Genomic DNA, 140,599 nt, shown 5'->3' with positions numbered 1-140,599 from the left:
ATTAATGTGGACTAAATTAAATATCGACAAATAACTTAATTAGTTACGTGAAGCCAACAGCGTGCAATTATGGTAGTATCTGTGTATACTACGAAAATGACGATTAAATACGTTGTGTTCTGCTTATCTATAGCTTATGCGCTTATCTATTTAGAAACTAACAATGACTGTCAGTGTCATTTTAATCACGTAAAAGTAGACAGAAGGACAAAAAAGGAATAAGGCTCGTCGTAAAAAAATGCAATAACAAAAAGTTTTATATGTCTAGTTAAGCAACAAAAATTTTATATAGCCAATTTTTACATGTTTCATATTAGTTACGTATACATATATGCATATAAACACATCAGATTTGAAAGCTTGTAGTCGTGCCTGCACCCGTCGTACACGTATCGTTCAAGACGGTTATCCCACGTGAGCCAACACTTTACCTAGTTTTCCTAATATACTCAATACGCTAATTGCTTCCGGATCCTGAAAAGAAACACAAAAATTCCAGTAGCATCGTACAAGTTAAGGTGTAAATGAATCAAGTTTAACAAAACCAGTTACGAGTTCTTAAAACTTCCATTGTTTTCCAAATCAAGGTTAATCGAAATCGAATCTCGTTTCTTAAAAAGCAACATGTACATATTTTGAAGATGATCGTGGAGAAACAACAAATTAAAGAATAAAATAATTCGTAACTTACCGCTTCTGGCGAAGGATTAGGTTCTGGGTTCGCATTGCTTGCTGAAATGAAAGCAATCATAAAAATGACTGCAACGCAAAGTAAGAATCTCATGACTTCCATGGTTCTTGATGTCTGTTGTTGCTATGTATGTAACTTGTGCAATCTTCCACTGTTTGTCGAAATCGACCGCGACACCGTTATTTATACCAAAAAACAATCGTTAAAATTATCGACGAAGTACCCATCGTTATATCCTTCATATTGTCTACCAAAAGTACCAAAAGAAACATCAAGATAAATGTGTAAAATCGTCACAAAAAATCAGTAAGTTACAGTCGACAGCTTAGAACAATAACAGCGTGAAAAGTGAGTAGAGCACGACTTAGAGTGAGAATCATTTTAGCATTAATTATTATTGTCGTTTCGTGTTCATTTTTATTACGTTTTATGTCTGTTATGCATAAATTATTTTTAATACTTATCTACTTCTATGATATCAAAATTACCATTTTCGCTTACCATATTCGTTATATTAAACTACATCGTGTATATCTACAACTCATTTGTAAGGAATATTAGAATGTCGATTACGAAAATGGAAATAAGATTCTTTCTTAAAGCTTAAAAAATAAGACGTCTAAAGCTTAAGCAATAATCTTAATTTATAGAATTACACGACTGCATGATTGATAGACATAAGGCAATCATGGAAATTGGTCTTTCAGAAATTTTTCCGCTACCCCTGCGAATATGTATAGATAGATGCCAGAAATCATTGTTTAAAGGTAATAACGAGCATAAAAGTCACCTGTTTACCACCGTTGTATATTGCAATCGTACCTCTGCCTGCTTTCTTTGCGTCTCGTATACATATAATTCGAGGTTCGCCAAATCTTAATAATCGTATCAAGTCTCCGCCGTATCCCCATAGCATTAACCGATGACGGGCCGCTTGTTGCGTATTTCTTAAAATGGGGAATATTATGAACGACATAAATGAAATTATATCAGGAAGATTGATCAAATTTCACTATGGGAAGTTTCACTATGAATTTCACTATAACTGGAGAACTAAATTTCGCCATTATTTTCAGTGACGTTAGATCAATTGTCGCAATTAATCGATTAGTGAAATATAGTCATTTCTTATATTATCACATCGATTCCATCTTCTGTATCTCAATTAAAAATTGTAGTCGTCCCAAGATAACTATCTATTTTACTCGATGACATATCCAATTATAAAAGAAAAGTTTCTATTACATTTTTTGACGACCAGCAATAGTAGAATATAAATTATAAAATAGATATAACTCGAAAAATAGACACATCAACAACTGTGGTAAATTAAATCCGATTGAAAAGAAATTAAATAAACCAGATAGAACAAAATTGAACACTGACGGATATTTAACTTCTTACTTGAATATCATTGGCCTCCTTCTTTCTCGTTGCGTACAAACACACGCGTTACGACCATTTCAACGCCAAGCAAGAACACTGTACGTGTTAGTTTCCATGCTTAAACACGTATCACGAAACAATATTATTAATCCACTGTCAAACCTGATACTTATTTAACAACAATTGATTTCATTCACACTTTGGCCACTCTTTCGTCCATTAGGAATTATCGATCGCGATCGAAAAGCACGAACAAAATTTCGTTGAAAATTTGCTGTTCGAGCATATCTTTCTTTGATTTCGGTTTAATGAGTCTACTGCAAAGTTTCGTAACGAATCTCTCTTGACATTGGATGCGTACACTGACGGTATACTGATATGCCGGTAGGACTCGGATGAATGTCGGAAATTAATAATGAAGTGGAAGTACCAACGGAATTATCTTTTGTAATTTTAATAATTATTATCATTATTATTATTTAGGTGATTCGATATTTCGTTGATTCAGAACATAATCGTTAATTTAGCTTTCTTCGCATAAGTACCGTTATATAAGGTTTTTAATAAAGTAGAATGGGACTAGATTTCTATCTAGGTATACAGTGGACTAAATGAAGTAGCAGTAAATAACTTAATCAGTTACGTGAAGCCAACAGCGTGCAATTATGGTAGCATCTGTGTATACTAGGAAAATGAGGATTACATATGTTGTGTTCGGTTTATATATTGCTTATGCGTTTATTTAGAAACTAAGAATGACTGTCAGTGTCATTTCCATCATGTAAATGTAGATGGAAGGATAAAAAGGGAATAAGGATCGTCGAAAGAAAATGCAATGATAAAAAGTTTTAATTGTCTAGTTAAGCACCAAAAAATTTATATAGCCAATTTTTACATGTTTCGTATTAGTTACGTATACATATATGCATATAAACTCATCAGATTTAAATACTGGTAGCCGTGCCTGCACCCGTCGTACATGTATCATTGAGGTCGATTATCCCAAGTGAGACAACGCTTTTCCTAGTAATCCTAACATACCCAATACGTTAATTGCTTCCGGATCCTGAAAAGAAACACAAAAATTCCAGTAGCATCGTACACGTCAAGGTGTAAATGTATCAAGTTTAACAAAACCAGTTACGAGTTCTTAAAACTTCCATTGTTTTCCAAATCAAGGTTAATCGAAATCGAATCTCATTTCTTAAAAAGCATCGTGCATATATTTTGAAGATGATGGTGGAGAAACTACAAATTCATGAATAAAATAATTCGTAACTTACCGCCTCTGGCGAAGGATTAGGTTTTGGGTTCGCATTGCTCGGAGAAATAAAGCCAATCATAAAAATGACTGCTACGCAAAGTAAGAATCTCATGACTTCCATGGTTCTTGATGTCTGTTATTGCTATGTATGCAAATTGTGCAATCTTCCACTGTTTGTGGAATTCGACTGCGACACCGTTATTTATACCGGAAAAAAATCGTTAAAATTATCGACGAAGTAATACCTATCGTTATATCCCGTATATTGTCCATCAAAAGTACCAAAAAAACATTAGGTTCAACGTGTAAATTTACCACAAAAAAAATCAGTAAGTTACAGTCGACAGCTTAGAACAATAACAGCGTGAAAAATGAGTAGAGCGCGATTTAGAGTGAGAATCATTTTAGCGTTAATTATTATTGTCGTTTTGTGTTTATTTTTATTACGTTTTATGTCTGTTAAGCATAAATTATATTTAATACTTATCTATTTCTATGATATCAAAATTACTATTTTCGCTTACCATATTCCTTATATTACGCTACATCGCGTATATCTACAACTCATGTGTAAGGAATATTAGAATGTCGATAACGAAAATGGAAATAAGATACTTTCTTAAAGCTTAAAAAATAAGCCTTCTAAAGCTTAAACAATATTCTTAAATTATAGAATTACACAACTGTATGGTTGATAGACATAAGGCAATCATGGAAGTTGGTCTTTCAGAAATTTTTCCGCAACCCCTGCGTATATGTATAGATAGATGCCAGAAATCGTTGTTTAAAGGTAATAACGAGCATAAAAGTCACCTGTTTACCACCGTTGTATATTGCAATCGTACCTCTACCTGCTTTCTTTGCGTTTCGTATACATATAATTCGAGGTTCGCCAAATCTTAATAATCGTATCAAGTCTCCGCCGTATCCCCATAGCATTAACCGATGACGGGCCGCTTGTTGCGTATTTCTTGAATTGGAATATTATGAACGACATAAATGATATTATATCAGGAAGATTAATCAAATTTCACTATGGGAAGTTTCACTATGAATTTCACTATAACTGGGCAATTTCATTTCGCCATTATTTTCAGTGACGTTAGATCAATCGTCGCAATTAATCGATTAGTGAAATATAGTCATTTCTTTTATTATCACATCGATTCCATCTTCTGTATCTCAATTAAAAATTTTAGTTGTCCCAAGATAACTATCTATTTTACTCGATGACTTATCCAATTATAAAAGAAAAGTTTCTATTATATCTTTTGACGAACAGCAATAGTAGAATATAAATTATATAATTGATATAACTCGAAAAATAGACACTCCAACAACTATGGTAAATTAAACCTGATTGAAAAGAAATTAAATAAACCAGATAGAACAAAATTGAACTCTGACGAATATTTAACTTCTTACTTGAATATCATTGGCCTCCTTCTTTCTCGTTGCGTACAAAGATACGCGTTACGACTATTTCAACGCCAAGCAAGTACACTGTACATGTTACTTTCCACGCTTAAACACGTATCACAAAACAATATTATCAATCCACCGTCAAAGCTGTCAGCTGTTTAACAACAAAACATTTCATTCACACTTTGGCTACTCTTTCGTCCATAAGGAATTATCCATGGCGATCGAAAGCACGAACAAAATTTCGTTGAAAATTTGCTGTTCGAGCATATTTTTCTTTGATCTCGGCTCAATGAATTTACTATAAAGTTTCGTAACGAATGTGTCTTGACGTTGAATACGGACAGTATATTGACATGCCGGTCGGACTCGGATGAAAGTCGGAAAATAAAAATGAATTGGAAGGACCTATGTAATTATTTTTTGTAATTTTTATGATTATTTTAATTATTATGTAGGTGGTTGGAGATTTCGTTGTTTCTCAACATAATCGTCAATTTATCTTTCTTTGCGTAAGTATCGTCTTATGAAGTACCGGAGAAAATATTATGACGAAATGGAAAAAATAAATAATTGATCTACTTTCCATAAAAAATATAAATACTGTGTTCTACTTTTGGTATTAATTAACTAACATTTAACATTTGTTTATATACTTACAAAAAAAATCTCATTTTGATATTTTGCTCAGTAGCTAAGTTATAAAAATGGAACGGAGTTTGTATAATATTTCGTCTGTCAAAATTTTAAGTTCGCACAACAAATATTAATTTTTGGTAAGAAAATATACACAATTTTTGTTTTAATTCAATATATTGTCCAATATTCGTTATTTCTTATCACCCCGGTACGTCTTCTTGGCATAGAATCTATTAATTTTTTACGCTGATCTACCGTAATGTTACTCCAAGCTGTTTCTATTGTAGACTAAAGTTCATTTAAATTTTTCGGTTTATAGTCTTGTACTGTCTTTTTTATGATGCTCCACATGTTCTCGATTCGATTAATGTCTGGCGATTGCGACGGCCACGGCAGCACGGTAATATTTTCTTCTTCAAAGAACTGTTTCATAACCCGAGCTGTGTGCTTCAGATCATTATCATTTTGAAAAATAAAATCATCACTCATATTCTTGCGTGCAAAAGATAACATTGTGTTCCTGAGTATGTCCATGTATTGAAAACGGTCCATAATTCCATTGATACGACATATCGGATCAGGGCCGCTTCGAGAAATACACGCCCATACCATAACATTTTCACTACCATATTTAAAAGTTTTTAAAACGCATTGTGTTTTCAAACTTTCGCCAATTCGACGTCTAACATACTGTATCCCGTCGGAAGAGACGCGATTGAATTTCGATTCGTCCGAAAACAATACCTTTTGTCAATCTTCACTTGTCTAATGTCGTCTTTTTCGATTCCTAGAACTCAGCAATAGTTTGTTTTGGGGTTTTCGTCCTCTTAAGTTAAATTCTTCTAATCTTTTCCTGACAGTTCTAGCACTAATTTGTGTATCGTTTTTATAGTTTTTCCCGCAGCAATATTATTTAAACTCCGAAAACGATCATTTTCGTTCAATCGATGAATTCGGCGATCCATTTTCGGCGTTGTTTTCCGTGGTCTTCCGTTTTTCGGTTGATCGCAATACATACCTGCCTTTAAAAATTTATACCAAGCTTGCTTACAAGCTTTTGACCTATTCACTATATGTGCTATTTCGGTGAAGATTTTACTTTGTTTCGCAGCCTTATGATTTGTTCCCTTTCGTTTTCAAGTAAATTCTTTGATTTACCCATAGTCTGTCCCTACCTAAATGAACTTTAAGCAATAAAAGGTACACTAAACAATGACTTTGACATTCCAGAATCAAAATGTTCAAAAACTGTAGTCATACTCACGTTTTACACAGATCGTCTTAAACTAATGTCCACTGTTTAAAAGTGCTAAGCGGTAACTAACTGTTGTAACACCTACATTGTTTGTATTTAACAACTGTCGATCTCAGGTTACGAAAGTCAAACATACAGTTATGTTATTCCAAAGAGACAAACCGAATAGAACACTAAGCGTATAAAATGTTTGTAATCCGGTTTACAAATCATTGTCTTAAACTTTTTTCCGCTATTGTAAGATTTTTAATTAAGTAGAATGGGACTAGATCTAGGTATACGGTGGACTAAATGAAATATCGACAAATAACTTAATCATGGGTATACCCATGTATACTACGAAAATGACGATTAAATATGTTGTGTTCTGCTTATCTATTGCTTATGCGTTTATCTATTTAGAAATTAATGTAGTATCGTGGGCAAAAAGGCTTAAAAATATCGGGTGAGGCATAAACATCGTCGGGAGCGGGATTGCAACCGGATGTCTGCACATCCTTGCCGCTTACCCTCAATATTCTGAATCACCCACCATAAAACGATTTTTATGGTTAAGATCCTTCAGGCCAAACACAAACGTTTCTTTATAATTTGGCCTATTACGGGAGAAGTCAGGGAGTGTAAATCGAGAAGCCAGAGAGTGCGAGTTGCGCTGTCGAGGAAGTGTTGCTAGCGTTGTCAAGGGAGTACGGTCCGCGTCAGAAAGAGAGCTTTGGATCCGTGATGACGAAAATTGCGAATTAAATCCATGTTAAACAACCATCGTTTTTCCGTTTAACCAACATATGTACAATCCATTCATTGCAAATAAATCATAATTATTTACGATACTGCACTAACAATGACTGTTAGTGTCATTTTAATCACGTAAAAGTAGACGGAGCAACAAAAAGGGAATAAGAATCGTCGAAAGAAAATGCAATAACAAAAAGATTTATATGTCTAGTTAAGCAACAAAAAATTTATATGGCCAATTTTTACATGTTTCGTATACATTCGTAGTTACGTATACATATATGAATTTAAAGTCGTCATATTTAAAAGCCGGTAGTCGTGCCTGCATCTGTCATACACGTATGGTTGTGGTCGATTATCCCAAATGAGCCAACACTTTTGCTACTTTTCCTAGTATATCCTTTATGTTCACTGCTTCCGGATCCTGAAAAGAAACACAAAAATTCCAGTAGCATCGTACTAGTTAAGGTGTAAATGAATCAAGTTTAACAGGACCAGTCACGCGTTCTTGAAATTTCCAATGTGTTCTAAATAAAGGTTAATCGAAATCGAATCTCCTTTCTTGAAAAGCAAAATGTACATATTTTGCAGATGATCGTGGAGAAACAACAAATTCAAGAATAAAATAATTCGTAACTTACCGCCTCTGGCGAAGGATTAGGTTCTGGGTTAGCATTGCTTGCTGAAATGAAAGCAATCATAAAAATGACTGCAACGCAAAGTAAGAATCTCATGACTTCCATGGTTCTTGATATCTGTTATTGCTATGTATGTAACTTGTGCAATCTTCCACTGTTTGTCGAAATCGTCCGCGACACGTTATTTATACCGGAAAAAAATCGTTAAAATTATCGACGAAGTAATACCTATCGTTATATCCTTCATATTGTCTACCAAAAGTACCAAAAGAAACATTAAGATAAATGTGTAAATTCGCCACAAAAAAATCAGTAAGTTACAGTCGATAGCTTAGAACAATAACAGCGTGAAAAGTGAGTAGAGCACGACTTAGAGTCAGAATCATTTTAGCGTTAGTTATTATTGTCGTTTCGTGTTTATCGTTATCACGTTTTATGTCTGTTAAGCATAAATTATGTTTAATAGTTATCTATATCTACGATATCAAAATTATTATTTTCGCTTATCATATTCGTTACATGAAACTACATAGAGTATATCTACAACTCATGTGAAAGGAATATTGGAATGTCGATAACGAAAATGGAAATAAGATTCCTTCTTAAAGCTTAAAAAATAAGACGTCTAAAGCTTAAGCAATAATCTTAATTTATAGAATTACACGACTGCATGATTGATCGACATAAGGCAATCATGGAAATTAGTCTTCCAGAAATTTCTCCGCAACCCCTGCGTATATGTATAGATAGATGCCAGAAATCATTGTTTAAAGGTAATAACGAGCATAAAAGTCACCTGTTTACCACCGTTGTATATTGCAATCGTACCTCTTCCTGCTTTCTTTGCGTCTCGTATACATATAATTCGAGGTTCGCCAAATCTTAATAATAGTATCAAGTCTCCGCTGTATCACCATATACATTAACCGATGAGCGTCCGCTTGTTGCGTATTTCCTGGTTTGGAATATTACGAACGACATAAATAAAATTGCATAAGGAAGATTAATCAAATTTCACTATGGGAAGTTTCACTATGAATTTCACTATAACTGGGCAAATTAATTTCGCCATTATTTTCAGTGACGTTAGATCAATCGTCGCAATTAATCGATTAGTGAAATATAGTCATTTCTTATATTATCACATCGATTCCATCTTCTGTATCTCAATTAGAAATTTTAGTTGTCCCAAGATAACTATTTATTTTACTCGATGACATATCCAATTATAAAAGAAAAGTTTCTATTACATTTTTTGACGACCAGCAATAGTAGAATATAAATTATAAATTAGATATTACTCGAAAAATAGACACTCCAACAACTATGGTAAATTAAATCCGATTGAAAAGAAATTAAATAAACCAGATAGAACAAAATTGAACACTGACGGATATTTAACTTCTTACTTGAATATCATTGGCCTCCTTCTTTCGCGTTCCGTACAAAGATACGCGTTACGACCATTTCAACGCCAAGCAAGTACACTGTACGTGTTATTTTCCATGCGTAAACACGTATCACGAAACAATATTATTAATCCACTGTCAAACCTGATACTTATTTAACAACAATTGATTTCATTCACACTTTGGCCACTCTTTCGTCCATTAGGAATTATCGATCGCGATCGAAAAGCACGAACAAAATTTCGTTGAAAATTTGCTGTTCGAGCATATTTTTCTTTGATTTCGGTTTAATGAGTCTACTGCAAAGTTTCGTAACGAATCTCTCTTGACGTTGGATGCGTATATAGACGGTATACTGATATGCCGGTCGGACTCGGATGAAAGTCGTAAAATAAAAATGAAGTAGAAGTACCTACGGAATTATCTTTTGTAATTTTAATAATTTTATTGATTATTATTTAGGTCATTCGATATTTCGTTGATTCTGAACATAATCGTGAATTTAGCTTTCATCGCATAAGTACCGTTATATAAGGTTTTTAATAATGTAGAATAGAACTAGATTTCTATCTAGGTATACAGTGGACTAAATGAAGTAGTGGTAAATAACTTAATCAGCTACGTGAAGCCAAAAGCATGTAATCATCATAGAAAAATGACGACTAAATATGTTGTGTTCGGTTTATATATTGCTTATGAGTTTATCTATTTAAAAACTAACAATGACTGTCAGTGTCATTTCAAGCACGTAAAAGTAGATGGAAGGATAAAAAGGGAATAAGGATCGTCGAAAGAAAATGCAATGACGAAAAGTTTTAATTGTCTAGTTAAGCAACAAAAAATTTATATGGCCAATTTTTACATGTTTCGTATACATTCGTAGTTACGTATACATATATGCATTTAAAGTCGTCATATTTAAAAGCCGGCAGTCGTGCCTGCACCTGTCGTACACGTATCGTTGTGGTCGATTATCCAAAGTGAGCCAACACTTTTGCTACTTTTCCTAATATATCCTTTATGTTAGCTGCTTCCGGATCCTGAAAAGAAACACAAAAATTCCAGTAGCATCGTACAAGTTAAGGTGTAAGTGAATCAAGTTTAACAGGTCCAGTTATGCGTTGTTGAAACTTTCAATGTTTTTCAAATCGAGGTTAATCGAAATCTAATCTCCTTTCTTAAAAAGCAACATGTACATATTTTGAAGATGATCGTGGAGAAACAACAAATTCGAGAATAAAATAATTCGTAACTTACCGCCTCTGGCGAAGGATTAGGTTCTGGGTTCGCATTGCTTGCTGAAATGAAAGCAATCATAAAAATGACTGCAACGCAAAGTAAGAATCTCATGACTTCCATGGTTCTTGATATCTGTTATTGCTATGTATGTAACTTGTGCAATCTTCCACTGTTTGTCGAAATCGTCCGCGACACGTTATTTATACCGGAAAAAAATCGTTAAAATTATCGACGAAGTAATACCTATCGTTATATCCTTCATATTGTCTACCAAAAGTACCAAAGAAACATTAAGATAAATGTGTAAATTCGCCACAAAAAAATCAGTAAGTTACTGTCGATAGCTTGGAACAATAATTTTCAGAGCGTGAAAAGTGAGTAGAGGGCGATTTAGAGTGAGAATCATTTTAGCGTTAATTATTATTGTCGTTTCGTGTTTATCGTTATCACGTTTTATGTCTGTTAAGCATAAATTATGTTTAATAGTTATCTATTTCTACGATATCAAAATTATTATTTTCGCTTATCATATTCGTTACATTAAACTACATCGAGTATATCTTCAACTCATGTGTAAGGAATATTAGAATGTCGATTACGAAAATGGAAATAAGATTCCTTCTTAAAGCTTAAAAAATAAGACGTCTAAAGCTTAAGCAATAATCTTAATTTATAGAATTACACGACTGCATGATTGATCGACATAAGGCAATCATGGAAATTGGTCTTCCAGAAATTTTTCCGCAACCCCTGCGTATATGTATAGATAGATGACAGAAATCATTGTTTAAAGGTAATAACGAGCATAAAAGTCACCTGTTTACCACCGTTGTATATTGCAATCGTACCTCATCCTGCTTTCTTTGCGTCTCGTATACATATAATTCGAGGTTCGCCAAATCTTAATAATCGTATCAAGTCTCCGCCGTATCCACATAGCATTAACCGATGAGGGGCCGCTTGTTGCGTATTTCTTAAAATTGGAATATTATGAACGACATAAATGAAATTATATCAGGAAGATTGATCAAATTTCACTATGGGAAGTTTCACTATGAATTTCACTATAACTGGGGAACTAAATTTCGCCATTATTTTCAGTGACGTTAGATCAATCGTCGCAATTAATCGAACAGTGAAACATAGTCATTTCTTATATTATCACATCGATTCCATCTTCTGTATCTCAATTAAAAATTTTAGTCGTCCCAAGATAACTATCTATTTTACTCGATGACTTATCCAATTATAAAAGAAAAGTTTCTATTATATCTTTTGACGAACAGCAATAGTAGAATATAAATTATAAAATTGATATAACTCGAAAAATAGACACTCCAACAACTGTGGTAAATTAAACCTGATTGAAAAGAAATTAAATAAACCAGATAGAACAAAATTCAACTCTGACGAATATTTAACTTCTTACTTGAATATCATTGGCCTCCTTCTTTCGCGTTCCGTACAAAGATACGCGTTACGGCTATTTCAACGCCAAGCAAGTACACTGTACATGTTACTTTCCACGCTTAAACACGTATCACGAAACAATATTACCAATCCACTGTCAAATCTGGCAGTTATTTAACAACAGAACATTTCATTCACACTTTGGCCACTCTTTCGTCCATTAGGAATTATCGATCGCGATCGAAAGCACGAACAAAATTTCGTTGAAAATTTGCTGTTCGAGCATATCTTTCTTTGATTTCGGCTCAATGAATTTACTACAAAGTTTCGTAACGAATCTGTCTTGACGTTGGATGCGGACAGTATACTGACATGCCCGTCGGACTCGAAGGAATGTCGAAAAATAAGGATGAAGTGGAATTACCTATGTAATTATCTTTTATAATTTCGATCATTATTTTGATTATTATTGATTAGGGATTTCGTTGATACTGAACATAATCGCGAATTTAGCTTTCTTCGGATAAGTATCGTTGTATAAGGTTTTTAATAAAGTAGAATGGGACTATGTTTCTATCTAGGTATACAGTGGACTAAATGAAGTAGCAGTAAATAACTTAATCAGCTAGGTGAAGCTAAAAGCATGTAATCATGGGTATATCTGTGTATACTAGGAAAATGACGATTAAATATGTTATATTCTGTTTATCTATAGCTTATGCGCTTATCTGTTTAGAAACTAACAATGACAGTTAGTGTCATTTTAATCATATAAAAGTAAACGGGAGTACAAAAAGGGAATAAGGATCGTCGATAGAAAATGCAATGACAAAAAGTTTTAATTGTACAGTTAAGCAACAAAAAATTTATTTGGCTAATTTTTACATGTTTCGTATACATTCGTAGTTACGTATACATATATGCATTTAAATTCGTCATATTTAAAAGCCGGTAGTCGTGCCTGTACCCGTCGTACACGTATCGTTGGGGTCGATTATCCCAAGTGAGCCAACACTTTTCCTATTTTTCCTAATATATCCTTTATGTTAGCTGCTTCCGGATCCTGAAAAGAAACACAAAAATTCCAGTAGTATCGTACAAGTTAAGGTGTAAATGATTCAAGTTTAACAGGTCCAGTTACGCGTTGTTGAAACTTTCAATGTTTTTCAAATCGAGGTTAATCGAAATCGAATTTCCTTTCCTAAAAAGCAACATGTACATATTTTGAAGATGATCATGGAGAAACAACAAATTCAAGAATAAAATAATTCGTAACTTACCGCCTCTGGCGAAGGATTAGGCTCTGGGTTCGCATTGCTTGCTGAAATGAAAGCAATCATAAAAATGACTGCAACGCAAAGTAAGAATCTCATGACTTCCATGGTTCTTGATGTCTGTTGTTGCTATGTATGTAACTTGTGCAATCTTCCTCTGTTTGTCGAAATCGTCTGCGACACCGTTATTTATACCGGAAAAAAATCGTTAAAATTATCGAAGAAGTAATACCTATCGTTATATCCTGTATATTGTCCATCAAAAGTACCAAAAAAAACATTAGGTTAAACGTGTAAACTTACCACAAAAAAAATCAGTAAGTTACAGTCGATAGCTTAGAACAATAATTTTCAGAGCGTGAAAAGTGAGTAGTGGGCGATTTAGAGTGAGAATCATTTTAGCGTTAATTATTATTGTCGTTTCGTGTTTATCGTTATCACGTTTTATGTCTGTTAAGCATAAATTATGTTTAATAGTTATCTATTTCTACGATATCAAAATTATTATTTTAGCTTATCATATTCGTTACATTAAACTACATCGAGTATATCTTCAACTCATGTGTAAGGAATATTGGAATGTCGATAACGAAAATGGAAATAAGATTCCTTCTTAAGGCTTAAAAAATAAGACTTCTAAAGCTTAAACAATATTCTTAAATTATAGAATTACATGACTGTATGGTTGATAGACATAGGGCAATCATGGAAATTGATCTTTCAGCAATTTTTCCGCAACCCTTGCGTATATGTATAGATAGATGCCAGAAATCGTTGTTCAAAGGTAATAACGAGCATAAAAGTCACCTGTTTACCATCGTTGTATATTTCAATCGTACCTCTACCTGCTTTCTTTGCGACTCGTATACATATAATTCGAGGTTCGCCAAATCTTAATAATCGTATTAAGTCTCCGCTGTATCCCCGTAGCATTAACCGATGAGCGTCCGCTCGTTGTGTATTTCTTGAATTGGAATATTATGAACGACATAAATGAAATTATATCAGGAAGATTAATCAAATTTCACTATGGGAAGTTTCACTATGAATTTCACTATGACTGGGGAATTTAGTTTCGCCATTATTTTCAGTGACGTTAGATCAATCGTTGCAATTAATCGAATAGTGAAGTATAATCGTTATTTATCTTATCACATCGATTCTATCTTCTGTATCTTAATTAAAAATTTTATTTTTCCCAAGATAATCATCTATCTTACTCGATGGCTTATCGAATTATAAAAGAAAAGTTTCCATTGTAATTTTTGACGACCGGCGATAGTAGAATTTAAAATATAAATTAGATATTACTCGAAAAATAGATACTCCAACAACTGTGGTAAATTAAATCTAATTAAAAAGGAATTAAATAAACCAAATAGAACAAAATTGAACATTGACGAATATTTAACTTCTTACTTGCATATCAATATCTCATCGTCTAAAAGTTCTTTTCTCTTTTATTTGCTCGAATATCGCACTTAAAATGATAATAGTATGTGGAATGTATAAGATATAGATACGATTGAATAAATTGTGTCTTGTAATATTTGAAATAATGTTTTACTTCATATATTTGATCATTTAAATGTATCATCCCATTATACGATGTATGGTATATGTAGTTGTGAAATTGCGCAAAATTAATATCATTTATGGAATGTAAAATGATTCATGATTCACACGCAACGATACTTCATTTCTTTGATCCGTTGAAAAATAGAATTTCCTTTCCGCCAATGAGGTCAGTACGATAAAGAAATAGACACAGATAACGAGGAACAAGAAATTAACGGCATACGATTTTTTATACGTTAATCGCGTATCTTGTCAAGGTAGTGATATTGATTGAAGATATCTATCCTGATAAGGGTGAAGTTTCCATGATAAGCCAGCAAAGGGTATTTCTACACCTCCAAGCTTTTCAGCATTCGTGGATGAACACTCGTAGCATCGACGTGAATTAAATAGTTATAGTAAGAAACATGAGAGTGCACGAATTTTTAATAATCTTGTTCACGATCGGACTCGTTGCCTTACAACCGGGTAATGTATCAGTGCAATCAAATATCCACTTATAATTTTTAAATTTACATATGAACAGATACTGCATATTTGTCTTTACATTAGGGGAAGGAGCACACCAGTGCTATCAATGCAAGGGCAATTCATGTAAGGAACAGAAACTTGAAACATGCAAGTCTCCCGACACGAATTCAACCTCGAGTACAACCTCGAGTACAGCCTCGACTACACCCGAGGCTTCAACCTTGAGTACAGCCTCCAGTACAGCCTCCAGTACAGCCTCCAGTACAGCCTCCAGTACAGCCTCCAGTACAGCTTCGACTAAACCAGGAACTCCAACCTCCAATACAGCTTCGACTAAACCAGGAACTCCAACCTCCAATACAGCTTCGACTCCAGCCCCGACTCCAGCCCCGACTCCAGCCCCGACTCCAGCCCCGACTGCAGCCCCGACTGCAGCCCCGACTGCAGCCCCGACTCCAGCCCCGACTCCAGCCCCGACTCCAGCCCCGACTGCAGCCCCGACTGCAGCCCCGACTGCAGCCCCGACTGCAGCCCCGACTCCAGCCCCGACTCCAGCCCCGACTCCAGCCCCGAATTCAACCCCGAATCCAGTCCCGAATCCAACCCCGAATCCAGTCCCGAATAAAACAAAAGGCACGACTACAACCACGCATGCAGGTAATGAAATGGACATAGAATCCTATGTAATAGGATCCTGCATAAATGTAATATTTATCTCGTATGATTCAGTTCGTAATCGTTGTTCCTTTGATGTATTAGAAGGGTTTCAGCTCCTGTTTCATAACGTACAGTAAAAATATAATAGATCGGATAGTTGCGCACAATTAAATTACAAATTATATTTGTTATACCTTTACAATACATAATATGTTTTTTATATGCACTTTTAGCTGCCATGAATATTGATAGAAAGCGTAGAAGTGTGATCGATCGATTCTCACGAATACAGTCCGTTAGTACCAACGTTACATATCACTGTTATTCAAAAACTGGTAAGGCATTTTTCTATAATATTTTTTCGATACACATAGTTTATCCGAAGTTTGTGTTGTCGTGAAACATGTAAAAAAACTTAGATTTTGTTAATTAGTTACACATGTATTTTTCTTTTACAGAGAATGGTACGGAATCCAAGGGTTGTACCTCAGAAACAAATTTCTGCAAAGATAAAGATAATTGTATAGTCTGCGATACGGATGGATGCAATTCGGCAACGTCAACTGTTGTATTTACATCTATGATTTTCTCTTTGGCAGTAATCGTATTGTTTGTAAGATAAACTAATAGTTTTCTTATTGTAAAGCCAGCTTTTTCAACAACAACAATCAATAATGCCTCAGCAACGATCAACTAGGTCTTTCCATTTCTTCTTGATAAACAAAGACATTGTATCGAACGGACATAGAGTTTTATAAATTTAACAGTAAGAAAGAAGTAGAATTATATTGACAATTATAACTAAAATAGCATATTGTACATATATCTATAAAGTTGTAAAATAAAAGCTTAATTTATGTAATTTAAGATAGAACCAAAATTGCACGAGCAGTAATTGATGGTTTGTATAAGTTGTGAACCTTCGTCCTTGGTATACAATCTATACATTTTTACAGATATAATATATATAATAATCACGTAAGTCAGGACATTGAACTTTGCGTCGGGAATGAAATTAATTGTAAACAAAAGTGTATTAAGTATAGTTAATTTGATGTTTAACTAGCAAACCATTCACCGCGGATCGATGTGTATGTAAAGGCAACGAACTCGATAGATTTGATATGTACCAGTCGTTATCCGTTATATTCAAGCTTTTCGACATAAATGTTTCTCACACGAGAGTAGCGCAAGCGTCGTTATTTCCAATATGCAAAGAAATTGCATTGAACATGTAACAATAATAACTTGAAACGCTATCAGGTTTCCATCGACTTTCGGTCGAAACAACAAACAGGAACGTCGACAAAATCGAAAATATCGATACGGGAAAAATTGCGTGTTTCTGTTATCATTTTTCTGCATAACATATTTCTAATAGTAATATTTTCAGGTATACAAGTAAATATCTAATTTTCGATATGCAGAAAGATCCTAGAAGAGAAGAGGACAAACACAAAATGCAAAATGCGAGTGAGCTGGGAGGGGGCGCAGAGGGAGAAGGGCTATTTCAAACAAAGTTAGAACACACTATGAAAGAGCTTAAATTCAAAGGATACGTCGAAAAAAAATGTATATATTTGGACGACGTGATGTCAAGTGACAAAAAACGAGTATAAAAAAAAGAGAGAGAACATGGAGGAACAGTAAATTAGCGAAGAAGGCGTGCGTAAACATGAACTGTGTTGAACGTCACGACGCGAGGCAGTGCATGATGCGCGATTAAGTACATGAATTGAGATTCGGGACGTGCTGGTGGCCAGAGCGGTTCGCGCTTCGCGCGCCTCCACGGTGGTGTTCGTTGGGAATTCTGGGCAATTCTGGCGTTGCTCGCAAGGGTACGCGCGCGGTCGAGCAACTCGATTCGTCGGAGCTGCGCCAAGCACTCCTCAGTCTCCACGACTCCGCGAGGAACCTCAGTCTACAGTCTACCGTCACAGTTCGTGAGCGTCGTTTCGGCAGAGTTTTTCCGTCACTTTCGTGTTTCTTTCAGAATTGCTACCACACGAACATTCCATTATTCTGTTCGTAGCCTATCTCTTGTCCTCTTTTACCACGTCGCCAAGTGATAAGACCGAAAAAGAGGAAGAGAAGGGAGAAATTCCTTTCGACGTCGATTCACATCCTCTTCGATTAATCGACTCGTTCTAACCCTAAGCGAAGGAGTTGCTTCTCGTCATCGGTGAATCAGGTGATGCGTGTCGATCGGTGTATCGAACGAGCTGTCATCGTGGCAACAGCAGTCATGCACGATCGACGCGTTTGAATCTTTCCCGTGTTCGTCCCTAAACGTGAAACAGGATTTCGAGATCCCCAGCCTTTCGCGGATTACTCTGCACGGACGTGTGAGTATGTATATCATTTTTTTTGCACACGCATTTATGTATGTATATAAATCAGTACTTAGCCGACTAGCGGCAAGTTTGCCGAAATATTTCGAAATGTCGATGGAGTAAGATGTCGAGTCTCGAGATCCATTACGGATATCTTTGACAGATTAAACCGAAATCTTGCACCGTTGGAATTTGCGTTGTCCCGAATGTTACTCGATCAAACGTGTGTAGACGTATCAATGACGCTTCGAACTTCGAAAATTATAAGAACGAAGAACATCGGCGTTCCTCTGAAAAAGGAAGCAACAACGCGACCGATCCGTCTGTCTACATTAATAACAATAAAGAGAGAGAGAGAGAGAAATATCATTATTATAGACAGTAAATCGCGAGAAACGTGACTGTATTTATGTCGATACGTGATGCGAATTTTACATTTTGGTTGCTCCTTATAAACATTAGATAGACCGATTCTTCCTTTGCACTCTGTGACTTTGTTTTGTACTTATATCAAAAAACACCTGGATTATTTCGATTACGACCACAAGATTCCACAATACCCATTGCAGTAGGCAGGTATCCTAATTTACAACAATGTTTATTTACTCATTGATAGGATTTGAAAAATTGTTCACGACCGCTGCATTAAACCACCTGTGCGCATTGTTTCCCTTGGATTTTGTAGATTGTAGTTTTAGTGGATCGCCACGACGTTACGAGCTTATCCCGGGATCGAAGATCTTCGGTGCGTTAAACTCGTTAGGGGAACTTGTCCCCGCCTACAATTAGTTTCCGTTAACAAGGATAACAAAGCGTTCGGTTAACCGTAAATCGTTGTTGCGCTATGCGCAGGAGTCGTAAAGTTGAATACACACAGAACGTCCGTAGTTTGCGAGTTCAATTTGCACATTCGCGCTCCATCAAACACGTATCTTGTTCTCTGAAGACACTGAAAATCTTTTTTGAAAGAATTGCAGAGGAAAGAACGATGACGGTGATTTCGTTTCTTTCTCGAGAGATGAAAAAGTCTGTTACTTCAAATCAGAACGCGGGAACAGAAGCAAAAGGGAAACGCGATTACGAACCGTAACAGTGTTGCGTGCACGTTAAATCGATCGATGTCTACCCATCGCACGCCATTCCGTTACAATAATTAATTTTCGCGCAATTCGTACGGTCGATATCTTAACTCGATGAAAACGCTAACTGGGAAAATTTGAAATTTATAATTACAGCATGAAGAAAGAGACGCGTAATCATTTGACTGAGCATATTTATTTTCATTGAACCCGTTGAATAAAGTTCACAAACAATCGTTGGAACGTTGGCAGGCGTTGGACCGACTTAACTGCACGACAGGGAAGGAACGCAGAACCGTGAAATCGCTTAACTAATCACGCGAACCGACTATCGATAGCATACCTGAAAATTAGACAAGTATGTCAAGCACACGCTGCGATTCGATCGTATCAAACACGACCGTTTTTTCAACCTGATTTGTTGTACATATAATATTGTTTCATAACAAGGTGAATATCCTTTCGTTTCCAGTTTGATATAAATTCTCCGCTTTTCTTTTTTTTTTCTTTCTTTCGAACATATAGTACAATTCTTGGGAAAAACGCGTTTATATCAGGACGATAGTTTTTTGAATTTTTAAGAAACCCTGTTGTTCCATCGTGTCGTCGCCATTATCGTCTCAATACAACGCGGCCACAACAAACGATAACTTCTCATCGATCTGGATCTAGATTTTGACAATTGACATCAATCCGTCGTAACTGCGTTGATGTGTTCATTTGTTTAGAGTACAAAAATACGACGCAACGGAAATGTCGCGACTAGTAATCGCAGGTAAAAAGCGGAAAGTGGAAATACTTATTGAGCGAGTCTAAGTTCGAAAGAAACAACTTGAGGGACGATAGGATTCCACGCAAGCTTTTCCAAGTGCGTTTGTTCGCTGTTACGTGAACTTGTCGACACGTATATATATGTATGTCCACTAACACGTATGAATATAGTAATTAGTGTGTGTGTGTGTGCGCGCGTGCGCTATATACATATACATTATACTATACTATATTATATTATACTATATATATACATTATTATATATATGTAATATGGCTGCTCAAGTATGAATCTCGCGCGGTCAGAGAAATCAGGAATCTAGAACTTGGCGAGAGAGTAAGAACCGCACGATTCTCCGGATATCCGTTCACGCTACGAGCAACCGAAACCCGCCAGCCGAAGCCAGTTCACCCACGACATTGAAAGTTACGATCGGGGAGAAATCGGATTGCATTTTGCTCGGCTGCTTACTTACTACAACAAGATACATTTTGCGTTAACAACGGTTACGTTTATTCGCATTTCCGCATTACTTCGTTTCCACTTCATTTTCCTGCTTTTCGTTTTATCTTCCTTTTTACATCCAGTATCTGTCTCTAAATACGATCCAAATACGAACGAGGTATTTCGTGTTCTTCGCGATTTAAAATACGACACGCGCACTTATGTTATGCAAAGGTCCGAAGCAGAGAAATATAACGACAAGGGGGCAAAGTGAAAAAGAAAGAAAAAGAACACAGAAGAAGACGCAATGAGGCCCAGGGCTCTTGTCCGGTTCATCGACCTATCGTCCGGTCTCCTTAGCCTCTCGTTCTTCACCTTTCTCCCGACACTTGGTTTCTCTTTCTCTCTGTAAACTTTTCCGTTGGTCCCGAGTCGCTTCCCAACCAGTGTAGGAATCTCGCCTTGGTCACGATACGAAAGATACTCGGATTTCGCGATGAAAAAGATGCTCGCGACATTCGACCAGTTTCCATATTTCTATCATAGGACGTATAAAATCACTTTTCGTCCTAAGAGGTTGTTCGTAACTTTCGCTTCCATGATACAATGGAGGAGAGATACTAATACAATTTCGTTTGGCGATGAGACTCTGTCTTTCCAGACGATACAACTTCAAAGAGACATTGTACGAGAACCTTTGAAGAATCAACGTTTTTTGGTTAAATAAATAAGTAGCTGGTGCTTATCGCACTGTGTTCATAACATCCACCACTGTGTTCACATTTGTCTTCGCTTCATCTTTTCTTTAATTCTATACTTTTAGTTATCAAAATTACATATTGCGTAGCTGTAAAATTTGTTCTTTATTTTTAACGGTTACACGCGTCAGACATATGCATAGATAATTGTCGATAATTGTATACAGGTGGGTATACTCGTTAAGTCGCATCTCAAGGAAAAATCTAAGGTCTTCGAATTATAGTGTTTTTTCTTATCGAATTTTTCGAGTAAGAGAGGTTTAACGAATGAAACCGGTTTATGAGGCTTTGTCCTCAGACAATCAATAATATCGTCAATATTTCAAAGTCCTCAACATCATATAATCGTATAATGTTGATAATATCGTATCGACGATACATATTGATTCTTTTAGTTAAGAATCTTGAAATATTGACAATATGTAATACATTAATAATCTTAGAGCACCCTAAGAAATAATATATATTTTGAATTGTACCAAAAAAAGACAAATTCAACTTCTAGGCGTCGGTTATCTATGTAGAAAAATAAACGATGGTTTATGTCGTACAACCAGTATGGGTACGATTTGAGTTGAAGTACGATTTTTTATTGTAACATTTAAATATGTATAATATATATCTATTGGTTCGTATTTTAGAAGCGGAATGAACAAAATTGTGGTTGTCATAGAGGTTATCGTCTTATAATGATGTAGTAAATGCGATGTAGATAAAGAGATACAACCTACTTGTTGATGGTTGGAAAGGGCTGTTGATTTCATCCTTCTAGTATCCCCGTTTAGAATGGTCTTGCGTCAAGTTCAAGTGTTTGTTGGTGCAGCGCATATAAATACCTAAACACGTGCACGTACATACCGCTACTTGGCATTGATAGTGAAACAACTTACAAAATATAAACTTTAAAGAAGAAACTTCTTAAAATTGACATTTTTGAAAATACCAAATACAAGCTTTACTAATGTAACTGTCCTCTGACACAAGACTAATGAAATTATAAATAAAACGTTCTACACGATAAAAATAGAAACATTTTTTGAGTTGCGTTACTATCAATGCCAAGAAGCGATATTTACTTGTATACGAAAGATTCGGACTTATATCATTCGGTGCATACGAGGTAAAGAAAAGAACGAATACGAAGAAGATACGTAAGTCGATGACTTTATCAGCACTTTGCGCGTCCATTTTTTACTACTTTTACTTTTACCTACGTTTTCTCTCTCTTCTTCTCTTGCGTTTTCCAAACTCTTCTTTTCACGCTCCAGACTTGTAAAATCGCGGCGATAGAATTATTGGCCTCTAAAAAACAAGCCATTTTTTTTAATAGATGGATTCTACGCACATTTTTAAATTAAACCGGTTTTACGACGTCTTCCACATTTGGAAGAGCCGGGGAAATTAATGAACAACGATTCCGATGAAGCAGATTTATCGTCGGCTTAAGAAAAATACAAACAACCGAAGAAACCATTGCGCATCTTTTCTTTCTCTTCAAATTATTTCTGTTCCTTTCCTCGCATCTTCACCGCACATTTTGCATACGTAGAGTAGAGGGACATATCTGCTTCCACTCGCAATCGATGCTTCACATTTTTTATTTTAACGAAAATAACCAGATTTGCTTTTTTTTCAATTGTATCTCTTGCCTTTTGTTTAACCGTGAATAAGCCAAATCGAAACGTAGCAACGATGCAGAAACGACTGTATACGAGTTAAACAGATACAATGACGGACACAATCTGTACGAATATATGTACCTATATTGTCCTACGCAACCGGCTCGGTACGCCGGAGCAGTATGTCGCGTTTCGTTTCGTTTTCTCTTTCATTCGACTAAAAGGGACTATGACTTTTAGGGAACTTAAAAAATTTTTTACGCTATATTCGATAGAAAGAGAGAGAGAGAAAGGAGGAAAATTACCGTAGACTTAAATTCGAGCGCAAATGTAAACATTTAGTTGAAGATATTTTATTAGTTTACGAGTCTTTTTAATTTATTTACGTCATCGAAATCGTTTGTCGTCGACATTTTTTCTACTACTCGTCCTAGACTTTTGACAGAATAATTAAGAAATAAAATAGGCAAGGACATTGACTCTCTCCATAAGTGATAAATTATCATTTGCAATTGGAAAATATCCAGAGCTATAGAAGAGATTGTCTCTTCTTCTCACGAGCGAGCATCGTGTGTCAAGACCCTAAAACCTCGTTCGAAACAGGAAGACTGACCGAGAGGACAGGTTGGAACAAGGTCGAATTTACGATTTGTAGGTCGGCCGGTTCAGCCTCCGCTGCTAAAACTTAATATACAAGTTTCTTGATCGACGCATAGTGACCGTAAACGTTATCTAACGCGAGCGCGGTAACGACTGAATCGCACCACGAGGTATTGTTAAAATATCGAACCGTACTGTTTTATATTATTTAGCTGTTTCAAAATGATATTACGTATAAAGTTGTATCTCGAATGGACACGTGAACTAAAGTGACCGGTTAACTGCCGTGATCCTGGTATACGAGCTAATGAATCATTAACGGTTCTGTTTGTCCGTTAATGCCTCTTAACTTAACCCTTGGGAGTCTGTTTCATATCCGGTTAGCCCAAACCAGTCGAAAGCAGACAATACTCGTGACGCTTACGTCATATACGCTTACATATACTTGTTTATTACATATTTCATTTATGAATCTTTGCGAACATAAAAGACCGCGACTTGGGCCGACCATAAAAATTCGAGTGCTTTATTTCCTTTTTTGTTACCGGAGTCTCGCTACTGGCTTTAACGTTCGCTATAATTGTTCGCGAAACTCGAAGGAGTTGACACGACGTCAAGAATATATTATCACCGCAGACTAAAACGACTTTATGTAATTTCTTGTGAATTCACAGGTAACACGAATGGTATTATAGTCACTACTGGAACAAGAACGATTTCGTATCGGTTGCACGTTACTTAATTATTCTCGTGCCACTTTGTGCTTGTCGTTATTAGGAAAAATGTAGCAGAAACAGCGGAAGCTCTATTCAAAGCGCTATAAATATAGCGGCATAAATCGGCGTGAGTCGGTTTGAAAAGGTTCTGCGTATTAACGAGTCTAGAAAGGAAAAAGATGTATATCTGCAGAAGGAGAATCCTGACGGAACGCGAATAACTCGGCTCGCGTTCTCGCACTCCGCATTCGCACGATTCTCACGAGATTGCCGTTTTAATCGCAACTTTGATCAGCATTGAACGAAATAAAATAGGATCGGCACGGAAACTGTTTTTCCTAGACATTTGGGTAATCAAGCATCGAAACAAGAGGTGAACAGGGAATAAATGCTATTCGCACGACGTCGCGTTCGCCGAACAATCGTAGACACACTCGTAGAAGGTAAACGATACGAGCTGGCCCTGAACAGAGCGTTATTATTTTTCGAGGACGATAACTCACGTTCCGCGAACGTGACCAGACTGCTAGGGCGGACATTTGTGCAGACGGAACGTTTCGTTTGCGCGTTTTCGCATTCGAGTAGACGAGGGAATATTTCCTATAGCCTGGCGGCGTTCCGAGATACGCTCGATCGCCTTCGTTTCCTCGTTATACAAACTCGCGCACGAGAATCGCTTCGACTTAAACAAGATACCCTGCCGAGAGAATTCTAACGTGGGAGAAGGAACTTAACCCTAATATGGCTTGTACCGAACGGAACAACGAGTCGGCAGAGCGAAAAGCAGTCCCGTTAAACAACTGATTGTCAAAGAGAGAAAGGAGGTAGAGAGAGGCGGAGAAAAGAGAGAGCACGATGTTTATATTCGAGCAGCATTTTGCGAATATCAGAAGGAGAATCGAATAACTATCGACAATGGTAGAGGAATATTTTTCGTCCAGTGGTAAGTGGTCTTGAGCAACGCCAACTCTGAACGATAACCTGATGCATAGCGGACGATGACGTCACGCCGAAGGGCAGCTTTGGAATCGAGGTTCTTCGCCTCCAGCCTCCCCTCTGCCAGGATAACCTGTTCCCAGAACCCTGTTTCATCGATCCATCCTTCGCGCTCAAACTGTCGTCGTTCCTACGTGAAAACTTGAATATCTTCTTTGACAAAATAATCGTACGCGTATTACGCATCGGAAACGGATAAACGAGTAATCGTATCGGTAGATGATCACGCAACGGTTTGAAATTTCGTTCTATTGATCGACGTCGCAGTTGAAACGATATCGTTTCGTTGACGCGTAATTTGTTTATTCGTCTATTTAGCAAATTAACGAGCACAAGCCAGGTGTCATGGTACAAGGAAGAGGAAAAGGAATTACGATAGAGAACAATGATAGATGCACGACGAAGGAAACAAAAAGGAAATATGAATATATATGAGAAAAAACATAATTGGGCGGATAAAGAAAGTCGAATTGTAATAACGCGTTAGGAGTTAAATAATTGCAACACCTATCGCCTTAACTTATGATAAAATCGAGAGAACTGATCGACTCGATCGCAGATACTATTTGCATATTCTGGTGACGAAGTAGCAAAATCTGAGATCGCTCGAGAAGAAGGCAACCCGTAAGAAGACCACAGTATTGTGTAAAGAACGTGAACGAGATAATTGTGAATTTCTCAAAGTATGTCCGATAAAATTATAACCGATATTGCTATACTCCTATGAATCGTTACGAATAGTTACACAAGATGAATCGTTGATCGTTAAGAGTGAATAATCGCTTGGCGATATTACGCAATTAACCACGACATACGTTAACAACGTTCGACGTTCTTGCTAGTTTTCCGTATCAACTTATGGGTATGCAAGCACCTACGTACTACATATGCATACATACGTGTTTGTTCGAGAATGAGAAACTTCTTTCCGCTTGTATCAATAACGATGACTAATTGCGTGAGTAACATGTAAACACGTGACGAGAATCTACGCGCATGTTCTACCGCGTTTTTCGATACGTTGCAAATGTATGCACTTCACCTACATGGGCGTTATTACGCGTATCGAAGCTGGTGCTGGCGGTAAATATTAACGAAAAATGAACGGGCGAATAAAGCAGAAAAAGGAATACGCATGGGTACGTATATGTACACTATACATATACGTATATATAATACATATGTATCTGACGACGCAATTTCAAAGACATCTCACATTGTCCGGTTGATATTCAACGAGGGGACTCGATGACTAAGAGACTACGTAGGCGGAAACAAATCATCAGCTCTAAATTGATATCGCGTGCATTCTGCGAGATAGTCGACGCTCTTATCGTCTTTGCGCACTGTGTCTGCTTCTCACGAATCGCCAACTAACGACGCGACGACGTTCAAATCTCGATAACCTTTATCTATGGTATCGTCCATCGATAAACGTTTTCCGTTTACATCGCTTTCGTATAAATCTCACTTGCTACATACTCGATGTTCGAGTTACGAAAACCCTTTTGTATCTATTACTTTCTTCCGAACGATATTTTGAAAACACATAGCTACATATATAGAGATTCGGTCATTTGCATCGGTGATCGTAACTGTATGCGTACAAAGAGCTGCGTGCGTAACTGCGCTGACACGTGCACGTAGACTACTCTAATTGTTAGACAACCGAACCAAGAGCTTTTCTGCGTAAGCTTACGTGTCTCGATTCTCTCTTTTCGCGGCCTGATAGCCGATAATTTGCAAATATTTGCATGCATCGAATGCGCACGTACGGTGACATCTCGTTCTGGTTTTATCGTATACGCGATGTACCACGTTTACGGATGTTTGATAATACGTGAATCATGCGGAAATCATTAGCAAAAAAATGTAATAAATATAGATATGCGTGTTTACAACAAGATGTAACTACTTATACTTAACACGTAACGAGCAACGACTTAGGTATTCGTTATTGGACTCGTCCGTTTGTCTCTCGTACTACATTTCCATTACGTAACTCACGAACTACTGTAAGCTATCATACTGGAATCAGTAGTATACGCACAAGATAATCGATATCAAAATACCAAGTGGATAAAACAACGAACTCGACAATGTCGACGATTTCTTTGGGGTGTAGCCAGTTGTTGACGAAGATGACGGCATGCCTCGTTACGGCCGTCGTTCGCGGCTCTGTAATAATTACGATACTTGTTGCTCACTCATGGTTAGTTATTCGAGTAACACGACGCGACGTCTCTGCCGTTGTCAGTCGTTATTGTGTGCAGCTTCTGTGGACAGCAACTATGGCTATACCAGGAAACTACGGACGTTTGATAGTAATTCACAGAGACGCAGACCGATCTCGTTGCTCTCTATAGCCTGAGTTTATTGAATGGCTGGCGATCGATCGGTGGGGGCGCGAAAACCTAGTTGTATGAAACATATACGTACGTATGAAACACGTATGAAATGAATAAACGCGAATGTCCACGATGTTTGAACGCAGCCTTAGGTAAGCGTAATTCGCGAAACAAGGGCACAACGAAGGTATGTAATAACGGACAATAATATGCGGCGGACAATGACATGACGCGAGGAGAACTGAAAAGAGCTTCGTACGTCCGATACAGTTGGTTTCAGGTTTCGGCACGTTTTACCAAGCGCTTATCGTGTTTCTACTCGCAGCGTCGAACGTTCGTCGCGCATCGCAAGAAGAACGACGCGACTGAAAGATGGAGGCAAAGAGATAGCGGAATGGAGAAGAAAGCGTTCCGCGTGAGAGAGATCCGATATAAGTGTGACAGTTGGAAAGTAGCGATGGGAATGATGTCATCGTACGAATTACGAGTGTAGATAATTTTGCGAGAAGTATATCTACATAATATGCTCGCGTTAAGATTAATACAAATTATCTTGCTACTTACGCGTGCAGCTTCTTACGATTATAAGAATAATCAATTTGCAATTATACGAGTGTCGAAATATTTAAATGTACGTACAACACGCTATCGATTTCTCCTTTCTTCCGAATATCGTCCTCCCTGCGATGATCAATCAATAATCTCTTTCTGTACAATCGTTTTTGCCGACTACTCCCACGAATTTCCTGCGCGTATGCATACTCTCCATCCATCCGTGTTCGTCAAGTTACAAGTAGAATCACGTTTCGTCGCTGTTTAGTTCGTCAGCGTTTTCTTTCGTTTTGTTATAATGATCGATTTCGATTCGTCCTCAAGATTTTTCTAGGATGGGAGGGCACAGAGAATTTTGTACCCACGGCCGCGAACAATCGGTCGTCCCGTGAGAACGCGAAAAGAAACAGTCCGCGAACATACTTATCGGCAGTTGATCTACGGGCAAAACCAAGAACCAAGTTCTTGCCGGTTTGAAACAATGGTGCATCCTTGTCGAGCGTGTTATATCGTTATAGATAACGTAGATATCGCGCTTCCGGCACGCACAATGCGTTTCGTATACACTCGCACACGAACCGCCATCTCTCGATCGATTCTCCTTTCGATCCTCGAGCGTGTAGGAATATCGTTACTTGAAAAGCGTAAACCAAATATGCGGGCGTGTCACACCGGTGAGGGCGGGCAGCTACTACAATAACAGGTACAAGCATAGCTTTGCCCAAATTTTCTCTAATTTTTCCTTACGCTACGCGTACCTAATATACATGGTATACGCATTACGGAGATGGAAAGAAATCTCGTAGAGACTGCTCTCTGTCGCTCATCGTCACGCGGTGGTTCACATTGTTTTCTTTCTACGTATGACATTTTCGACCTATGCGCGCGCTTAACATTACGACAATGTTGAATTCATCGAAAACGACCATTCCTTCCAGAGGTCCTTCTCCCACTTTCGCGGTAAACGTAGATACGTAATGTATTCTAATATCGGACGAGATGTTGATGTCAAATTTTAATCGAGAGGCTGACACTTTTATCAGGGAATTCTTAACGATGGGACCGAATAATGGCATCGCCCGTGCGACGATGCGACAACCCATGCACTTAGACCGTGATTACTCACCCGACTAACTCGTTAAAGGCGTCGCTGTGATCGAATTAAGGTCGGACAAGAGTGGAACTTTTCTCGCCATGATTAAGTGGGTCGTTGCTAAAACGTTATTGGTTGATTAGCTTTATCCATGCTACTATCGGATAGTGTGTCCCTTACGTTTCTCACTTTGACTGTGCCTCTCACATTTCGTATTCGATCGAACACGTACCATTTTGTTCTTTAGCGCAGAGAACGTGTCGTCGCGCCATCAACGTCATTGTAATCGTCGCCGTCAAATTTAACCCGTGAAGAAGTCAGATGGACAGGATCGAAGGAATAATCGTGGATCGTGTCGCGTCATCGACATCACCGATGGTTCTTTCGTGTAACATTTTATCTAAACGCGGTCAATCGTCAAAAGATCGAAAAGATATCTGAGAAACATTTCCTGTTAACTCGGAACAAACGAACGATCGAATGACAGAGCACTGACATGGATCTTGGTACCTTCGTATAATATCTGTATTGTTTTCGTTTGGCTTCTATTCCGTCTTGCAAAAGAAACAAGAGGGTTGTGGTTATGGGCTTTCGATTCGGATCGAACAAGTGCAATCGTTTGTTTGGTTTTCAGGAAAAGATGAATGCCCCGCCGCCGGTATACGCATCTTCCTGCCCTACGTTGCAGTCGAACCTGTCGCTGCACAGTTCTTCCTATTACAGTGAATACAGTGGAGCTGCGAGGAGGCGATTATCGTCGACGGGAGAGGCAGACACTTCAGCCACGTCTAGCTATGAAGGTAGCGATAGTTCTGAAAACAGCGATGAATCGCGTTTGGAGCCAGTGAGCCAGATGGAACGGGAACAACTCGAAACGTTCTTCAGGGGTTTGAAGTCTCAGGTAAGCGAAGCTGTGTGTGCTCTTTGCTAAAATGCTCAGCAATTGTATTGTATTATCGTTTTATTTCATTCGAACAACAACAGGTGTTCGTTTGCGAGTCGTTGGCCAACTTGTATCTGGGAAGCGCTTCGCAAACCGAAAGATGGGAGCTTCGGTTTACCGGCATACCCGTAGTAGTTTTGGATCTTGGAGAAACCCGATCGAGATCCAAGAGGCGGATTCAAATTCTGTTGGCTGAACGTGGCACTTGTTTTACTCTTTGGAGGGAGACCATCGACAATTTGTCGTCGTACAAGGTAAAAGAGATGTTGTCAGGCTAATTGGTAATTTATAAGTAATTCTAAACGACTAGAGTTCGTTTTGCAAAATGATGTTTCGCAGGTATCGGGTCCGGCTTTTCATACGATGTGTCTTTCGTCCGATCACACGCGCCTCGCGGGACTCAGCTTCGATAATCCGAAAGCCGCGAACGACCTTTGGCAACACATAGAAAGACTCGTTTCTTGTCCAGAGAACATTAGTCTCTCGATACCAGGGAAGAAAAAGAAGAAGCCCGTGCAGAAGAAAGTGGTTTTACCGGCCAAGAGTAATATCAGCCAACCCTGTCAATTTCAGCATGTGACGAGCGTCGACGCTGCCGATCGATCCCGATATTTTTCTCTTCAAACTATGGTGCCACCTTTGAACGAGCTAGAAAATTCTTTGGAAGCAAATTTTTGAGATAACGAGACACCGGGCAATCGTTCAGATCCGTAGAATTGTTCAGATTCTGTCGCGTTGCTCGTTCATCTATTGCGCCTATGTTCTAGGGATCTATGTATCCGATAAGATAAGATTACCTGAAAAATATGGCATATACCCTTCGAGCTTTCGAGGACGAACAAAATCAGACGATTTGCCAGATCTATCGCCTTTCTATTGCGTTTTATCTCGATATATAATATCGCAGAAGAAGAAAGCAAAAGGAACGTATCAATTAATCTTTGTTCTTCTTCTCTTTTTCTTCTTTTTCGTCTTCCTTCTTTTCTTAAGACTTAACAAAAAAAAAAAAAAAAAAAAAAAAACACAACTAATCAGAAGAAGAAGAAGAAGAATCGTTATGAATCTCGATCGTTCGGAGATGCCTGAAAAGCAAGAAATTCTCGAATCGAGAAAAAGAAAAATCAAAACAAATAGCCTATTATTCCTTCTACTATAATCGTAACTTTCGAAGGTTTGTGTTCTTAAGAATGTCGTTGAATTCAACGATTTTGCTCGAAGGAGCACAACCCATGGTACATACAACATCTCGTCTTTGAAATACTTGGTGCGAGTTTAAGAGTTTATTTAAGAGTTCTTGTAGTAATATCCTCTTGGAAACATTTGGCATTCATCATTAACGAGCGATTCCACGCTCATTTCGATCGTTGTCTTCACATTTGTCGTTAAAGTTCGCTGTAGTTGTATTGTCAGTGAGTTTTATGCGGCACGACGAATTAAAATGTTAATGTTATATACGAATCGTTCTGAAATTTAAAAAATTCCCATTTGAACAAATTCAAATGAATTCAATACATGTACGTACTATATATATATATATATATAGATACTATACGTAGTGTGGGTGGGATATGAAACACGAGTCGAGGGGAGCGAACAGAGAATCGAAGGCATTTTTCAAATTTCGTGGATTTTTATTGTGTCGCATCCTAACGGTTTCACGACAAAATGCTTCCTTTTTTAATAATGCGTTCGAATGCTCAGCCAAGAAATTTTATCACTCTTCCAACGTAATGCGTTTCGAACTAACGAATTCTGTCCGAATAACGACTGCGATAAGACTGGTTTTATCATTCGTCCTATATTTAGAAGAACGCGTTAAACATAGACATGATGATGATAATAGCGTTAACACGTATCTTCGTTATTCGACGTTGATCGTTACCACTGACCGTTTTTCGACATGGGACTTTTACTGCTGGACAGAGCTTATTAACGTTATTGGCATCGATTAATAGAGTGTGAAAAAATTATGGAAGAGAGAAGGAAAAAGAAAAGAGAGAGATAGGAAAAATGGGAATGGAGAAGCGTGGTTAAACAGTGTTTTCTGTTCCAAAGACGCGTAGTGTCGTTGTTGTCATCGTTAAAACGTATCATATAAGGAATATCAAGAGAATAATTAAATTGTTCGCGTTCAAGCATACCGTTAATCCATTTATCGGTGAGAAATAACTATCGAACGTGTTTGCCTGCTTCAAATCACTAGGGATTTTCGGTGATGATCTCTACACACTTGATTGTATGTACGAAATAACTTCGATATCGACTAACGTATTGATTTCTTTGTCTACGACTGTGATATAAATATATTTGTATAGTTACATTTACGTAATATGTATCCGCATTGGTTAATCATTTTGATATGTAAGTTTACGACCATCGTTTCGCATGTAATAATTATGCTAATAAATAGTAAGTTTACGTAATAGATATATCGCATTCGTTTGCGTTATTTTGTCATATTTTATGCAACTGATATACTATATGTAAATATCTACTATCGTACTGGATAGAAGTGTAAGTAGTACAACTTACTTACAATTACAGAGAAAAAACGACGAAAGACACAATTACGTATATATTTGGCAGCGTAAGGGAATGAAGCGTCTAAAGAGGACGCAAGCAAGCTTCGACAATTATTGTCTCGTTTTAACCGATGCCGCGCGTCGCTAAGCATGCGTCGTATGTAAGTAAATAGTGTGGAAGACTACGTGAAGATCGGTGGGTCGTCGTACCCGGAACCAAAGCGACACTTTCCACGCCGTTCGAATCGGTGGCTGACTTTCTTTTCGTATCCTACCTACCTAGTAAGTACCTAGATGTCGGTATACGTCGAAACGCACTAGTTTTGAATCGTTTCGAATCTACGTTAACATTCTTCTCGCGCGGGTCGTACTGTATTGCATTCACTAGACGTAGACCGTATGAGACTTGTGACACGTGAGCAAGAGTTTGCTCTACTCGAGCAGGATGTGATTTCCATTCCACTTTCACCGGTGAGAAGACTCGGCGACGATCGCGTCGAACCTGCGCTATTCGCTTAGAATTAGTTTGATAAGGAACGTTCATCGCTCGTACGAAAAGCTAAGCGATCGGTAGTACGATCTGTATCTGTATTCCGTATACGGAGGACAAACCGCACAACCTGGAGGAAATATATGTATGTACGAAGGTTCTCGAACGGACAAGAAAGAACGAAAAGAGGTCGTGGAATTCCATAGAAACGTGTAAACACTTGGGTCGCGTGCTATCACGTACGTACTGTATTCGCATACTTACATCTTACGTGGATTGGTGAGTCGCGCGTGATAGACTTTAGACTGTGTATCGCGAAACTTTTGACGCCGAAAATACGAACTTGCTGTTCGTTCGTCGAATGTTTCGTCGTGCAAAAACTATAGCTACCGGTTGCTGTGACGCATATAGTCGAGAAGAAGGGAAAGAGAAGCAGGTGAAGGATGCATGCGACAGGAAGCGGATGAGAGACACGATCTATCGATACGAGGAAACGACGAGTCTTCGCGTCGCGGTGCGACGTCGTCAGTGTGTTTCTAGAACTCACGTACTACATACGTATTTCGTTTCTTTGCGCGAGCTCTAAGCCACTCTCGCCACCGCTACTTAAATTTCTTGATCTCGTGTCTCGTTTTGAATTAGCAATATCAAAGTACAAATACTAATTGTATAGCGGGAAAGTTTCTTTGGCTTGACCGAGTGAAATTCGCGAAACCGCGTTCTAGCCTACTAGAAAAAGCCTATATAATGGAGACACTAATGCGCGTACGCAAAGACATGCATGAAGCCGTAAATCTGATACGATCTAAAGAAACTGTCGATCCCGCTGTTGATCTGTACGACACAGCGGAAACGATTTACGATCTCCTTCTTTCTAGAAAAACATTACTAAGCGATTGAGAATTACCGTGAGCGCGTTTTCAACGATCTTCAACGATCGAGTATCTAGCGAGAGGACCTGGTTCACGAGCTATACACCGCGACTACGCACGCGATCAACAGCGAACGAAATAAACGAATACGAATAGGAATTAGATACAGACACGTTTCCATCATCAGATCACTCACTTTTAGAAACCATGTGATTTCGATGTCGGTTTCCTATTAATTCGACGTCGTAGATTTATCTCGTTGCGATTTCATTGATTAGAAACGTAAACTTGGTTGCAACAACGGCCAGGGATCTAGGGAAGTAGCAGATGTTGCGTGGGTTCCAGGTACCAGAATCGAAGCGAGGCTAAAGAGAGCCACCAAGCTGAGCTCGGAAGGGGCAGGGAGAGAGGTATACGGAGACACCGATATTGGGTTAGTTTTTACAACTGGTTTCTAGTTTCCACAGTGGTGTAATGAGGCCTGTGCTTCCCGTGTAGACGTAGACGAACATCACGTTCCAGATTATAGTTGCGTCGCGACGCGGTACGACGCGGCGCGACGCGATACAGATCAGACAAGGACGAAAACGTAGAACGAACAGGAACAAGCCATTTACCATTATTAATCATTGATCAGTGTCTTCGTTGAGTATTAAAAGATTCAATCTTGAAGGAATTCGCCTCAAAACACATACATCCGATGCTTCATCGATCGACGCCAACGATAAGTGAAACAATTTACGTGTATATGTATACTATATAGAATCGATCGACGAGCCTGGTGTAAATGACAAGAAATAGACAGTTTGCAGTTACACGCGTTAGTCTTAAGTAAAGGGTGGAAATACGAGGAAAACAGAAGGGAAGGATGCGTAAGATAGAACGTACTACAACAGGATGGAAGTGGCGCATACGATTGGCCAGAAATGGCAGAACAACTTTTTCCACGATTCTCCTAGAAATAAATATAACGCTCTCCTGTTTGATCTAAGCTCGGATCGTTTCTCAGCAAACAGCTTGACGCGTTACTAATATAAGCGTAGCCTTTTCGCCACGCCGATTCGCATGTGTATAAGCGTAAGTCTCGAAGACGGGTGGCGAATCTCGAAGGAGATCCGCGTTGAATTTTTCCGCGTCGAGTCGGTGAGTATCGATACCCACCACGTCGTATCCACTGCTAACGGTAAGATAATGCCGCGAGCTCATCCCCGCGCCCATTTAACTTTTATTAAGGTGGTGACGGGCATGACCTTTCCTCCATCGTGCCTCTCAATCAACGCGCATCAACGTAATGTTCGTGCCGGACATTTTTCTCACGTTCCGTATCTTCCTTTCGGGCCCTGAATAAATAATCACGGTTTTAAAGTGCTGCTATCGAGTCTCTTCCCAACGGAAATTCTTCCCAATCGCTGTAACCAACCGATCCTTTTAATTGTACAATCTCGTTTTTAACCCGAGTCGGTCGACCCACTTTTCACACCGGTTGCTCGTGTTCGGTAATCTTGCCAATATGTTGAAAAATCGGACGAATCGTTTCGTCGATGTTTTTCTCCTTATCATCGATCGTACCTACATCGACGTTGAGTCGTTGTTACAAGCAAACCTAGCTCTTGACTTTGTCGTTGGTGATGGTATCTGCCGTCTTTGCTTTCGTTACAGGAACGAAGACAGAGAGCAAAGTGATAATCGACGATTCGATCTTCGCTGTTTTCTCAGCGATGGAACCCTTTTTCGTACGTCGGAACATCGATTGATCTCGCGTTCTGAACTCTATGTTCTACGTTCGATGACCCTATTTCGAGGTTTCGAAGCAACGAGTTCTAAAACGGGTAGAAACCCGCGACGAAAGGAAAAGAAAGTTAGTAACGCTACGTGTAATACGACAAAGAACGAGCGGATTGTTAATTGTTCGATTATGTGGAGTCGATAAGAATCAACAGCGGCTAGGTCATGGTGTGCGGATCGATGGGAACGAAGCTGTAGGAACGTTTCGAGAAGAGACATGTGCCGCGGTGTATCTGTAGTCGGTGCTCGTCGGTCCTACGTGCCGGTAACGTTATTTCGTCGACTTTTTTCTCGGCATGTCCATGTACACAGGGTTCGATCCCCTGTCCTCTCTGTGACAGATTTATGTTATCGACATTGATGCTAAATTACGCCATAAATTAGCTTTAAATTCGTACTTTCGATGCACCTCGACCTCCTCCTTCTACTCGTCCCGATTCTTCTCAGCTTTCCGCCTTCCTGTCGTCCTTCGACGTAGCTCTCTCCTCTCTTTTCATTTTGCGTACAATATTACTTTGTATAGGTACGAACGATCGGTGAATTGGATCGACGCTTCTCAACACATGTTGAGCCATTTCTGCTTGATATGTCGGAAAGGATCGCGATCGTGACGCATCGCGTCGCATCGCACAAGACAATCGAAAAATTGTAACTTTTCTTCGCTTCTCACGATGATTAGAAAGAAAGGGGAAGCTTACTTCGAAGGATCGAAAACTGTTCGAAGTAAAAAGCGAAAATTAAGGCCCGTTAATGCCGATAAATCGTGATCAAGTACCGTTTCAGCAGCTTTAACATTGCGCGAACGCTCTTCCCCCCGGAGAACCTCGTTTCGCCGATAAATCATTCAATGGACGCGTGTAATCGATCGCCGTTTCTTTTTCGATTCTAACGTATCAACGATGCTCGATAAAAATGACAGACGCACCGACGCGGACGCGACGCTTCGTGACCGATCTTCTCCTCCCATCAGAAACCAAAACAACAGTTCTAGAACAACTCGCAAATTAGTCTAGATAGACACTTGCAAAAGTACAAATTATAGTAACCTATAATGCGATAATTTATTGATAAACGGAAAAACAACAAAACGTGTGACCGTCAGGTACAATTCATCGTACGTAACATAGTACACACTTATAGAGTACGTACGAAAACGATGCTCCGAATCCGTTTCGCGTACACCTTTTATAATCTCGAGTACGTGACCCGCTACGCTGCCACGCACAAACGATCGTTTTTACTTGTCGTGTAACGTCCGAATTCGCAATACCTTTTGTATTTTGTAATACCGTGAAACGTAACTGATAAGTATCGTCGTGACAACGACCGGACACACAGTCACCGCTACGATCGTAACCAATTTCAACAAGTAAATAAAACGATTAAAATACGAAGTTGGATATTGACGCATATACGATAAGCACGATGACTGGTAGACGTAAGACTAGCGTTAATAATACAATACGAACTGTATGCGATGGCAACGTCTATGGAAATCTGACTCTTATCGTGAGCGTGAGCGTGAGCGTGAGTGTCAACGTGATCGTGAACGCGGATGTGAATATTTGTGTAGAATTAGTAATCAATGATCTAGACCGATCCGATCGCTCAATGCGTGCGTGAGTCACGTTAATTGGAAAAGCGATAATCGTATATCGACATAATGGTACAACAAATATATTATCGATCGCGATGGTTGTGATAATAATTGATGATATTACGATACGATCTTGCGACAAATACGTTTCATGGGTATCTTGGACCTTTTCACGTGTACATTTAAGTGCATGTTCGAGCTAGGATCGATCCTTTCGAACAGGAAAAACAGTACCAAGTGAAAAGACTGTTTCGCGCGACGACAGTCGGTCGTGCAATAATTTACGATAATAATTTACGCGTTGAAAACAGTTCTAGGTTGAGCAATCCGCTGATTCGTCACGACACGCGACGTATATATTTCACTTATACGTATACATGCGCGCATATATCTACGTATATGCACGCATGCGTGTATCAATAATTTATACGCATTTATTTTGTACGCGCGATCGTGTGTGTGTACATATACTGGCACATTAGAAATTGGCGCGCGTTCTCGTATCGAAGACGAGAGACCGTGCTAGGTCGATAAATCGCGGATCTACCACGATGAGCCTCTGCAAAGGTGATCGCGTAATTACGTAACAAAGTAATTGAAAATAATCGAAGGAAATTCGATCGTTGAAATGCGAGCCAAATATCCGACAAATTACGATCGAACGAACTCAGTGCAGATTCGCGTGTGCGTATTGTTATCGTTAGCTATTTCGATTAGCTTACAGATATTTGCTGGTTCGACCGATTCGAACGTGATATTTGCTCGATCGAATTTCGTACGATCGAACTTGTCGTGTTCCGTATAAAACGACCTTCGCGTTTATTGTAATAGGTGTGTGGAACCTAGAGCCAAGTCGAATCTCGATTTCATTGATGCTTGGATCGTAACGTCGCGTTTTATAAGAAAATCTGTTGACCTGTCTGCGCGAACAGTCTTAATTGGCGTTGATCTCGATTGTGGTCACTGTGTTTCCTCGGTGTTCATCTTCAGCCGCGGAAGAAGAAGGTGGTACGGTGAAACTTGCTAAACCGCTCGCTACCAGACTCATCAGATTATTTTGCCGAGCTTTCGCGAGCTTCTCAGCGCGCGCCTTTTCCTCCGTCTTCTTCTTCTCGATCACTGCTGCTGCCGCGCTGTTCCTGTTTTTCGTGTTCTCTTGAATGAATTGCTCAAACTTCGATAGTTGTCTCTCGGTGACGCTTTCCGGGATTTCGTTTCCCTCTACCGGTACGCCGTGTTTGCTCACGGTAGGTTTGTAAGTCTTTACCTTTGAATGACCTTGAATGATAAGGTACATCGGGCCACGGATAGGTTTGGCCGGTTGTTTATAATGCGAGAAGATGGGATCCGTGGTCAAGCTCGGTATGGTAGTGATTGGAGGAGTCGTCGAGTCCGGAGGACGAACCGAGGACGACCCGATCGATATCTTCTTCCGGCTGTCTCGTTCCTTCTCCCGCTTCTCTTGTTCTTCCATTTCCACTTCCATTTCCACTTTCTCTTTCTCCTTTTCTCTGTCTTCTTCTTGCTCCTTCTCGTCGGCCGGTGCCTTTTTTTCCGAAGAATCTCGGTCGTTCGTTTGCAAATGTCGAGTGTTTGCGTCGACAACGGCCAAAGCCGAATTCTCGACCGAGGACGATGAAGCGGTAGGCAAAAAAGGAAGAGAAGTAGGCGTGGGAAGGATAGATGTAGTGGTCTCTGGTACGCGAGATCGATGCCGATCGAAATAATGATCCTCCGTGGCGATCGAGTGCGCTATCAAAGTCGAAGTTCGCGGTGGCGAATCGATGAACATCGAGGGCAAATTCTGTAACTGCGGCGGCGATCGATGCGCAGTCGACTGATCTCCAACGATCGATGATCCGATATGATCGATCGTTGATCTCATGGGCGGAGGCGGTGCGTGCATATGTGTCATCGGTGGAAACATCGACATCGAGACTGGAGCTCGAAAACCAACGGTTGGACGCATGCCATCGGCAAGGTGCATCGCCCCATGGTTAGGTCTACTCTGTTGGTGCATCATGGAAGAAAGAGGAGCTTGCGGTGGTGCAAACGCGAGCAAAGAATCGCCAGGATGTCGGGACGAAAACGGCGCCATCGTCGAGTGGAAATGCACCGCGTGGTGCTGCTTCTGATAGGTTGGCATCAATTTGTTTGGTAAAATGGCAGTGGACTGAGAACTCTGTGGAAAGATCGAAGATTCGATCGGTAAATTTCGAACTGGCTGAAACTCGTTTTTCGATGAGCTTTCAATTCCCACTTCCGTTCCCATCGTCGTCGAATTTTCCACGAGACCGGCTACAGCGGTGGTTTCCGACGGCTTCAATTCTGAACTCGAAGAAGCATGAGTGAACTTTTTCTCCGAATAGTTGGCCGGCATCACGACCGCCACTTGTCCTTTTTTCGTTTCGTGCGTCGTCTCAATGTCGAGATTATGGGGCGAATTAGCGATAACGATGTGCATTTTTTCGGAAGATCGGGTGGTATTCCATTCGTCCGTATTTTCCTTTTTATCGTTAGCGAAATTGGACGTAGAGGTCGTTGTAACGGGTGACGCTGTATTCGACGAATCGATTTTCTCCTTTTGACCTATAATCACATCCTCATCCTTGTTGTTATCTCCGTCAACTATTATATTTGCATTCTGTTCGACGACAACTTGGTGATTCGAAGATGCCGCCGCGACGTGATGATCGATTTCGTATTGATCGTGAAAGTAATCGGTAGTATGCCGAATGGATTGACTAGCGTCCGATATGGTCGATGTCGACGACGGAACACCGTTACTACCAGTTGGCCAACCGCCGGATAAAGTTTGCGTCGACTGATAAATCAAATTGGACTTTTCGAAGGAAACGGATGGCGTGGTCGCTACGCTTTCGTACTTGAGCTTCGTGGGCTGCGACGGCGAAGAACCGTGCACGCTCTTGATCGTTTCCACTTGCATAGGGACAGTTTGAAGCGGGCTTTTGTTTTGAGAAAACTTGGGCAAAGTTTGAGACTGGAATTGCGATTTTCCCGGCTGCTGCTGGCTGTAACTTTTCGGTGGAGGTTGCGAAGCGTAGAATTGTGAGTCTTGAAGCACGGGTCCTTCTTCCGTTTGCGTGTTGTATTGTTGCTGTTGCTGTTGCTGCTGTTGAGTAGACTCGACAAAGCTGACGATTTTGTCCTTGTGAGTCAACGGTGGTGGTAACATCATCGTGTAAGGTTCTGTCTTTTGATTGTAAAACGGACTAGGATAATAGCTAGCTGGTATCGATTGAATTCTATTTTGATTCCTATAGTCGATCGGTCCGTTTCTAAAGTTGCTCGTTCTCACGACTTTTGGCGGTTCTGCACCGGTGCTACCGGTGAAATCGTTCCTATACGGAACATCCTGATGATTCGATCTCGTGAATTTTGGCCCGTCTACGAATTTCAAAAACTGTTCCGCTATTTTGGGGCTGGTTTTCTTCGCGGTAACTCCTAAAACGAGAACGTCGCGTTTCGCGGATGGCTCGGTCGTGTGAGAATCTAGCCAATATTGAACTCTATCAAGCACAGGAGGAACATAATCGAAGGTCGGATTGTTCTTCAGAGGATCTCCACGGCCAAGCGGTGTCCACTCGTCGTAATCCATTCTTGGCGAAAATACCCGCGGCTTGCCTTCATTTTGACCTGCAAACAAAATAGTTCGATTCACTTGACTGAAAGACAAAACGATAGAAACGCGTGGAAAATATAAATAGAACGAAAATATGAATAGAATAGAAAATATGAATGAATAAAATATGAAATATATTCTCGAACGATCATCAACCAGTTGTATCGAACGATCAATCGACAATTGAGTGCAATCTCTTTACTCGTTCTAATCAAAATCAACTAATTCTATCAATCCCATTGTTGTACAATCTCGTTCCGTACCAACGAATTTATCAAACAAGTTAAAGCGACGCGTTATAAAACGCAACAGTCGATGAATAGGACGCGGTAACGTTGCCAAACGTTTTCGCTCAAAGAGGAAAAACGATATCGATTGTGCGACGGCGCGACAGCAGAATGATTTCTCTTGTCCATTTCTGCTTGTAACGATCGTTGATGTGCTTTAAATAACCGATCGTCTCGACGCGACAGTGCAGTGCAAGGAGAAAACGCGAGCTCTGCAAAAAAAAAAGAAGAAAAAGGGAACGGTGGTTGTCGCGTAGAGATGACCTATGGGGATGGCAAAGCGAAATGTCTGTCAACGAATTGGTTCTTTTTCTCGTTCACGTCGTCCACTGTCATGAACACGCACGTAGGGATAAAAATGTGTTTTATCCAAGTTCGCTGTACGCGCTTCAGAGTTGCAAAAATTCGCGCGAGTGATAGTAAATAGTTAGCAGAAATAACTACAACTACGGTCGGATCGTGTTCGTTCATGTCATGCGACTAAGGACGATGCATACAGAACGTTCGAAATACAAAATACGTATTCTCTACTTTCTCAAAATTATCGCACGAGTGTCTGACCAAACAAGAAATACTCGCACACGATGGTACGTATACATACGCGAAAACGAGCAAATGTAAAGCTTAGTCCAGACTAACAGACAATTATCCACAGTCAAACCGCATATGTTGCCCGCGGAAAATTCGTAGAAAAATGTGTGTATTTACACTGCCTGGCGACATGTAGACTGTTTACAGACGATCTGTCAGTCTGGACCAGGCTTAAGTATAATCGTCTAGTACGCCTGATTTTTATTTTTCGCCGGAGCACCTTGCTCCATTCGTTGACAACTGAGCAAAGATTCATTAAGGTTAAGTACTTGCAGTCCCTGCCATCGTCGGGACAAGAGGAACGAATTTCTTTCGTGTCCCAGATTTATTGTCGCTAGCTTCGAATCACTCCTATTAAAAACCGAATACATATATATACCGAAAACTCGATTGTTTTGGAAAATACTGGAGATAATATAAATATTATCTATATTCCAAATTTGTCATCGCTGACTGTTTAGTCGCGTTGCAAGTTTAATCAAATGTCGCACCTGATTTAACGATAAATTTAACGACCGATTTAACGATAAATGAATTTACCACGTTGCTTCTTTCTCTTATTTATTATATTGCGCTTATTACGCTCGTACGTTATCTCTCTCTCTCTCTCTCTCTCTCTCTCTCTCTCTCTCTCTCTCTCTCTCTCTCTCTCTCTATCTATCTATCTATCTATCTATCTATCTATCTATCTATCTATCTATCTATCTATCTATCTATCTATCTATCTATCTATCTATCTATCTATCTATCTATCTATCTATCTATCTATCTATCTATCTATCTATCTATCTATCTATCTATCTATCTATCTATCTACTATCTATCTATCTCTCTCTCACTCTCATACACACACATACACTTTTTCGAAAAGGATTATTCCAATAAAGTAAGGTCGAACGAAAAGGTACATATGTATATACATGTTGGGTGTGTATCGCCTAACAGGCGAGCATAAGCCACACGTGTATACAAGCGTTTTCCTACGTTGCATGTGTATCGATACGCGTGAGTGTTCTTTTAGCACCGAGCTGAGTGACCTACTGACCCGACACATACGCTTAGGCACACAGGAGACGTATATGTAAAATTTCTCGGCAATGGCAATACGTTTTTACTAAATACAAACCTATGGTATCTATAGATTGAAATATACGCTTGGCGGCAAAATGGTTGACAACCGACGGTGTCGAAAACTAAGCGATTCGATGATGTTCGCCATTTACATACACGTACGCCTAGGGCACACGACGATTTCGAATTGGTGAAGTTCACTTCAACCGATTTGAAACATTTTCGACGACGTACGAAGTTTCCACGATACGTAGATTAAAATACTAAACCGCAAAAATTGCCGTAACGCGAAACATCGATTGCGTCGTATCGCGACCGTTCTCTGTTCGCATACGGAAGAAGACATCGACGACTGCGTAATCTAACGTTCGACTAAGTCGTCCCAATAGGCGATCGTACTCTTCGACAAATTGTACGATCGACTAAATATTTATAATGTTCTCGTCTACGATATCTGTTTGGAATAAAGGATAAAAAAAAAGAAGGAAAGTTGAGATAGAAATCGGTGACTTACCAGTCTTGTTTTCGAACGTAGAGGAAGCGCTTTGACACGACGAGCAACAGATCAGCCCCACCAAAAATAACCATCTATGTAGTAGACTCGCCGATCTCCCCGACATTTTCTGAAACAGTCAAATTTTTGATAAGGTAGCATTGCTACGTGGTACCAACGAGTTTCAGACTTCCGTTACAATGATATAAAATCTAATACGTTTCTGGAATCGAGACACGTTCACGATACTCCGTATGTATCTTTTCTTCCGAGAGTATCGACAAGTCGTTTCGCTCGATGAATACGCTTCGTTCAAGATCGATCGAGATGCGTAGAACCGCGATAACGAGGCGGGACTACCAACGAGTTCGACGTTCGAAAACTGTTTTCGTCCTGTTCGAAATCAATCGCGGTTAATTGACGAAAGACGTGAAAATTCGTGTTCAGGGGAAAGACCACGCTTGCGTGAAATTTGAGTTTGTTCTGTCGGTCGCATTTATATGCGAGTTATTAATAAATTCCGTAAAAGGGGACTGTAGTTCAGGGAGTGGGCCAGAAAAGACGGTTGAAATGGTGAGGTACGCGCACGTGCACATGCGCACGCGCGAAACTCGCCCGTGAATTCGGATTCAAAAGCGTCGAACGATACGACGCGATGGTAATACTTTCACCCGAGACACGTGCAAATCATTGTAACGACACGCAACGGTCACACACCGACGAACATCGTCATCCCTTGGTCGCGTCTACTTCCTAATCTCTATCCCGATATTAGAATTGGCGCTGTTTAATTAAAAAACGGACAGTAGGTCGAGACGAAGGGATGTTTGTTAATACACGGGTTTCGGAAAGCCTGCTGGAAGCGGTTTCCATGGTATTTGCACGTGCGATCGTGGTACAACGTATGTATGTATATCGAAACGAGGAACGAGAGAAAAAAAGAGAGAGACACGTGGTAACGGTAGACGGTGCTCCGGGCGCCGAGATCCTCTCTCCCCTCTGTCTCTGGAATAAGATTCCCAAAGAAAGAACGTGGCCAGCATGAACGAACAAGCAAAGAATGCCGCCTTCTACGATGCCGCCTTCTGATTCGGCGTGATTCGACCTTGAACCTCCGATCGAACGTAACAAACAATGTCCATCTGAAATTTTCCAACAGCGTTACGAAGAGAACTCGTATGTATATAAATATGTATGTTTAATCGACGTTGCGATAACTCTCACTGCGTTGATAGCGACGTTATCGTTTCCGCTACTATAGAATGCATCTCTCCGATCGTTGCGTTCCGAATCGATTCGCGAGACCGTCGATAGACCGTTGGGATTATCGGCACGCATTTGGTGTTCGTGCTACACCAAACGAGACGTTTGTCTCTTGATGAATAACAAAACGTGTCGTCGCAAACACTTTCTAAATCGATCGCGAAACAACGCACGACAAATGTTCACGCCTGATATTGACTCGTTTGATCGGTCGTAGGTTACTTTCCGGTTACACGCGAAGATGAAAATGTCGTGGGCGGATCGTCGGATTTGCAGAAATCGAGTTTACAACGAACCTACAAGAAATCGAGTTAAAGAAATAGTTTTATACTCGCGCACTTATGTAATTAGCGAGGTAAAAATTAGAGTGAAATTAAGGTTGTTCGAATACCGTTCCAGTCGCGTGAAAAATTGTCCACAACAGTTCTCGGTTCTCGTGTATGACGGTGGCGAATCGCCATCGGACCATCCCTACTTATCAACCATGTAGTGCTTTACGTCTTGCCGGTATCTCGAAAATATACTTCTGTTTCACCGTGTGCCAAAAACAGAAAATTGTAGCCATCAGTGCCCTTAATTACTTTTTGTTGGTTGCACGCGGTTCAACGATAAAGCAAAAAAGCGCGGAGATTGAGATCGAGAGGGGGGGGGTCTGGAGGAGGAAGAGCAACAAATGGATAATTTGGAAACACTTCGATTCGTAAAACTTTACTATTATGGTGTAATATATGGGAATTGACGGAGCTGTTATTTAGAGGGCTAGAGAAGAAAGAGAAAAGGAAAGGTAAGGTAAGATAAGGTACGGTAAGGTAAGGTAAGGTAAGGTAAGGGAAGGATGAGAAGAGAAACGAAAAGAGAAGAAAAAGAGAGAAAAGAAGAGAAGAGATGAAAAGAGAAGGGCAGATGAAAACCGGAGCGGGAAGAAACGGTGCGGCGCGAACGGCCCTGAGATCGAGGTTGGCTCGCGAGACAGCGTGGCCCCATGGTTTCACTTTATCTCTCTCCTGTGGACCACACAAGGTTATCGTGCGCGTGTGAGCGCGTCTGTAAATGCCTGTAAAATTTCCGTATCCCGTGTATTAGTGAGTAAATGTATCGTCGTACGATCACGTCCCACGTTCCAGCTACGTTGATCCGGGAATCGGATGATCGACGTTGAAGTTGGCCTGTGCGACCAGCAGCTTCCGGGGAACAAAATCGCCGCGATCGAACGAAAGTGCTGTCTCGATATCTCGAGATGTTGAAGTTGAGAAATTACCTATCGAGGTTAGTAGCCGAGTGAGTAGAGGCTGAACATCGCGAGGCAAGGCAATGCAAGTGTTCGCTGCACGAAAGCGAGACAATCGTGATCGTAATTGCAGCCGATGAGTAAGCGCGCGTCTTAGACGTCTAGCGGATGTCGTGAAAAGAAAACAGAGGCGAGATGGTGCGTCGTGAAAATGTGAAGAGCGAAGGGTCCAATAGAACGAAAACAGCTGTTCTTTTCATCGAAAGGAGAAACAAGACTTTAACGAGACACATCGGCAAGAGGGCCGCGAGGGGAGTCGTGGCCCCAAAACGAAACCGGCCTATATTAGCTAAGAAGGTGTATTACGTATGCAGGCCGTTCGGTCCCGCTACCGCTCCTCCTCTCGCGTGCGATGAAATTTTCATCGTGGTTGCCTCTCCTGTGTACGGGATACTCATGCGAAACCGTGCCGAAACGCTGTCCCACGAATCTTTCCCGATCGGCTGGACGCGGCATAGCGCGAGCAATAAAAGCCCGCAAAAGCGAGAAAAAGTAGTCGGCCCGCAGACCTCGGACCTTGCCCGTCAAGACGTCGAGATAAGCCTGACAATTCGATCCGAGAAACCGATCGAACCCTTGTCGTTACTTAATGTAACACCGATTTCGCTGGTTACGCGTCAACGTAAAAATCTCATTGAATTAACAGACGATCGATCGATTGCCACTATACGACGCTATTTTGCGTGTCTTTGCTTGCTTTCTTTCTTTCTTTCTTTCTTTCCACCAGGGAATGGAGAGGGGGAAAGAGAAAGAGGGGAGGGGGGCCAGAAGCGTTAATACGGAGATCCTAAAAGAAGAAAGTACGTATAGTAGTTCCGTATAATTCGTAAAGATTTTCTGTACTTCCGTTGGAATCGTGTCCCGAATAGGGGTCACGCGATTTACATGTGTTCGCTCCTTACATCGATGAGGATTTCACCGGTTCTTTTCTAGGTGGTCTTCCACCTGATTGGAGAAATAACGAAAGTTATGGGTTCCCGTGAACGGCATCAATCCCATGAAATAAATTACGACAACAAGACAGGGACGTATTTCTTTCGCTCGTATTCTTTTCGAGCGAATTCTTTGCTTGCAATCCGTAATTTAGGTCGTCGGGTATGGTTATAGTTGTATGACGCTGTTGTTAAAAAGAAAGAAAAAAATACAAATATATTGATTTCTTCTACCTTCTCGCGAACTAACTTTCGATGGATATTTATTTCACCGAAATTTATAAAACTTTTTTGATCGAATAGCGACGGACGTTTCGATCGAGACGATTAACAATTTAAGAGTCTGCCATCGTGTTAAAATCACGAGAGAGTCGATGGACCTTTTCACGAAATTGCTCCCGCTCTTGATTTGCGTTTCCCCTGACTCGCTGGATATCGATCGATACTTTTTATTGTCAAAGAAAAAAGACGTAGTAAGGTGCGCAGTATAAAATAAAACTTTCTTGCCCGATTAAATCCATTATTCGTAAAATATCGAATCCTCCGGTGGCTCTAGCTTTCTCTGCTTCTCGTTTCTTTAGCATGACAAATATTTTATTGCATCTTCATAAACATCTGCATACAAAAATTAATATTTTCTAACGATCTTTTCCGATCTCTTCTACTTTTCGACTCGTTGGGTCTTAAACCTCGAATTTTAAATATCAAAAATGTTCTTGCCATATGAATCTTTCGATCGAGTTATATACAGAAAGTACGAGCGCGTCAACGATACAACGATATTTATCAATTTTTCTTTGACTTTACAAAGATCGTCGGAGACAAAAGCATCGCTCCCGTTTTTTGGTTACCAAGAAAGATATCCATAGGCAGCGTGTTCGTGGAAGACTCATAGAGGAGAAGAAGAAGAACGAGAACACTTCGTATCTGCGTGTACGTAGATGCGACCATAAATCACATGTATATGCAATATCCAGTCGCATCGAAAATTTATTTGCGAGTCTATTACTGAAAAGTGTTTCGATTATACCTATACTCTGCCGCTGTAGTATGCACCTAATATGTTTAAGTCGAAACGCATTTAATTAGTTTCCAAGAAAATCGATGGAGCTTTCAACCGGAGTAACTGTTAAACATCGAGACAGTTGTCAACGTGAAAAGTTTCGCATTTGAAATAGTGTAATCGTCTTGGAAATCACCGTATACCTATAACAAGTACATAACATCATCGATCGAAAGAATAGGATGTTGAGAATGGAAGAGCGGTTTCTTGCAAGCGAGCACGCTACATACGGAGAAGAAACTTTGGCACTCTTCCTGAATGTAGATGAAAGACACAGATGTAATTTCGCACGCGCGAACAGTCCAATCGGGGATTGGATACCCGAGTACGGTATTGCGGAATAGAGGAAAAAAGATGGCGACCTAGTTCGAATAGTTTCTATATGTGTTATCCGCGAACGCTGTTTAGGCTGATTCGCATGAAAAAGTTGATTTCAGTAAAAGCCTTGCCAAGTCGATGTCACAGTTTCCGACGTGATTCGATATTAAAGAAATTTCCATTCGTTCGCTGATGAATTCGTATGTTCGTGTTGCAAAAACCCTAACTGGATACACGATGAACCGAGCCTGAACAACTAACGTAGAGGTTCCACCTCTTGACACTTAGAATGTCTGAGAAATCCAATCTGTCAAAATTTGTTCGCTTCTCTCCGCGTCTCTCGTTCCAATTTAATCATCAAATTTAAAATCGCGCATAGGCACGATCCTCGAGCAACGTATTCATAGACCTACGACGTTCCTTCTTAAATTAAGTAAACGTGGAAAATAATTAACGTCGATGAAAAGGTGGCTTTGAGTTCTGAATTCGAGATCGTGTTAGTACGAGAAATCAATAAGGACCCGTAAACCGAAACGATTAAAGAGCGTACAATTGCACGAATTGCACGAGCATAGAAAACCGCGGTTCGTTCGATGTTGTGCGAGCCTTTCGGTTCGTATAACCGATAATTGAAATTCTGCCACGATAGACTATTTCATTCTACGTGGCTATTGTAACATGTTTTTCGAATTCGTGACAGCTATACCTGGACGAATTGCGTACAGAAACTGTAATGTTCCTCGCACAAACTTCGCTTTCCTGTTAAACGTATTTCCATGGAGAGACTAGGAACAACGGAACGGTCAAATCATGTGAAAAGTAAAACAAACAAGAACAGTATCCTTTTACGTATAAAAAAATTTTCCGCGCTTGAATCAAGTTTCGGTGATATGTTGGAACCTACAGTATTCACGAATCCTCAATGGCAACGGTTTCGCGTGTCGCGGTACGAATCTGCTGTTAATGGTTAGCATTAGTGCGAACTCATTTTCGTTCATACATGCACAAATTGTATGCACATGCTTTATACGCGCGGCATTACGCTGTTTCGAGAAATCTTTCGTTAAAACTCAAACGTTTCACATCCGTCTTGTCAATGGAATGGTCCAGTTTTCGACATTCAAAGCTTCAAGCTGACGAATGCGGAAAACGAATATGATCGTACCTTGCAGATGCGTTTTAAGCGTTCCTCTTTTTATACGCATAGCGTATTCGTTCTACATGTCGCTTCGTCGGTTCTTCGCTCGTACTATTCAACACAGAAACAAGAACAATGAAAAGAAATGAAAAAAACTTACCACGGTTGTAGCGAATTCCTCTTCCTTGTACCAGTAATCCCTTCTATTTGGAAGCGATAGCTGTAAATCTATCGAGGAACCTTAAACAAAAACTAACGACGTTTTTTCGTTCACGGGCATAGCTTCTCTTCCTCTGTAATCTCTCTCGTTTTCGTTACGTTTTCTTTTCTTTTGTCTTTGAACGATTAGAAACCGGCAAGGGTAACAACGAGGATGAGGATCAAGAGAACCAAAACTAGGAATAAGACCGAAACGACGAGACAAATTTCTTCGACGAAAAATATTTAGAAGACTATCTTTCTGAAGCGATAAAGATACAAACCGAGTTGTTGTAAGCGAACTGCGAAATCAAACGATCGATCGTTGAGCTGTGCGTATACGTGCGTGTGTGCGTGTATGTTGGTGCCTGCGTGGATATGTATGATATAACCGAAAAATCGCGAAAAGTAACGAGACTCTCGTCGGATTTGTTTAGCGAAAGCTCCGGTTCGTTCGAAACGCAGTGGAGAACTGAGCAAAGTGCCGGCCGGTCGAGGAGTCAGACGGGCTTTTCCAACCGACTTAACCAATCGCGACTTCTCTCTTGTCCCACGTGCCTCTTTCTCTCTTTCTCTCTCTCTCTCACTCTCTCACTCTCTCTCCTTCCCATCACCCTCTTTTCTCTCACCACCGATTTTGCACTCGGCAGAGTTATCGCTAGCGTTGGATTCAGCTACATCCCCCATAACGATGCATCCCTCCATGCGGTGCAACCACAACCCCGTATCCTCCAAACGTTCTCCAGTTTTACGCATAATGTATCGACTAAACTTTCTTGAGATAAATTTCCAAGGATAGTTCTACACCGTCTTCTGCAATCTCTTAGATTGTCCGATCCTAGATCGAAGGCACAAAGTACCGATTGTTCTTACTAAGAGAATCGAAGAACTTGAGTGAGCGTGTATAAAGCGATACGTTGAAACGGCGGCGGAGGGGGGTGGGGGGAGATAGAACGGGAAAGAAAGAAAAAATGAAAAAAAAAAGAGGGGGAAATAAATATATACAGCATATAAAAATACTATCGAAGGAAAGCCGAGCGTTTAACGCGTATCTATTCTCGCTAGAATTCTTCGAAGATGTGCCACATTGACAAATACGCGCGTTCGACTCGACGCAATGTAGCCTCGTTTGCCGTTAATGGGCAAGATATGTTTTCGAATCTAAAGCTTAATCGGACTTCTAGTCTGCAGTAATATCTGGTTCATACGACCTATACGTGTAGCGAAATCAAACCGATAAGATGGCTGCCTTAAGAAAATTTGCACGATCCAAGTACACGGTTTAATTAGATCGTAGACTTTCGCGCATTAATTAACTGTAAGGCAGTGTCCGCTTCTGAAATGGAAATCTGCTGAGTTGAATTTTAAAAGAAAAATGCAAAAAGCGATTCGTAATTCGACTTTATTGTATATAACTTGGTTATATCGCTTCCTCTTGAGGAATGGAAAGGCAAGAAGATTCACGAAGCGTAATTTACGATCGACAATGAGAAATAGAGCTCGATAAAAGAAATAAGGAGAAAATGTGGAAGGGGGATAGCGAGGGGGAGAGAAACGAAAGAAACAAAACTTAAGTCGGATCTATTTGGTTCGTGCCCCAAGTTGCGTCGAACAAAACGTGATCGAGGCCTTACTTTCGAAGTTGTCTGCAGAGGATATGTATGGTCGATCGAGCTGCATGTGCTTCGGTCGCTTTCCTAACGACGAGACATGCTTTTACCAACGATGATACTTTTATGTACGCGTGACGTGCTGTTTTCATTGACGCATTACTGAACTCTGATTGTTATGATCAGCGCGTCGCATTTTCATACGTATATATATATATATAAATATCCTTATATATATATATATATATATATATAAATATAAATATATATATATATATATAAATATCACTAAAAAGAATCGTAGTCATTAGCTTCGTATAAAGGATAAGATATATATCCTTACAAAGGACAAAGAAGAAAGAGAAGGAAAAAGAAGGAGAAGAAGTTACAACGATTTAGTTCTTTCGGAATGCACTTCGTTTTCGTTTCGATGTTATACGTTATGAAATTTGGAACGAAAGTTGAACGTTTCGTTTCAAAAAATTCAGCCCAATTATCATACTAAATATTCTTAAGTAACTTTCTTGAATACTCGTTAATGAAATCAGAAGTTAACAGATCTTGACAATGTCCTATTTTTGTTTAATGGAAAAATGTATGTTTACGCACAAATATCTAACGTTATCGGCTAACGCGCTGTATCGTATTTGTTCTTGTTCTAACAACATTCTCTTTCCTGTTGATGAGCTTAATTCCTGACCTTTATTAGCTTTTAAGTTTGAAAAGAAACAACCAAGCCACTAACGAAGTCGTAAGTCATAACATATGAAGGAACACGTTTAAGAACCGGAAGTATAAAGTATACCGTGGCTTCGAGTCAATTTTACTTTCACAGCAACGTATTATTTCAATACTACGCTTCATCGTGGAATCAATTACTTTCATAGAACTAAATCTATAATTAATTTACTCTGTTTCATAAAAATCTACTCTGACTTTATATATAGCAGCATCGATGTTTCGTTTCTATATAACTTACACCCGTACGAAAGGAAGAAAGCTACATCGTAGGTAAATATAATGGAAAAACAAATATATGACATAAATTTATGTATGCAACTTTTCAAAAGGAATTGCTTGGTTTTCATAGCAAATTAGATCGTTTCTTTTTGTTACTTCATAACAAAGTCGTTCTCAAAAAAAGAAAAAAAGTGCACTGATATATAAACGATGTAAAGAAAGAAACCGGTTTTCAATTTTACACGTAATAACTTTACAAATCGATATGATTAACTCAGAAGTTTGAAATATAGTTAAAAATTAATTCACCCAACTTCCTCTCCACCCAACTTCAACGAAAACAGCGAAAACACGTATTAACTTTCTTTCCACGGAACAACGAATAAATTAGAATGTTCCTCGTGTAAATTGTTCTCCCCTATATGGAAGTACGAAAAACGATGCAGAACTTAAAATCGGTGAAAAATCGTGCGTTTCTTTAGTGAGTAGAGAATCGCTAACTTTGAAAGTGCTCGACCACATCAATAGATTCTTTTATATACTCATTGCACTTTCTCCGCTCATTTGTTTTCCAAAAACGTACGACCAAGGTTATCGACATACTTTTGAAGAGAACTAAATCTTAAGAGAATAAACTTTGCAAAATATTTTTGTTGCTTGTATTTATAAAACTATAGTAATAAAAATTGCAATCTATATCCCTACGCTTCAACGTGAAAGGAAAGCGAAATGAGAATTATGCAATTGAGACATTTTATAATATATGCATGATTTATTAGTGTATTGAAACAATATTATTAAATGAATATTCATAGAAATGCATCTCTGCATCTTTTGTATAACTTGCAAAATAAGTTTTAATTGCTACATCTATAGATAAAGTAAAATCGCATCATAATCATAATACGATATAGGTATTATATTGTGAAAATATTTTACTTTCAATCACGTTCAATTATTAGTGATGTCTTCTTCTTCTAATTTTCGAAGCATCGCTGAATTTTCAAAAATATTAACTAAGATAATTTATATTAACGCATGTATATGGTTCATAGATATGGCAAAAAATATCACTGATGCCATAGTTTTAGTTAATATTTGTTGATTATATTATATTGAATTAAAGATTTTTAATAGAAAAGATAGAGTTTTTCTGGAGTAATAGATATTTCTTCTTTATGATATTTCTTCTATATGAAATTAATGGCAGGTACATTAGAAACATTCTGATTGATAGTAGGCTTAATACAAAATCTTGTTTTCTTTACAGTTAGATGTAAAACATTAGTGTACATTGTATACTTGTATAAAGCTAATTAAGTACTCTTTCTTGTATACAAACTATTAATAACAAAAAGTAATAAATAATAATACACAATACACTGTATAAAGTGCGAGTAATGTCAACTTAAATCTGAAAGTTTATCATTTGCTAAAAACGAATTCTATTTTGTAACAAATAGATAAAGTACTTCAGAAATTCATCTGTATACGGCCGGATTAACAGTTTCATATCTGTACCAATTTTTAACCGAGACACTTAAAATCGATATTACATTATAAACTAGATGCCTCTATAGTAGGAATATTAAATAGACCAGCATTTTTCCAATAATAGTTGGGAGGACCACTGGTAAAACAATATTTCATAGATAGTGGTTCGTCATTTTCAACATAATACATCAAATAAAAATTGCACATTTCATCAGCTTTAGTAGCACCAATGTATGTCCAACTATTGCGTGTACTATGCATAGTACAACGGGCTGCTATTTGATCACCTTGTTCGACAGAAACATTTTTATGTATAAGATAAAACATTTGAGGTGTTAAAGGATCTCTTTTGCCTAATTCTATCCAAGTGTAATCTGGTTTTATCAAATATCCAGAAACTACTTTACCAAGTGAATGAGTATGGGTTCTATATGCAAAAGGATGAATAGTTTTGTTCTCTTTTATTATGCAAGCTGTTTCCATGTATGTTGTACTTCGAGGTGGTATAACACCTCCAGTTCCCAAAAGGAGAACACCAGCTAATTTATTCAATGGACGTAATGTGTAATAGAGAAATACACCAGAGTTGTCAGTGCCAACATCTTGAAATTTTGCAGTATGTGCATAATGGACCTGCAGAACTAGATATTTAATCGAGGAGTCCCCACCAACTTTGAAACCTACTCCTTCTGGTAAAATTAATGTTGGAGCATCTCTGGCCCAGGCATATAATATCTATATAAAATAATAATATAATTAAATATTTATAATATTTCTCTTTAAATTCTTAAATTATTCTTTTACATCATTTCATATTACATACCTGAGAATTTTCTGCACAGGGAACGATTGTATCTTCGTTATTATTTATACCACGTCCCATTTCTCCACAATTCCATACTGATTTTGAACTACCAGGTTTTCCACAACCATACAAAAGTATATGATGAACATCTGCCATTGCATTTGGTTCAAAACCTGTCAAATAATAGTTTTGGGAAGGATCTACTTTAACAGGAGTACACAAATACAATTCCTCCTAAAAATAAGAAAAATATGTTATCATTATCTATTTATATTGTTCCTATATTATTTACTTGACATAAATTAAGCATTAGATTGAAACGTTAAAACAAGAAAGATATTAATTACAACATAGTTAATCACATATAAAAAGATATATTTCATATTGGTATCTTGAAATATACAATTAAATGCAAAACTACTTCTCTAAATATTTCTGTATTTACTTACCCTACTTGATGTAACATTTGGCATAAGCAATGCGTATTTATTTACACTGTTACATTTTATAAATTTAAATAAAAGTGCAAATAAAACATAAATCGTGAAATCTCCTTTCATCTTTTTGTCAATATTTCGAAATATTACATTAAATTACATTAATTAAGAAATCCACGTCGTCTTGTCAAATGTCACCAATCGATATCACACACGGTCACAGTACTTATAGTCCACACACAGATAATTTCTGACGTAGAATAAGCATTTGGAAACGCCATCTATCAGAGATACATAAATTTATTGCATGTATTGTAAAATTTATCAACAGAAATACACAATTTGTAAAATAATAATACAGTTAAATAATAATCATTGCTATCAAGCAATGTGTGAACGAATTATGATACAAATATAATTCAATGTACATATGTACATTCGTCTATTAATGAACAGATTCGTTGATGACTAGAGTCACGTGAGTATATAATGTTCATTCATTCTCTATTTCAATTTCATTCATGAAATCATTGTCTGAAATATTTAAATGTTGAATTTTAAACAGATCATATAATCAATTAATTTGTTGTCTGCTTAACTTTCACGAGCATTAAAGCATCGGATACATTAAATTTATTTTTATCTTTTATTTATATGTATGTCACGAATTTGATCTGTAAGCCATTCTATGCCTAACTGTAAACCTTCTCCAGTAATTGCATTTGTCGCTCGTATATGCCAGGGTTTGTTCTGTATACGATCAAGACCAAGCCCAGCAACAAGTTTGACAGTGGTTAAAGAATCAGGCAAGTCCATTTTATTTGCCAGAAAGAGAATCGGTATTTTACGACCTATAATATTCGATAAATAAAATTCAATAAGGAAAACACGACATACGATATTCAGTATGAAAAAGTAAGGAAATAATATATACCAGCTACATCTGGATGTTGGAGAAGCATATCTAATTCTTCTTTGACAACAACCAATCGTAATTTGTCGCTGCTATCAATGATAAAGATAATACCATGGCAATCTTTATAATAATGTTCCCATAACGGTCTATGACGATCATGACCTGACATATCAAATGCCGTGAAACTAATATTTTTAACTGAAAACATGTTAAAATGTATTATTAATATTCTATAGTATGCGATTATAAAGAGCAGTATAAAATAACGAGGTAATATTGATTTACGAGAAACGTAAATGTACATATGTGTATTCAATAAATACATTATTGCATATAATGAAATATATACATATTATTCATCTTATGAGGCGCCACCTATTCCTTCACCATCATTTATATTTTATATATTAAAATGAATGAGAATCACTGAGGAGAAGTATAATAGAGATATATTGACGCGATAGTCTTTAAAAGTAATAGTCAACTTGTAAATAAATTATTAAAAAGTATGGGAGTATATAGTATTTTAGAAAATGTTATTAATGAAAAAGATTCAGACGAAAATAAAAGTAAGCTATACGTTCATCTAAAAAAGTCTAACCCTATAACATTTGTGATGAAGGTAATATATTAAGTATTATTCAATTTCAGACTCTATAGATGAACTGAAAAACAGACTAAAAACCCAAATACATCAATTGAAATCTATAATTTTGCAAATTGAATGTAGTTTGGACATATTAAAATTTGGGAATACTAAATGTGTTCATTCAAACATTACGAAGTGCCTGAAAACCGATGAAGTTCAAGATATCAATTTACAATTAGAGTCCCAATTATATAGATATTCCGGTTTTCACTGTGTCAAATTCTCAAAACAGGAACATGTGTTTAATTTTTCAGCTTTGAATAAATATGACAAAAATAATGTTTTTGCTGTACAAATCTTGAATGACCAATATAAAGGAATTTTAGGAAAATGGGTGATGCCAATGGGTATTGATTTACATGATGTGATATGTGATTTTCCTATCCATGAGTTAAAAAATGTACCTCATTTTTTGAAAATTTGTAAGCAGTATATAGATTGCTATTTTATAAGACAAGAACAATATACAACATTGATGGTACATATAGCTTATGAACTTATTTTTCTACATAATGGTTGGAAACAAAATATTAAATATCTATTTTAATTTTTAGCGTAATATTTCTCCTATAAAAAACTGTAAATTACAAACAAATTTAGGATATACCCAAATTAATTTAGAACTGATGGGGGTACATAATGAAAATACTGATTCATATATAACTATAATAATATATCTCTTATATAATATTAATGAAACTAGGCCATACAAAATTAAGATAGATTCAGTAACAGAGAATGCACTACATAAAAACTTCAAAAACCATCTAGAATCATCTTTAGTGTGTTTTAAGCAATTTGATTTACATATAGCATTTGAGAACATATTGGATATGAAAGTATTTGCATGGGCAAAAGAGGATAACGAAGATAGTCCATTGGATATAAATGTATGTAAAATTTTTAATTTCTTCTAGCAAAAGTCATAAATTCAACTAAAAACATCATTTGTATTTTTAGTCTTTGAGCAATTTGGAAACAGAAGGATTTTTAGATAGTTTTACATTGCCGCAAAGGAAATCTTTAATACTTCAAAGCAAGAAACAGAAGATAAAAAAAGGACAAAAGAAAAAAGTATCAAAAGAAAAAAAGTTCCTTAACATTTCAAATACATATAAAGCTGATAAAAGTTCTGTCCCCTTACAAAGTAAGAAGCAGAGATTGCAAAATATTAAACAGTCTGTGAGGCAGCAAGATATTAGTGTTATCAAATCAATACCAAATGTAAATAATTCAAAACAAAAGAAATTAAAACAGACAAAACTGAAGGTCAAATCAAATTTACAGAACGACTCAAAATTACAAAATAACATTAATACTATATTTTCTGATGCATCCGTATTGAAAGATAAGCAAATAAATGAACAATTAAATAAACCATTTACCAGTACTCCAATATGTCAAAATGAACAGCATTCTTCTAATTTCAATTTATCGACTAATATTGATATTAGTGATATCGCAAGTGAAAATAATTTGAATGTTGTGGGAACAAGTAAACTTAAAAGAGATCAATTACGGAATCATACACCTGTAAAATTATTGCAAAGAAAAATGAAAAAAAAAGTGAAGTCTTCAATTCAATCAAAATCACAGAGTTCAAAGCACAATGTACTTCATAATAGAATTAAAAAGAAATCTCTGTAATATGAATATTCCATAGTTTACCTAATAGAATGTACAAAATATTGTTTATATTACACTTATACATGTATATATATATTTATTATTTAAAAATAAATGTTATTTGAAATATAATATATTTGTTTAGTTTTATTACGTTAACCGGCAATTAGTGCTCGATCAGATCAGCTAGTGCAAATAATAGTATAGAAATGTGGCTTTAAGCACGTCAATTCAACATCGAATGTCGTTCACTCATTATTATTTAACTTACATGAAAATTTTTCAACATTATACCCAACAGTGGGTACTATGTCTATGCAACGGTCATCCTCGCGTTTGAAATTATTTATGACCGTCGACTTACCACTATTATTAAGGCCCACTACTAAAACGTTTACTTCTTTTTTCCTAAAACCTAAAAGATTTGCTAAACGATCAAATAGCCCCATTTTCTGTATTCCTTTGAAGACTTGTCACGTATTTATCGAATATCAATAGTGAACGCTATAACAATGACTGGTAGGGAAGACAACAATAGACTCGAACATGATAAATGTGTCTCATTCATTTTCCAATATATTTATATCTAATTTATTAATATAAATAGCATATTTTATTATCATCTTGTTACTTTAAATAGAAACTGTATAAAAATTACGATGTCTAATGTATTTAATTATCATATACACAGACTTACATCTTAAATATGTATGTGTATGTGTATATAAATACTATTTTCCCCACTTGATTGAGAACTGCTGGTAAAGCGCTTGCTTCCGTGTTCGCTCGGAACTACAGTCATATAAAGTATTATAAAGTAAATCTATATGTATTATCGTGATCAGAACAGTGATTGTAGAATTAAATCTATAAGTAATTTTAAATAAATGTTCTGTTATTAATCTGTTTTTGAATTTCTGAAACTTGTTGAATAAAAAACATTTAAAAAATGGTAAGTTAGTATATTAATGAATTTATACACATATTTGTGCATTAGGTTATTTCTACATTATGCATTAGGTTATTTCTACATTATGCATTTAATCTTTTACAATTTTCAGCCGAAGGGAAAAACAAAGAAATTCATTGATAAGAAAAATTCAGTAACATTTCATTTAGTTCATCGATCACAAAGAGATCCATTAATCGCCGATGAAACAGCACCAGAACGCGTGCTTGTACCTGTTGGATATACACAAACTTCTAACCTCGAGAAAAAAAAGATAGATGATGACAATAAGCGTAAAGAGGAACAGCGAAAATATGGGATATATTTTGATGATGATTATGATTATTTGAAACATCTTAGAGATGTTAATTCTTTGACAGCTGAATGGGAACGTGTAGATTGTACAACTTCAAAATCAAATGATCAGACAAATATGCCAAAAATTAGTTTACCATCATCTGTATTTGCTTCAAATGTGGAAGAAAAGATTGGTCTTTTAAATAAAGCAGCTCCAGTTTCAGGGTTGCAACTAGACTTAGATCCAGATATAGTTGCTGCTATGGATGATGATTTCGACTATGATGATCCAGAAAATCAATTGGATGATAATTTTGTAGAATTAGCTAATGCAATCAATAGTGATAATGAAATTTTACAAGAAGAAAGTGGTATGTATCTATAAGAGTACATTATGTATATAAAATGATTGACTTATATCTAAAAAATGTGATTTAAATGAGCCAGATCAAGTATCTGATGTTTCATCTGAGGGACATTTGGAATTATCCGACGAAGAACAGGATGAAGTGCGTAGTTTAAATAGATCTCAATACAGCTTTAAGGAAGAAGAAACAAAATCCCGTTTTACGGAATATTCAATGAGCAGTAGCGTAATAAGAAGAAACGAGCAACTTACTCTTCTTGATGATAAATTTGAAAAAGTAAGTATTTTTTTATATGATATACTGTACATAGCTAGAAAGAATTCTTGCAGGGTACACAAGATCAAGGGAGGTACTACTTCTTATCACTCACCACTATGTGTTAATATATTGTTTCATTTGTATATATGATATTTTTACGATAAATACGTAAGTTTAATTTTATGATTTTATGATTATGTTGAGTCTATAAGAGATAGTCAATCGCATCCACATTGAAGAGGACTCCTTTTTCCAACTCCTTATATATTTTATTTGATAAACGTGTATCATTATTTATACAGATGTATATAGCATACGATGAAGACGAAATTGGCGCTTTAGATTGTGATGATATTCAAGGACATATTGCACCAAACTCAGATTTAGTTCTTCAGTGTGCAGCAGAATTTGAAAAACAGCAAAACGAAGATGTAAGTTAGTAGTAGCTGTATTTGTAATAGAGAGAATTAAGCACATTTCTTTTCATTTTCATAGACAGATAATGTTACACAATTGATGAAAGATAGAATGAAATTTTTGGAAAAGGAGTATTCTAGCTCCGAGGATGAAAATCATTTAGAAGAACTTGTAGTTAATACAAGAGAAAAAGATAAATGGGATTGTGAAAGTATTATTAGTACATACAGTAATATTTACAATCATCCAAAGTTAATTTCTGAACCCAAGGTTGTTGCTTAAGAATAATTGTTCATTTATTTTATTCCTTTTGTTATGTGAAATTATAATATGTGAATTCTCTTGTAGTATCCACAAAAGATCAAAGTCAATCCTAAAACAGGTATACCAAAAAATGTTTTAGACGGACATCTTGGAAAATTGACTGCTAAGACATTGGCTCAATTTGATCAGCAAAATGAAAGTTGTAAACCAAAATATCCTCGGTCTATTGCAGAAACTATGAAATCTACCTTAAGTACATTAAGTATAAGATCTAAAAATGAAACTACGGAAGAAAGAAAACGAAGAAAAAGTGCACTTAAAGAATATAGAAAAGTAAAATTATCATGCTAACTGTATACATACATAATAAGTCAAAACATATAATACAAATAAAAAATTGTTTGTTATTAATTTCAGGAAAGGCGAATAGAACGGAAGGCAAATAGCGAAGCATTTAAGGAGGAAAAGAAACGCCAAGAAAAAATATTATTAAATAACAGGCAAAATATTCAAGGAAATAGAATACTTTAATATGTAAATTTCCTGTTATATATCTTTTTAATAAATTAATTAATTTGTCAACATTTTACATATTACGCTATACTTTCGTATATTGTTTACAATATACGAAATGGAGCGAAATCCGTGATATAAAATATAAATGAGGAAGATTTTATAGCTCATAATAAGGCGAACATCAAGAATAATAAAGTTGTGTTAGAAACCTACTTCTGCCAGCCATGTTATTTTTAAGTTCCACTTTTCTCTAGCGAATGTCCGGAATTGAGCTCCAGACTTCTTTATATCTGGGACATAGATGTACCGCCTACACGTACATACGAATATATAATATCCCTATGTCCATAAGCATTTCATATATCTTATACTACAATTTATAGCATGCATGAACGTTAATTTATTAAATTCTAACCGCCGTCTAGATACATGAAAAAAGTACATGTAGCGACGGATTTAAATTAAAACGAAACCAACGTCAAACTGTGTGCAACATTCGTCACGGTGATACTACAAGTGAAAACTATTTCTCTAGCTACTGTATATTATTAACATAAGTAAAAGAACTAATATCGCTCACATTTATTTTATTATACAGGTAGGATATATATATACATATCTGTAAATATAGAACAATATAGCTGCTTATCAACAGTTATAAATATTTTATTTTCGATTATTGTACATATTTGTAATAAAAAATGCAAGTAATTAAAGTTTGTGTGAAGATTTAATTTAACAAAAGAATTAAATCAGTTCCTGGATATTCAGGTAGATTAAGGCTATATGCTTTATCCAACTTTTTAGGTACAAATCGACCACCTAAATAATGATACTTCCCTTTAAACTTTTTAGCACATAATTTTGGTGCTGTTAGTGATACAAGCATTTCTGGTTTTATTCCGCCTTCTGTAGGTGGTCCATCTTCAACATTCCAACCTGATGGTATATCAATACTACAAATTGGAACAGTCGTATTTTCTAACAGGTGAATAATAGGAATAAATGTATCCCTTATAGGTGGCTTAAAACTAAATCCAAATATTGCATCCACTATAAGACCAAATTGATGCAGTTGCTTTGAAGCAATGTGTTCTACATCATCCTTTAATAAGGGAATATCATTTTCAATGCACTGATGCAGTAAATTTTCATACAGTGTATTGTTTGTCCTTTTAGGATAATAAATTTCAGGCAAATATCCAAATTGTTTTAAATGTCTAGCGCAAACAAGTCCATCACCACCATTGTTTCCTGGGCCACAACAAATCAAAATTTTTTGTTTAGAATTTTTAAGCGATGGATAAGTACGAGCAATGGCAATAGCACAGCTTTGGCCAGCAAGTTCCATTAATTGATCAACGCTAAACTTATATTTCTCAAATAAATCTTTATCTACATTGATGCTTTCCGTTTGATTTAAATATTTCAGCATACTGGTATATGATGCTCTTCCAAAAATAAATTTATTGTTAGACAAGAAAGGTTTTATATAACCTTTAATATATGATATCATTTATTAATTTTGTTACATACAAATATATGTATGTATAATGGGAAAGAATATAACCTCTTACAGTAAACTGTGATTATTCTTTTTATTAATGCGAAGAAACGTTAATCTCAGCAGAAAATATTGATTATTTTTATTTAGTAATATCTTTCAGTACTTGCATTTAAAACTGTATGTATGGAATTAATTTTATTGTATTCTTCGAAATCGTTTCGAAATTTACATGTACTTCATACGACAATGAGTTGATTGAACAGCGAAACTGAAATTTATCGCAGATTCTAGTAGTTTACATTTTGACATTGTCTTATATACACATGTATATGGCAAAAGTTTTTAATTTTACATATAAAATTACATACTTATAAGTATAAAATACTTTATTACTATCGATTATATAGAAAATAAATATTAACATTAAATAATAATAAAGTAATTTTTGGGTTATTCTTGTAGTAGGTAGTGTTATATTTATTTTTATTTTTATATGGATTTATTTAGAAAGAATAATTACCAGTATGTACAAAGAGGGATTTATGTTAATGTTACAGGTAACTAAAATAATTTAAATTATGCAATAAACTAACTTTGATTTCCTGAACAATTTTTGATAGAATTGAATTTAAATGTTTTTAAATATAAGTAAATGGTTTGACACAACTGTTGTACCATAAGCTGTGGCGGCCACGAAACATCATAAGGATATTTTATTCTTTCACTGTAGGTAGTACGTTGAATCAAATGATATATTGAACGTAATTCAACTAGAGGTGGTTCTTGAGGAAATCCAAATGGAAATTGAATGTGCACACATGCATAAAAGTCATCTACACATACTAAAAATGTCACATATTTACAGTTTATAGTATCATATTCTAAAAGACATTTATGGTGGATAAATGAACATGCTGCTATATAATCTCTTCTTCTCTTTAAGCTTTGGACAACTGAGTTTACCTAAAACAATATTTATTTTATTCATAATTATTATAGCACAAGAACAAAATTAAAACAAGTTACATACCTTTCCTGCAATATATTTTTTTACTTTTGGTATATATCGTAGTAGGTATGTGTCAAATGGAAAATGTGGTAAATGTAATTCACCTGTTCCACTAAGAGACTCTTCTAAAGATTTTGAAAAATAAAGTTGTGGAGTAATACGACTCCAATCTGTTCCAGAAAATGTTACAAGAAGCATTGCAATGTCACTTTCTGATTTACAAGTACGAATTTCTAACTGTGAAACATCCACTGATAAACTTATTAAAAATCTAGCTTCTGTTGGTTTAGAACCGAATGGCAACAATATTACTTCAACATCTTCTGTTTTGATTTCTTCTGAATTCATTAGCATATTATATTCTAATTGTAATCTAGCTTGCTTCTGAAGTAATTGTATCTGATTTAAAAGAAAGATGTATCAAATTTGATGTAGTTCCAATATTAAAAAATTTATATGTAACAGTCACAAACCTGATGTTGTTTGTAGCATGATAAAAGTTCTCTAAGAACATTCAATAATGCGTTTTCATCATTAGGATTCCATTTAGCAAGACTAGGTACTTTGGCAGATAATGCATCCACATCCATATCTGCTAGGAATGTATTGTCATTAAATATGAAATCAGGTCCCATTTCAGGACATTGCGAATCAAACAGTACATTCCAAGTTAAATTTTGTTTAGCATAAGGTATAGATAATTTAAAACGATCTCCTTGTACTTTTCCACAACTGGATGACATAGAATCTATCTCAATTGTTTTGCAGCAAACTCCTTATAAAAGAATAAAAGAATATAATAATATAATTATAAATTATCATAACATATTTTATGTACTAAACTAACCAAGTTTATCAGTCGATAAAACATGAATTAAAAGTGGCTCTATATATGAGTCAATGACAGTCAAAATCGCACATTGTTGGTTTAACATTGTAATACTTTTATTTTATAAAACTTAATATATACTCGGTAAGTAATAAATAGTCGGTATAGTAAATGAATCTTTCGTAAATGTCTACGCGTATCACATAGTATTTTGTTATCGTTACGCAAATGTTTTCAAATGTACATAGTAACGTTTGCTGATGTTTAGGATGGGAAAACAATATTCTTATATACTACGCTATCGCGTGAACTTGTCTTTAATGTAGTCACCTGAATATAGTTTCGTTAATTATATCTAGAATCTAGAGACTAGAGACATCTTGTATAAAGCGAGGTGGAAATTTAAACTCATTAATCGTATACGCGAATAAAAAAGTCTACATTGTCCAGATATTCACTAAATGTAGCCGAATAAGAGGAAGTCGGAACTTGGCAAAGGAAACACTTCATTAAGCAATGTTCAGTCGAGAGCCATAGTGAATTAGCAGTTATGGAATAAATCATGTATGGCCCTTGAAGGAGTCTGGATTTTCTCGAGATCTTGTCGTTGTCCGTTCATGTAAATCTTTTAGGTACCCTATTATCTCTACCGCTCTATTTCTTTCGCAGCTACTTTCTCTTTGCACATGTAAACCCTTATTCCTGTTTAAGGTGACGATCTCGGGACAGTGTGGTCCCGACACGATTTATACAAGTTGAAATATCGTCAAACCCATAATGTTTGCTGTGGATCAGTCAAAGTTCGTGTATTTAAGGCATAGCAATCGGATCCTATCCATTACTGAACAGTGGAGATCTGAAGAACTGAATAGGCTGACCGAGGATATCGAATTATAGGATTCGACACTAACCAATATTCCGGCTAGCTAAAATCGATTAAGGCTGCGATTCCTCGGTTGGACTCCGCAGACAGTGCCGGTGCACTAACAATTCCCTGGTCTCGTTGCGTGAACAGTATCCGAGAGAGGATAACTGCCAGGTCAGAGAGAATGACTTACAAATTATCGAATGTCCGATTACTTGTTCGTAGCCGATATACGTACGAGTGTGTACGTCGCGCTACAGTTTGAAAGATCCGAACGATCATGAAATGACAATCTTGTTCTATTCGAAAAGCGAGAGGGAGAAGAGACAAGAGATTTTTATTTTTTGTTTTAAAATAGACAAGGGTATCATCGCATAAAATGTGCGCACAATAATCTTTATCTATCTTACAATTAATTAAAACTAAACACACTCACGCAGGCATCCCACGACGTCTCTACAATATCTTGCGTGATATCCTTATGATGCCTTGTAATATTTTACAATATGCCACGGCGACCCGCAATGGATGTTAACAGTTTACTTGTTGCCTAATGGAAAAAAAGAATTTTGAAAAAATATACATATAATAGAAGATAATATATGTATTACATATGTAACATATAAAATATATATGCAATGGACCCAGGATTGGAGGTTGCGTATTTTTCAAATTAGTATCATTTTCCAGGTAGTAATGTTAAAAAATATTAATACTTGCATCGCTTTGCAAATAATTATATGTCGAAATCTTAGATATGAAGATATCTATTCTACTACAAAATTTTGTTCTATTATAATACATTACGTAATTTGCGTTAGAAAAAATTGGATACATGAAAAGTTTTCAAAATTGAAGATATGTAAATGAATATGGCGGGTGAATAATGCGTGACAATTGATGGCTCCTAATTCTTATTGATGAGACTCAATTTGTTATACTTTTAATTTGAAAAATGTCATGATAAAACGATATAATAGTAATGGGCCTGTATTTTGTGATATCAAAAAGCGATGTCACAAAGTCGATGGTTTAAAATATTCACGATTTGAATTTTACGTGAATAGAGAGTATTTTAGAGAGTCCTTTTATATATTTTCTCGCGTAAGTGCAAATAGAGCGCGCGCATCGTCAGCGGATTAGTAGGGCTGAATTAAAATTTTATAGAAATTAGGATTTAGAGAAATTAGAATTAGAGAATTAGGATTTTTGAACTAGCGGAGGATTCCTTCATAGAAAATTTTACATTTTTTAAATACAGTTGTTTTATTTTTTTCAGATAAAACCCTAATCTAATTATACTTGTAAGATAAAATGTATTTTTGTTCGCAATTGTTATTTCTTTTCTCATGTGCAGATTTAAATCTATTATAAAGAAGTAGTGACTCAGTGAAATTCAGTGATTGGTTCATGGATCATGTTACCTAGTATAGTATAAAAGAAAACGAAATATGAATTTTCACGATAAACGCGCAAGTTATTAATCTTATTTATTATATTTCAATCAGAAAATTAAGTGTAAATAATACATGTTCGATACATTTAAGGAATCAATATTCTTCTTCATCTTCAGTATTAGCTGCGTCTTCTTGAACTTCACGATAATCCAATTCTAAAGCTGCTAAATCTTCTCTCGCTTCCGCAAATTCACCTTCCTCCATACCTTCACCGACAAACCTATATTTAAAAAGGTTTAGGAAGATTAAAAAAATTCTTCTCAAATTTAAATGTGACAAAATAATAGAGATATCAGTTTACCAATGAACAAACGCTCGTTTAGCATACATCAGATCAAATTTATTATCGATTCTAGCCCATGCTTCAACTATTGCTGTGGTGTTACAAAGACAACATACAGCTCTTTCTACCTTTGCAAGATCACCTCCTGGTACCACAGTGGGTGGTTGATAATTTATTCCTACCTACAAAAAGTGTAGTAAAAAATACAATTCTTTATTTGTTTGACTATCTCTTCTTGCCTATGTGACTGGAATTTAAATATATCTGACTACCTCTTCTGCTGGTGTAATTAGAATTTTTAACAAAGGTTAATGTCTTCTAACTAATTTAAAATATTTTTTATGCAATCCTGTTTTGTAAAGGCCACGTTAAATATTCTTCTTTCTTTTCCATATAAGGAAAAATTATCTTACATAATTATCGAACGAACCTTAAAACCAGTCGGACACCATTCGACAAATTGAATATGTTTCTGCCGTTTGATTGTCGCAATAGCAGCATTTACATCTTTGGGAACAACATCTCCTCTGTAAAGCATGCAAACTGCCATGTATTTTCCTCTACGCGGATCACAATTCACCATTTGATGATTTGGTTCAAAACACGAATTCGTTATCTCTGCTACTGTAATTCTCTCATGACTAGCATTTGCAGCTGATAAAACTGGAGCGTAAGTTGCCTACAGAATATAAGCTATAAATTTTGTTATATCTTACTAAAACATTTGAAATATTTGTATCATAGAGCACGAATGAAATTTTGCAACATTATTACATAAATCCATATATGTATATATAAAATAAAAATATAATATGTAATGTATATATTTATATATATGTAATGTATATATTTATATATATGTATATATATATATGAATATATATATATATAAGTATATATAATATTTATAAAAATAAAAATAAAATAAGTCATTTGTGTATATATATACACACATGACTTATTATGTTTTTATTTTTAGCAGAATTACAAAATGTTTATAACTGACTTACAAGAGGAAAATGAATACGCGGATATGGTACTAAATTTGTTTGAAATTCGGTAAGGTCAACGTTAAGAGCTCCATCAAATCGTAAACTTGCAGTTATTGATGAAACGATTTGTCCAATTAAACGATTTAAATTTGTGTACGTAGGTCTATCGATGCTTAAATTCCTTCTGCATAATTCATAAATGGCCTATGTGAAATGTTATCAATTATTAATAAGTTGATATAGAAGGCGCGAAGTCATGATATTTTAAACTTTGATTGATCATAAAAATCGTAAATACGGAGTAGGAATACATACTTGATTGTCAACTATGAAGGCCACGTCGCAATGTTCTAGTGTTGGATGTGTATAAAGAATAGCGTTATATGGCTCTACAACGGCAGTCGAGACCTAATAAATAACGCATCATATAACGCATAATTATTATAATTTACTGTTAACGAATATTAAAAGTTTATATTTTTAATCGTCTTTACCTGAGGCGCGGGATAAATACTAAAAGTCAATTTACTTTTCTTTGGATAATCAACGGACAATCTTTCCATCACTAAACTCGAAAATCCTGATCCTGTGCCACCACCGAACGAATGGAAGATTAAAAAACCCTGCAGACCTTTGCATCGTTCAGTGAGTCTGCGAATTCGATCCAAAGTCAGGTCTACAATTTCTTTCCCTAGAGAGTACAATTTAAAATTGAAAGAGACGAAGAAAACGAGAGTAAAGATAATTCGTTGTTTAAATTTTCATTTTACGCAAATTGCACGTATGACGTATACCTATGGTGTAATGGCCTCGCGCATAATTATTCGCGGCATCTTCTTTGCCCGTGATTAGTTGCTCCGGATGAAACAGTTCTCTATATGTACCTGTACGAACTTCATCTGAAACATCGTGGAAACATTTTAGTAAGGATATCGAGATTTTTTCGTCAATAACTTGCCTACTACTGTTGGTTCGAGATCAACAAACACGGCTCTTGGAACGTGTTTTCCTGAGTCCGTCTCGGAAAAGAATGTGTTGAAAGAATCATCCCCGTAACCAACGGTGGTGTCACTGGGCATTTGTCCATTAGGTTGAATTCCATGTTCCAAGCAATATAGTTCCCAGCAAGCGTTACCCATTTGGACGCCAGCTTGTCCAATATGAATGGATATACATTCCCGCTGTAATAATATATAAATAAAAATATTTAATAATTGTCATAACCGTATTTAATACTATTGTTATAAACTGATTTTAATTACAATCGAAGATCCATAGTAATAAAAATTAAACGTCTGAATTTACTATTGACTTTGTCTGAAATTTGAATGCCATACCTTTTTTGCCATTATCTTTTAATGTAACTCTTTTGCTATCAATTACTTTATATGGAGACGATTAATAAAAAGTACAAAGCACGAACAAAAGAATATTTAAGACTAATATTCAAATGTATTCGATTAATGTTTATATAGGTTTTCGCTTTGTGAAACATTTCGAATGACATAAATTGTATAAGCTGTTTTTTGTTGTTTAAAAAGGTATGAAATACGAATTTGCATTGTTAGAAATAGATGAGATCGAATTTTTCCGTTGGAATGGTTTATAAAAGACGTCGGCAGGTCGAAATAAGCGAATCACTTAACTTATACGTTTCTAAACTAAATCAGTTAAAGCACTCAACACGATGTGATTACGAACTGACATGTCGAAATTCCATCGACATAAAGCAATCTTATACCTGTCAGTAAATCGCAGAGCTTTTTTACCTTGACCTATCATATTTTCGTTTAATAATCTAATCGCAATCTAAAAGAGGACATTATAGTTAGAGATCGACTTGTTGCCATTATGTATACGGGGCATAGGAGAGTCATAGACTCTTCCGGTACTTTACATTCTCTAGGTGCATCATGCTAAAAATCGATTTTTACAGGTTGACATACTGTAACCATAGCAGCTTGATCGAACATCGTTTTGTACGTGACACAATTTTGCGGTTCTCCAAACAAATGATCTTCGGAGCGAAAGGAACAATTGCCGATTCGATCGATCATTTTTGTATACACATGTATATTATACATTGAAATCTACGTACTAATACACTTATGATCTATAATGTAATTAAATTTAGAGAATGTTTTAATTCTTAATACAAAACAGAATTTATTATGACATCAATATAAATTTAAAAAGACTAAAATTACGATTTTCGCCAGAGTATACGCGTCAATTTAATTGTTACGTTTCTTTTACTTTTCTTGCAATAAACATAAATATTTTAAGATATTCTTTTTAAAATGACCAACTTAATTGTCTTCTGTAAAATCTTTCTGTAAAATTGTCTTCTCAAAAACTGTGAATTATGAAACACTCATACTAAGCAGCAGTTAAAAACTTTACTTCATTCAATATATTTTAAATATATTTTAAAAGATAACAATAGATATTATTTAAACATTATTTGCATTGCAATTAATAAGATACATTGAAATTCAAGTTGTAAATATGTAAATTGGAGTTTTGTTTATTGGGTTCTATGCCGCGTTAGTTAAAAATCGATCTCTTGATTTCCTGAAATATTTATCCAACTATAATGTATTCGTTGTATGAACCTTAACTTCGGAAACTGTCTTATACACGATTTGCTATTGACAGTTTTCTAATCGGTCGATTAAACTAGAAGGAAGCATAGTATATTATAATTAAAGGATATCCTGGTTATACACAATGTTAATACTGCATAGTTTTGAATTGAGTTACAATCTATTAACTATTATAGCACATAAGAATCACTATATGTATTCGAAAATTCAATCTTTCCCAATGATAATATAATAAGAAAATTCAAATTTTTGTATTTAAAATTTTTTTAATGGATGTCTATAATAACTACAATTATTAAAAATAACTTTAATTATAATAGGTTATAATTATAGCATTTAATTATAATTTTTATGAAATAGCAATAGAATGTATGATAATTAATATACTTACCATGGTTGATGATGTAAAATCTTAAGGGTAAAAAAACGTGTCAGAACGAACCACGATTCAACTACTGTCTGACTGAACGAATAGTCAGATCACTGTGATACGCCATATTATTATTCATAGATATATAATATCTGTTCTAAGTTTCACAGGTGACAAAGGCTACTGCTATAGTGTCCGCGTATAGTTAAAATATAAATGCGACAAAAAATTGTATGATACCTCAAACGTATCGTCAAATTGTAATAATTAATAGATTACATAACTCGTTAGGTACTAAATAAAGGAGATGAAACAATTTATGAAAACTTATCAGAATTACAAGTTCTTTTTTATGTGAACAGCTATACAAATATAAATAGAAATATTATAATTATCATATATGATTTATACATAATTCATTAATTATATCATACTATATAACGAATGCCGCGGAAAATTAAACGGGAATTAATAAATTAAATAAAAGAAGATAATAGTCATAAATCAAATCTATAATTTATATATTTATTGCAATAATACAAAATATAATATACAAAAGGAAATATTACAAAAATATATATAGATATGTCAATATATTTTTTAATTGCTAGTCGTATTTTAGACTCAAAATTACTCTTTTTTAAATCCCTTTGGGCTGGAAAGTGTAATTAATTGTACTCTTCGGGGTGCTTTATTAGAAATTATTAATGGCACTTCTTTTTCCTTAGGTATATGTTTTATATTTGCTTTAGTAACTTCAGTAGTACTTTCTTCGTTATAAACTAATACAATATCTTCAGTTTCTTCTGTTTCCTTATTGTTTACGTCATTTTTCTCGTTAATGATGTTATCTAATAATTTATTATCTTGATTTAAAGCACTTTCTGGATTCTTAATAAAAGTTTCTTTTTCTTTTGATTTTATAATCTCAATATCCATAGCACTATTATCTATATCATTGGTCGATAAATGTTTTTCTGATGTATCTTTAGTACTAGAATTTAATGTTGTAGATTGCTTAAAATCATTATTAATAGTGCTAGATTTTGTTGTGGTACTACTTTGCCTTTTACATTCTTCACCTAATTCACCTTTTTGAAATTGTATTATAGAGCAATATCCATCTGTTGAAGAAGCTATTAATATTCTACCATCACTTGACCTAGGAGCATCAAATAGATTAATTTTTTCTTCTCGTTTAAAAATAATGTTATGTAATCATTGCTTACCATGCAACATCAGTTAATCTGGTATAATGAATATTTGATATCACAGCAATTGGTGAAATTTGTTGCGTATCATAAACCATTATTGAATGCTGAGTTGCAACAGCAAACACCATTCTGTAGGGTAATGCTATCACTGGTGTTGGACCATCCTTTTGTAATTCAAAATAAACTGGACAACATCGAACCGCAATAGTGCAATCATCCAAAGAAGGTAAAAGTAGAAGAGGTCTAAAAATGACATCACATATTATATCTACTATATAATTAGATCATTATATAATAATAATCATATGTTAATATGCAAAATATAAGTAACTTACTCTTTTAAATTATATCTTGAGAAAATTAAAGTTGTATTAGATATTCTTTCAGTAGTTTCTAAAGGTTCAATTATACCAGAAGGTACAATAAGTAATAGTCCATCTGTAGAAAATGTTAATCTTCTAAAGAATGATTTAAAAGTATCATCATAGAACAAGCGTACTACTTTATCTTTTAGTGGATGGTCTGGTGGTGTTGGAATTTTTGCCTTATAAACCCGTTGCACTGTCCTTTTAGTATTTATATCAATCAAACGACACATTCTATAAACAAATTATTTGATGATTATATTAAAAGCATCATAAATATTATTAAGATCTAATATATTTACCTATCTGTACTTATTGTAGATATATATTGATTACAAGGATCCCATGAAACTCCTTGTACGAAACCTTTATGGTCGGATAATATACATACAGAACGTCCTTTGTGAACATCCCATAAAATAGCTGTATTATCTACAGATCCCGAAACTAACATATTAGAATTTGGAGACCAACTGATATCATAAACATCCTCAAGGTGTCCTCTTAATACTTTCCAGGAAATCCATTGTTCTTTGTCTTTAGTTTCATCAGAATTAATAAAAAATTCACAGTCTTCCTTTTGTTTCCATAAAATTATAGTTGATTCTGCAATGTATTTTAGTTTTAATAAAAATCTCTTCCTAATTAATCCTTTATAATATTACCAACCATCGTCTCCTGATGCTAAAATATCTTTCGACGGTGAAAATCGCACTACATTTACTGCTCTTTGATGTCGTTCTAAATCGGTTACGCATTTCACAGTAGCAACTCCACTATCATTCGTTGTTAAATGCCATATCTAATTTTAAAAAGTAATTCAAAAACAAAAATTTCTATTCTAGATTATATTTAATGTAAAAATATTTAATACGAATTATTTGCATGATATTACCAAGACGTGCGAGTCAGCACCGCCAGTGACAAGTCGCCAAAAAATTTCATTCTCTGGCGTTTCATAAACTCCAGCCTGTATATCAATACTTAAAACTGGATCACGATTATGCCATGAAATTTCAGGCGTAGTGCACCACATAATTTTAATTTAATGATATAATACAATAACGTCACAAAAGTTTATTACAATAATTGATAACAGGTTGCATCTAACCTGTTCCAAGATGTCACATTATTCCCGCCAAAACATGTGATTTTTTCAGGTCCAATCTTAATTAACTATCTATTCTCCTAGTTAGATATCACTAGTAATATAACAACAGACATGAAGCTGAATAGCATTTATTAAAAGAAATTTATTTAAAAAAGTTGAAAATTGACAGAGAACTAGTTCGTATTTTACGCTTTTATTTTTTTGTAAGCTGGGATGTTAATGATTATAAATTATCTATAATTTTACTAAAAATCAGTTTATGTATTATTATTTATAAGTTTAACGGATTTAGTTATAATATTAAAAATAGTAAATACATTTCATCGCATATATTTTATATTATTTAATTAAATATACGAGGAATTCAAGTTCAGTGTCATGAAACATGTGATTTATGAAATATATTGTATATCCGGTATGTACAACTCCCTCTGAAAATGCAAAGGGAATACACGCCAATAAACGGGCACGAGAAACAATCTGAACACAAAAATGGTGGGTGCTGAAAATGATAATCACGATCGTAAGGAAGTAAGCATCAAAGATAGTATGGATAATAATCAACAAAATGGAGAATTAGTTTCTACAGAAAACAACGAAGAAAGAGATGTGCGTTAATTATATGTATTGTTATCTTGTATTTTCTCATTTTATAATTTATTTTATCTTTGGAAATATTTATCATATTTCATCAAAAGTAATGAGCTTAGTTTTATTGTCATTTCACATGTTAATTTTACTTGAAAACTTCTTTAAAAATTGATTCCAGTATAACATATAATTTACCAAATTTGTAAATTTATCAATGATATATAAATGATTGTTTAGTGGTGTAATGAACCTAATGTAAATAATCGTTGCAACCTGTTTTGTTCAATACAGCGATGATATTGCAAATTTCGTTTATTTTAATCTTATCGAAGTTATATGTTAAAAACTTATTTTTTCTTTTATCTATATATAGGTAAATGCAGAAATTGACGAACAAAGGAAAAGATATCAACCAACACGCCTAGAATCATTTTTTGCAATAACAAAATCCTTAATTATACGTGCCCTCATCATCTATTGTATCAGTCATCTATTCAGACGACTTCAAACTGATAATTCTCAGTTTCCTGGTGTTATCAATCCAGCATATTCACAAGCTGTAAATATATTTGAAAATGGAACATTATTTGACTTGCATGTTTATTTATCAGAATCAGAGAATTTTAAGCAATTTGATGATCCAAGAACATTAGTATGGTTAGAACAAGGATTAGTATATGGAGATTGGTACAGTGGACCATTTCAAGATGGATCAAAAGTTAGAAATTATAAATTCGTTGCAACCGATCAATTAAAAAATAATGGGTCTGTATATCTTCATATATATGTCACTAAAAGTGGAAAGTCTCCGAACCCCAAAGATGGAAAAAACTATGCAGGAGATTATATGTCGTACTCTAGAAAAATGTTAAATAAATTCAAAAAAGTTAAATATCAAAAAAGGCACAATCTATTAACTGGTGAAACTACTGCAAGTAAAGAAGAAATTGAGGTTTGTATACCTTGTAGTTCATTTTATGTATGTATGAAGGTAAAGATATTTATATTCATATTCATTGTAGAAAGCTGAACTAATAAATCAAGAATATTTATCACATTGGCATCCAAATTTAACTATTAATTTAGTAACAGATCATACTAACTGGGTATATGGTCAAATATCTCCACCTTTAGATACATGTGAGTTTCTCCTTAACATATTTTAACTTTTATTTACATAAATGTATGTAATTAATATAAATACTTCTTTTCAATAGATATTCATTTTTTACCTGGTGAGAAATTCTATAAGCCTATAATATATATGAACGATTTTTGGAATATGCAAAGAGATTATCAACCCTTAAATGATACTGTTAAAGAGCTTGAACTTAGATTAACTTATCAACCACTTTCATTATTTAAGTGGCAAATTTATGCAGCTCAGTCAATGAGAAATAAATGGATATCTTCATTTATGGGTATGTTATTTTGTGATTAATATTAAAGTAAGTACAAACAATGTTTTCTAATAATATTTTTATATAGGAGATTCAACAGACGAAGATGACGATGATCAAGATACTTTAAAAGAAACACTATTGGAAACTAATCCTTACCTTTTGGGTCTGACTATAATTGTATCAGTATTACACAGTGTATTCGAATTTTTAGCATTTAAAAATGGTAAAGTTAAAAATAAGTATTTTAATGTTTATAAATAGGCAATATTTAAATTATAAATTATTTTTAAATACTCCTTTATGTATTTTTTTAGATATACAATTCTGGAACAATCGTAATTCTCTGGAAGGACTGTCAGTTCGATCTGTATTTTTCAATGTTTTTCAATCATTGATTGTTTCATTGTATGTTCTTGACAACGACACAAATACAGTGGTTCGGATTAGTTGCGCGATAGGTTTATGCATAGAAATATGGAAAATTAATAAGGTCGTAAATATTACTGTTGATAGAAACTCAAAAATACTTAGTATCTTCCCAAAAATAAGTTTCCATGATAAAGGATCATATGTAGAATCATCCACAAAAGAATATGATAGGCTTGCTTTTAAATATTTATCGTGGACTCTTTATCCTCTTCTAGGAGGATATGCAATTTATTCATTGATGTATTTAGAACATAAAGGATGGTATTCTTGGATTCTTAATATGCTCTATGGATTTTTATTAACGTTTGGGTTTATTATGATGACACCACAGTTATTTATTAATTACAAATTAAAAAGCGTGGCACATCTTCCATGGCGTATGATGTCTTATAAATTTTTAAATACATTTATTGATGATATTTTTGCATTTGTTGTAAAGATGCCAACATTATATAGAATTGGTTGTTTCCGCGATGACATCGTTTTCTTTATATTTTTGTACCAAAGATGGATATATAAAACTGATCATGCTAGAGTAAATGAATTTGGCTTTTCTGGCGAAATGGAAGTTAAAATGACTAAAGACAAAAAGCAAGAATCTATCAAAGATCGTCCAAAAAGTGAAGCAAATAAAAAGAACGAGTAATGTCTGGTGCATAATGTTAGCATTAAATATATTATTCAAACTTTATCTTAAATTAATAAATTTATTAGTACCAAAGGATATATCTATACGCATTAATGTATACCTTTGTGAATTTGATATAACTACGTGTGTATGTATATACTCTTTTGCTTTTAAAATCTAGCTAATTGAAAAGCCTCGCAGAAACATTGATGTGCTTGAATAAGAATATCAATGCTTATTGCAATCGGCAAAATATTAGAAAAAGATTTAGTGCAATTGTAAAGAATGTTATAAATATGTACTCTTTTTAGGAAGCAGTTGTTATCATGCTTTGATTTAAACTCGTACATTTCGTTTATGTTTCAATGCTTTGTAATAATTTTCATTATTTTATATCAAATCAAACATATACATGTAAAGTTTATTTGGATGTTTAAAGATATTCCAAACTACAAATTATTTATATATATACACATGAAACGACCAGTAATTCTGATTGTTTGCATACACAAATATTGTAATGAGTATATGTACATCAAATTTATATATAATGAACCATAAATAATATAAATCTTGCGTCAAATATTTTGTGTTTACTGTTGTCTATGTACGTATCGAATATTGTAACATATTTTTGCAAAAAACAGTGAATTCTAAACGATTTACATGATGAATATGTTAAAAATTAAGTTATCTTTGCTATTAAACAAAATTATAATTATTGTTTTTAATAAATCAGTGTCTTTTACGAACATTTAATTTTGTCACAATTACCGGCAATAGAATATTCTATTTATGAAAATGAATAAAAGAGGAAAAAAGTTACAGTTACTTAATTTTTATATAATTTATTGACTTTGAAATATTTTTATCTTGATTTTCGAAAATGAGTATTAGTGCTGCTAAATTGAGGAATGAATTATTTTATTAACAAATTTGACTTGACATAACCAGGAAACAAAGCAACAGTACTTCTGAATCAAATGACTAATTTTTTGTATAAAATATGCTATGAAAATGTCAATGTAATGTAGATTTATAAACAATTTAAAGTACAAATTGCTATATATATATATATATCTATAATGTATTCATAAAATACAATTACTTTGAGGTCAAGGAACTATACATCTACATATTCGTGAATGTTCTTGTATTATTTTGTTTAGTACCATATCAATTATAATTGTGTTCATATAAGCATTTATTCTCTCGAAGTAATTATTAAAAATAATTGAAAACAATGAAATGTGAGATTAAGAATACAATTATTATCGAGTACAATACTATAAATAATATTCATAAAACGTGACAAATTGTAAACGAAATAGAATTTAATTATTCTTTACTACATTTTAAAGATTGCATGGCATTAGCGAAGTCTATTATTTTGTTCATTAATATACTGTATGTATAAAACGTACATAATTTATAATATTTGAAGAATTAAAATATTAAACAATAAAAATAAAACCTTCATATATTATATAAAATTGTAATCTTTTATTTTGTCTTAAATTCATAAATATTAGAGAATACTATTTACACAGCTTGAAGATGCATCATATTTGTCAAACAGTACAGAATGGAGTAACAATTTTAACCAAGACAAATCAACAGCAAAAGTAAATGATGCTACGTATTTGTATATATATATAATTCCTGTGATGTAAAATAAAAATAAGGCAATATGGGTATAATAAAGTTTAATGGAAATAAAAATAACTAAACAATACTGTTGTATTTTGTACGTTGCTTAAATTTTATATACTGTGTAAGCTCGAGCTTACTAAAATTAAATTATTAAAACAATATACATATGTTTAAAAATTGTTGCTACTCAGCACAACTGTGCCGCTAAAATGGCAGTACTTTAAGTAACGGACATCCGTACTACTTTACAAATGGGCTGTGCTTGATAATATTTAAAAATGATGTAAGATTTGACTGCAAAATGCTCTACAAAATTTTCGATTCTTTCAAGTCTAAGTATACCTTGCCTTTCTCTATATAAATGAATTGCTATACCTTTTGTTGTTATTATATATTCATAGATTAGAAATTATCATTGTTTCATTGCTTATACAATATTTACGATATGCATTTTATCTATGTAGCAAGACCTGCATCTTTAGCTATACTACTGAACAAACTAGTCGAATTATGCAGTAATGTGTCTGGAGAATCATATTCCATGATGCGCCCATTATCCAACACAATGACCCTATTAGAAGTTCTTTTATTTAATATCAATCATTACTTTGAAAATTATATTACAAATTTGTAAAACATACCTGTCTGAATCAAGAATTGTATTAAGTCTATGAGCTATCGTAAGAATTGTGCAATCTTGAAACTCTTGTCTAATTGTTGTTTGAATTAAATCATCTGTTTCTAAATCAACTGAAGCTGTTGCTTCATCGAGAATCAGTACTTTCGTTTTTCGAAGCAATGCTCTTGCTAAACATATTAATTGTCGTTGACCTATACTTAGATTTTCTCCACCTTCTGATAATTCATATAAAAGACCATTTGGCAAGTCTAAAACGTAATAAGACATTATATTTCCCATGTAATTTCTCAATACTATTTATCAATAAAATAGTATTCACTTTTTACAAAGGATTTAAGATGTGCATGTTCCAAAGCTCGCCAAATTTCGTCATCAGTATAATAACTAAAAGGATCTAAATTTATTCTTAAACTTCCTGAAAATAATACAGGATCTTGAGGAATAATAGTCAATCTAGATCTTAAATCATGAAGTCCCAATTTAGTAATATCAATGTCATCGATAATAATCTTTCCATCAGCTGCTTCTATTATTCTAAATAGAGCTAATGTCAAAGACGATTTCCCAGCTCCAGTTCTACCAACGATGCCAACTTTTTCTCCTCCCTTAACGGAAAATGATAATCCACGAAGTACAAGGTCTAAGCCTTCCCTATAACGAACTTTATAGTCTTTAAATTCTACTCGCCCTTGTAAAGGCCAATCTTTAGGTGCTGTATAATCTGGATTTTTCCATGCTGCTTCTTGTGGGGTTTCACCGTATTCTTTTATTCTTTCTACAGCTACTATGTTAGTTTCAACATCAGAAGTCATTCGTACTAACCAATTCAATGTTTGAGTAACCTAAAGTGAGAATTTTTATAAAAATTTGTTTTAAAATCAAGTTAATCAACATTTGTTCATTACTCAGTAATGAAACCAGTAATGAAATTATTAATGAGTAGTGCATATATCTCATATCTCATTTATACGTATAACTTACTTGTAAAGCATAACTAATAGATAAACCAACTACACCAGATTGTATAGTGTCTCTACCTAATACTGCAAACAATGCAGCAAAGAAAATAATTAAATTTCCAACCATTTCTAAACGTACTGCCAACCATCTGCAACAAAACAATGAATCACATTACATATAATCATTTTAATTTTAATATTTATTTGACATTAAAATTTTTAGGAAAAATTTATACCTGTTTGCAATTATACTGGGATAATAGCACATCTGATTAAAATCTACTTTACTTTCAGATTCCTGAATAAATCGGTCTTGCACTCCAAATGCCCTAATCATCTGTGCTCCTAATAAATCAAATACTGGTATTAACTATACATAATTATATATTTCACTATTTAATTATTCTAAAATTATAAATCAATAATAAAATAAGTATTTTACATACCAGAAACTGTTTCACTAAAATGTGAATATATAGGAGATCTTGAAACAGATTCTAAACGTTTCAACTGTCTTGAGGATGCAACATATAAGCGTTGAACAAAGTAATAAATTACACTTATTGGTATTATGACTGCTATAAATTCTGGTGTACTAAAACTTATAACCACTAAAGTGGCTATGACCTGTAATATGAAGATAATATTTAATAAAAAAAAGACAATATTTCTTAAAGAATAAAAACAAAAGATAAAATCAAACACTCATATACATATAATCAATACATATAAATACATGTATATAATCATAAAATAGTAACCAAAAACTAGCTTTGATACAAAGAACTTATGAGTTAATGATCATGCAAGTTCTTAGATGAAGCACCCATATCTATATTTCCAGACATTAATACACAATTGAATACAAAACTATATTCATTTCAATTAAAGAATGCTTGCACTAGCATCTCTACCATTTATTACACAGGCATACTCTCTTCATATTTGGTAATTTTAACACAATAAACTATAATAGTAGTTTATTGGAAGGGACACAATTATACTTGATTTCAATTTACACAATGTTTTTACATCAAATTATTTAAAATTACATATTATTATTAAATACTTAGAGTTCATTAAAGAACTGTAATTGAAGTAATGTAATACATCATTCGATGTAAGATTGCAGAATAATTAAATGACCAAAATGTTTTTGATGATTATTCAGGAAATACCAACCCTTTAGCGAAATAGAAGTATATGAGCATCCAATGAATTATGATTTAAAGAATTATAGCATGGAAATGGTTATAGTCAATCATCTTAATTTGGTTCAGGTATTTCCAAAAATTACCTCAAACAAACAATAGATGCTATCGGAAATTTGTTGGGGAAGAGATGTGTCCAGTACGTCGACATCTTTAGCAAACCTGGAGATAATACGACCAGTAGGAGTCGTATCAAAGAAGGTCAATGGAGCACGCATCACTGCACGCAGCATCATTATGTGCATCTGGCGAGCAGCCAGCCAGCAGCCCAGTTGCGGTGCCAAATCGCAGAAAAAACTCGCCATCGCTACAACATCAGACATGATTTGCTTTCATTGTAACCATTCTAATAAAATGGTACAAATATGACCAAAATTTAAAAAATCTAAGGCACTCTATAAATTCTTTTCATTTCATACTTTTATATGAATTTTTTATTGTTATTCTGAAGTTTTATTCAAAACAAATAGTTTATAATATAATTTATTATTATATAATAAGAATGGTTTGAAAGCACTATTCACTTCTAATATTCATAAACAAATAGAAGTTCATTTCATCTATATTTTTTAACAACTATAAGTTTGTAATATGAAAAAATTAAAAATACTAATCTGTCTTATGTTATGCGAGGTGGTGAAGTTTGCTGTGGTGTGGCATGCCAGATATGAATAATGAAACAATACACAAGCAAATCAAGCATACTTAGAAAGGTTTCCATATTTGATACAAAAGATATATACTACTTTGAAGCATAAGCAATGTTACTTTTTTATAAAAACATTGATTGTATAATTGTGTCCATTACCTTACTGATTATGATGTTATTATTGCTCTGTAGGTTTTTATACTATAGATTGTTGGTGACTGTATCAAAAGATTGTTAAAGTTGACATTTATTGCTAATTACAATTTTTATGATAAGATTTAAACATTAATATGGTTGATACTGATTAAACAAAATATATATTAACATTCCAACAAAATATATGTAAATATTAACAAAATACAGTCACCACACAATATATTTTATTATACTAAGGAAAACATAATCATGAATTAAAGTAAGATCTTATCTATCCCTAAATATAAGAATAAATTCTATTACATTTTACATTAAGAAAATATAGATTATGAATAAAATCTCAAATATTTTTAAACAAACACTTGTCCAATAAGTTAATATACTTTTGTGGATAAAATAATTATTGACTGATTATTATAATGATGTTAATAAATAAAAATACTTTCTTTTTCAAATAATCAGCGCATGAAACCCTTTGATCTATATAAGCATGCAAACATTTGTATTTCATTTTCATAATTCTTTTTATATTTAAAAAGCTTATATTTTTTTATGAGCACAATTAGATATAAATGATTGGTATCATTATTAAACATAGCCACTGCGTAAGTGGATATAAACTTAATTCATAATCTTTGATGAGATTTAGAATTTGTTAAGCACAGTATTTACAACTTGAAAATATCATACCCCAAAGAGGCAAGCAATCCAAGAACGCAGTATGGATGGCAGCGTATTATCAATGACATCAGTGTCTTTAGAGAGTCGATTAAGAATTCGACCGGTTGGAGTTTTGTCAAAAAATGACATTGGGTTCCGGAGAACACGTTGCAACGTATTCTCGAAGAGATGCACGGAAGCGCGTATTGTTCCTTTTGCCAAGATTAATGCCCCTCCAAGCACTGTCATGCCTACAATGATTGGTGAGAACTTTGGTATATCATTAAACCTAACGATTATATATCAAGGACTGCATCAGTTCTTGCAATATTTCCATTTCACATACATTATAAATTTAAATGAAAAATTAATCTTCTTAGCAATAATATCGAGTTTCGTTATTTCTCACCATCTGCTTAATACCACGTGCAAGTCCCTTTTTACAGTCACACATGTATTAAGATGCATTTATAATTAAAAGATACTGATATTATTGTAGCATATTAACAGAACATGAATAAATCCTTTCATCAAAATTATCTGACTTTATTTAACCTAACAAAATTAACTAAGTAACATAAATTAATTAATAAACGTGCACATTACTACTATCATCTTTTAATCGCGATTATTCTTTAAACAAATTCTTATATTGTAAACGTATTTAAATTTTAGATACTACTTTTCGAATTTCTGCATAAACTTTTTTCATTAATACCGATTGATCAAATTTTTATATCAATATTTGTAGATGTAATATTTGATAATAAAGTATCAAGTATTACATTACTGTCCTTTCTAAAACGATGTAGTATCAAACAGAATTGGTAAGAGATTGTAAAGATTATAGTATGAAAAATAACATTGAATGATAAATTTTCTTTGTTTAAGTACTGGTTACTACAAAATACATTTTTACGTAAATAATCATTGTTCTATTATTATGAAAAAATGATATAGCATGTTAATATTATTAGTAATTCAACTTGACTAGATAGAAATATAAAAGTACACACTTATGTGTATATAAAAAATAAATAAATTTGCAGTTTCAATAACAATCGGATTATAATAAGTATGAAAATTAAAAAATATAAAACATATAAAATTTATATATTTTGATAATAGATAGGTAATAAAAAGCTTTGTTATCTCTCTACTTCATGCTCAAATATTATACATAAATATTACATGAGCTTATACATATATGTGAATTGACCAGTGAATAAAGTAAATAAATACATGCGACATATTAATTGCGACAAAATGCGATAAAATTAATTTTGAACAGCAAAAGTAATTGAAATAATTGCATTTAAACATACATATATCTCTACAAAGCTTTATTTTATTTATAAATATTCTGTTGACACAGCAAACCGCACTCGCACTAATATTTTAAGATTTCGTTAGTATTTTAGTTTTAATTGCGTAATTTCAAACAAAATGTTGAAGAAAAATATAATGGTTTTATGTTCATATACAAACAGTTAGTCACATACGCATTTTGTACAAGCACATTTTGTTTTATTATAACAGTTTAAAATTAATCAACAAAATTTAATTGTCTCAAATCTGTGTAGTCTGTGAAGGAACACGCCTTTCAAACAATATTTAATTTATGATAAATAAGATAATTACTGTATTGACAAATATTTGGAATATTACATATTTTTGGGAGATAATCTTACCTTATATAATTGTTATTTGTAAAATTCTAATTCTAAGAAACACTAATCATCAAAAGACAAATAATTATAAATTTTTAAGAACATACCTTGACCAAGACCAAGTCCACCATAAACTCCAAGATACATATTTTGTTTAGCATGATCGACTGTATCATTGTAAGTTGTTAAATTACTGTCTGACCATACACTGAGCCAAGCGTTTGAACCAATACTAAATCCTTGAAAAATAGCGTTCATTATAATAGTCGATATTGATAGAAACCAACCAATGGATTTGAAGTAATGAGAATAGACTCGCCATTTAACCTTGATAATAAAAGTAATACATAAAATTACATTTTTTTCAATAATCTTATCAAATAAGAGAAATAACAACTTACACTTCCAGTTTCAGTTTTTTCCACCTCTATTAATTTTTCTCCTGATTTCGGAGGTAATAACTTTGTTTCTTTTATCTTATTGCTATTTTCGTAAGTACCAGATTGCTGACTACTTGTAGAATACTGTCTAAAAAATTAATAAAAGATCTACACATATAGATAAATGTATATATGTAATATATATGTATATAAATAATACCAAATATATTTTATATAAATATAATAATATATAATATAATTTTACCTTTTCAACGAACCATTTAAGGATCTTTTATCAACCATTGAACCAGATTCACTTTGACTTTCTGACATTCTTGATCTACCTCTTGTTAATTTCTGTTGGAGTTCATTTGATCCAATTGTAGATTCCAAATGTTGTTTAATTTCATGCAGATCTGCCTCTGATCCGCCATCAGCATGTACTATTTCAAATTTGTCACAGAAAAATATAAACTAACATAACATATTAAAGGATAAATATCTTGAATAGTATCTTGAAATTAGAAAATAGTAATAGGATACACTTTTACATTAAAATAACAAAACCTTGAATGCATTCAGCAAATCACGGCTGTTAATTTCAATAGTTAAAAAATAAATTACAGAAAGAATTATAACACTAGTCACTTCATTTCAATAAGTCTCTGATTCAGATTTAACATGCAGTAAAATCTTACATGCATATCTTTCTCTTTTGAACAAAGGAGAAAATACATTATGCTACAAGAATACTAAGAAACAAAATTGATGTGAAAGTTACTTTATGCTACAAGCTGGCTGATAAGTTTTAATAGTAGCAAATTGCAAAAAATACTAACATCCTTGATACTCTAATATCACAAGCCAAATGCAATATAAACCATTTTCTGGACAATCACATAAATTGAAGTAGGAAAAGGAATCGCAATTACTTTTTTCACTGACTTACGATTTCCAACTTAGATTCATGAAAAATATAATGAAAAATTAATACAAAATAGAATACCTAAATAGAAACTGAATAGAAGAAACTAGAAAAAACTAGAAAAAGTGGTATATACCTTCTTGAAGATGTTGCACTAGAAACTCAGAAAAGGCTCCTCTTTTTTCTAAAAGTTCTTTGTAAGTTCCAACTTCTGTTATTTCACCATCTTTAAGAACAATGATGTTATCAACTTCAGGTAAATAAGTAATACCATGTGTGACAAGTATTCTAGTTTTCTTCCTAAGCAGACCACTAGGGCCAATTACGTTTTCAAATATATGTTTTCCAACATGTGAATCTACTGCACTTAATGGATCATCCAAAAAATAAGTATCAGAATCATTGTACACTGCTCTTGCCAATGATACTCTCTGTTTTTGCCCACCAGATAAATTTATTCCTTTTTCTCCAATTTCAGTTTGATCACCCGCAGGTAGCACTTTTAAGTCTGGATTTAATGCACATGATTCAATTACGCGATTATATACATTTTTGTGCATTGACTTCCCAAATAAAACATTATCTTGTAATGAAGCATTTTGAATCCATGCTTGTTGAGGCACAAATGCTATAGAACCCTATTTATTTAAAAAAAACATATAATAACATAAAGAAATCTTCCATATTAAAAATTTTGACATTTATCTAATGAAGTATTTACTTTTGTATTAACTCTACCACTTATTTTGTCCATTTCTCCAAGAAGAGCTGATAAAAGAGAACTTTTTCCTGATCCTACAGTACCAACAACAGCTATCAATTGACCCTGTTCTACATGAAGATTGATATTTCTTAATGTTGGTCTTTCAATATTTTCCAAATCCCATGCGAAGGTGCCATTCTCAATTAATAATGTGTATGCTATATCACATTAATATATATGATATATCCAGTACGTAATAGTCGCGAATATATAAAAATCATCAGAAACTTACATTCAGATGGATCATGTTGAACATTATTTGGATCTAACTCTTCTGAATTCATGAATTTATTAATACGTTTTACAGAAACATAAGCCTAGATATTATACATTATATTAAAAAAGAAAAATTGTGATTGCATTGTAATTTAATATAAGAAATTTTTATTTACCTGAACCATGTTACCAATTATCATAGGTAATATAGAAAGTGGAAACCTTAAGATATTAAAAAGACTGAGTGAAACAAAAGCAACTTTGCTATTTAAACGATTATTTTCATCTATAAGTACATAGGTTGCAAAGGACACCAGTGAGACCTACAAAGTTTATAAAAAAAAAAAGAAAAAATAAATAAATAATGAAAGAAAACAATAAAAACATAGGTAAACATAAAAATCATGTTCATCCTTAACTCATCTTTAAAAACTTACTAAAAAAGGTGCAAAAGACCAGATAAAACTTGTTCCAGAATTGAGATATGCTGTTTCTTTAAGTACTTTAATTTCTTTTGTACGTATCTTCAGTATTTGTTCCTCAAATGAGGGTTCCCATGCATATAGCTTTAATACTTTTATACCATTAAGTACTTCATTCATTAATTTAACTCTTTCATCTTTATATTTCATTTGTCTAATTTGTAATGTCTTAACTCTATTAGTGATTAAGACATTTATTGGGATGAGAATAAGTAGAACAGCTAAACCAGCAAGCACAGCTGGTCCCAAGATTTCCCATAAAAAATATAATGCTAAAACTATTTGCATTGGTGCAGACCAAATCATATTTATATACGCAGTTAAATCCATAAATCTTTGTGCATCCACGGACATTAAGTTTACTATTTCACCAACTGTTGACTCTTTTCTGGCGGAATTAGATATTCTCAATGCTTTTCGATAAATTGCTGCAACTAATGCAGTACGTACTCGTAATCCAACTAAGAGCATACGATGAAAATACTGAGACAAAACTAATGTTTGAAATGTGGCTGTAAGTAAGAGTAAAACTGCATAAAAATAGCCTTTCCATAGCGGTCCGGGTTTCTCAATAAAATCGATGAGTAACCTATATTAGAAGCATCATTAGTTTTCAGCTATGATTTTAAGTAATTAATTTTTAATATAAAGAACATTAAAATTCATTTGCTTACCTTAATATTTGAGGGCTAGTGAAAATTACAATATCTTGCACGAATTTAAGTGCAGCTCCAAATAAAAATGTGGCACCAAAAGCTTTGCAAAGAGGAAGCAAAACTGATGATGTCTTTTTCTTATATTCATTATTAAAATCTACTCGACCAGATGATTTTCTGAACGATGCCTTAGTATTTTGTACACTAGAAACAGATAAAAATTAAGTTTATATTTATATGCTCAGCTATATATATGATTTAATTAACTTACCTATAGTAAGTCCAAAATACTCTTGTTAGCAAAAGTAAATTGATATCTTATTACTAATGTAATATGTGATAACATTTATTTGATTCTATTAACTCATTTTTGCTATATTTTTATTCTCTAATATTAAATATTCATAAATATCACACTCACTTGTTACTTTTTTGTGCACTTTTATTCCAATATTTGTCGAATTTAGGTACAATTTCTTTAGCTGTGTCTTCTGGATTTATTGTCCATAAATCTGTAGTTTCCAGGGGTGTTTTAAAACCTTTCCATGCCATTGGATCAAACCAAGTAAAAAAGATTTTTGCTGGAAATGAAGATCTTTGTTCTGGACATGGCTTCTCAACCTATAAATACAATATAGAGCATTAAATCCTAATGTTTTATTTCACACATAATGTCATGTATCAAGAATATGATATATGTTTACTTACCTTGGGATATTCTGAATATTTAGGCTCTGCATCAACCAAGAAGTTCAATAAGAATAAAAGTACCACTATTGGATAATATATCATGTATGATACAAATGGATAAGTAACTTCATGCTAAAAAAATGATATAAAAAGAATTAATAAATTAATAATGAATTTATATCAATTGTTTGATTATTTACTGAATCTGTTATTACATACGTTATTTATATATAACCTTAATAAACTTCTATATTGAACAACTCCGCATAAGGTAAGGAGAAACCAAAATAAATATAACAGTCCAGAGGTTTGCATGCCATATTTTCTATTATATATTACTAAAGTACCTGCCTTAATCTATAAAAATGTTAAAAAAATGATATTACTACCATATAAGTTCAAATTCATTAATTTTTTGTGTAATCTATTTTAATAATCTATATTCTAATAATACTTACAAAAGTAATAATTTTTATAACTGGAGTACAATAATCAACATTATAAACTTTGACATAAGTACTTCTATGTATAGCTGTTCCTACATCAACAATACTAAGTATAATCAATGCTACTATGAGTATTTGTTTTAAGATAAATAACCATGTGTATGGGATATTTTTGCTTTTACTGTTTAAAAAATAATAAATTTCTATTCCAGAGAATAGCCATAAAAATGTACATGGCACCCATATCAGCACAGTTTTCTGAAAACATTCTGTGATGTCTGGATCTTCTGTATTCCATGTTAAACTATTATTCTAAAATGTGGAGACATAAATTATTATAACATTTGTATTAAACATATATTATGATAGATTATAACATTTTCTTTCTTAATTTAAACAAAATGACATTATTATATTTCGTTTTGAAATTTATTAAATACTACTAAAACAATACAAGTAATAGGTTTTAATATCTCTGTTCTTTAATATTATATTTTCAAATATCATATATAATCTATAGTTTAATTTAAAAATCTTACAATATAAATAAAACAAAAACATATCGAAGGTACAAGTAGAATTCTTACCCAAAAGTCAGTACCACAAAATTGATCCATAGTATGATCTTTCATAAAAATACATTTACTACTTCATAGGTTTTTCTTCAGTTATATATCCGAATTACACTTATCGGTACCCTTTTATAGGTTTCTTGAGCAAGATAAAGTGTTGTACACTACAACACAGATATCAGTTAATTTCAATAAATGATCGTACTCAACAAGAAGACGTTCAATTGAAGAAATATACAATTACATTATATGTATATTACCTTATATATCTATCTAAAACTAATTGGTACACAACTATCCGCTCACTTTCTCAAACAAACGTAAACTGTGTCTGAATAGAGACCGATTCACATTTTAACATCGGCTTATTTGCCCAATCAAGATCCATTACGTCATCGCTTACATTACATGCGCAAAATTCTGAAATAACGGTTCAACTTTTAAAAAGATGGAATTGTTTGTATAACCGAAAATGGAAAACTCGATAAAATGAGAATAATAGAAACTTTTAAAATGTATCATAAGTAATTTATATGTTATTAATAAAACAATATATTTAAAACGTAACATAACTTTTTATTAAAGTACAACAATTTTTAGATATTTTATTTCTTTTAAAGATGTATATCTAGTTCTTTATTTTCATTACGATTTTACATTCACATGTGCAAGTATATATCCCTTTTTAAAGTTAAAAATACCTGTGTATCTTGTATTTTTATGCTTATTTTTCTGATTTGTCATGAAATATAACGAATTATGTAATTATTTTTCATTGCCATATTTCTCGATATATGCTGTACTGTAGTATATATGAAAGGTACACTTCTTTTAATCAAAATAAGTTTTCAGATCAAATATAAATTACGTCAATTTTTATATTTCATATCCCAGTTCTTCATCTAACAGAGCAACTAAAAAAAATTAAATGAAAAATTGTACTTTATATTTTACCATTATGAAAGAACAAAATAAAGATTATTTATGGTTTCATTTCCATATACGAAAAAGTCTCCGTGACATAAAGCTTTTTCGAAGGTGTGATATCTACTTAAACTATACGTTACCGAAGATTATTTAACATTCTATCAATATTTAACAATGTTTATTGAGATAACGATTGATTGTATGTAAGATTTTTAATTTCGATTTCAAACGATAACTGTATACCAGAAATTTGTTACCATGTATTTCATAAGATCACACTAAATTGTATAACAATGTACGTGTACGATACTACATAATGTGCAAAGTCACAGAATGACGCAGCTATATTTAGCGTACTGATATAAAAGATAATAACGCAATATATGTGTAAATACACTTCTACTAGTCGCTAGATTTGTTTTTGAAAAATATTGTTATTGATTATTTATGTTTATTTTTATTAAAATTTAATAATATCTTAAGCGGTGATGCAATATAATATTTTTTATACGTATATTGATAAAACAATTTTATAGGAACCTAATTCTTAATATACACAATTTTTTGCAATTGGCTGTAGTATATTACTTTATATTTAACTTGGTTGGAAAACATTTTATATAACTATAACGTTAATATAGATATAAAAAGCAAAGGAAGAAAAAGTGATGTAATTATGTAATTGTGCTGTATTTACCTTATATAGTTATTGTTTTTTACAATTATAGACATTATTAATAAATATATTTTGTCTTATAATTAGAAAGCCAACATTGTTGTTAAATAGTTATACAAGTTACGTAACATATTTTCAATGATTCGAATATTTTAATTGCTACATATCTACAGGGTGTTTCCTTTATCTCAAAAAATCGAAAGGCATTGATCTTGTAAAAAAAATATTTTTTAAAACAGATGTTATTTACTATGAAAAGGCACATCATGTGATGCAAACTATCTTTTTGCAGATTCGATAGTGGGGGGATATTAAGGTCAACTTCATTTTTTTAAATGGAACCATATATATCTTTTAATACATACATTAATCAAACCATCTTGGCATTCCCTATAAAAAAGTGTTAACCTACTTGTGTTAAAAAAATGTTAGTTTGGCATTTTCTCTTTACTTTAGCAGATATTTTCACTTTAAATTATCAAATGAAAGACAAAGAAAACGTAAATACCTCCTCGCGCTTTCCTTGTCTTTCATACGTTAAATTTGAGAAATTAAAGTTAAGATATCTGCTAAACTAGTAGTTTTCGATATAAATAGGTTAATACTTTTTTATAGCTAATGCTGAGATAAATCGATTAGTGTATTAAAAAATATATGGTCCCATTTAAAAAAATGAAGTTGACCTTAATGTCCCCCCACACCATCCGACCTGTAAAAAAATAATTTGTAACACATGACATGCCCTTCACATCAAACAATAATTGTAAAAAGAATTTTTTTGTTGGGACCAATCACATACGAGGTACTTTAATTTTTTGAGATAAAAGAAACATCTTGTATATTATAAATAAGTACAGTAGAACCCTGTTTATATGAATCTGTCGCGAAACGAATTGGTTCATATAACTAGGTTGTTCATATAATAAGAGTCTACCTATTTCTCTCCAACAGCTATGATTTTTCATTCAATCGATAGATCACACTTATATAAGGGATTCCATGAAACATGTACTTTTAAATGCATAATAATGTTGCCAATTTATGTCATATAACACGTATCCCTACAATCTCTACTGTTTTAACCTTATTGTTAAATGTTCATATAAGTAGATTGACGCTCGATGGTAGTTCAAATAATAGAAGTTCAGTTAAAGTTCAGTTAATCAGGCATTACTAAAATTTTATTCATATAAACAAAATTCTCCTATATTAATTTTGAATGTGTTATATTTTATATTATATATAATGAATATTATATGATCATGATTTAATATGATGTAAATATTAAATATTATACATGTGTAATAATCAGTTATATTCTAAATTATAAAGTATGGGAAAATTAAATTTATCATTCTATAGTAATGTATATTTATTATTCAGAAATATATCTTTATTATATGTGTAATTTAATGTAAATTTAATTTATATTAATTTTACTAAATTTGATAAGTTTGGGTACTACTAAATAAAAGTGTTAGTAGCTCTGGTTCAGTTAAATTTTTCTTATATTTTTGTACCATTTCTTGAATCTTCAAACGTCTACGTACATGTGGTGGGTGGTAACTGTAAAATATTATAAATATTGTACATATTAATACGACAAAACTATAGTTATAATTTTATATACCTATCATTGTCAAGCCTTTTCCTACGTCCCATATTTAATGCTGTTTGTCTAACAAGTGTTCCCAATACCCTTCTAGATACAACCATCCCATCAATTAGTGGAGTGGCCAAATTAATTCTAGAAACTGGACCTTGTAATCTGACTCTCATTAATCCACTACTGAGAGCTTGGAGAAAAATTACTTGTACATCTGATACTTGAATGACTCTTGATTGTTCAAGACCGCTATAAGTACAAGGAAGAAGATCACCTGCACATAAAATGGGATTATAAAATTTCCTTTATTTGATTGAAATAAATAAATATCTTTATTTAAGTGATAATACTAATTGGAAATTGAGCAAAATCCTCTAAACTCTCTAGCCAAACAACCATAATTTTAATGTCAGTTTGTACAGGTAAAACTTGTTTAGCTGTTTTTCTTGGTTTTACTAAATCCACATTAGAAGAGGTACAGGAATTAGATCCTGTTAAACTAGGTGGCTGTTTTTCTAAATCAAGTGACATTGTTCGCGAGTTTTGCATTGTATTCTGTCCTGTCCCACTATTTCGAGGTGAAGTACTTTCACTAATGCTTCTTTCAAACCAAACTGCAATTATTAATTATTGTATAATTCGTTCACATAATATAATATTATTTTATTTAATACATTGTCATTCGTTTTAGGTTGTACCTTGATTAGAACTGATATCACTACCATAACTTGTTTCCTCCAGTGAGTCTGAATTTACCATATTGTTTAACTGAGTGGGTACAACAAAGGCAATTTCTGAGCTAACATCTGCCCAATAAAGTACATGAGTATCGCCGTTATAAAGAGCTCCACCATGATCACTATGAGCTGGTTGTGGTACATTCAATTGTGGTGTTACTCTCCATGAAGTAGAAATATGTCCAGTCCAACCGGCATGTGTTGATACAGAAACTGGCCAGCCAAGAGAATTTAAGAATTCTAAGAAATTCGATGATACATTCGATTCATGTAACTATAAAAATACAGCTACTTTACATAGATGTAAATATACAGTGATAAAGTATTCTAAAATAAAAAATGTAATTACCACGTTAGATAATATTTCTGTAGAAGTTTTTTGTCCAGCTTTTACATAAAAAATGTAAACAGTATCACATGTTCTTGGACTAATGTTATCTAAAGTTTCTAGGTCTAAATAAAATCCTGGAATGGTTGGATCTAAAGCAGTAAGGCCACTGTTTCTAGATTCATTGTTTTCTTTAGGTTCGATATTTAAAAAACCAAAATGACTTAGAAACAGACGTGCAGTTTGAAATTCGTGGCAAATGTGAGGTGGTACACATTCTTCCGTCTTTTCCTCTGAAACTTTATCATTTCCATCACAATATTTTGTTTCAATATTCATTTGACGTTCTAACAATTGCGACAAAATTTGATGTTCATTTCTGATTACATCATTATCATTCATAACTGCTTCTAAACTTGGAATAGATTCATCCCTAAATAAAATTTGGGTATTTCAATAAAATCCTATTTTTTAATATTTTGAATTGAATGAAAATACGTTGATGAAATTTAACATACACTTTACAATGTGGAATTCGATCTACATTATCAGGAAAAAATTTAGGTTTGTAATCTGTTCGTGGAGCAGCTTCAGCTAATGGCAGTGGTCGACCTGGATTTGTATTTACACTTCTTATACTAGATCTATGTCTTGGTAAATGTCGAAGCTGCATAGTCCAAGCATGTCTTCCGAATGGACCACGTATTAATACAGTTACAGTAGGTTGTGGATCTTGATCATTTCCAAGTGGTTCTTCTAATAATGCTAATATAGTAGCATTTTCTGCAACAAAATATCGAAATCTTTCAACTGCTGCTTGACGTGGGACTCTACCCCCAGTCCAACTATTACAATGTCGGAGAAGTGATACTTCATCTAGTAAAGATGACAATGACTGTGCTCCACATGCACTAGGGAAATAACCAACCTGTAAACAAATAAATTTACTTAAAATACTTTCATAAATTTATTATTTGTCAATCATAACACTGCCTAATATACTTGTTCTAAAATGACGGTAAGAAGCGCGTCAGCAGCGTCTCTAACACGCATAGATGCTGGTTTTAATTCTTTCTCATCTTTCATTTTAATGGGTTCACCAGGTTTTCCTACACTTTTTGTTCCTGACACACCAAGTTCGACTACTTCCAGAACTGTTGTTAAGCAATCCTTATCCTAAAAGAATGATTCTAATTGTAAGTATAAATTTGTTGCAATGCTAACATCTGTTGCAATTAGATATAAATAAAATAATAACTTGTAACAATTGTGAATGAGCAGTGAGCCAAGTTTTTAAACAACTAAATGCAGCAACAATAGAAGAATGAAGATCTTTAGAATGAGCTGGTGGTGGACGCCAACACTGATATGCAATGTAGTCACAGAGCCATTTCACAGCCCGTTTACATTCTAAAGCATCTGCAATGTTTATTAAAAATATAGTATTTTGTAATTAAATTTGAAACTATAAATTGTATCGTAGAATATAATTCAACCTGTTAGTTTCCTTGCTGCGTATAAAATATTTAAAATTATATGAGTTGGGATATTTCCTAAATCAAAAAGTACTATCATATAAATTGATAAATTTTATGATTTACCTGTTTCACGAATACGTGTTCTAGCTAATCCTGATAATATCTCAAGTGCTGCTAGAGAGATATTTAAATCTGTCTTCCATGATGATATTAATCTGTGACAAACTAAATATGTAGCTCTTACAAAAAGAGCATGAGCTGAATCTGTAACAGTAATCCGTATATTTAATTATAAAAAATGTACGAATTTAACTAATTTTCAAAATGTAATACTATGTACAATATATGTTACAAATCTTTTGAAATGCAAGCTTTTGCATAATGTTATCCAAATAAAGCTTCAATGTATAACAAAAACATCGAAATAAAAATAGATGATATTTCACAACATTTCTTATATGCACGATAATTAAACGCAAAACTAATATAAAAAATACTTGTATTTACCAAATGCAACACATTCCTCTTGAAGAGTTGTAATATCAGAGGTGTCACCGAGCGAGCGTTGGTCACTGGATATACTTATTTGACTGGCAGAATCGCTGGTGACTATTAAGCAATGATGAAACAGTACAATGATGAATGCATAACAAAACATAACTTATAATAATAAAAATGAATGACATCTTACAGAAGCACGTACAAAGCAAATACAAGAAAGTAATGTTAAGCATTATGATCTTGCATTGGATATAAGGCAAAATTCAATTTTAATTTACAAGTAATTGATAAATGTTAATAAGTTGCCATCTCGAATAATGAAATATTAGTTCCAGTTATTATTACTGGAATAATGTAATTTGAAATTACCTTTCAAATTTTAACATTAGAATAATTCTTTATAAATTTTAAGAATTTCAGTATGTATAGATACAACTTAATATCATTTAAGTAGTACACGAAATAACAAACCTGATGATAATAAATTTACGGCAGAATCATGTGCCAGAGCGTCAGGTTGTGTGACTTGCTCAACTTCTTCTGCTGCTGCAGAGTCTTGTACACTTAACAAAAGAGCACCTAAAAAGGAATAAATTATAAAAATTGCAGTATATTAAATATTGAAACAATATTACCTAGCAACATATGAGTATTCTGAGAATCAGTTTCAACTTGTAGTGCGTTTATAAGCAAATTCATAAGTCTCGATTTTAACTGTGCAAATGTTACATGATTTTTGTCAGTAACCATTGGACTTAGAAATGTTGGAAGTTCCTTGATAGTAAGGTTCTGTAGGATAAAAATTGTATAAATTGTATGAAATTATTTAATTTACGATTGTATTATTATAATAGAACAAATATTTTATATATATTAGTTACTTGAAAGTGTAGAGGTAACGCCAGTGTTGATATTAATAAATGTATTGAGGCTCTTCGTAAATCCGGTTTTGATACAACATTAGATTTAAGTTTTAAATCTTTTTCTGGAAGTACAGTTTCTAAAGCCGATATTACTGCAGGCACTAACACTTGTACACCATTTAGATCTAGACGAAATAAATCAGCAGAATTCAAAAGAATACTTGCTAACGTTTCACCGCATTCTCGGGACTGTAAACGAGGTTTAAATACGGATTATATGTATTTTTACAAATATTATATGTGTAAAATTATAACAAATAATTTATTACTTCATCAACTTTAAGACCATGATTCATTGCTTGATAAAATCTAGCTAGATAAATAGGTAAAATTTCTTCTCCGGTCTTTTTAGCACAAAATATTCGACATAGTGCTCCCAAAGCTTCTGCTCTTCCGGATTCATAACGATCTATGCAAAGAGCTGGTGGAACATCGTTAACAGTTTCTTGCAAAGAACTAGGACCCTCAACAAGCACAGAAGATGGACGTTTTGATGCACCTGATGGTTCTGTTTATCGAGAACATTAATATTTATATCATTTAATAAAATTGATTATTGCATCGAATAATGCTTACGTGGTAAATTTTGTGACCATCCATCAGTACCTATAAATGCAGCTTCGAATAACCATTCACCAAAAAGATGTAATATACTGTTACATTTTGGCCGCCCTGGAGCTAAAGGAGGCCTAATGTCTTGAACTAATGAAGTCATAGCTATGAATATAAGAATTTTATAATGTTCTAAATAAAATTTTTATTGAATAAAAATAATTTATTAAATCTTACATGTTGTACTTGAGGCCGAAGATGGTCCTGAATTAGATATTAACATAGGTGGTGTACTTGACACACGACTTGTTGTTAAACCAATCAAGGAAGCTTTTGGGATTCCTATAATAGGAAACAATTATAAAATATAAATGATAATTTAATATATTTTTCTAACAGTTTGTTTTTAGAATGTAATATTTCAATAAAAAAGGAGAGAGAGAAGAAATATAAAGAAATATTTGATAAAAATATATACAATTTTAGGAGACATGTGTATAAATGTAAAACACCGAAAGATAAGTGCTGAGTACCCTTAGTCACTGCAGAAGGTGTTACACTGAAACTTTTGGCAAGTCTGCGTTGTGTTGGAGGTGTAGGAGAAGGTTGCGTCATATCCTTACTACTTGATTTATCCCATCCTACACCTCCACTTCCAGTGCTAGCAGATCCACATGTGATGGTAGATACACAACATTCTTCCCAGCAACATGCCTGTGAAACTCCTAAAACATTTGTGACTGCGTGCAACCATCACCAACAAAGCAAGTTGGAAACTCCATATCCTATTATAGGTATTTCAAAGTAAATAGGAAAAGTATTGAAACAGATCATCTTAATTTTTTTGTAGAATATACAATTTATAACTTGCATATATATGATCCCCATAAAAGTGTGATATCAGTTATATTTGGATATTACAGAACTTTACATAATTCAATTATATAAGTATGCACTTACCAAGGAAAGCATCCACTTGTCCAGCTATACCTTTAATGGCTTTTAAAAATATTTGTGGCAAGCTCTGTAAACATGGATGTTGACACGGATCTATTACATTTGGACTTGCAATAGCATACTGTAAAAATGCTTGAGTCTGTGAAATAACAGCAGGTCTGCATAGATCAACAGGATCACCTATAGTTCGCAACAATCTATACCAAGCTTGAGCCACTGCTTCATCTGACATTGTAGGTGGTACAAGTTGAGAATCTTCTTCACCTAAGTATATTATATTTACATGAGTAATAATGATATAAATTACTTATGTGAAGAACAATATAAATATGTATATAATGACAAATTATAAATTGAAATAACTAACTTATTTTTAATTCTGGAAACATTGGACCATACATAATTTGCAAGAGCCTTGCTGTAAGAGCAAGGCAAACACGATTCCACTGTTCTACCAATGCTAATCTGTGTCGCCAACGAAGACATGACTCTCTTAATGTGCGCCATAATGGTGGTGATGGAAAATTGCGTTCACATGCTACTAACCATACCTAAAAGCATTTTTATATAATTATTAACTTGTTATAAACTGCTTATTCAATAACAACATTTTTCTTACAAAAACATAATACCTCTAGCAATACACCTAGAACTCTTTCACATAACTGCTCTCCAGCATCCTCTCTTGTTGCAGGAGGAGCTAAAAGCGCATCATTAATACCAATAAGAAATAATAATAAGCTCTCCCAGGTTTCTCTTTCTAAAGTGGCAGGTCCTCTTGCAATTTGTTGCAATGTTCTAAGTACTCTATGACATAAAACAGCTTGCCTATTAATTGTATCTGTTCCTGTAAATAATATTTAATATTTTACAAGCATTAAGTATTTATAACTGTCATTAAAATGTAACTTCTTTATACATAGTCCTTCATGTAATATGGTTATTTTAGTTATAAAATTACCTAGATCCTGATATAAAAATGGCCAGACTACAAAGGAAAAGATAATAACTGTTAGATAAAAATATATCCAACATGCTAAATATTTAATTAATACTAAACTTTTTTGGAGTTAGAAATTCATATTATGTGTTATAAAATATACAAAAAAACAAAAGGAAAATATGAAAAAGGTAATTTATTTTATTACAGTGATTTATTTTACCTTCTCCTTTTCGTGGAACAAATAAATTATGAAAATGGCTGATTATTTTTCTGGCATAGAAATTAGGATCATCTATGATTGGTCTAGGTACACATATCTTCGGTGTAGAATATAATGCAGACAACCACTCACAATATACATTAACACAATCTCTAACAGTATCATGCTCAGCCAAAGGTAAGGATAGCCCAAAACATATTACTTCCATACACCATTGTACTTCCTTATCTGTACATAATGGACTAGGCTCAGCTGCTTGTGTAATGCCAAGATTTGCAGCCAATTGACGTACAATAGATAAAGCAACTTCTTTTCCTGCTCCAGGAGAAAACTTTTCTAGGACACTTTGACTTTCTTCTGAGCCTTGTTGAATCAAAACACTTAGAGAAGCCCATTCGGAATACATTCCTCCTTGGGTATCCTATATAGATATAATAATTAGTATATTATAATAATAGAAAAATTATTGTAATAAATATTATAATAATACAAAAAAAGAATATTACGCCATTACCTTAAGATTAACTCTATTAAACACGCCTAAATTCATAGATTACTTTCTGGTTTGATGCCTTCTAAAAATTAAAAAAGAGAAAGTAAAATTTCGTATATATTCTTTCAATTTAGGTACAAAAACTGTTTAATTTCATTTGGTACACATAAAAACAGTACATATATTTGCAGAATTATATGTATGTAATTTTTAAAGCAACAAACATTGTCAAATATGTATAGATATGTGTAAAACTTGACAGTTGCGAGCATTATTTGACAGATTATCACTTCTATGTAGTAAGTTTTCTCAATATGGTTTTTATTGGCTGTTGTATAATTGTATCGTAATAGTGTTTTTGTTCCTAAAAAATGTCCCCATATAATATTTAATTTATTGAAAAATATATAAAATTAAATAAATTTTGTTTCGATGTTAAAAAATAGATAACTATAATTCATAATTAAGAATTATTAATCACTTTTTTAAAAATTATTGTTGTATAAAATACTAATTCCATTCATAAATACTTTTTTAAGATACAGTAAAATATTTCAAAATAAAATAAATGTGAGATCGAAAAATATTGAAATCATATCTACAAAATACATATCTGCATATATGCATGTCTATGCGTATATATAATATATATATATATATATAATCTGATTTATTTCTAAGAGTCCCTAAAAGTTAAAGATTCTTAAGTTTGAAATTCACATAAAGCACAATTCATCATTTATTACATAAAATAAATTTTGATTGGAGGATTTTCTACCGGTAAGGTAGATAAAAGGTAGAAGATAGCATTTTAGCTCTACCTACTGGATAGGACGACAAGTATTACAATCTTGTATATTGTATTACTCGTTTTTTTTTTGTGTATGGTATGTATCTAAATCTTGAAACGAAAAACATCGACAGATGGCTCAAGATCATGTTATGACTAATATTTCTAGTTGGACTTATGCTGACATATAAAAATTATAATAATTAAAGCTAAGTGTAAAAATATAGGATCAAGAATAACTAAGATAAGAACAATGTTTCCGAACATAAATCGAATTTGAAGTTACAGTTTCATATATTTGTGCATCGGGGTAAATAGCAAATGAAACATGGCGTTTGTTTCTTTCATATGTTCCGAAGATATTGCTTCTTGATTTTTTACTTCAAGTTTTTAATTATCAACGCGAATAACGATTCCGATGAATTGAGGTTTTTTTCCTCATAACACTTCTCCGCAAGTATGCAAACAATCAATGCTTATTTCCTACATGCTTAAATTAAAAAAATGAAGAGAAATATTATTTGTGTCTTTTGAGATGTGGAACACTTTTGAAATACTGAAGAATACAGTATGACGTCCCGTAGTTACACAAAATCTTACAGCCGTAAGGTCAGTAGTGTGACACCTGGGAGTATTCAATTTGATAAGCTTTTTAGGGAAAATAGCAATCGACCTTCCGCTGCTAAATCAGCTGGCACTGTTGGGAAATGGGGTATAACATCTTTTACATCTATAAGGAGTACAAATATCAATGGTATGTACTTTCCTTGTCAATATAAATTATATCCTTTGTCACACATATTTATTTATATTTAATTAATAAATGTTAAACATACATTTAGTGTCTAACAACATAGAATGTTCAAAAAATTATTTAATGTAAGATTTTGTTTTATTCTATATACTTTACATACTTTGCTTTTATATATATGGTTTTATTTAAAAGATAAATCTACCTATACATTGTACATTTATCAATTGCAACATTTATATAATTGATGATTTAACAAATAAGAATAAATGTTATAGGAAATTATGTGAATATTATTTCATTTATAGGAAGGAGAGATGATATTCACAATACCTTTGGTGCAAAAAGAGTAAAGCTTGATTATGGAAATCAGAATGCTCGTGTAAATTCTGGGAAAGATCCATTTTCCTTTGAAACTGATCCTGACAATAAATCAGATGTTGCACCACCAGTTGTTAAACCTAAGAAATTTTTTAAAAGTAGAAATGTTCCACCTTCAATAGAAGAATCTCGCCAGGATATGGCAATATATAGACAAGTACCTGATTCACATTATGGTAGAGCCCGTGCTCAAAAAATCTCTCCACAACCACCACCACCACCACCACCACCACCACAACAACAACTACAATCAAAACAATCCTTAACAAAAGTATCAAATGCTCCAGCTAAAAAAGTGACAGATACTTTGGAAGGAATCAATAATGATCCTCCTATTAGAGAAGAAGGGAAACCTCCTATTGTATTGAGAATATGCAAAGGTACAGCACGATTAGTCTATGGGAATGTGCAGAACACTCAACAGCCAGAACCTGAAACATATAGAATTTCTACACCCCTCATCAGCCCCACAAAAGTAGATATGGAACGTAAAAACTTTAATGTGGATGTGAATGTTAAATCTGATCATAAAGCAGTTCGTTCTCAAGAACCCATTATCTCGACTGTATCAATACCTTTAGAAAATTCAGAAATGCGCAGAACTACCCGTAGTCGAGCAAAAAATCTGCAGTTAGATTTAACAACAACATCTTCTATTGTGTCTACAGCACCAGTAACATCTAATTCACATAGTTCTGGTCTTTCTTTAACCCTTAGGAAATCTGTTACTGATTCCAACAATACATTAATATCTCATTATGATATTGTTAAGACTGATTGTGGTTCTACGTACTCTTGTAAACCAGCAATTGAACCATTAATTGGGCGTGATCAACCACTGCCAACTACAACTCAAGAACTAATTGATATATTGTCAAGTGATTCTGACCCTATGCAAACAAGACCAATGATGATAAATACTTCAGAGACTGAAGAAAATACAGAAGTTGTTCCAGATGAAGTCCAACACTGTTCTATAGATATTCCAACAAATGAAGTAGTTTCTGGACCTACTTTACAACATGAATTAAAATCAGAATCAGACTCAGTACCAGAATCAGGTCCAGGTATAGAACCAGCATTAGGATCAGGAACAGAAACAGAACTAGAAGCTGAACCAGATCCAGTTCCAGAACCTGATCCTGAAGTAGAAACAGAACAAACTAACCGTATTATTGATAATGACACAGCTACAGCAAAAACCTTAGTTGATCAAGATTGGTTTTCTGGGAGCGATGACAGTGAAGGTGTGAGTGGTAATGCAGAAAATGATATAGCATTACATGTAACTAGTACAGTCACAGAATTACAACCATTAAATACTCCATGTACAACTATTCAGAAACCTGCTACTAAGAAAGGTAGTATTTTTAAAAGTCGCTCAACAGGTACTACAAATGGAAATAAAAGAAGAGCTTTGTACAAACACAAGTGGTGTGATAGTGATAAAGAATCTAGTACCACAGATACTTCTAATGTTGGAAATAGTACACCTACTACTGCTTCAGGATCTCTTAGTGGTACAGATCCTGTGGCTTATGAAGAAGAATTCGATCCTTCACAATTAACAAGAGTTGTAAAATATCCTGAAGCTGACGCAGGTTTTGAAGATGAATCTGATGCTATAACTAGTGTTCGTTGTGGCAAGAAAGTAAAGGGAGTATGTACATTGTATACTTTATGCATTGTAATATATTAATTTATTACAAATTTGATATTGAACAATACTGTCTTTTTAGTTCTATACTGTAGTAAAAAACGTGAAAAAAGCTCATCAAATTCAAGAAAGTGGAGAATTTCAAGAGTTTAATGATGATGTTGAATATATATTAGACACTTTAAGAGAAAACAATCCAAATGCTACTCGCTGCCTTTCAGCTATAAGATTGGCAAGCAAATGTATGGCACCTGCATTTCGTATGCATGTACGTGCTCATGGCACTGTTGCTAAATTCTTTAAAGCTCTTCATGATGCAACAAAAGATCAGGTAAAATGTTTTATTTTCATAGAATGTAATGTATGTAAATTTTATCAGGTCTAATAATATATGTGAAAATTTAAATGAAACTCTATGTGTTTTGTAGAGTCTTGCTTTATGTACAGCAACAGTAATGTTTGTATTAAGTCAAGATCGTTTAGCTATGGATTTAGATCGTGATTGTTTAGAATTAATGTTAAGTTTGTTAGAATCTGATGCCAGTCATAAAGATGCACTTGATGATTGTGGCCTTAGTCGGGCAGAACTTCTAAAAAATAAAGAAAAAGTACGTCAGTTATGTGCTGATATTCAAGCTCAAGGACATGCAAAACATTTAAATCTTGATAATATAACTGTAAGTATTATTTCTATTCATAATTACCAGGAAAGAAATATAAAAAGTAAATGAACAAATATATAACAAATTAATTCTAGGTTGGTCAACTTGCTATGGAGACACTCCTTAGTCTTACATCCAAACGTGCTGGTGAATGGTTTAAAGAAGAACTTAGAGAATTGGGAGGTTTAGAGCATATTGTAAAGACTATCAGAGATTGTCATCGCCATATTAATACCCAAAATATTACAAAATCTGGCTGGACAGATCCATTATTAGACAAATTGCGTAAAGTTGATAGATGTTTACGTGTATTAGAAAATGTGAGATCTATGTTTTATATAATGATATACATACTTAAAATTTATAATACAGTTTACGATACATTTATTTATCCTTTTTAATTGAAATTCTTTTAGGTTACTCATATGAATGAGGAAAATCAAGTATATTTATTGAAATATGAGAATGGAGTTTTAGTCAGCACTTTAGCAAATTTATATCATCTTTGTGGACAAGAAATTCCTATTTATCCTACTATAGACCCAAGTGATAAAACTTCCACTGGTGCTGTTATTAGAGAATGCTTGTTTGCTATTATTAAGGTTCTTATTAACCTTACACATCGATTTAATAGACAATGTAGGACTTTATTATATTTTATCTTTCAAAAAGTATTAATAATTTACTTTTACCAATGTATAATACAATGTTTTATAATTATTTTAGCTTTTGGGAGTAAATCATTAGGCTTGCAACCAGGTGTTTTAGATTGCAGTTTGTATCTTTTATTGCGCGTCCCCGAGTCACTTCCTGAAGAGAAACGTTTTGATATGATGATGTTAGCTTTGATTTTATTAATAAATTTAGTAGAACAATGTGATGATAATAAACAGCTGCTTATCGAATCTAAAGCTCCCCCATCAATAGAAAATATTTTTGACGGTGGGTATTTTATAAATTATATTGTTTTCACGAAGATGTAGATCTGATATATTGTATTTATTTCTGTAAAAAACAGCAGAGGAAAGTGGAGTAGAATGTTTAATCGATCTATTTTATAAACAAGAAGAATTGGCACGTGCCGAAGAACAAAAAACCGATGCTATTTTAGATGGTAAAAAAGATTCTGAACAAACAGAAACTGTATCGACAACAACTAAATCTCAAGAGGAATTCATTGAAGAAACTGTCACAAAATGTTCGTATAATTTTTGTTTAAGATATTATAAATTTTGTAAAACATAATTTTAGAAATTCTTTTTGTAGTATTACAAAAAGCGGGACGTCATATGGAACATACTTTAATAGGAGCATATGTAGTGCTTTTACTTGGTTACTTAATAATGGATAATAAGGTAATAAATTTTTAAGTTTAAAATTACAATGCTAATACTATAGAAGAAAATAATGTAATACATATACTTTCAGGATTATGAATTGTTGGTACGCAGTAGACTTCCAGATAATAATTTTACTACTATGGTGTCTGTACTTCAGAAATTCTTCAATTTCATGAATTTAACGGCATCGGTAATTATTTTTAATCTTTTTTATTTATACACATTTATAAAAAATTATTAGAAAATTTGAATATATGAATAATTTATTTTAGAATGAAGTAAGCAGCTGTGGAATTGCTGCTACTGAAAAGGTGATTAAGTTCCTAAAAGTCTCAGATGCCCGCATTGAAGAAGAGAAAAGTGAATTACCATTATCAGCTTTAGAAGATCCAAACATAATGCTCCATTTATCTTCGTCTTGATTGATATCACATTTACACATTTGATATTTTTTATTACCCTGGCATGCAAAAAGAGCCAAAGTTATATGTGTCCAACGAAGGAAATTTTATCAATTGCAATATGAATGGACCTGTTTCATATTGACCATATATTTTGATATATATTTATTCACTTACGTAATTTATTGCTGTACCTTTCATTAAATTGACTTATTTTCCCAATCACAGTAACGAGTTAGGTATTAAGCATAAGTTAATTAATTACTAGAAACTAATATCATAAAGAACGCGCCTTGTAATTACGCATGCAGCTCACTTAAGTTTTTTAATGGCACGTATGTAATATTATTACTTTAGTTGCTTTGCCAAACAAACATTTTTTTAAATTATGTGACTGACAAGAAGAATGATAATTTGTAAACTTCTTGTCAGAGTATAATTCGTTTGCTGTATAATAATGCATAAATTTTAAATTTTTCCATTATTTTGAAATTTCAATTTATTTTACATTTTAAGTTTTGTTACAAGATTGGCGGTGTTGGGGTTTATTACAACCCGTTTAAGATTTGATATAGCATTATTTTGTAAGTTTATTTTAATATTAAAATTATACTATAAGCTTTGTAAATGTAAATTTATAAATTATAATTGTATCTTAAATTCCCAGTTTCCAGTTATTGTATCTCATTAAGAGATATAAAACTTCATAAACCTTTAATAACATATTTTGTCTCACAATTTCAAAGGAAAAATAAAAGATACATTATATTGTTATGTGTATGCAATAAACTAGCTTCATAAATTACGAATTTGTAAATAAACCATTTTTTTTCATAAAAATCAAATACATTTTATATCAAGAAATATAAAACAAAAATATATATATTTTTCTTTCATTTAAGGTAAGTCAAAATCAATTTGAAAACATTACATATTTTATTTACATTATTTATTTTAAATGGAATGTCTACAAAAATGTACAAAAATACATGTAAGATATGTGTCAACTTATTAAACAAGATTTCTGAGTTCGAAAAGTTGAAAATTAGACTTAAAAGTAAACATGTTTTTACAAACTGTACATATGTATATGTAACCATGTACATATGTATGTATTCATACGCTCATATTAAGTGAGTGATATTGAAATCTTTTTAAAAAGAAATTTTAGAAACAATTTATCAAAAAGTTATATTTTATTAGAAAATATGTATGTTAAGTTTACTGTTAACAAACATATTCGCAAAATCAGGAATGACTTTATTTAGGGTCAATCCGTAACATGATAATCTAGAATTTGACTAATTTATGCTATAGATTTAATAGCAAAATAGAATAAAATAATATATATATGTAAGCAATATATGTATATAATAACGTAACGAAATGTTAGCAACGTTTCTTCTTTCGAAGTAAGTATTCATTTATGTAATTTTAATATTCTTATTAACCTATCTATCAGTTCTATATGAACATGATAATTCAAATAAATAATATTACATAATCCCATAATTATAAATTTCTAGGAGTACTAAAACTCAAATTATATTGCCATTTCAAAGGTTAAATATCACGTTTAATGTAATAAGAACTAATTCATCATCATCATCATCTGATTCTTCTTCTTCTGATTCGGATTCAGATGCTGAAATTTCTGATAAAATTAATGATGTAAATATTTCGTTACTTTTAATATAAAACTTATTTCTTTTAATATGTGTGTCTATGTTTATAATTTTTATTTCGTGTTCCTTTTTTCTGAAGAATTTAAGAGGTATAGACTACTTACAAAGTGCAAAAGCAGCACGAAAGAGAAGACAAATAGGTAAGACATTATAATTTATTTTAAGATAGATGCATAATAAGACAAGAAATTTCTTATCATAGAATATGAGTTAACCAAAGCAGCCCAAATTTTAACTACAACATCAGACCAAGATAAAGGAAAAATTCTTTCAGTTTTGTTCGATAATATCAATAAAATTCAGACTGTAGATAATATATTAAGTAAAAGGTTTAAGTATAACTTTTTTGCTTAAATTATATTTTTATTCTAATAAATTATATAAATATATAATATTGATGTTATTTATAGTAATGAAGATAAAGCTAAAAGTAAAACAAGGACTATTAATAACGAATCTAAAGTACCACAAAAATCATCTATCATTCCTAAGCTAGAAAGTCAGCGAAAAAAAATAAGGGATGTCAATGATAAGTTTGAAAGAAAACATGAAATAGAGAAAGAACCATCAATAATTGAAATGCTTAAAAGCCAGTTAAGTAAGGTAAAGGATATTGATGATAAATTTGAAATAAAATATGAGAAACAAATGGAACCATCTATAATTCATAAGCTAAAAAGTGAGCAGAAGGAAATAAGGGATGTTAGTGATAAGCTTGGAAGAAAACATGAAATAGAGAAAGAACCATCAATAATTGAAATGCTTAAAAGCCAGTTAAGTAAGGTAAAGGATATTGATGATAAATTTGAAATAAAATATGAGAAACAAATGGAACCATCTATAATTCATAAGCTAAAAAGTGAGCAGAAGGAAATAAGGGATGTTAGTGATAAGCTTGGAAGAAAACACAAAACACAAAAGGAACCATCAATGATTGAAATGCTTAAAACCCAATTGAGTAAGGTAAAGGATATTGATGATAAGTTTGAAATAAAATATGAGAAACAAATGGAACCATCTATAATTCATAAGCTAAAAAGTGAGCAGAAGGAAATAAGGGATGTTAGTGATAAGCTTGGAAGAAAACACAAAACACAAAAGGAACCATCAATGATTGAAATGCTTAAAACCCAATCGAGTAAGGTAAAGAATATTGATGATAAGTTTGGAATACAATATAAAGGACAAATGGAACCATCTATAATTTACGAACTAAAAAGTCAGCAAAAGAAAGTAAGGGATATTAGTGATAAGCTTGTAAAGAAATATGAAACACAAAAGGAACCATCAATAATTGGGATGCTAAAATATGTAGCTCAGAAAAAACCAACTGTAATTGGAAAACTAATAAGACAGCAAAAAAGATCCAGCATCATTGATGATAATGAGAGGTTGCATATTTTATTAAATAAATCTAAAAATTTATGGTTTAATCCATTTAAAATTTTTTTATAGCAATAATACAGATTATGAAAGAATCTTCGATGATTTTTTGGAAAATACCGATATTCCTAAATTTAAAATATGGGACGCTTGGGAAAGGGAGAAATTGCAACTTTCAGTATCTAAATACCCTACAAATGCATTTCAAGAAATGATTGAATGGTCTAAAGAAGGAAAACTATGGAAATTTCCTATAGATAATGAACAAGGTATAAGTAGAAAAATTAGACTGTCATTTTATATATAACTTATAAATATGATTCTTTATATGATATAGGGATGGAAAAGGAACAAAATGTGCATTTCTCAAAGCATGTATTCTTAGAACGTGAGTTGACACCATGGTGTCCTCCTAAGGGTCCAATACGACATTTTATGGAATTGGTATGTGTTGGACTTTCAAAGAACCCATATATGACAATTGAAGAAAAGTATGATCATATAATGTGGTATAAAAATTATTTTAAGGATAAACATGATTTATTAGAAAAATTAGGAGTTGGAGGATAGAACTAGTACAAAAAACTGGCAAAAAAACAAATTGAAATGTATTAACTGTTTTTTAAAAATAAAAATTAAATAAAATAATACACATAATTATGTAGTTGTTATTTGTTAAAAATATCTTATTTTATGTGCATTTCACTGTCTTCGTATTTTATTTAATGTTTTATAACAGAACGTTATTAAATGTTTATGAAACACTATATGTATATAAACATTACTGGTTAAATAAAACCTATGAAAGTATTGATATTTCAAATTCAAATAAATGAAATAGTTAAATTAGATTTAAACATTTGAAATAAATTAATTTATGAAAAAAAGGATATATCAATGCAATGCTTTCTTATAAGTTTATAAGAAAATCTTCAATAGTTTGTACTTTCAGCTAAGGTTGAGATCGATTGGGTCAAATCACTCAAGGGACTCAATTAAGACCGGTCCAAATCCACGATCTAGTCTTACCTTATAGGCTTATAGGTTACATTGGTTTTAAAATTCCCGAGAAAAATGATCGAAGCAGAAAATATTGAAGATCAAAGTGGGCTACGTCCAGATGGTAGGCGAGCATTAGAATTAAGGCAGATTCGTGTAAAAATGGGTGTTTTTGGTCAAGCCGATGGAAGTGCTTATATCGAACAGGGTAACACTAAAATTTTGGTTACAGTATATGGGCCTCATCAGGTTAACAACTTATCGTACGTTATAATTTTTATATTAATACATTGAACCATATACGATTAATGTTATGTTTATTTAGCCAAGAGGTTCTACAGGAAGGAATACAACTAAAGGCATAGTGAATTGTCAATATAGCATGGCGGTATTTAGTTTATCTTCTGGAGAACGTAAACGCAAACCAAGAGGAGACAGAAAGTCGCAAGAAAGATCTCTTCAATTAAAACACGCAATGGAAGCCATAATACATTTAGAAATATATCCACGTTCACAGATAGATATTTATGTAGAAGCATTACAAGTTGATGGAAGTGAATATTGTGCATCTGTAAATGCAGCTACACTTGCTTTAATTGATGCTGGAATTCCTATCAAGGTAATATATAAAATGAAACAAATGTCCTGTAATTTTCATTGAAAAAAGAACCTTTGTCATTAAATTTATTATCGTTTTTTTTTTTTGTAGAATTATGCCATAGGTTGCACTGTAACATTAATTAATAATCCATCTTCGGAAGATGAAGATAATACATTAGGGAGAGGAGTTCTGGATGCAAATTATCTAGAAGAATGTGCTCCTGGTGTTACTTTGTCTGTTGTTGCATTACCGAATAGTGATAGTACATCAAAAGATGGTTTGATAGTAGTAGCACAAGGAGCAGGCCAAAGGTTGCATTTGTCTCAATTTGAGTCTTTAAAAGCTCGTGTATTATATGGATGTCAAGATATAAAAACTATTTTAGATCACGCAGTTAGACAATATTTAACAGAACAATCACTTCCTTCTCTTTTTCATGTTGCATTAAATTAGATATATTAATAAAAAATTGTACACGAAAAATGTCAGGTAATACACAATTTTTTTCATAAAAATCACATACAAAATTTTTTTTAAATATATTTATCTTATAAAGAATATATATATATTTTATCAAACACTATAATTGTACACCATCTTTTTTCTTTAAAGTAATATCCACATTTCTTTTAGAATATTTATATTCATTCGTTTTCCCCTTCTTGCATCTCAAACCTTAGCACCAGGGTACCTTTCCATAATCATACCAACACCCTATAATTTATATAGTTATTAAAATAAAGCTACTTGATATAAATATAAGATGATAATAATTGTGAATTATTCTTTATACGTCTTTTACCTGTCCTCCAGCTGCACAAGCTGCAATTAATCCAAATTGTTGATCTTCTTTGATAAGTCGATTCGCGGTATGTGTAGCTAACCGAATTCCAGTTGCTGCAAATGGATGACCAATTGATAAAGATCCACCCCATGCGTTCCATTTATTAAGATCTGGTACTCCTACTTTTGAAGACCTTCCTAAGTAATTTTGTGCAAACCAATCAGAATCTAATGCTTTTAAATTAGCTAAAATTTGTCCAGCAAAAGCTTCATGTATTTCCCACACTCCGACGTCTTTAACATTTAATTTTGCTTTTTGGAGTATCTACAATTTATTTGAAACATTATGTGTTAAAATTCTAAACATGTACATTTAACAATAATAAAGTATTACTTGTGGTATAACATAGGATGGTCCTAAGAGCAATTGATCAACAGGATCCTGAGAAACATAAGTGAAATTTCTTAAATACGCTTTTGGAGTAAGACCAAGTTGAAGAGCTTTTTCTTCTGTCATTATCAAAGCTGCTGATGCTCCATCAGTTAAAAAAGATGCATTAGCAGCAGTAACTCCTCCATATGGTTTAACAAATGCTGGTTTTAATTTTGCTAATTGTTCAGGTGTTGAAACACGAATACCATTGTCTTTATTTACTACCTCACTTACATTTGGAACTAGAAAAGGTACCCAGATCAATTAACATATTTTATTTATTTCGTTTATTTTAATATTACCTTTATAGGGAACTACGTCTGTGAGGTATCCCTGTTGTTGTGCTTTAGCAGCTAAAGTATGTGAACGCAAAGCATATTCATCCTGTTCTTTCCTTGAAATTCCAAATGCAGCTGCTAATCTATCACTACTACCTCCCATAGTTTCATTACTAGAAAATTCAGTTACTGCAGGTAACTACAATTATATAAATACAATTAAGTATAAGATATAAGTAGATATAATTAAAGCATAATTTTGTTATAAAAGGTAATATACATCTGGTACAAAATATGATGGTCTAATACTAGTAAGAAGTTGTAACTTTTGCCCAATTGATTTTGCCTTATTAGCTTGTAACATCAATGATCTCATAGATCTATTATGTCTAATTGGTATATCTGACATGAATTCCACTCCACCTGCAACAATCACTTCATACACACCACATGCAATCAAACCCATACCAGTTGTAAGAGCTTGATTACTACTGATGCATGCCATTGTTACAGTATGTGCAGGAGTATGATCACTGTATCCTGCTGCTAAAGCTGCTTCTCTAGCAATATTTGAAGTTTTTATTTCTTGCATTACTGTACCATAAACAATGTATTCAACAATTTCTTTAGGAAATTTAATTTTGTTTTGCAAGGCCCTTGTAATAAAATATGATACATTATTATAATTGAATTAACATAAAAATTAGTGTTTAGGTTAACTTACACTAATGATTGTCTGGCAAGATCATATGCCATCAAGTTTTTATAACTTGTTCCAGATTGCAAAAATGGTGTTCTTACACCATCAATATATACAATGTTTTTAGCAGCATGATTGCTTTTAGTTGCATAAAACTTATTCGTTTTTAAATAATTTACTGCAGAACCTGAAGTACAAATAAATTATACATTCATAACATATTTAATAAGTATATTTTGTACTTGGAAATAATTATATCTATTTTATTATTCTGTAAATATTAATAAGTGTGTTATAAAATTAGGAATTTTAAATAAATTTATTGACTGACTATATATTAGTAGAAAATCATTACATTGTATAAATAGCATCAGTGCTTATAAAAAGTTATTAAATCATTTTTATTTTAAAGTTTCCGATTTTGTACTTTGTACGTAAATAATTAAGAATCATTACTTGCATTGTTTTTATTGTTCTACAATGATTTATAGCACAAAGTAATTTAACATACCATATTTAGGAAATCCTCTCTTCATTAAAAAACTATTTTTTGCGAGAGAATGCATGTTTAAAATTACTTTAAATTTAACAGTTTTTAAAAATCTCGCTTATTTTTATATATGTTACTATTCTTTTTTACTGGTTACTTATGCACTAGCATTTCTTCTCTGGTACCAGTAAATGTTGAACATGACGTGGACTTCGATCTTTATTTCAGTCTTATTCTCAAAAAATTTTACTTGTGAACTTACCATTGTCCAACTATAATTGAATGTCCCTATTAGATTATCTTGATATAGAAGTGCGGGAAAACTGACAGATTTTCCCGCTTACAATTTAGGTATTTACACTATTTTGTGTAATAAATATTAATTTCATGCAGTTTCAGAATGAATTTAGTGCATTCTATTGTAGAACGAGAAAAAGGATGTGGTAATTTGCATTTTATGATCGTATATAATAAAAGATTTTGAAATATATTGCGAATATAAAATGATAGGTTATACGTGACCCAACATTTAATGTAATGACTGTGCATGATATTCATTTTTTAAGATAAAACGTGAATTTTAAAGAAATAAACATTTTTTCAGCATCAATACACGATTATGATGTTGCTTTGTATCGTTTGAAATGTTATAAAGATGATGTGTATAAAGGTATAACACCAAATACAGATGCACTGGATTTTAATCCAGAACCACCAGTTTTTGCATGCCGATTTTGTACTACAAAAGGATACGAACAAATAATTGCTTTAGCTAATGAAGATGGAAAGATTGCATTACAAGATACAGATATTAAAAGTATGTCAAATCAACCATTGGAAGGAACACAGGTATGCTTATTATATTGTATTGAGTTTTTAATCTTTTACCTATAAAATCAAGTTACCACAAAGCATATTATTAAGAGTCTATAATAAAAATATATTTAATTGATATCTTTCAGGCACATCGTAATGCAATATTTGATGTTGCTTGGATGCCAGGAGAATTGAAACTGGTTACAGCATCTGGAGATCATACTGCTAGACTTTGGGATGTATCTGGTTCTGAAATAAGACAAATTGATTGTTTCCATGCTCATATTAGAAGTGTTAAGACTGCAGTGTTTCGTTATCAGGATCAAGGTATCTCTTTAATACTTAATATGCTTTGACATACATATTGCACAAAACAAAATATTAATTAAAAGAAAATGTCTTAGCTGTATTTGCAACTGGAGCTAGAGATGGCTCTATCATGGTATGGGATATTAGAGCTAATCATTATGAACGACCTAAACCAGATAACTGTATTATTAATGCACATAATGTTGGAAATATAAGTAATGGACGACAGCGTAGGGTAATCACTCATTCATCCAGAGCACAAAGTATTACTGGTTTGGTATTTCAAGATGATTTCACTTTAATTTCATGTTCTGCTGGAGATGGGTAAGTTTAGTAAATTAAATACACACTTATGTGAGTTACTAATTATATGAACAAATAAAATAATAATTATATTATTGACATAGTTTAATAAAAGTCTGGGATTTACGTAAAAACTATACTGTTCACAAAAAAGATCCTTTAGCTAAACATACAATGAATTATACTGGACATAGTACAAGAAATGGATTTTCGTCATTGTTAATATGTCCTGCAACAATTACACTATATGCAAGTTGTATGGATAATATTATATATGCATATAATATATCATCTTACAATCCTAAACCAAGTAAGAATAATAATAAGAAACATTATTGATACGAAATTTTAAAATAATACTAATATTATTATTTCTTTTGCATATATTAGTTGCAGAATTTTATGGACATCAAAATCGTACTTATTATGTTAAAAGTTGTTTAAGTCCTGATGGACGTTATCTTGCTAGTGGTTCCAGTGATGAACTTGCATATATTTGGCACACAAACAAACCAGGAGCCCCAATTGTACAACTCTTAGGACATACAGAAGAGGTTACTTGCATTGCTTGGTGTAGTGTTCGAGAAACAAAAGTATTAACAACGATATCATTGTTGATTTTTAATATTAAAATTTATTATATGTAACATTAATACCCCTTTGAAAATTAAACAGATAGTAACATGTTCTGATGATTCGTGCCATCGAATTTGGAGAGTTGGCCATGAACATAAACTAGATAATGAAGAAATAGAAATACGTGGTCGTGCAGAAGCTATCCTTAATAAAAATCCATTGGAAAATCTAAAACTTGAAACTACACCAACTATTACGCGGCGTTGGGTTATATCTCAAGAACACACACCAGGATCTGATACCACACCCAGTATGTAATCATAAAATATTTAAACTATCATAACTACTATATTGTTATCAATGTTATTTTCTTTCTTTCATTAGATGCTACACCTGGACCAAGTTCATCAGATGCTTACAATCAAGTAGAAGATAGTCAAAATCAGTGTAATGTTACTACTTCAATGAAAAGAAATTATTTTCAAATGATGGGTGGATCTTGGTCTGATGGAAAATTTAAGTCAGTTTTATCTCCTATACAAGAAAACCTCACATCTGCTCGCGTTGCAAAACGTATTCATTTAGAAAATCGCGGTGCACGAAGATTGTTTAGTCCATGTAATGATAATAGTTCGTTACTGAACAGAGGCTACGAATCTGATGAACCCAGTACAAGTTCATCTAGTAGAGAAAACAGGAATAACGAAATTCATTTTTCACCTACGTTGAATCTTCCAAATTTTGTAATTGATGGCACAGCGCCGCATTTACTTCAGTTATCTCCAGAAAAGTACAAAGAAAATGTCGATTGGTTAACAAGAATACGAAGAGAAAAATATGGAAAAGTCAGAAAAACATTATCAGAAAAGTCAGCTAGCCCTGTTTCTTGTACAGTGCTTGCTAGAAGAAATACTAGATCACGATCGACAGAACCACAAAAAGTATCTAAAATGCCGAGAAATTCTCCTCTCTCTTTATTAAATTTCTTTAAAGTTACTGGAAAAGACTGTGAAACAAATATGTGTTGTGATGATAATGTAATACCTTCTGCAAAATCTTAAAAACAGTCATGAATTTCTTTAATTGTCAGAAAGGATGCATTTTATCTGTGCTAAATTTCATATAAACTTTTTATTAGAAATGTTTTATAATAAAAAATTACATTCAAAATATTAACCCACGAATGTGATACAAATATCAGCGCGCTTTTTGTTGTTTACGATGTAGTACCTTATAAAAAATTAATAGAACTTGAAACAATAAATATCATACTGTAAGATAAATATGACGTAACATACAAGTGTTATAAAGTAGAAAATTATATACTCATAAGTGTCGTGTTCGAGTGATAACAATATACCTTTTATACGCAATCATAAATTATATTTATAATATATTACAATAATAAAAAATTTTGTTAATTTTTTTTATTAATATTTACTTTTTTTTCACTATAATAACACACGGAGGTTTAAAACAAATAAACAGATCTTAAATTTTACTTCCGTCATATATACAGGGTGCGCCGTTAGAATCCGGACAAAAGAAGTTTTGTGCAGAAAGTTGTTTATTTAAGTCAATACACAAAAACACATGAAAATGTTGTTATATCTCATTTAAAGGGTCCTTGCTGAGAACTTTTATTCTATGTAACCACCCTCTGCCTCTATGACCTGCTCTATTCTTGCTCTAAAGCGCGAGCACGCTGACTTCAACTGGTCGCGTTTAATTGTCGCGAATTCTGACTCGATAGCAGCTCGTAGGGAGTTGACGTTGGGGTGCCTGCATTTATTAGTTTGTCTCTCGATAACGCCCCACACGTAATAGTCCAATGGGTTTAGGTCGGGACTGTTAGGAGGCCAGAAATCTTTCGACCAAAACATGTCCACATTGTCAGAGAGCCAATTTTGAACAAGATGACTTGTGTGAGCAGGTGCGCCATCTTGTTGAAATAAATACGGCCTTCCAGAAGCCGTAATTTCCATCCACGGCTTTATTACTGTCTTCAGGACCTCCAAATAAACCTCCTTTGTGATTCTTTCGCCTTTTTGGAAGAAGTGCGGAGGCATGACGTCGCCCTCACTTGAGACAACGCTGAACTTTTCTCGCCGGAGAAGGAGAACCCTTCTCGAACCACTCTGAGGCTGCGTATCTCTTAGCAATGTCGTATACCGTCGATCTTGGGTAGCTAAAGAATTTTATAATTTCGACCGGCGTTCTCCCGGCGCGAAGACTTTCTATAATCGCCGCTCTTCTATCGTATTCCGGGTTTTGCTTAACGAGTTCTGTCATTTTGAGGTTATAGAAGACTTATTGACATATTTAACTAACTTCAGAGTCAATCAGCACAAACATCTGAATTCTAATATGGTGGGAACTACAAATTGAATTCTGTCCGAATTCTAACGGCGCACCCTGTATATAAACTACAAGTTGATAGGAGCATGGTCTTGATACATATTTAGAATAGTTTACAATTCCCTTTAAATTCCACGCATGAAAAATTAACAAATATTGAAAAAGTAATTAAACTTATACTGTAAATCATAAAACTTCAAATAATACATTTTCTTATTGCTGATAAAGGGTAAGATAATATAATAATCTGATTTAATGCAATATTTCAAATTATTAAATATAAAGAAAGTACATATATGTGTCGGGTTATAGGTAGGGGCGTATAATGAATCTTCGCCAGGGTTGTTCATGGTTGTCGCACAGATATTTATTACACAAGTATGGCTGATACAAGATTGACGAGCGGACGCGGTAACTGGACGCTAATGACAATGGCCCTAGGTTCGATATAGCGAATCCACGGTCAACGGGATAACGAATATACTTTGCTTCAAAGTCTAAGTCGGACTCAACTTACTACTCGCGATACTAGGAACGCTTGATTGACTCTTAGCTAATCAGATTGCCAGAAAAGAATGACTTTCCGTCGCGACGACGCTGCAGAGGAAAACTATGATGGGGTGTGCCTAAGGGCACGAGATCATCGGATTCGTCAAAGAAAGCCTCCACTCGGAGGGTGAGGGAAATAGACGCTGCTGTTAATTGGTCAATTTCTATGTTGGCGGTTAGAAAAGGATGCTAGCCGCCCTAGAGAGAGAGAGTTCCTAGCAGGCAACGTCGTACGTGACCAAATCAGGCTTTCCCATAACTTCCCGCAATAGATGACAGATTTACAGGCTGATAGAATAAAGACTGTTTGTCAATCTGAAGGACTTTAGTTAACTAAGTCCTAAGATTTGTAACGGTTCCTCAGGTTATCTGAACATAAACTGTAAACGATGCATCGGCATCTGGCGATCATCTGGCCCAAAGAATGGGGTCTGTGTGTGGCGAGCTGCGGGGCTGTTGGAATGTCTTATTGTCAAGTCTGCCAATACTTTACTGCCAATTCTTTAAAGGAAAGCTATGTTACTTTATATCTCTGTTAGGTGGAATGTTTATCCCGTGACCGTGGCTACGCTCGGCGACCGGTTGTCGCCTCGAGCCTAAACTCATTGTCTCAAGTTTCGAATGACTGTGTCTGGGTTATTTCGTAGATGCTACAGTATTGAGGCTTTTCCAAATAATTCCAACGGGGGGACCCGGTGTTCTTTCATCTCCGACATATGCATACAAACATTCTGTAGACTAGCTGCACCATCTATGACCTCTAAATCATGAAAATTGTATCATTATCAAATTTGTCGATTAGTTTTTATCATCACGTTGATCATTTTTTCATACCTGAAGCTTATTTGTCCAAAACGTGGCCCAAATACGGAATTTCAGCCGCTACGCGTCAACGTTATAAAATAGGAAAATATCAGAAATAGATCAATAGAGATATTATAAATTATATCCCTTTATATTGTTGAACAATAAGTTTTTAGAGTTGGTATTCATTGATTCATCCAGATTTGCTTTGTATATTTTATATTTCACTACTAAGTACAAACATGCGAACACGGCGGATACACTGAGATAATTAAAACGTGGCCGACGTTCAAGACAAAAGAGTGTCACGTAAAATAAAAAAAAATTTAAGAAAAAAGAAACTTTATTTTTTTTCTAGTTTGCAATACACTTCCGAGCTCTAGGCGTGACTGTTCAAGACTGACGGATGATTTTAGGGAGAGTATTTAAATTCTTTTATTCGTGGGAGTGGGAAAAGGCTTTGATCATATATTTCTGAGAACGGATAGAGTGACCGGATGTTATCCCGATGGTCACTCATGCTAAGGCGGTTGGAATTTCGCTATCTTATCGCTTTGTTTAGTTGGATTTCGTTTGTGACAAGAGCATTGTTAGTAGTTATACCAAGTTAGCTTGTAGGAACTAGCGATAATACCAACTCACTACTTCCTTATCATATATCCCACTTTCTAAATACGAAACAGAAAAGAAAAAGTGTTTGTTAATATACACACGCGTTTCCCGCAGAATGAAGAGGAGTGCAAGAAAACGTCCAAGATTAGGAATTTACACTTAACAGCAGTGCCGTAAGACAACAATAAAACACTTTCATAAATACTAGACATTTTTGCAGTAAATTTCATTATAACATAATACGATATACAGTATAACGTTATAACATATTACGTTATATACTATAACGTTATATAGTATAACGTTATATGGTATTACGATATAACGTATTACGTAATATAGTACAACGTTATATAACCTAGGAAGAGGGAGGCGGGCGCAAGACCTGCTTCTACAGACCATCCGGGAGAACGAGGTCACCCTTGCGGTGGTGGCCGAGCCGTATCGCATCCCCGACGCCCCCAACTGGGTCGGGGACTTGGATGGATTGATGGCCATAACGTGGACGCCGGCGCTGAGCGGCCCTGGCGCCTTGCTCGACCGTGGCAACGGCTACGTCGCGGTCGAGTGGGCTGGAATAGCGGTGGTGGGAATTTACGTTTCCCCCAACATCGGCTTGGCACCGTTCGGGGACTTTCTGGACCGGGTCGGCGAATGCGTCAGAAGATGCCTTCCCCGCCAGGTACTCGTTCTCGGGGACTTTAACGCCCACTCCACGCAGTGGGGGAACACCAGGACGTACACACGGGGAAGCTGGCTGACCGACTGGGCTGCGGGACTTGGGTTCCTCCTGGCAAACAGAGGCTCGGCGAGCACTTGCGTGGCACGGAGAGGATCCTCCGTGGTCGATGTCACGTGGGCTACCCCGGGGCTGTATCGGAAGATCCGCGACTGGAGAGTGGACGAGGGGGTCGAGACACTGTCCGACCACCTCTACATACGGATGGAACTGGCTCTCGACGGGGAGGACACCAACGACACCAGAAGAGGAGCGGGCCACTCCGGCCTACCACCACCCAGATGGCGTCTCAAAGAAAGAGACAAAGAGATGCCACGGGCGGCGGTCATCGTCTCCGCCTGGAACTGGGACTCCCGAAGGATAACCACACTGGAGAGCGTCGACGAGAAGGCGGAAAACCTGCAGAGATACATGAGCGCGGCATACAATGCCTCGATGCCGCGTTCCGTCCCGGGTGGTAGACGCGACCGCGGTGTTTACTGGTGGATTCCAGAAATCGCGGAGTTGCGAACAAGCTGCGATCGGGCCCGCAGAAGACACTTACGGGCCCGCCGTCGTAGGCGGACACGCGACGAGGAGGAGATCTCCTGCACCTACGAGACCTACAGAGAGGTGAGGCGCACTCTTCAGCGAGAGATCAAGATCGCGAAAACTCGGTCCTAGGCGGAGCTAATGGAGTCGGTCGAATCCGACCCGTGGGGGCGGCCTTACAGAATAGCGACGAACAAGTTATGACCTTCGGCCCCCCCACTGACCGTGAACATGGCTCTAGTGCTGCTGGACAACATCGTCGGGACTCTGTTCCCATGGCAGAACAACGACGCGGGGCAGTCAGGGCCATCCTCCTCCACCTCCTCCGCCACCTCCTCCTCCGCCTCCTCCTCCTCCGACGATGAGGTGGCGACCACAACGACGGAGTGGAGCGAGGAGCTGCAATACTCAGAAGAGGAGCTCCTCGAGGCGACAAAGAGGATGGCATCCTGCGACGTGGCACCGGGTCCGGATGGAATCCCAGGACGAGTCTGGGCGGAGTCGTTCGACACCATGGCTCCCATCATGCGGCATCTGTTCACCAGATGCCTAAAGGACGGCGTCTACCCCCGGGCATAGCGGACGGCGAGATTAGTCCTACTACGAAAAGACCGACGTCCGCTGGACCCGCCGTCCGCGTACAGGCCGATATGCCTGCTCGACGAGGTGGGCAAGCTACTGGATAGGCTGATAGTCGCCCGTCTGGAGGCCCATATGTCGCAGCGAGATCCCGGATGGCACGACAGACAATACGGATTTCGCCGAGGCCGCTCGACGGTGGACGTGGTGAGATAGGTGAGGTCCATGGCGGAGAACATGGTCTCCCGAGGAGGAGTGGCACTGGCGGTCTCCCTGGACATCACAAACGCCTTCAACACCATCCCTTGGGCTAGGATAGTGGAGGCCCTGCGTTACTACGGGGTACCGGCGTACCTCGTCGGGGTCATCCGGGCATACCTCGGTGACAGGTAGGTAACTTACACCGGTGGGAAAGGACGGGGAAGTGAGAAGACCGGTCGAGCGCGGCATATGACCCCGGGCGTGGGCTTGGTATGCTACGCCGACGACACCTTGGTACTAGCCGGGGGGCGTTGTTGGAACGAGACCGTCAACATCACGGAAGACGCCGTAGCATGCACGGTACGCGCCATCCAGAGGCTCGGCCTGAGCGTGTCACCAGCCATGTGGTTCTACGACTATCGCCGCAGAAGAACCTCTCCTCCAGGGCTGGCCGTCACCATCAACGGGGAAAAGGTGCCGGTGAGACGCCAGATGAGATGCCTGGGCCAAACTATCGACAGCCAATGGACATTCGAGCCACATTTCAAGCTCCTGGTCCCAAAGGTGACTGACGCAGCCAACGCATTATGCGGCCTATTACCGAACATTGGCGGAGCGGGAGTGGGTGTTCGCCGACTCTACGAGGGAGTGTTCCGGTCCCGAGTCCTCTACGGGGCTCCCGTATGCGCCGAAGACCTGATCGCGAGCCACCGCAGCCTGACCCTGCTGAGGAGTTTGCAGAGGATGACCGCCGTCCGCATTGCGAGGGGATACAGGACCGTGTCTTACGCGTCGGCGATCGTGCTGGCCGCGTCCCTTCCTTACGAGCTGCAGGCCCTGGCACTCCGACGGGTGTACGAACACCAGAGGGCCCTGCGCTTAGACGGGAGTGCGACGACGCCGCCGACCGACAGCCGGTCGGCACCGAACATCCGGGAAGAGGCAAAGCTGGAGATCTGGGAGGGGTGGCGCTCTCAGCTGTCGAAGAGGACGCTGCGTGGCCACACCGGGCCGTTCGCGCCGTGCTTCCCAACTGGGAGGCCTGGAGAAACAAGGGCGGGAACCCGCTGACCTTCAGGATGATACAGATACTCTCTGGCCACGGAGTATTCGGAGAGTACCTGCTAAGGATTCAACGGGAGGTGACATACATCTGTCACCACTGCGAAGACGAGGAGGACACGGCGCAGTACACGTTGGAGTTTTGTCGGGCGTGGGCGAATCCGCGGCGTGCCTTACGGCTCGACATCGGCAACAGTGTAACCCCCGAGGTGGTTGTCGAGGCTATGCTCAGAGGTCGCCAGGAATGCACCGCCGTCCGCACATACTGCGAGCAAGTGATGCAGGCGAATGAGCGAGGGGAAAGAAACAGGGAGAAAACGCACGATCCAGCAAGAGCGCCGCGACGAAGAGACTCCATACGACGCAGGGGAACGACATTACCGCCCCCCCCCCACTCGAAGCGATATGACCGACGAACGCGACGCTAGGGGGTGTGGCACCCCTAGAGGCCCCACACAGACAGGATGACTCCATCAACCTACAGGGAGAAGACGCCGAGGAGTGCACCCCGGTAGTAATTCGGGAGAGAACCCGGGGCATATCTACCAAACGTCGGCATGATCACCGTGGAGGGTATAGCCGGTACGAAACCGGTACTACCCGGCGCCCTCTCACGGAGGACGCGGGGCGACTCTGAAGGTATCCTCCACGAAACAAAAACAGCAAAAAAAGTATAACATTATGTGATATTACGTTAAAACGCATTACTTTATATGGTATAACGTTAATTGGTATTACCTTATAACTTATTACGTTATATATTATAACGTTATATGATATTAAGTTCTATAGTATAACGTTAACTGATATTACGTTATAACATGTCACGTTATATTGTATAACGTTATATAGTAGACCGTTATATGATATTACATTATAACGTATTAGGTTACATGGAATGACGATATATAGTATTCATTTATAACATATTACTTTATATAGTATAACATTATATAGTATTACATAATAACTTATTACGTTATATAGTATAAAGTTATATGATATTACATTATAACGTATTACGTTATAATGTATAACGTTATATGATATTACACGATAACTTATTACATTGTATAGTATAGCGTAATATTGTGTTACGTTATTACGTATTTCGTTACATGGAAATAACGATAAAACGTAATACCTTATATAGTATAACGTTATATGGTATTACGTTATAACGTATTACGTTACAACTTATTATGTTATATGGTATTACAATATAACGTATTGCGTTATATAACATAACATTACAAATTAATGCGTTATATACTATTACGGAATAATGTATAACGTTATATAGTATTACCATATAACATATAACGTTATATAGTGTTACCTTATAATGTATAACGTTATATACTATTACGGTGTAACGTATAACGTTATATACTATTACGGTATAACGTATAAGGTTATATACTATTACGTTCGAACGTATATCGTTATGTGGCATTACGTAATAACGTTTAACGTTATATACCATTACGTAATAATGTTTAACGTTATATACTATTACGTAATAACGTATAACGTTATATAGTTTTACGTAATAATGTATAACGATATATAGTAGTACCTTATAACGTATAACGGTATACAGGGTGCGCCGTTAGAATCCGGACAAAAGAAGTTTTGTGCAGAAAGTTGTTTATTTAAGTCAATACACAAAAACACATGAAAATGTTGTTATATCTCATTTAAAGGGTCCTTGCTGAGAACTTTTATTCTATGTAACCACCCTCTGCCTCTATGACCTGCTCTATTCTTGCTCTAAAGCGCGAGCACGCTGACTTCAACTGGTCGCGTTTAATTGTCGCGAATTCTGACTCGATAGCAGCTCGTAGGGAGTTGACGTTGGGGTGCCTGCATTTATTAGTTTGTCTCTCGATAACGCCCCACACGTAATAGTCCAATGGGTTTAGGTCGGGACTGTTAGGAGCAGCTTCGTGTTTTAACGAACACAGAATCAAATGACAACGGGCAAATCTTTTAAGCTTGGCGGCCTCGGAGAGCATCTGACGGACTTTGAGAACGTAGGAGGCATATCTAAGATCCTCTTGAGCTATTCGACGGACAATCGTTTCACTCACCCCCAAGACGGAGGCTAATTTTCGGAGAGAAGTTCCCGGATCTTCCAAAATCATGTCTTGGGCCCTTTGAATAATTTCTGGCGTCCTTGTTGATTTTTCCCTAACCTGAACTTTTCTCGCCGGAGAAGGAGAACCCTTCTCGAACCACTCTGAGGCTGCGTATCTCTTAGCAATGTCGTATACCGTCGATCTTGGGTAGCTAAAGAATTTTATAATTTCGACCGGCGTTCTCCCGGCGCGAAGACTTTCTATAATCGCCGCTCTTCTATCGTATTCCGGGTTTTGCTTAACGAGTTCTGTCATTTTGAGGTTATAGAAGACTTATTGACATATTTAACTAACTTCAGAGTCAATCAGCACAAACATCTGAATTCTAATATGGTGGGAACTACAAATTGAATTCTGTCCGAATTCTAACGGCGCACCCTGTATATAACGTTATACGTTATAACGTAATAGTATATAACGTTATACGTTATAACGTAATAGTATATAACGTTATACGTTATAACGTAATAGTATATAACGTTATACGTTATAACGTAATAGTATATAACGTTATACGTTATAACGTAATAGTATATAACGTTATACGTTAGTTCGTAGTATTACACAACGTTATGCGTTATAACTTAATAGTATATAACGTTATACGTTATAACGTAATAGTATATAACGTTAAACGTTATTACGTAATAGTTTATAACGTTTTACGTTATTACGTAATAGTTTAGAACGTTATACGTTAGTTCGTAATAGTATATAATGTAATATATTATAAGGTAATACTACATAACTTCATACGTCATAAGGTAATACTACATAACGTCATACGTCATAAGGTAATACTATATAACGATATACGTTAGTACATAATAGTATATAACGTTGTACGTTATTACGTAATAGTATATAACGTTATACGTTATTACGTAATAGCATATAATGTTATACGTCATTACGTAATAGTATATAACTTTATACGTTATTACGTAATAGCATATAACGTTATACGTCAGTACGTAATACTATATAACGTTATACGTTATTACGTAATAGTATATAACGTTGTACGTTATTACGTAATAGTATATAACGTTATACGTTATTACGTAATATTATATAACGTTATACGTTATTACGTAATAGTTTATAACGATATACGTCATTACGTAATACTATATAACGTTGTACGTTATTACGTAATAGTATATAACGTTATACGTCATTACGTAATAGTATATAACGTTAACCGTTTGTACGTATTAGTGTATAACGTTATACGTTATAAGGTAATACTACATAACGTTATACGTCATAAGGTAATACTATATAACGATATACGTTAGTACGTAATAGTATATAACGTTTTACGTTAGTACGTAATAGTATATAACGTTTTACAACATTACGTAATAGCATATAACGTTATACGTCATTACGTAATACTATATAACGTTGTACGTTATTACGTAATAGTATATAACGTTATACGTCATTACGTAATAGTATATAACGTTAACCGTTTGTACGTATTAGTGTATAACGTTATACGTTATAAGGTAATACTACATAACGTTATACGTCATAAGGTAATACTATATAACGATATACGTTAGTACGTAATAGTATATAACGTTTTACGTTAGTACGTAATAGTATATAACGTTTTACATCATTACGTAATAGCATATAACGTTATACGTCATTACGTAATAGTATACAACGCTATACGTCATTACGTAATATTATATAACGTTATATGGTATTACCTAATAGTATATAACGTTTTACGTCATTACGTATTAGTATATAACGTTATACGTTAGTACGTAGTAGTATATAACGTTATACGTTATAAGGTAATACTACATAACGTTATACGTTATTACGTAATAGCATATAACGTTATACGTTATTACGTAATAGCATATAACGTTATACGTTAGTACGTATTAGTGTATAACGTTATACGTTATAAGGTAATACTACATAACGTTATACGTCATAAGGTAATACTACATAACGTTACACGTCATAAGGTAATACTATATAACGACATACGTTATAAGGTAATACTACATAACGTTATACGTTAATACGTAATAGTATATAACGTTATACGTTATTACGTAATAGTTTATAACGATATACGTCATTACGTAATACTATATAACGTTATACGTTATTACGTATCAGTATATAACGTTATACGTTATTACGTAATTGTATATAACGTTATACGTTAATACGTACTAGTATATAACGTTATACGTTATAAGGTAATACTACATAACGTTATAAGTCATAAGGTAATACTATATAACGATATACGTTAGTACATAATAGTATATAACGATTTATGTCATTACGTAATAGTATATAACGTTATACGTTAATACGTACTAGTATATAACGTTATACGTTATAAGGTAATATTACATAACGTTATACGTCATCAGGTAATACTATATAACGATATACGTTAGTACGTAATAGTATATAACGTTATACGTCATTACGTAATAGTATATAACGTTAACCGTTTGTACGTATTAGTGTATAACGTTATACGTTATAAGGTAATACTACATAACGTTATACGTCATAAGGTAATACTATATAACGATATACGTTAGTACGTAATAGTATATAACGTTTTACGTTAGTACGTAATAGTATATAACGTTTTACATCATTACATAATAGCATATAACGTTATACGTCATTACGTAATAGTATATAACGCTATACGTCATTACGTAATATTATATAACGTTATATGGTATTACCTAATAGTATATAACGTTTTACGTCATTACGTATTAGTATATAACGTTATACGTTATTACGTAATAGTATATAACGTTAAACGTTATTACGTAATAGTTTATAACGTTTTACGTTATTACGTAATAGTTTAGAACGTTATACGTTAGTTCGTAATAGTATATAATGTAATATATTATAAGGTAATACTACATAACTTTATACGTCATAAGGTAATACTACATAACGTTATACGTCATAAGGTAATACTATATAACGATATACGTTAGTACATAATAGTATATAACGTTGTACGTTATTACGTAATAGTATATAACGTTATACGTCATTACGTAATAGCCTATAACGTTATACGTTAGTACGTATTAGTGTATAACGTTATACGTTATAAGGTAATGCTACATATCGTTATACGTCATAAGGTAATACTACATAACGTTACACGTCATAAGGTAATACTATATAACGACATACGTTAGTAGGTTATAGTATATAACGTTTTACGTCATTACGTAGTAGTATATAACGTTATACGTTATTACGTAATAGTATATAACGTTAAACGTTATTACGTAATAGTTTATTACGTTTTACGTTATTACGTAATAGTTTAGAACGTTATACGTTAGTTCGTAATAGTATATAATGTAATATATTATAAGGTAATACTACATAACTTCATACGTCATAAGGTAATACTACATAACGTTATACGTCATAAGGTAATACTATATAACGATATACGTTAGTACATAATAGTATATAACGTTGTACGTTATTACGTAATAGTATATAACGTTATACGTTATTACGTAATAGCATATAATGTTATACGTCATTACGTAATAGTATATAACTTTATACGTTATTACGTAATAGCATATAACGTTATACGTCAGTACGTAATACTATATAACGTTATACGTTATTACGTAATAGTATATAACGTTGTACGTTATTACGTAATAGTATATAACGTTATACGTTATTACGTATTAGTATATGACGTTATACATTATTACGTTTTAGTATATAACGTTATACGTTATTACGTAACATTTTACAACGTTATACGTTAGTACGTAGTAGTATATAACGTTATACGTTGTAAGGTAATACTACATAACGTTATACGTTATTACGTAATAGCCTATAACGTTATACGTCATTACGTAATACATAGTATATAACGTTAAACGTTTGTACGTATTAGTGTATAACGTTATACGTTATAAGGTAATACTACATAACATTATACGTCATAAGGTAATACTATATAACGATATACGTTGGCACGTAATAGTATATAACGTTTTACGTTAGTACGTAATAGTATATAACGTTTTACATCATTACGTAATAGCATATAACGTTATACGTCATTACGTAATAGTATATAACGCTATACGTCATTACGTAATAGTATATAACGTTATATGGTATTACCTAATAGTATATAACGTTTTACGTCATTACGTATTAGTATATAACGTTATACGTTAGTACGTAGTAGTATATAAAGTTATACGTTATAAGGTAATACCACATAACGTTATACGTTATTACGTAATAGCATATAACGTTATACGTTATTACGTAATAGCATATAACGTTATACGTTATTACGTAATAGTATATAGCGTTATACGTTATTACGTAATAGTTTATAACGTTATACGTTAGTTCGTAATAGTATATAACGTTATACGTCATTACGTAATAGTATATAACGTAATACGTAATTACGTAATAGTATACAACGTTATACGTTATTACGTAATAGTATATAACGTTATACGTTATAAGGTAATACTACATAACGTTATACGTCATAAGGTAATACTACATATCGTTACACGTCATAAGGTAATACTATATAACGACATACGTTATAAGGTAATACTACATAACGTTATACGTTATTACGTAATAGTACATAACGTTATACGTTATTACGTAACAGTATATAACGTTATACGTTATTACGTAATAGTATATAACGTTATACGTTAATACGTACTAGTATATAACGTTATACGTTATAAGGTAATACTACATAACGTTATACGTCATAAGGCAATACTACATAACGTTACACGTCATAAGGTAATACTATATAACGATATACGTTAGTACATAATAGTATATAACGTTGTACGTTATTACGTAATAGTATATAACGTTATACGTCATTACGTATTAGTATATAACGTTATACATTATTACGTTTTAGTATATAACGTTATACGTTATAAGGTAGTACTACATAACGTTATACGTTATTACGTAATAGCATATAATGTTATACGTTATTACGTAATAGCATATAACGTTATACGTTATTACGCAATAGTATATAACGTTATACGTCATTACGTAATAGTATATAACGTTATACGTCATTACGTAATAGTATATAACGCTATACGTCATTACGTAATAGTATATAACGTTATACGTTATTACGTAATAGTATAGCGTTATACGTCATTACGTAATAGTATATAACGTTATACGTAATTACGTAATAGTATATAACGTTATACGTTATTACGTATAGTATATAACGTTATACGTCATTACGTAATAGTATATAACGTTATACGATATTACGTAATAGTTAATAACGTTATACGTTAGTTCGTAATAGTGTATAACGGTATACGTAATAAGTTAATACTACATAACGTTATACGTCATTACGTAATACTATATAACGATATACGTTAGTACGTATTAGTATATAACGTTTTACGTCATTACGTAATAGTATATAATGTTATACGTTATTACGTAATAGCATATATAACGTTTTACGTCATTACGTAATAGTTTATAACGTTATACATTAGTACGTATTAGTATATAACGTTATACGTTATAGGGTATTACTACATAACGTTATACGTTATTACGTAATAGTTTATAACGTTATACGTTATTACGTAATAGCATATAACGTTATACGTTATTACGTGATAGTATATAACGTTATACGATATTACGTAATAGTTTATAACGTTATACGTTAGTTCGTAATAGTATATAACGTTATACGTTATAAGGTAATACTACATAGCATTATACGTCATTACGTAATACTACATAACGATAAACGTTATTACGTATTAGTATATAACGTTTTACGTCATAACGTAATAGTATATAACGTTATACGTTATTACGTAATAGCATATAACGTTATACGACATTACGTAATAGTATATAACGTTATACGTTATTACGTAATAGTATATAACGTTATACGATATTACGTAATAGTTTATAACGTTATTCGTTAGTACTTGTTAGTATATAACGCTATACGTTATAAGGTAATACTACATAACGTTATACGTTATTACGTAATAGTACATAACGTTATACGTTATTACGTAACAGTATATAACGTTATACGTTATAAGGTAATACTACATAACGTTATACGTCATAAGGCAATACTACATAACGTTACACGTCATAAGGTAATACTATATAACGACATACGTTATAAGGTAATACTACATAACGTTATACGTTATTACGTAATAGTACATAACGTTATACGTTATTACGTAACAGTATATAACGTTATACGTTATTACGTAATAGTATATAACGTTATACGTTAATACGTACTAGTATATAACGTTATACGTTACAAGGTAATACTACATAACGTTATACGTCATTACGTAATACTATATAACGATAAACGTTATTACGTATTAGTATATAACGTTTTACGTCATAACGTAATAGTATATAACGTTATACGTTATTACGTAATAGCATATAACGTTATACGACATTACGTAATAGTATATAACGTTATACGTTGTTACGTAATAGTATATAACGTTATACGATATTACGTAATAGTTTATAACGTTATTCGTTAGTACTTGTTAGTATATAACGTTATACGTTATAAGGTAATACTACATAACGTTATACGTTATTACGTAATAGCCTATAACGTTATACGTCATAAGGTAATACTACATATCGTTACACGTCATAAGGTAATACTATATAACGACATACGTTATAAGGTAATACTACATAACGTTATACGTTATAACGTAATAGTACATAACGTTATACGTTATTACGTAACAGTATATAACGTTATACGTTATTACGTAATAGTATATAACGTTATACGTTAATACGTACTAGTATATAACGTTATACGTTATAAGGTAATACTACATAACGTTATACGTCATAAGGCAATACTACATAACGTTACACGTCATAAGGTAATTCTATATAACGACATACGTTAGTAGGTTATAGTATATAACGTTTTACGTCATTACGTAATAGTATATAACGTTATACGTTATTACGTAATAGTATATAACGTTAAACGTTATTACATAATAGTTTATAACGTTTTACGTTATTACGTAATAGTTTAGAACGTTATACGTTAGTTCGTAATAGTATATATTGTAATATATTATAAGGTAATACTACATAACTTTATACGTCATAAGGTAATACTACATAACGTTATACGTCATAAGGTAATACTATATAACGATATACGTTAGTACATAATAGTATATAACGTTGTACGTTATTACGTAATAGTATATAACGTTATACGTCATTACGTATTAGTATATAACGTTATACATTATTACGTTTTAGTATATAACGTTATACGTTATTACGTAACATTTTACAACGTTATACGTTAGTACGTAGTAGTATATAACGTTATACGTTACAAGGTAATACTACATAACGTTATACGTTATTACGTAATAGCATATAATGTTATACGTTATTACGTAATAGCATATAACGTTATACGTCATTACGTAATAGTATATAACGTTATACGTTATTACGTAATAGTATATAACGTTATACGTTATTACGTAATAGCATATAACGTTATACGTCATTACGTAATAGTATATAACTTTATACGTTATTACGTAATAGCATATAACGTTATACGTCATTACGTAATACTATATAACATTATACGTTATTACGTAATAGTATATAACGTTGTACGTTATTACGTAATAGTATATAACGTTATACGTTATTACGTATTAGTATATAACGTTATACATTATTACGTTTTAGTATATAACGTTATACGTTATTACGTAACATTTTACAACGTTATACGTTAGTACGTAGTAGTATATAACGTTATACGTTATAAGGTAATACTACATAACGTTATACGTTATTACGTAATAGCCTATAACGCTATACGTCATTACGTAATAGTATATAACGTTATATGGTATTACCTAATAGTATATAACGTTTTACGTCATTACGTATTAGTATATAACGTTATACGTTAGTACGTAGTAGTATATAAAGTTATACGTTATAAGGTAATACCACATAACGTTATACGTTATTACGTAATAGCATATAACGTTATACGTTATTACGTAATAGCATATAACGTTATACGTTATTACGCAATAGTATATAACGTTATACGTCATTACGTAATAGTATATAACGTTATACGTCATTACGTAATAGTATATAACGTTATACGTCATTACGTAATGGTATATAACGTTATACGATATTACGTAATAATTAATAACGTTATACGTTAGTTCGTAATAGTATATAACGGTATACGTTATAAGTTAATACTACATAACGTTATACGTTATTACGTAATAGTTTATAACGTTATACGTTATTACGTAATAGCATATAACGTTATACGTTATTAGGTTTTACTACATAATGTTATACGTTATTACGTAATAGCATATATAACGTTTTACGTCATTACGTAATAGTTTATAACGTTATACATTAGTACGTATTAGTATATAACGTTATACGTTATAGGGTATTACTTCATAACGTTATACGTTATTACGTATTAGTATATATCGTTATACGTTATAAGGTATTAGTGCATAACCTTATACGTTATTACGTAATAGTTTATAACGTTATACGTTATTACGTAATAGCATATAACGTTATACGTTATAAGGTTTTACTACATAACGTTATACGTTATTACGTAATAGCATATAACGTTATACGTCATTACGTAACAGCATATAACGTTATGCGACACTACATAATAGTATATAACGTTATACATTATTACGTAATAGTATATAACGTTATACGATATTACGTAATAGTTTAAAACGTTATTCGTTAGTACGTGTTAGTATATAACGCTATACGTTATAAGGTAATACTACATAACGTTACACGTCATTACGTATTAGTATATGACGTTATACGTCATTACGTAATAGTATATAACGTTATACGTTATTACGTAATAGTATATAACGCTATACGTTATCACGTAATAGCATATAACGTTATACGTCATTACGTAATAGTATATAACGTTATACGATATTACGTAATAGTTTATAACGTTATACGTTAGTTCGTAATAGTATATAACGTTATACGTTATAAGGTAATACTACATAGCATTATACGTCATTACGTAATAATACATAACGATAAACGTTATTACGTATTAGTATATAACGTTTTACGTCATAACGTAATAGTATATAACGTTATACGTTATTACGTAATAGCATATAACGTTATACGACATTACGTAATAGTATATAACGTTATACGTTATTACGTAATAGTATATAACGTTATACGATATTACGTAATAGTTTATAACGTTATTCGTTAGTACTGGTTAGTATATAACGCTATACGTTATAAGGTAATACTACATAACGTTATACGTCACTACGTACTAGTATATCACGTTATACGTCATTACGTAATAGTTTATAACGTTATACGTTAGTTCGTAATAGTATATAACGTTATACGTTATAAGGTAATACTACATAACGTTATACGTCATTAAGTAATACTATATAACGATAAACGTTATTACGTATTAGTATATAACGTTTTACGTCATAACGTAATAGTATATAACGTTATACGTTATTACGTAATAGCATATAACGTTATACGACATTACGTAATAGTATATAACGTTATACGTTGTTACGTAATAGTATATAACGTTATACGATATTACGTAATAGTTTATAACGTTATTCGTTAGTACTTGTTAGTATATAACGCTATACGTTATAAGGTAATACTACATAACGTTATACGTTATTACGTAATAGTACATAACGTTATACGTTATTACGTAACAGTATATAACGTTATACGTTATAAGGTAATACTACATAACGTTATACGTCATAAGGCAATACTACATAACGTTACACGTCATAAGGTAATACTATATAACGACATACGTTATAAGGTAATACTACATAACGTTATACGTTATTACGTAATAGTACATAACGTTATACGTTATTACGTAACAGTATATAACGTTATACGTTATTACGTAATAGTATATAACGTTATACGTTAATACGTACTAGTATATAACGTTATACGTTACAAGGTAATACTACATAACGTTATACGTCATTACGTAATACTATATAACGATAAACGTTATTACGTATTAGTATATAACGTTTTACGTCATAACGTAATAGTATATAACGTTATACGTTATTACGTAATAGCATATAACGTTATACGACATTACGTAATAGTATATAACGTTATACGTTGTTACGTAATAGTATATAACGTTATACGATATTACGTAATAGTTTATAACGTTATTCGTTAGTACTTGTTAGTATATAACGTTATACGTTATAAGGTAATACTACATAACGTTATACGTTATTACGTAATAGCCTATAACGTTATACGTCATAAGGTAATACTACATATCGTTACACGTCATAAGGTAATACTATATAACGACATACGTTATAAGGTAATACTACATAACGTTATACGTTATAACGTAATAGTACATAACGTTATACGTTATTACGTAACAGTATATAACGTTATACGTTATTACGTAATAGTATATAACGTTATACGTTAATACGTACTAGTATATAACGTTATACGTTATAAGGTAATACTACATAACGTTATACGTCATAAGGCAATACTACATAACGTTACACGTCATAAGGTAATTCTATATAACGACATACGTTAGTAGGTTATAGTATATAACGTTTTACGTCATTACGTAATAGTATATAACGTTATACGTTATTACGTAATAGTATATAACGTTAAACGTTATTACATAATAGTTTATAACGTTTTACGTTATTACGTAATAGTTTAGAACGTTATACGTTAGTTCGTAATAGTATATATTGTAATATATTATAAGGTAATACTACATAACTTTATACGTCATAAGGTAATACTACATAACGTTATACGTCATAAGGTAATACTATATAACGATATACGTTAGTACATAATAGTATATAACGTTGTACGTTATTACGTAATAGTATATAACGTTATACGTCATTACGTATTAGTATATAACGTTATACATTATTACGTTTTAGTATATAACGTTATACGTTATTACGTAACATTTTACAACGTTATACGTTAGTACGTAGTAGTATATAACGTTATACGTTACAAGGTAATACTACATAACGTTATACGTTATTACGTAATAGCATATAATGTTATACGTTATTACGTAATAGCATATAACGTTATACGTCATTACGTAATAGTATATAACGTTATACGTTATTACGAAATAGTATATAACGTTATACGTTATTACGTAATAGCATATAACGTTATACGTCATTACGTAATAGTATATAACTTTATACGTTATTACGTAATAGCATATAACGTTATACGTCATTACGTAATACTATATAACATTATACGTTATTACGTAATAGTATATAACGTTGTACGTTATTACGTAATAGTATATAACGTTATACGTTATTACGTATTAGTATATAACGTTATACATTATTACGTTTTAGTATATAACGTTATACGTTATTACGTAACATTTTACAACGTTATACGTTAGTACGTAGTAGTATATAACGTTATACGTTATAAGGTAATACTACATAACGTTATACGTTATTACGTAATAGCCTATAACGCTATACGTCATTACGTAATAGTATATAACGTTATATGGTATTACCTAATAGTATATAACGTTTTACGTCATTACGTATTAGTATATAACGTTATACGTTAGTACGTAGTAGTATATAAAGTTATACGTTATAAGGTAATACCACATAACGTTATACGTTATTACGTAATAGCATATAACGTTATACGTTATTACGTAATAGCATATAACGTTATACGTTATTACGCAATAGTATATAACGTTATACGTCATTACGTAATAGTATATAACGTTATACGTCATTACGTAATAGTATATAACGTTATACGTCATTACGTAATGGTATATAACGTTATACGATATTACGTAATAATTAATAACGTTATACGTTAGTTCGTAATAGTATATAACGGTATACGTTATAAGTTAATACTACATAACGTTATACGTTATTACGTAATAGTTTATAACGTTATACGTTATTACGTAATAGCATATAACGTTATACGTTATTAGGTTTTACTACATAATGTTATACGTTATTACGTAATAGCATATATAACGTTTTACGTCATTACGTAATAGTTTATAACGTTATACATTAGTACGTATTAGTATGTAACGTTATACGTTATAGGGTATTACTTCATAACGTTATACGTTATTACGTATTAGTATATATCGTTATACGTTATAAGGTATTAGTGCATAACCTTATACGTTATTACGTAATAGTTTATAACGTTATACGTTATTACGTAATAGCATATAACGTTATACGTTATAAGGTTTTACTACATAACGTTATACGTTATTACGTAATAGCATATAACGTTATACGTCATTACGTAACAGCATATAACGTTATGCGACACTACATAATAGTATATAACGTTATACATTATTACGTAATAGTATATAACGTTATACGATATTACGTAATAGTTTAAAACGTTATTCGTTAGTACGTGTTAGTATATAACGCTATACGTTATAAGGTAATACTACATAACGTTACACGTCATTACGTATTAGTATATGACGTTATACGTCATTACGTAATAGTATATAACGTTATACGTTATTACGTAATAGTATATAACGCTATACGTTATAAGGTAATACTACATAACGTTATACGTCACTACGTACTAGTATATCACGTTATACGTCATTACGTAATAGTTTATAACGTTATACGTTAGTTCGTAATAGTATATAACGTTATACGTTATAAGGTAATACTACATAACGTTATACGTCATTAAGTAATACTATATAACGATAAACGTTATTACGTATTAGTATATAACGTTTTACGTCATAACGTAATAGTATATAACGTTATACGTTATTACGTAATAGCATATAACGTTATACGACATTACGTAATAGTATATAACGTTATACGTTGTTACGTAATAGTATATAACGTTATACGATATTACGTAATAGTTTATAACGTTATTCGTTAGTATTTGTTAGTATATAACGCTATACGTTATAAGGTAATACTACATAACGTTATACGTCACTATGTACTAGTATATCACGTTATACGTCATTACGTAATAGTATATAACGTTATACGTTATTACGTAATAGTATATAACGCTATACGTTATCACGTAATAGTATATAACGTTATACGTCATTACGTAATAGTATATAACGTTATACGATATTACGTAATAGTTTATAACGTTATACGTTAGTTCGTAATAGTATATAACGTTATACGTTATAAGGTAATACTACATAACATTATACGTCATTACGTAATACTATATAACGATATACGTTAGTACGTTTTAGTATATAACGTTTTACGTCATTACGTAATAGTATATAATGTTATACGTTATTACGTAATAGCATATATAACGTTTTACGTCATTACGTAATAGTTTATAACGTTATACATTAGTACGTATTAGTATATAACGTTATACGTTATAGGGTATTACTACATAACGTTATATGTTATTACGTATTAGTATATATCGTTATACGTTATAAGGTATTACTGCATAACGTTATACGTTATTACGTAATAGTTTATAACGTTATACGTTATTACGTAAGAGCATATAACGTTATACGTTATTAGGTTTTACTGCATAACGTTATACGTTATTACGTAATAGTGTATAACGTTATACGTCATTACGTAACAGCATATAACGTTATACGACATTACATAATAGTATATAACGTTATACATTATTACGTAATAGTACATAACGTTATACGATATTACGTAATAGTTTATAACGTTATTCGTTAGTACGTGTTAGTATATAACGCTATACGTTATAAGGTAATACTACATAACATTATACGTCATTACGTAATACTATATAACGATATACGTTAGTACGTATTAGTATATAACGTTTTACGTCATTACGTAATAGTATATAACGTTATACGTTATTACGTAATAGTATATAGCGTTATATGTTATTACGTAATAGTTTACAACGTTACACGTTAGTTCGTAATAGTATATAACGTTATACGATATTACGTAATAGTTTATATCGTTATTCGTTAGTACGTCTTAGTATATAACGCTATACGTTATAAGGTAATACTACATAACGTTATACGTTATTACGTAATAGCATATAACGTTATACGACATTACGTAATAGTATAAAACGTTATACGTTATTACATAATAGTATATAGCGTTATATGTTATTACGTAATAGTTTATAACGTTATACGTTAGTTCGTAATAGTATATAACGTTATACGATATTACGTAATAGTTTATATCGCTATTCGTTAGTACGTGTTAGTATATAACGCTGTACGTTATAAGGTAATACTACATAACGTTATACGTTAGTACGTATTAGTATATAACGTTTTACGTCATTACGTAATAGTATATAACGTTATATGTTATTACGTAATAGTATATAACGTTATACGTCATTACGTAATAGTATATAACGTTATACGTTAGTACGTATTAGTATATAACGTTTTATGTCATTACGTAATAGTATATAACGCTGTACGTTATCACGTAATAGCATATAACGTTATACGTCATTACGTAATAGTATATAACGTTATACGATATTACGTAATAGTTTACAACGTTATACGTTAGTACGTAGTAGTATATAACGTTATACGTTATAAGGTAATACTACATAACGTTATATGTCATTACGTAATACCATATAATGATATACGTTAGTACGTATTAGTATATAACGTTTTACGTCATTACGTAATATATATAATTTTATACGTTATAACGTAATAGCATATATAACGTTTTACGTCATTACGTAATAGTTTATAACGTTATACATTAGTACGTATTAGTATATAACGTTATTCGTTATAGGGTACTACTACATAACGTTATACGTCATTACGTATTAGTATATAACGTTATACGTTATAAGGTAATACTACATAGCATTATACGTCATTACGTAATACTATATAACGATATGCGTTATTACGTATTAGTATATAACGTTTTACGTCATTACGTAGTGGTATATAACGTTATACGTTATTACGTAATAGCATATAACGTTATACGACATTACGTAATAGTATATAACGTTATACGTTATTACGTAATAGTATATAACGTTATACGATATTACGTAATAGTTTATAATGTTATTCGTTAGTACGTGTTAGTATATAACGTTTACGTCATTACCTAATATATATAATGTTATACGTTATAACGTAATAGCATATATAACGTTTTACGTCATTACGTAATAGTTTATAAC

At 33.7% G+C, this 140,599-nt stretch overlaps 19 protein-coding genes and 3 long non-coding RNA genes across 43 annotated transcripts; 9 read left to right on the top strand and 13 right to left on the bottom strand.

Annotated features, from left to right (window-relative positions):
• Nucleotides 1-2,923: 2,923 nt before the first annotated feature.
• Nucleotides 2,924-3,625, bottom strand: LOC132909983 (uncharacterized). The gene is made up of 2 exons (XR_009658654.1): nt 3,361-3,625; nt 2,924-3,143 (listed from the first exon to the last, which is right to left on the bottom strand). It is a non-coding gene; the product is annotated as an uncharacterized LOC132909983 (long non-coding RNA).
• Nucleotides 3,626-10,252: 6,627 nt separating this feature from the next.
• LOC132909982 (uncharacterized) lies at nt 10,253-12,699 on the bottom strand. Of its 4 annotated transcripts, none has more exons than XR_009658652.1 (3): nt 12,513-12,527; nt 10,697-11,651; nt 10,253-10,479 (listed from the first exon to the last, which is right to left on the bottom strand). It is a non-coding gene; the product is annotated as an uncharacterized LOC132909982 (long non-coding RNA). The 4 variants fall into 4 exon arrangements; XR_009658651.1 differs by lacking the exon at nt 12,513-12,527 and adding an exon at nt 12,108-12,122; XR_009658653.1 differs by lacking the exon at nt 12,513-12,527 and having other exon boundaries at nt 10,697-11,428; nt 11,495-11,509.
• A 237-nt stretch (nt 12,700-12,936) lies between these two features.
• On the bottom strand, nt 12,937-14,634 carry LOC132909981 (uncharacterized). Its single transcript, XR_009658649.1, has 2 exons — nt 13,369-14,634; nt 12,937-13,151 (listed from the first exon to the last, which is right to left on the bottom strand). It is a non-coding gene; the product is annotated as an uncharacterized LOC132909981 (long non-coding RNA).
• A 613-nt stretch (nt 14,635-15,247) lies between these two features.
• Nucleotides 15,248-18,418, top strand: LOC132909967 (putative uncharacterized protein DDB_G0290521). Of its 2 annotated transcripts, XM_060965262.1 has the most exons (5): nt 15,248-15,408; nt 15,493-15,679; nt 15,728-16,068; nt 16,302-16,403; nt 16,527-18,418. In XM_060965262.1, exons 1-5 carry the CDS (start codon nt 15,348-15,350, stop codon nt 16,688-16,690), a joined length of 855 nt encoding a protein of 284 aa, XP_060821245.1. In that variant the 5' UTR covers nt 15,248-15,347; the 3' UTR covers nt 16,691-18,418. The 2 variants fall into 2 exon arrangements, with proteins under 2 accessions (XP_060821245.1, XP_060821244.1); XM_060965261.1 differs by having other exon boundaries at nt 15,493-16,068.
• LOC132909969 (uncharacterized) lies at nt 18,278-32,750 on the top strand. Of its 4 annotated transcripts, none has more exons than XM_060965266.1 (4): nt 18,278-18,417; nt 30,013-30,279; nt 30,363-30,575; nt 30,661-32,750. In XM_060965266.1, exons 2-4 carry the CDS (start codon nt 30,019-30,021, stop codon nt 30,997-30,999), a joined length of 813 nt encoding a protein of 270 aa, XP_060821249.1. In that variant the 5' UTR covers nt 18,278-18,417; nt 30,013-30,018; the 3' UTR covers nt 31,000-32,750. The 4 variants fall into 4 exon arrangements, with proteins under 4 accessions (XP_060821249.1, XP_060821248.1, XP_060821251.1 ...); XM_060965265.1 differs by having other exon boundaries at nt 18,282-18,413; XM_060965268.1 differs by lacking the exon at nt 18,278-18,417 and adding an exon at nt 29,552-29,884.
• A 4,282-nt stretch (nt 32,751-37,032) lies between these two features.
• Nucleotides 37,033-50,368, bottom strand: LOC132909693 (uncharacterized). 2 transcript variants are annotated; one of them, XM_060964652.1, is made up of 3 exons: nt 49,835-50,368; nt 43,694-43,802; nt 37,033-41,244 (listed from the first exon to the last, which is right to left on the bottom strand). In XM_060964652.1, the coding sequence occupies exons 2-3, from the start codon at nt 43,797-43,799 to the stop codon at nt 38,522-38,524; spliced, it is 2,829 nt and encodes a 942-aa protein (XP_060820635.1). In that variant the 5' UTR covers nt 43,800-43,802; nt 49,835-50,368; the 3' UTR covers nt 37,033-38,521. The 2 variants fall into 2 exon arrangements, with proteins under 2 accessions (XP_060820635.1, XP_060820634.1); XM_060964651.1 differs by lacking the exon at nt 49,835-50,368 and adding an exon at nt 45,327-45,686.
• Nucleotides 42,081-77,849, top strand: LOC132909694 (putative lipid scramblase CLPTM1). 4 transcript variants are annotated; one of them, XM_060964657.1, is made up of 7 exons: nt 42,085-42,104; nt 59,431-59,986; nt 60,063-60,259; nt 60,544-60,672; nt 60,737-60,928; nt 61,007-61,255; nt 61,340-61,493. In XM_060964657.1, exons 1-7 carry the CDS (start codon nt 42,102-42,104, stop codon nt 61,451-61,453), a joined length of 1,440 nt encoding a protein of 479 aa, XP_060820640.1. In that variant the 5' UTR covers nt 42,085-42,101; the 3' UTR covers nt 61,454-61,493. The 4 variants fall into 4 exon arrangements, with proteins under 4 accessions (XP_060820639.1, XP_060820640.1, XP_060820637.1 ...); XM_060964656.1 differs by lacking the exons at nt 59,431-59,986; nt 60,063-60,259; nt 60,544-60,672; ... (1 more) ...; nt 61,007-61,255; nt 61,340-61,493 and adding exons at nt 75,011-75,589; nt 75,660-75,777; nt 75,855-76,058; nt 76,126-76,263; nt 76,355-77,849 and having other exon boundaries at nt 42,081-42,104; XM_060964654.1 differs by lacking the exons at nt 42,085-42,104; nt 59,431-59,986; nt 60,063-60,259; ... (2 more) ...; nt 61,007-61,255; nt 61,340-61,493 and adding exons at nt 74,405-74,655; nt 75,011-75,589; nt 75,660-75,777; ... (1 more) ...; nt 76,126-76,263; nt 76,355-77,849.
• On the bottom strand, nt 53,194-55,390 carry LOC132909698 (peptidylglycine alpha-hydroxylating monooxygenase). The gene is made up of 3 exons (XM_060964661.1): nt 55,191-55,390; nt 54,760-54,975; nt 53,194-54,671 (listed from the first exon to the last, which is right to left on the bottom strand). The coding sequence occupies exons 1-3, from the start codon at nt 55,299-55,301 to the stop codon at nt 54,000-54,002; spliced, it is 999 nt and encodes a 332-aa protein (XP_060820644.1). The 5' UTR covers nt 55,302-55,390; the 3' UTR covers nt 53,194-53,999.
• LOC132909701 (ADP-ribosylation factor-like protein 6) lies at nt 55,461-59,342 on the bottom strand. Of its 2 annotated transcripts, none has more exons than XM_060964663.1 (3): nt 58,641-59,342; nt 56,113-56,292; nt 55,461-56,029 (listed from the first exon to the last, which is right to left on the bottom strand). In XM_060964663.1, the coding sequence occupies exons 1-3, from the start codon at nt 58,816-58,818 to the stop codon at nt 55,818-55,820; spliced, it is 570 nt and encodes a 189-aa protein (XP_060820646.1). In that variant the 5' UTR covers nt 58,819-59,342; the 3' UTR covers nt 55,461-55,817. The 2 variants fall into 2 exon arrangements, with proteins under 2 accessions (XP_060820646.1, XP_060820647.1); XM_060964664.1 differs by having other exon boundaries at nt 58,734-59,342.
• Nucleotides 56,501-58,505, top strand: LOC132909696 (uncharacterized). The gene is made up of 4 exons (XM_060964659.1): nt 56,501-56,663; nt 56,746-57,221; nt 57,298-57,633; nt 57,704-58,505. Exons 1-4 carry the CDS (start codon nt 56,603-56,605, stop codon nt 58,388-58,390), a joined length of 1,560 nt encoding a protein of 519 aa, XP_060820642.1. The 5' UTR covers nt 56,501-56,602; the 3' UTR covers nt 58,391-58,505.
• Nucleotides 62,061-62,954, bottom strand: LOC132909700 (NAD(P)H-hydrate epimerase). The gene has a single exon (XM_060964662.1). The coding sequence runs from the start codon at nt 62,952-62,954 to the stop codon at nt 62,169-62,171; it is 786 nt and encodes a 261-aa protein (XP_060820645.1). The 3' UTR covers nt 62,061-62,168.
• Nucleotides 63,018-65,068, bottom strand: LOC132909697 (BRISC and BRCA1-A complex member 2-like). The gene is made up of 4 exons (XM_060964660.1): nt 64,802-65,068; nt 64,428-64,729; nt 63,976-64,353; nt 63,018-63,908 (listed from the first exon to the last, which is right to left on the bottom strand). The coding sequence occupies exons 1-4, from the start codon at nt 64,887-64,889 to the stop codon at nt 63,534-63,536; spliced, it is 1,143 nt and encodes a 380-aa protein (XP_060820643.1). The 5' UTR covers nt 64,890-65,068; the 3' UTR covers nt 63,018-63,533.
• On the bottom strand, nt 67,122-71,505 carry LOC132910223 (tubulin alpha-2/alpha-4 chain-like). 2 transcript variants are annotated; one of them, XM_060965798.1, is made up of 9 exons: nt 71,378-71,505; nt 69,339-69,561; nt 69,175-69,279; nt 68,875-69,071; nt 68,696-68,788; nt 68,399-68,584; nt 67,819-68,067; nt 67,407-67,570; nt 67,122-67,325 (listed from the first exon to the last, which is right to left on the bottom strand). In XM_060965798.1, the coding sequence occupies exons 1-9, from the start codon at nt 71,378-71,380 to the stop codon at nt 67,199-67,201; spliced, it is 1,347 nt and encodes a 448-aa protein (XP_060821781.1). In that variant the 5' UTR covers nt 71,381-71,505; the 3' UTR covers nt 67,122-67,198. The 2 variants fall into 2 exon arrangements, with proteins under 2 accessions (XP_060821781.1, XP_060821780.1); XM_060965797.1 differs by lacking the exon at nt 71,378-71,505 and adding an exon at nt 69,718-70,050.
• On the bottom strand, nt 71,856-74,178 carry LOC132909695 (chromatin assembly factor 1 subunit B). The gene is made up of 6 exons (XM_060964658.1): nt 73,831-74,178; nt 73,605-73,737; nt 73,238-73,541; nt 72,906-73,169; nt 72,586-72,813; nt 71,856-72,518 (listed from the first exon to the last, which is right to left on the bottom strand). The coding sequence occupies exons 1-6, from the start codon at nt 73,969-73,971 to the stop codon at nt 71,987-71,989; spliced, it is 1,602 nt and encodes a 533-aa protein (XP_060820641.1). The 5' UTR covers nt 73,972-74,178; the 3' UTR covers nt 71,856-71,986.
• A 729-nt stretch (nt 77,850-78,578) lies between the features above and the next one.
• Nucleotides 78,579-91,025, bottom strand: LOC132909691 (multidrug resistance-associated protein 1). 3 transcript variants are annotated; one of them, XM_060964648.1, is made up of 24 exons: nt 91,010-91,025; nt 90,086-90,245; nt 89,841-89,989; nt 89,266-89,565; nt 89,027-89,164; nt 88,826-88,939; nt 88,539-88,738; nt 88,389-88,409; nt 88,136-88,321; nt 87,417-88,050; nt 87,156-87,302; nt 86,996-87,080; nt 86,722-86,921; nt 86,137-86,638; nt 85,341-85,518; nt 85,097-85,223; nt 84,803-85,022; nt 83,056-83,276; nt 80,796-80,976; nt 80,586-80,694; nt 80,372-80,498; nt 79,710-80,232; nt 79,392-79,638; nt 78,579-79,321 (listed from the first exon to the last, which is right to left on the bottom strand). In XM_060964648.1, the coding sequence occupies exons 3-24, from the start codon at nt 89,883-89,885 to the stop codon at nt 79,207-79,209; spliced, it is 4,620 nt and encodes a 1,539-aa protein (XP_060820631.1). In that variant the 5' UTR covers nt 89,886-89,989; nt 90,086-90,245; nt 91,010-91,025; the 3' UTR covers nt 78,579-79,206. The 3 variants fall into 3 exon arrangements, with proteins under 3 accessions (XP_060820631.1, XP_060820633.1, XP_060820632.1); XM_060964650.1 differs by lacking the exons at nt 83,056-83,276; nt 88,389-88,409 and adding an exon at nt 81,647-81,867 and having other exon boundaries at nt 91,010-91,024; XM_060964649.1 differs by lacking the exons at nt 88,389-88,409; nt 91,010-91,025.
• A 1,757-nt stretch (nt 91,026-92,782) lies between these two features.
• On the bottom strand, nt 92,783-100,590 carry LOC132909689 (ral GTPase-activating protein subunit beta). Of its 7 annotated transcripts, none has more exons than XM_060964646.1 (25): nt 100,188-100,590; nt 99,966-100,094; nt 99,674-99,901; nt 99,472-99,498; nt 99,143-99,357; nt 98,878-99,061; nt 98,514-98,774; nt 98,087-98,278; nt 97,791-97,895; nt 97,578-97,718; nt 97,271-97,509; nt 96,960-97,190; nt 96,714-96,867; nt 96,550-96,657; nt 96,085-96,186; nt 95,701-95,841; nt 95,596-95,610; nt 95,358-95,518; nt 95,102-95,275; nt 94,618-95,027; nt 94,121-94,532; nt 93,733-94,045; nt 93,385-93,648; nt 93,059-93,308; nt 92,783-92,994 (listed from the first exon to the last, which is right to left on the bottom strand). In XM_060964646.1, the coding sequence occupies exons 2-25, from the start codon at nt 100,066-100,068 to the stop codon at nt 92,868-92,870; spliced, it is 4,557 nt and encodes a 1,518-aa protein (XP_060820629.1). In that variant the 5' UTR covers nt 100,069-100,094; nt 100,188-100,590; the 3' UTR covers nt 92,783-92,867. The 7 variants fall into 7 exon arrangements, with proteins under 7 accessions (XP_060820629.1, XP_060820624.1, XP_060820625.1 ...); XM_060964641.1 differs by having other exon boundaries at nt 99,674-100,094; nt 100,188-100,248; nt 100,346-100,590; XM_060964642.1 differs by having other exon boundaries at nt 99,674-100,094; nt 100,188-100,248; nt 100,391-100,590.
• Nucleotides 100,591-101,018: 428 nt separating this feature from the next.
• On the top strand, nt 101,019-106,808 carry LOC132910088 (protein wings apart-like). Its single transcript, XM_060965528.1, has 11 exons — nt 101,019-101,710; nt 102,016-103,748; nt 103,828-104,076; nt 104,174-104,422; nt 104,503-104,727; nt 104,824-105,046; nt 105,134-105,349; nt 105,426-105,605; nt 105,674-105,762; nt 105,836-105,937; nt 106,020-106,808. Exons 1-11 carry the CDS (start codon nt 101,527-101,529, stop codon nt 106,167-106,169), a joined length of 3,600 nt encoding a protein of 1,199 aa, XP_060821511.1. The 5' UTR covers nt 101,019-101,526; the 3' UTR covers nt 106,170-106,808.
• Nucleotides 106,809-107,261: 453 nt separating this feature from the next.
• LOC132909933 (dynein regulatory complex protein 1) lies at nt 107,262-109,900 on the top strand. The gene is made up of 7 exons (XM_060965164.1): nt 107,262-107,560; nt 107,675-107,819; nt 107,913-107,973; nt 108,036-108,162; nt 108,244-109,224; nt 109,289-109,485; nt 109,554-109,900. The coding sequence occupies exons 1-7, from the start codon at nt 107,535-107,537 to the stop codon at nt 109,784-109,786; spliced, it is 1,770 nt and encodes a 589-aa protein (XP_060821147.1). The 5' UTR covers nt 107,262-107,534; the 3' UTR covers nt 109,787-109,900.
• Nucleotides 109,901-110,176: 276 nt separating this feature from the next.
• Nucleotides 110,177-111,596, top strand: LOC132909935 (exosome complex component RRP41). The gene is made up of 3 exons (XM_060965167.1): nt 110,177-110,464; nt 110,541-110,834; nt 110,925-111,596. The coding sequence occupies exons 1-3, from the start codon at nt 110,291-110,293 to the stop codon at nt 111,267-111,269; spliced, it is 813 nt and encodes a 270-aa protein (XP_060821150.1). The 5' UTR covers nt 110,177-110,290; the 3' UTR covers nt 111,270-111,596.
• Nucleotides 111,300-113,709, bottom strand: LOC132909934 (trifunctional enzyme subunit beta, mitochondrial). Its single transcript, XM_060965166.1, has 7 exons — nt 113,522-113,709; nt 113,035-113,197; nt 112,591-112,966; nt 112,335-112,509; nt 111,994-112,274; nt 111,619-111,924; nt 111,300-111,530 (listed from the first exon to the last, which is right to left on the bottom strand). Exons 1-7 carry the CDS (start codon nt 113,574-113,576, stop codon nt 111,486-111,488), a joined length of 1,401 nt encoding a protein of 466 aa, XP_060821149.1. The 5' UTR covers nt 113,577-113,709; the 3' UTR covers nt 111,300-111,485.
• An 83-nt stretch (nt 113,710-113,792) lies between these two features.
• Nucleotides 113,793-116,792, top strand: LOC132909932 (protein lethal(2)denticleless). The gene is made up of 8 exons (XM_060965163.1): nt 113,793-113,943; nt 114,105-114,349; nt 114,463-114,643; nt 114,721-114,949; nt 115,033-115,238; nt 115,319-115,521; nt 115,604-115,814; nt 115,889-116,792. Exons 1-8 carry the CDS (start codon nt 113,901-113,903, stop codon nt 116,563-116,565), a joined length of 1,995 nt encoding a protein of 664 aa, XP_060821146.1. The 5' UTR covers nt 113,793-113,900; the 3' UTR covers nt 116,566-116,792.
• Nucleotides 116,793-120,317: 3,525 nt separating this feature from the next.
• Nucleotides 120,318-121,229, top strand: LOC132909468 (uncharacterized). The gene has a single exon (XM_060964324.1). It carries the CDS (start codon nt 120,318-120,320, stop codon nt 121,227-121,229), a length of 912 nt encoding a protein of 303 aa, XP_060820307.1.
• Nucleotides 121,230-140,599: the final 19,370 nt, after the last annotated feature.

Source organism: Bombus pascuorum, chromosome 8, assembly GCF_905332965.1.
Source record: "Bombus pascuorum chromosome 8, iyBomPasc1.1, whole genome shotgun sequence".
NCBI classification, from domain to species: domain Eukaryota; kingdom Metazoa; phylum Arthropoda; class Insecta; order Hymenoptera; family Apidae; genus Bombus; species Bombus pascuorum.
Note: the sequence above shows the minus strand (reverse complement) of the source record. Positions and strands in the feature narration are given on the sequence as shown.

What these genes read in the sequence shown, in the direction of transcription:
- LOC132909967 (XM_060965261.1), top strand. Translation starts at nt 15,348, where the DNA reads ATGAGAGTGCACGAATTTTTAATAATCTTGTTCACGATCGGACTCGTT. An exon ending in ACTCGTTGCCTTACAACCGG is followed by an intron (nt 15,409 to 15,492) that starts GTAATGTATCAG and finishes TCTTTACATTAG; the next exon opens with GGGAAGGAGCACACCAGTGC. An exon ending in GACTACAACCACGCATGCAG is followed by an intron (nt 16,069 to 16,301) that starts GTAATGAAATGG and finishes ATGCACTTTTAG; the next exon opens with CTGCCATGAATATTGATAGA.
- LOC132909969 (XM_060965266.1), top strand. Translation starts at nt 30,019, where the DNA reads ATGAATGCCCCGCCGCCGGTATACGCATCTTCCTGCCCTACGTTGCAG. An exon ending in TCAGGGGTTTGAAGTCTCAG is followed by an intron (nt 30,280 to 30,362) that starts GTAAGCGAAGCT and finishes GAACAACAACAG; the next exon opens with GTGTTCGTTTGCGAGTCGTT. An exon ending in ACAATTTGTCGTCGTACAAG is followed by an intron (nt 30,576 to 30,660) that starts GTAAAAGAGATG and finishes GATGTTTCGCAG; the next exon opens with GTATCGGGTCCGGCTTTTCA.
- LOC132909693 (XM_060964651.1), bottom strand. Translation starts at nt 45,404, where the DNA reads ATGGTCCGATGGCGATTCGCCACCGTCATACACGAGAACCGAGAACTG. An exon ending in TTTTTCACGCGACTGGAACG is followed by an intron (nt 43,803 to 45,326) that starts GTATTCGAACAA and finishes TGACTGTTTCAG; the next exon opens with AAAATGTCGGGGAGATCGGC. An exon ending in TACGTTCGAAAACAAGACTG is followed by an intron (nt 41,245 to 43,693) that starts GTAAGTCACCGA and finishes TTTTGTTTGCAG; the next exon opens with GTCAAAATGAAGGCAAGCCG.
- LOC132909698 (XM_060964661.1), bottom strand. Translation starts at nt 55,301, where the DNA reads ATGAAAGGAGATTTCACGATTTATGTTTTATTTGCACTTTTATTTAAA. An exon ending in CAAATGTTACATCAAGTAGG is followed by an intron (nt 54,976 to 55,190) that starts GTAAGTAAATAC and finishes TCTTATTTTTAG; the next exon opens with GAGGAATTGTATTTGTGTAC. An exon ending in CCTGTGCAGAAAATTCTCAG is followed by an intron (nt 54,672 to 54,759) that starts GTATGTAATATG and finishes TATTTTATATAG; the next exon opens with ATATTATATGCCTGGGCCAG.
- LOC132909696 (XM_060964659.1), top strand. Translation starts at nt 56,603, where the DNA reads ATGGGAGTATATAGTATTTTAGAAAATGTTATTAATGAAAAAGATTCA. An exon ending in AACAATATACAACATTGATG is followed by an intron (nt 57,222 to 57,297) that starts GTACATATAGCT and finishes TTTAATTTTTAG; the next exon opens with CGTAATATTTCTCCTATAAA. An exon ending in ATAGTCCATTGGATATAAAT is followed by an intron (nt 57,634 to 57,703) that starts GTATGTAAAATT and finishes TTGTATTTTTAG; the next exon opens with TCTTTGAGCAATTTGGAAAC.
- LOC132909701 (XM_060964663.1), bottom strand. Translation starts at nt 58,818, where the DNA reads ATGGGGCTATTTGATCGTTTAGCAAATCTTTTAGGTTTTAGGAAAAAA. An exon ending in TAATGTTGAAAAATTTTCAT is followed by an intron (nt 56,293 to 58,640) that starts GTAAGTTAAATA and finishes ACATGTTTTCAG; the next exon opens with TTAAAAATATTAGTTTCACG. An exon ending in CCAACATCCAGATGTAGCTG is followed by an intron (nt 56,030 to 56,112) that starts GTATATATTATT and finishes CGAATATTATAG; the next exon opens with GTCGTAAAATACCGATTCTC.
- LOC132909700 (XM_060964662.1), bottom strand. Translation starts at nt 62,954, where the DNA reads ATGATATCATATATTAAAGGTTATATAAAACCTTTCTTGTCTAACAAT.
- LOC132909697 (XM_060964660.1), bottom strand. Translation starts at nt 64,889, where the DNA reads ATGTTAAACCAACAATGTGCGATTTTGACTGTCATTGACTCATATATA. An exon ending in TTTATCGACTGATAAACTTG is followed by an intron (nt 64,730 to 64,801) that starts GTTAGTTTAGTA and finishes TTCTTTTATAAG; the next exon opens with GAGTTTGCTGCAAAACAATT. An exon ending in AAAAATATATTGCAGGAAAG is followed by an intron (nt 63,909 to 63,975) that starts GTATGTAACTTG and finishes ATATTGTTTTAG; the next exon opens with GTAAACTCAGTTGTCCAAAG.
- LOC132910223 (XM_060965797.1), bottom strand. An exon ending in CCTTCATAGTTGACAATCAA is followed by an intron (nt 68,585 to 68,695) that starts GTATGTATTCCT and finishes CATTTCACATAG; the next exon opens with GCCATTTATGAATTATGCAG. An exon ending in CGCGTATTCATTTTCCTCTT is followed by an intron (nt 68,068 to 68,398) that starts GTAAGTCAGTTA and finishes TATATTCTGTAG; the next exon opens with GCAACTTACGCTCCAGTTTT.
- LOC132909695 (XM_060964658.1), bottom strand. Translation starts at nt 73,971, where the DNA reads ATGTGGTGCACTACGCCTGAAATTTCATGGCATAATCGTGATCCAGTT. An exon ending in TCAAGATATAATTTAAAAGA is followed by an intron (nt 72,814 to 72,905) that starts GTAAGTTACTTA and finishes TGTCATTTTTAG; the next exon opens with ACCTCTTCTACTTTTACCTT. An exon ending in AGATTAACTGATGTTGCATG is followed by an intron (nt 72,519 to 72,585) that starts GTAAGCAATGAT and finishes TGATGCTCCTAG; the next exon opens with GTCAAGTGATGGTAGAATAT.
- LOC132909694 (XM_060964654.1), top strand. Translation starts at nt 74,539, where the DNA reads ATGGTGGGTGCTGAAAATGATAATCACGATCGTAAGGAAGTAAGCATC. An exon ending in ATCTCCACCTTTAGATACAT is followed by an intron (nt 75,778 to 75,854) that starts GTGAGTTTCTCC and finishes TCTTTTCAATAG; the next exon opens with ATATTCATTTTTTACCTGGT. An exon ending in ATTTTTAGCATTTAAAAATG is followed by an intron (nt 76,264 to 76,354) that starts GTAAAGTTAAAA and finishes GTATTTTTTTAG; the next exon opens with ATATACAATTCTGGAACAAT.
- LOC132909691 (XM_060964648.1), bottom strand. Translation starts at nt 89,885, where the DNA reads ATGAAAGATCATACTATGGATCAATTTTGTGGTACTGACTTTTGG. An exon ending in TGGACTTGGTCTTGGTCAAG is followed by an intron (nt 83,277 to 84,802) that starts GTATGTTCTTAA and finishes CAATCATTGTAG; the next exon opens with GCATGACAGTGCTTGGAGGG. An exon ending in CTATTAGTTATGCTTTACAA is followed by an intron (nt 80,233 to 80,371) that starts GTAAGTTATACG and finishes TTCTCACTTTAG; the next exon opens with GTTACTCAAACATTGAATTG.
- LOC132909689 (XM_060964641.1), bottom strand. Translation starts at nt 100,223, where the DNA reads ATGAATTTAGGCGTGTTTAATAGAGTTAATCTTAAG. An exon ending in GTTTCCAGAATTAAAAATAA is followed by an intron (nt 98,775 to 98,877) that starts GTTAGTTATTTC and finishes TAATATACTTAG; the next exon opens with GTGAAGAAGATTCTCAACTT. An exon ending in ACAAGTGGATGCTTTCCTTG is followed by an intron (nt 98,279 to 98,513) that starts GTAAGTGCATAC and finishes CAAATGTTTTAG; the next exon opens with GAGTTTCACAGGCATGTTGC.
- LOC132910088 (XM_060965528.1), top strand. Translation starts at nt 101,527, where the DNA reads ATGACGTCCCGTAGTTACACAAAATCTTACAGCCGTAAGGTCAGTAGT. An exon ending in GTGGCAAGAAAGTAAAGGGA is followed by an intron (nt 103,749 to 103,827) that starts GTATGTACATTG and finishes CTGTCTTTTTAG; the next exon opens with TTCTATACTGTAGTAAAAAA. An exon ending in TGAAGAAACTGTCACAAAAT is followed by an intron (nt 105,606 to 105,673) that starts GTTCGTATAATT and finishes TTCTTTTTGTAG; the next exon opens with TATTACAAAAAGCGGGACGT.
- LOC132909933 (XM_060965164.1), top strand. Translation starts at nt 107,535, where the DNA reads ATGTTAGCAACGTTTCTTCTTTCGAA. An exon ending in TTTCTGATAAAATTAATGAT is followed by an intron (nt 107,820 to 107,912) that starts GTAAATATTTCG and finishes TTTTTTCTGAAG; the next exon opens with AATTTAAGAGGTATAGACTA. An exon ending in ACGAAAGAGAAGACAAATAG is followed by an intron (nt 107,974 to 108,035) that starts GTAAGACATTAT and finishes TTCTTATCATAG; the next exon opens with AATATGAGTTAACCAAAGCA.
- LOC132909935 (XM_060965167.1), top strand. Translation starts at nt 110,291, where the DNA reads ATGATCGAAGCAGAAAATATTGAAGATCAAAGTGGGCTACGTCCAGAT. An exon ending in CAGTATATGGGCCTCATCAG is followed by an intron (nt 110,465 to 110,540) that starts GTTAACAACTTA and finishes ATGTTTATTTAG; the next exon opens with CCAAGAGGTTCTACAGGAAG. An exon ending in ATGCTGGAATTCCTATCAAG is followed by an intron (nt 110,835 to 110,924) that starts GTAATATATAAA and finishes TTTTTTTTGTAG; the next exon opens with AATTATGCCATAGGTTGCAC.
- LOC132909934 (XM_060965166.1), bottom strand. Translation starts at nt 113,576, where the DNA reads ATGCATTCTCTCGCAAAAAATAGTTTTTTAATGAAGAGAGGATTTCCT. An exon ending in CTTGCCAGACAATCATTAGT is followed by an intron (nt 112,967 to 113,034) that starts GTAAGTTAACCT and finishes TTTTATTACAAG; the next exon opens with GGCCTTGCAAAACAAAATTA. An exon ending in CATCATATTTTGTACCAGAT is followed by an intron (nt 112,510 to 112,590) that starts GTATATTACCTT and finishes ATATAATTGTAG; the next exon opens with TTACCTGCAGTAACTGAATT.
- LOC132909932 (XM_060965163.1), top strand. Translation starts at nt 113,901, where the DNA reads ATGAATTTAGTGCATTCTATTGTAGAACGAGAAAAAGGATGTG. An exon ending in AGAACGAGAAAAAGGATGTG is followed by an intron (nt 113,944 to 114,104) that starts GTAATTTGCATT and finishes ACATTTTTTCAG; the next exon opens with CATCAATACACGATTATGAT. An exon ending in AACCATTGGAAGGAACACAG is followed by an intron (nt 114,350 to 114,462) that starts GTATGCTTATTA and finishes GATATCTTTCAG; the next exon opens with GCACATCGTAATGCAATATT.
- LOC132909468 (XM_060964324.1), top strand. Translation starts at nt 120,318, where the DNA reads ATGGCCATAACGTGGACGCCGGCGCTGAGCGGCCCTGGCGCCTTGCTC.